A 144,179-nucleotide genomic window follows, 5' to 3' on the forward strand; every position below is an offset into this window, starting at 1 on the left:
TCATGAAATTTTGTGATCATATGAAGCCATTTGTTATCACATATTTGTTTGGCTCCTTCTTAAATCAGAATGATAACAGAAATCACCCAAATGGCCCGGATCAAAAGTTTATATACTCTGGAATGTTTGGCCTTGGTACAGACACACAAGGTGACACACACGGGTTCACATGGCAAATTAAGGTTTATTTCCCACATCTGTAGCTTTTTAAATTGCGATTAGTGTCTGTGTATAATCGAGTTTTATTAGCTCTCACATGGATGCACTGTACAGGCTAGATACTGATCCATGGGGAACAGAAAAGATCTGTCAAAAGACGTGCGTAACAAGGTAATGGAACTTTATAAAGATGGAAAAGGATATAAAAAGATAATCTAAGCCTTGAATTTGCCAGTCAGTATTGTTCAATCACTCATTAAGAAGTGGAAAAATTTGGGGATCTCTTGATTATAAACCAAGGTCCGGTAAAACAAGAAAGATTACAGCCACAACTGCCGGCAGAATTGTTCGGCATACAAAGAAAAACCCACAGGTAACCTCAGAAGAAACAGAGGCTGCTCTAGAAAAAGATGGTGTGGCTGTTTCAAGGAGCACAATTTGATGATATTTGAACAGAAATGAGCTGCATGGTTGAGTTGCCAGAAAGAAGCCTTTGCTGCACCAATGCCACATAAAAAGCCTAGTCACAATATGCCCGACAACACCCTGACACACCTGATCTGGTTTTTTTGTGCTCTTTTTGTAACATGCTCTGTTTAACTGCTTTAGGGCCGTCCTATAGCAGATATACTGCTACAGGGTGGCACCTGTGCGCAGCATCACTAATATATACGTCATTCTGCATTTCTGGGTAGGGGTGCGCATGAGCCACGCACGCCATACTCGCCATACTCGCGCCACCATTTGTGGCCACGGATGTCAATCACCGAGTCCCAGCCAGTAATTACCCGCCAGCGCTCAGTGATTACCGTATTGGTGTCACTGGGGATGTCAGTGACACCAAGTTAGTACCCCCCGTGTCAGAATGCCTGCCGCAGTCCCGCTAAAAGTCACTGATTGCTGCCATTACTAGTAGGGAAAAAAAATCCCCGTATCTATACCGCCATTTGTAAACGCTATAACGTTCACATAAACAAATTAATTTACTGGGATTTTATTTTTAGCAAATACATGTAGAAAAATACATTTTGGCCTAAATTTATGACGAAATTTGATTTTTTAAATTTTTTTGGACATGTTTAATAGCAAAAAGTCCAAAATATTGTTTATTTTCTCAAAATTATCGGTATTTTTTTGCTTATAGCGCAAAAAAAAAAATGCACAGGCGATCAAATACCACCGAAAGAAAGTTCAACTCTTGGGGAAAAAAGTACGTAAATTTAATCTGGGTGCGGCATTGCATGACCGCGCAATTGTTAGTTATAATAATTGTGACGGGAGCGACTTTTGGGGGTGGGGGGACCGCTTGGTCAGCTCATGTCCCCCTCATTATGTTTAACCCACCCTGTGCCTGTTAAGGGGTACAGGGTGTGAATGTCCCAGTATTGTGTATAGTGTGTGTTCCTTTGTCCCTGCCATGTGCTCCCCCCCCATGGTGCTGTGTCTTCCTGTCCAGCCAACTATTATGGGATGTACTGTTTGTGTATTGGTGTGGGGGTTGGTCAATATCCTTTGCCGCATGGCTGCATCCCATTGTTCTGTGTCTGGTTGGATGGGGAGGGGTGATGAGGTGTTTCCTGTCTATACTGTAGCCCTTCCCACTGATAGGGTGGGCTGATGATGTGTTTCCTGTCCCTGGTTGTCTTTCCCCGCCCTCTGTATAAAACATGTTTTTTGTGTACAATAAAGTTGTTGGCTTCCTGTTTTAGTAAGAGCTGGGTATTGTCTATTTTCCTGAGGGATTTCAAGGGTGTGGTCCGTGGATGGTGTTCGAACAGGGGAAGTTGTGCTATAACAGAAAAACTCAGTGCGGTCTGGGTTCCGGTTCCGTTACATTGGTGGCAAGCGGTGGGATTGTGCTTCCAACTGTAAACACATCCAAACCACCACCGGGATTCAAGAGCAGGAAAAGACGTCAGTCACCCCAGTGGAGATATGGACCTGGCATCCCAGGAGTTCCCAGGGCTGCTACAGACTGTTCTTGCAACATACCCCAGGACTGTGTCTACGGATCAGTACCTGGAGCTCAGGCAGTGGATTTGGGAGGTGCTTTGGAGAGGAGCCGTCCAGGCTGCTGGTATGGACAAAGGCAAGTGGTATCCAACCCCAGAGGAGAGGGCCAGGGACCATCGGAATTTATGGATGCCATTCCTGGGAGAGCAACCCCAGGAGCAGTCGGTGACTGAGTTGGACAGGCTGGTCCAGCAGGAAATACAACTGGACAATAGATATCGGGCTCTGCGGTGGTACGCAGAGCAGGAGTATTTAGGGGAGGCAACAGAATGCTTTCCTGAGGGACATGACTTTGGTGGGCCTGGATTGCTGTGGGAGAGCCTTACAAATCTTTTTGTGTTTGGCGATAGAGGAGAACCTACTCTGAAAGAGTTACGAGAAGGCAGAGAGGCTATGTTCGGTCTCACAGGGGTCTCAGAACTTAAACCAGATCTGGAATACCTGCTGAAGAAAGAACTGGATCTAGAGAGGGCATACAGGCAGCTGCTAGGATATGTTCGGCAGCATGCCCAAGAGTCATCAGTGGAAATTCCAGAGCCTGGGGATCTGATAGACCTCTCAGCTGAGGAGGAACCAGCAGTAGACCTGGCAACAGGGCCAAACAGTACTGAACTCTGCCCAGCACTGGTAATGTCTCCTGAGTTCCACGGACAGGAGATGGTGAGCCCCGATCCCCAAACACCAGTTCCAGAGGCTGGAGATTTGATTAACTTTCTTTCTGAGGAAGAACCAGCCGGGGAGCCGCCAGCTGAAGTGCTGACAACCGGACAGAGGGTCCAGGACCTCTGTCCCATGCCTGTGGTAGTTTCAGAGGCCCAAGGTGAGAAGGGAGAGGAGGTTGTTGTCCTCTCTCCCCCACAGTCAGCCAGAGTGGAGGAAACTGTTTTCCCTCCCAAGCCAGGATCTGTGCACCAGGGGGACAGTGACAGAGGAATGCCATCCCGGCAGCAGATCCACAGTCTGGGAGGGGAGGAAGCCGGCCTCCCTCCCCTACAGTTAGCCGGAGCAGATGTGGGGTCCCCAGCAGAAGTTCTGGCAACAGGGCAGAGCGCCGCTGGCCTCTGCCTAGCAACTACAGCCACCATCTGGATACCCCAGGGATGCTGGGCAGTCGGCCCAGATCCCCCACAGAAGGATGAAGGTGGCCCAGTCACCCTGTCTTCTCCCCAGCGGCTGAGAGGATTCCCGGGAGAAGAACTAGTCCGTACTTCTCCCCAGCGGCGGGTATGTTCTACGGGAGAGGCAGAGGTTGGCTGGGTGAGTAACGCTTGGTGTGGGACAATTTGCATGGGGTACTGTGCGGGTGCTGGCATTGAGGGACTGGAGGTGCAGAGTAACTTTAGAGTACATCCGTCTGGGATCTACTCCTGTGTTACTCTCCTGCCGAGAGGGGAGATATGTGACGGGAGCGACTTTTGGGGGTGGGGGGACCGCTTGGTCAGCTCATGTCCCCCTCATTATTTTTAACCCACCCTGTGCCTGTTAAGGGGTACAGGGTGTGAATGTCCCAGTATTGTGTATAGTGTGTGTTCCTTTGTCCCTGCCATGTGCTCCCCCCCATGGTGCTGTGTCTTCCTGTCCAGCCAACTATTATGGGATGTACTGTTTGTGTATTGGTGTGGGGGTTGGTCAATATCCTTTGCCGCATGGCTGCATCCCATTGTTCTGTGTCTGGTTGGATGGGGAGGGGTGATGAGGTGTTTCCTGCCTATACTGTAGCCCTTCCCACTGATAGGGTGGGCTGATGATGTGTTTCCTGTCCCTGGTTGTCTTTCCCCGCCCTCTGTATAAAACATGTTTTTTTGTGTACAATAAAGTTGTTGGCTTCCTGTTTTAGTAAGAGCTGGGTGCTGTCTTTTTCCTGAGGCATTTCAAGGGCGTGGTCCGTGGATGGTGTTCGGACAGGGGAAGTTGTGCTATAACGGAAAAACTCAGTGCGGTCTGGGTTCCGGTTCCGTTACAATAATGCAGCGCCGAAGCGCAAAAAATGGCCTGGTTATGAAGGAGGCTTACCACTAGTAAAACACTCCTAACACACAGTTAACCCTTTGATTGCCCCTCACATTAACCCCTTCCTGCCCAGTGTCACTAGTACAGTGTCAGTGCTTTTTTTTTTAGCACTGATCACTGTATAGGTGTCACTGGGGTGTCAGTGACACCAAGTTAGTTCCCCCCCAGTGTCAGGATGTTCGCCACAGTCCCTCTAAAAGTCACTGATCGCTGCCATTACTAGTAGAAAAAAAACCCCCCACTATCTATACCGCTATAATTTTCATGTAAACCAATTGATTTACACGTATTGGGATTTTTTTTTAGCAAAGCCATGTCGCAGAATGCATTTTGGCCGAAATTTATGATGAAATTAGATTTTTTCAATTTTTTTACTGGACATGTTTAATAGCAAAAAGTCCAAAATATTGTTTTTATCTCAAAATTGCTGGTCTGTTTTTGTTTATAGCGCAAAAAATAAAAAATGCACAGACGATCAAATACCACCAAAAGAAAGCTCAATTTGTGTGAAAAAAAGGACATAAATTTCATTTCGGTGCAGCTTTGCATGACCGCGCAATTATCAATTAAAGTAACGCAGCGCCGTAATGCAAAAAATGCCCTGGTCAGGAAGGGGTGTAAATCCTCAGGAGGGCAAGTGGTTAATTCACACCCCCACCACATTGCCTGCAAAATTATGTGATCAACTTCCCCTTCTGTGTGTGGACAGTAATGCTTTCTCGGCATAGTATTACTCCTCTACTTCAATAAAACATTTGAATCTAAAAGCTTAGAAGGAATGCTCCACACCAATAAATGAGCATTTCCCTCTGCCTTCAATGGTCATAAATATTTATATTTACTAAAACGACGGAACTTTGTAAAAAGTGAGTGACAAAGTTACTAACTGTAGTACACAAATGTGTGAGATTATGCTCTCATTCACACTGGGTGTTTTCCAGCTCCTCTGAACCCCTTTTCTCCTGGCAAGAGAACAGCGGGTTAAAAAATGTGCCTAAATCCGCATTTTGCAAATGTGTTTAGGTGCTAATTCATTTCACTGGCCAGAATATTAATTTATTCTGGCTATTGTAATGAAGGAATACTCAAGAGCTAAGTGTGCCTAGTGTGTCAAACACTCCTCCTGAATACACAAGTGATGGAGTATTTTTCAGCCTCCAAATGCACTTTTAATATGCCTGTAAATGTCTGTGTGCACATGAATAACATAGAGGGGTATTCAGAGGCTGACCCCCCCCCCCTCAAATGCCCTTTAAAGCAGCGGCAGTGTGCATGAGGCCTTACTTGTGTGCCTGGTGAAGACCTCTGTGCTGGATCATGGTGGAAATTTTTATACAATTCTGTCATAATAAAATTATGGGAACTGCAATTGCTGACTTGCTTTTGGAAGTACATGTTCTAGGACTGTGTAACATATCTTGGATTCAATACAGTGCGAGGCAGTGGCCAGGAACAGGTATGTGTTCCTAACCACAGAAACCACTAAACAGCTCATCCACTCCCTCATCATATCACGACTCTACTACTGCAACTCCCTCCTCACTGGCCTGCCTCGCCGCTGGCTATCCCCGCTTCAGTTGATAGTGAATATGGCTGCCAGACTCATTCACCTTTCCAACCGCTCCGTTTCCGCCACCCCCCTCTGCCAATCCCTCCACTGGCTTCCGATTGCGCAACGGATCAAATTCAAAATCCTAATGCTGACGTACAAAGCTGTCCACCATACTGCCCCGAACTACATCACTGACCTAATATCCAAGTACCGCCCAACACGCACACTCCGCTCCTCACAAGACCTCCTTCTCTCTAGTTCCCTGGTCTCCTCCTCCCATGCCCGCCTCCAGGACTTCTCCAGGGTGTCACCCATCCTCTGGAACTCCCTGCCCTAACCCATCAGATTATCACCTACTCTCCTCTCCTTTAGGCGCACCCTGAAAACCCTCCTCTTCAGGGAAGCCTACCCCACCCCCTGCTAACTTGCCGACCTCCTCCACTCTTCCTACCACTCCATCCCCCACAGCTTTCTCCTCCTGTGCCACCATCCCCTCCCTCCTAGATTGTAAGCTCGAAAGAGCAGGGCCCTCGATCCCCTCATGTTTTGCATTGTATTGGTATTGTTCTGTCCCCCTTTGTAATGTACAGCGCTGAGTGAACCATTGGCGCTTTATAAATACTGTATAATAATAATAATAAGTTATGGGATACACCTTGGATGCACATGCTTGTTCAAGGTCAATGACTAAAAATGGCCATACAAATATACATTTCTTTTGTTCAGCTGCCAGAATGCCCAAACTGTTTTTGCATCTGATTGGATGCAGGTTGTTCAGCTGACAATTTTCCACTGGGCTCCTCAACACAAGTCAATTGAAATTTTATCTATTGGACCCCAAATCTTTCCTCTGTCCTGCAATGCAGCCAATCAGACACAGATTGGTCTGATTGACTGCTATCCTGGTCATTAATGGCCAGGTAAATAAATAATCGAAACTGGAAGTGACGAAATCCTCACTGCTTCTGGTTTCTGGGGCCACAGAGAGGGAGAGACAATGTCAGTTCCTGTCTCTCTCTGTTTACTGATAGAGATGACACTGGTCTTGTCCTCTCGAGCTCTCCCATGACATCGTGGTGGCGGTGGAAAGCAGAGCAGCCTCTTCCGTCACCTGTCGAAGTGATCAAGTGGCTGCATAGTCGCTCAAATCATTTCTACAAAAAAGAGCATCGCCAGCTTAAAGTTTGATAACGGGATGATGCATGTAGCTGCAGGCATCATCCTGTTATAACACATTAAACCTCAGGACATAATATGACGTCCACCAAAGGGAAAATGGTTACATTTCTGTTTCTTTATAAATTAATCAAAAAGGTTGTGCTTATTCATCACCAATTATAAAAAAATATAAACCATCATCAAAGAAATATATACTCTTTTTAAAAAAAAAAAAAAATAAATCCCAAATCTTATCCTAGATATCAAGCATAGTGTAAAATGTCCAACACTAAATAAAACGTGAACGTGAATAAACACGTTTTATTTGGTGTTGGACATTTTACACTATATTTTATATCTAGGATAATATTTGGGATTTATATATATTTTTAAAAAAAGTATATATTTCTTTGATGATTTATATTTTTTTTGATAATTGGTGATGAATAAGCGCAACCTTTTTTGATTAATTTATGTACATACATTGTTGAGGGTTAGGTTAGCTGCTTTTTCATATATATAAGTTTGATATATATATAAATTATTTTATTTTAATAATTTTTAGTTTTTCACATTGATTAGTTGAATATATTTTTTTTGTCGCTGTCCATATTCTGAACATTTCTGTTTCTAGCGCTATCATTTACTAAGTGTATCACTGCCCCCTTCAGGGTTGCTTAGTAATTATTTTTGGATTCCCTGTCAATCTGAGCCTCCTGTTGCAAGCCGAACCTTTGTTGACCCCACTGTGCTCCCGTGACCAACTGTAAAATGGACTCACACACAAGTTAGTGTAAACCAGTTTTTCTCAACTCCAGTCCTCATGGACCCCCAACAGGTCATGTTTTCAGGATTTCCCTCAGATGAAACGGCTGTGGTAATTACTAAGGCAGTGAAACTGATCAAATCACCTGTGCAAAATAATGGAAATCCTGAAAACATGACCTGTTGGGGGTCCATGAGGACTGGAGTTGAGAAACACTGGTGTAAACCAATATGAAGTTTATATTGGAATCAAAGGTAACTTGGTCAAAAAGAACAAAACAACATTGATATATGCAGAAATTACTCTTGGTAATTGTGAACAAAAGTAGCGACATTCACCATAAAACAACAATACCTCCAATCTGAGGAGACTGCTGAATCCCCAGTGAGCAAAAAACAACTAAGAAGAACATGTAAGCTCACTGTGGGTCCTCAGAACTAGATGACAAGGATTAGATGTGAAGGAAAGTGAATTCTCAATTGAGATTGAGCCCTGCAATGTCTTCTGTGCGCTTGTTGGGGCCCAGTTCGCATGAAGTTAAGTTGAGGTGTGGGATATACTTCCTTGAAATGATAACACAAGAGTAGTGAGGGAACACAAGGAGATTTAACACTTGTCCTCTTCATGCTAGTGAATTAGTGCGAGTTCCCCTTTATGGCACTAAACATGGGCAAGCTTGAAGTAATGAACAGCAACAATTGGCATTACTGTCTATAGACAAAGACAGCTCCCTCTGTACATCAAAGGCAATGATTAACAGTAATGGGAATCCTGCGTTGTTGAAGAAGGAAAACTTCTTGTTTCAGTTGGCACTGGTGTATCCTGATCTTGGCCTGCAGTTGTATGTCCTGCGGTCAGCTTGTACAATACTCTGTAATGTAGATGTATCTCAATGATGGCTGCGAGAACTAGGCCACAAACTGAGGCAACTATATGTAATGTTCATAACTATGTGTAATCAGATAGCTGAGGTCGCAAACTGTCAGTATTCACTTGATTAGTGGGTGTATGGGTCTCTCTCACCCGATCAAAGTAGTCCAGCAGATCATAGCAGTCTGTCTTCCTCTGCAAATGGGGTCAGTCCACAGACTCTCTGGCTCAGACTTGGCGTCCCGTCCGGTCTCCTGCTGTCAGATTGGCCTGCTGGGCAGCGTGGTAGACCGGGTGATCAGTAGGCTCTTTCCGCTCTCTCTCCTCTCTCTCCAACCCTGGCTCCACAGACTAGTCCAGCACTTCAGCTGTCATCACACTTCCTTCTCCATCAGCCTCTCCCCACACTCTCCTGGCCAATTTCCCAGGCTTTGATATTTATACACCCCCACCCACACGCTACCCCTCTTGGGAAATGTAGCCCCTGATTGCCCTGCTCACCAACTGAGTCCTGCTGTGCTGCGTAAAAGTTCCAGAGGGCTGTTCTGTCCTTGTAAGTGACCCTGAATGGCAGACCACTGCCATCTAATATTCATTTTAATGTATTGCAAGTAATAGCATTTCAATGGGTTACACACTTACACACAGGGGCGGACTGACAACTCATGGGGCCCCTGGCAATAGGGGATCATGGGGCCCCTGTGTCATTGCCCAAACTCAAAAAAGCCTATGAAAAAGGTACCAGGGTCATCTCATGGGGCCCCCTACTGACCCCGGGCCCTCGGGCAGTGCCTGAGTTTCCAAATGATCAGTCTGCCCCTGGTTACACAAGCATGCAAAAGAAGATTTAGACTAAGTATTCCCTGGTTTCATGCGCCAGTTTCTCGGAACCAGCTGCTAACCAAGTCAACTAAATCCCCATAGCTGAGCATCTTCTAAAGGATATTGCCTCTCCACCTCATCCAATCAGAGAACTCTTTACATTTATTGAGAAAATGCAAAATGCTTCCTGAATGATGACTGTGCCATACAAACAGCCTCCTGTGTTCACAATGCAGTAGCCCAACCGCTCAATATAAGACCCAGAAGCTAGCATATATCCCTGTAGTAGCGTTGTCTACTACAGTGATATCAAGTCTCCCAGGGGATCGGCCACACGTGCCACATACATAGTTCCATTGGTACAGTAGCTGGACCAATGTAACTATGTAAAAGTTGCCATACCTAAACTTCAGTTTGAAGTAAGAAAATAAAAATAGTCATAACTAGTAAAAGAGGAAAGGAACACTTGACATTCCTTCTGCTCCTGCCACCGAAACACCACTCCGTTCATGAGAAATCCCCAGCTAAGCCAGAAGAGAAACTGACACTTCCTGGAGTGTCAATCTTCTTGGTCCCCTGCAATGTTCAGTGGTTTCTCCCTCTGATAACCATGTCACTAATAAGTCATGTAATGTCAACGGGAGGAACTACTAAACACTGTGAGGGGGACTCAGGAGATTAACACTCCCAAAAGTGTAAGTTTTCCTTCGACTTTCAGGCAGAGATTTCTCTGAGTGGTATCACAGCAGCAAAGGTGCATTTTTATTTACTTCCTAAACAGGTATAGCTATTTTGGATTTGCAGGGTGGCTTTAACACTATAGCTTGTACCTTTACCATCTATAGGGAAAATGTAGCCCTGCTGCAGTTTTATGTAAAAAAAAAAAAGACAAAACAAACTCTGCCAATGGTCTTTTCTCCACAGCATTGCATCCAATTTTGCTGGTAAATCTATATAGAGTCAGCTTAATCCAAATTGTACATATGCAAACAATTTTCACCATACTGTTAGAGGCTGCAGAGTCATTTATGCAGCTTTTGGCTGTGAAGAGAAGGGTGGGACAAGGAATGCACTTCACTTAGCTAATGAAAGAAGGATAATGTCCGCCTGCATTTTTTATGATCTTAAGAACTGTTTCTGTACGTGTGAGAATGTCTTTTTCATTCTGTATCGCCATGTGTCTGTTGTTTTGCCAAATATGCTTTAATTCAGCTCTGATCTTTCCTGTCACCAAACCAACGCCAAAGCTTTCCACTGCCCATCGTTTGTACAGACAGTCCCTCCTTTGTGCCCAGATCCTTCTGTCCCTCTTTCCTCTCTCCTGTGTGCTTTATAGGTGTGACGTAAAGATCTACATAAATAAACCTATTACCATGAGTGTTTATGTAGCTCTTAAAGTGATTGTAAACCCATATTATTTATATATTTGTTTTATTGAAAATGTCATACTTACCTATCAGTAAACGAAAAATTCAGCGCTTAATATAAATAAATGAATAAATCAGCCTATATATGTAATGTGATTATCATAAATAAATGCGCTGTGGGGCGCTTAATCCACTAGTGTGAATAACATCTGGATATTGACGTTTAAAGTGCAGAAGTGACACAAACAAATAGATTCTAAGTCCAAAACAAATCATCAGGTGAATTCTGTGACTCCAGTGGCTTGAAAAATGAATGTATATTGCGCTAACCAGAAAGTGCAATATAATGCTCATTTGAGTAAATCAGACCACTCCTGGTCATCAGGATCTGGAAAGGTAACTCGGGATCATCTGGCACACATCAGCATGGCAGGTGATCAGCATACCATCACTTTCCAGGCTCCAGGAATGCACATCCATCCAGCAGGGGGAAACCACTCATAGGGGCAAGCAGGGAGTCATAGGAATCCACTTTGGGGGGGCTCGCAATAAATGAGCCCGGACAAAAATAGTGCAGTATTTATTTAATTATTTGGTATGGCAAAATTATAATTTACAAAACTAATGCACTCACATCTGGCATGTAATACTGAAAACAAATGCCAGATGTGAGTGCATTCATTTTGTAAATGATAATTTTGCCATACCAAATAAATAAATACTGCACTATTATAGATTTCTTCGCTGGCTCGTTTATTGTGAGCCCCCCCCACGGTGGATTCCTACATTATGACTCCCTGCTTGCCCCTATGAGTGGTTTCCCCCTGCTGGATGGATGTGCATTCCTGGAGCCTGGAGAGTGATAGTGTGCTGATCACCTGCCATGCTGATGTGTGCCAGATGATCCCGAGTTACCTTTCCAGATCCTGATGACCAGGAGTGGTCTGATTTACTCAAATGCGCATTATATTGCACTTTCTGGTTAGTGCAATATACATTCATTTTTCAAGCCACTGGAGTCACAGAATTCACCTGATGATTTGTTTTGGACTTTGAATCTATTTGTTTGTGTCACTTCTGCACTTTAAACGTCAATGTCCAGACGTTATTCACACTAGTGGATGAAGCGCTCCACAGCGCATTTATTAATGATAATCACATTACATATATAGGCTGATTTATTCATTTATTTATATTAAGCGCTGCATTTTTCGTTTACTGATTTTGGGAAGGATTTTGAGGTTTTACCTCATCATATTTACTTAGCGCTCGTTTAAACTTTTATCATTATAATGTCATACTTACCTGCTCTGAGCAGTGGTTTTGCACAGAGCAGCCCCGATCCTCCTCTTTTAGGGTTCTCTGCCGGTGCTCCTGACCCCCCCCCCCCACCGAGTGTCCACCACAGCAAGCCGCTTGCTATGGTGGCACTCTTGAGCTTGCTCCTGAGCTGGCTCTGTGTGTCGACAGACACACAGAACACAGCTCAGCCCCACCCCACATTCTCTCCTCACTGGTTGTGATTGAGAACAGTGGAGTGGGAGCTGGAGAACTGCACTCAGATTTTTTTCCCCATAATGCAGAGAATACATTAAGCCTTTAGAAACACTTTGATACCAAACTCTAGACAGAAATATATATTTTAATGTTGTTGTGCACTACTTAATAATTACATGCATACAGCTAGCATAGATATCCATATCTGGTTTCATATCAGCATCTAGCACAGCAGACCAGGAGAGGAAAAGAACAGCACCAGGGGCCAATCAAATGCTGCCTGTAGGCAAGTGCAGTCTGTATTCCCCTCTGTAGGTGGTGCTCAATTAAAACAGAAATACAGAAGGGGAAGGAAGTTGTGGGGGACATAGTTCATCTATGGTTTCCTACAGTCACCTGGGAGCAGCTGTTCGATTGGATGCTGGGCCCCTTGTGACTTCTGTGACCATCTTGGGTGAAGGCAGAGCTTATTTAAACTCCTGATCCCCTGGTTTGGTGCGATTGTGTGAGTGGTCAGTGTAGGGACAGATTCCCTGCCTGTTAGGGACAGCACTTAGTGACAGGGAAAGGTTCTGGAGGAGTTGGAAAGTGCAGGAACTACACTATCTCCATCTAGGAACGCTCCCAGTTGGGTTGGATCATCCAGGCCGCATTCCTGCTCCTCATTGCAGAAGTTGTTGGCATAATTTCAAGCTATAGAACTGCTGCTGTGTATCCCGTAAGTGGCCCTGGACAGCTGTGCACACCCACTGGGCCAGGTTGCACCTTGTTAGAACATTTTACAATATACAGTTCACTCAGCCACTGTGTGATCTCTGCCGCCAGCACACCACACTGCTCACATGCTGAACAAACATGCACTTATAAGGAACATGCAGACAGAGGAACAGAGCAGAGTTGGTGTGCTATCATTGTGTTGCTGTTCCTTTACTGTCCAATCATCAGGCTGTGGTCAGGGAGGTGCCACCACTGTACCCTAAATTAGAACTCAAGGCAAAACCATTTTGGGATAGAATAAGGGTAACCCCTGTCAGTTTTTGTTTGCCGTCTGGGTCCCATTGGGGAGATTTCCCTTCATTTCCTGTCCCATAGCCAAAACAGAAAGTGAGGGAATCCCTGGTTGTCACCAGGGTCACCATAACTAGTGTCCCCAATTAAAGATTTACTCTCTATTGCTCTTCTTGGGTCAACCCAAAATTTGGAATTTTCTTTCAATTTCATTTTTGGTAATAAAAGTGAACAGGACAAATAGAAAGGGTTAAACTCCCTAACGGGGGGCACAGACAGCAATAAGGTTCTGAAAAATCTTCCAATCCCTCTCCACTCGATCGAAAAATAAAAAAATTTTTGCCTTTACTGTAATTATACTTTAACTCTACCAAAAAATGGTATCAACAACCTGGCTGAACTATCTGGCTGTCAGGGATCTAGGTATGACCAGAGATGTGTGGACTGACACAGGGAAACAGCAGGCTTCAGAAATGATTAAATAATAATAATATTTATTATGAGCTGCACAAAATAAACAAACACAGTGCAAAACAAAACAAACCTTAAACTAATAGGTACAGGTGCAGTCAGGGCTGGAGAGGTGGAGTGGTCAGGCAGGCCGGGTCAGGAACAATCAGGCAGAAAGGTACAACGGGAGCAGGCAGAAGAATGGTCAGGAATAGCCGGGGTCAGTGCAGGCAGAGTCAGAGTCAAGCAGGAGAGTCGAGCAGGCAGGAGACAGGATACAGGAAACAGGGCACATGGGAAACAAACACCAAGGCACTGACTGCAGGTCTGGCCATTCCTTAAATACACTTCCTGCAATCAGCCTCAGGTGATGGCTGATTGCAGGAGTGAGCTTCTGGTTGCTGAGAGCACCCGCTGGCCAGCCCTGGTACTGCAGCCCACAAGGCAGGTGAGTCCCACCACCATTGGCAAGTCCATTCCTGACACTGGCAAGAGTGGCTTAAGGGTATTACAAATCCTTTGTCGGGTAAGACTGTTCATTTGTGCATGTGAACTGTTTATTTTTCTGTTTGCCTGGGTTTTGTAGCTTAAAGCAGAACTCTGTTATGCAGAAATATAAATCATACTTCTCCTCTGCCTTCTATGCAGCTTTGTGCCCTTATTTTAACATTTATTTGAGGTTTTATACCAGTGGTCTCCAAACTGTGGCCTGAGAGCTGGATGTGGCCCTTTGCTTAATTTTATCTGGCCCTTAGGGCATTATTCCATCACTGTCAGCAACAGTGGGCCATATTTCCTACCACTGACACCAACAATGGGGCACTATTCTTCCCACTGACACCAATGATGGGGCACTATTTCTCTCATTAACACCAATGATGGGGCACTATTCCTACCGCTGATACCAATGATGGGGCACTATTCCTCCCACTCATACCAATAGTGTAACACTATTCCTCCCACTGCCACCAGTCATGGGGCATTTTTTACTGCCAATGACACCAGGACGTCTTCTACTCCTGCTGGCCACAGTCCGGCCCCTCTAAAGATTGAAGGCCCTTTGATTAGAAAGTTTGGAGACCCCTGTTTTATACCATGATCATCCATGCTTCTTTTTCATCTTGCTATGAATTGGCTTGTAGAAGAAGTTGGGTTGAGCCAACATATCACTGCTGTAACACCCACATTAACAGTGATTGACATAATTCAGGCATTATGTCTATCTGATATAATACACACAGCTTTGCCTAAATGTGAACAGTGTAATGCAGTAAATGTGATGCTGTTTATTATATGTGTCTGCAGTCCAGATCAGACTGCACAGCATGAGACACTTGTTTGTACTCCTCAATGCTCCTGTGTAAGTGGAAGATACAGCAAACCTTATTACCTTATAAATATAGTGCTGCCTCTAAAGCAGGTGCTTGGTAACTTGGGTTCTCTATTCTGCTCCTCAACTCCAAGAATGGCTTCAGCCCCTCTGACACACCTGGTTGAATGAATGTCACTTCAAGAACATGAGTATAGATAACTTTAACTTGGCTGTAAGTTAGTACCAGAAAATAGACACAATTAACTCAATATATTGATATCAGTTACGATAAATGATGGCATAAGTGTAAATGGGCACCCAGAGGATAGATTCAGACACAGTCTGCTAGACAATGCAATCTCTGCCAAAATAACATTGAATTGAGTTTTGTACCACTAGACTGGAATCACTTATAGTTCAGCAAGATCAGTTCTGTGAAATATCCCCCTGAGACGTACCTCTAAACTAAGCAGTGGGAAAAGGTCTCTGTGTTGCTACTATAAATGGGCAGTCTTTAGTTCTCAGTCTTCAGCCAGCTAACACTGGGGCCCAATTGTACCATTGGTGTGCTTGAGAATAGTCACAATAAGGCCTACAGGCAGTGATAGAGCTATAAGACAGCTGTGTAGTCAGTTCCTAAGGGCTCAGTATCTCTAGGGGCAACGGGTCATGGCTTCAAGGCCCTATCACCAGGCCCAGCAACACAGAAGCAGCGGTCCCTCTGGTCAGATGTCACTCTGGGTTGCCTGGGATGACTCCACTACTCAGCACAGCATGAACTGCACCCTGACCATGGCTCAGTCCCTCAGTACAGCAAAGGGCATTCCAGTGGCTCATTCTCTGTCTCTCTCTCTCTCTCTCCTTGCCCTTTGATGTGGGTGCAGAGCCCTGCAGCTGGTCTCTTCCCTCCCACAGAATTTGCCCAGAAAACTCTGCTCTTTTCTCCCTCTTTTAGTAGGGCTGTGTGGGTGCTGTAGTTGAGAGCCCATATCCTCCATTGGGTAGTGCTCCTAAGGGGACTACATGTCCCAGTGTCCTTTGCCTGCTTACCTCATCAGGTGTAGGGGAGAAGGAGCAGCTGCACACCTTTTCCTTTTCACAGGTCTCACTGCTGCTACAAAAAAGAGTGGGGAACTTCACACACAGCCTGCAGCTGCATCTCTCCACTGTCACGGCACAACTGTGCTGCCATGCGACCCAGCAGGGGGTGGGGGAGGTTAGAAACCGCTTATGTAGCTGGCGGGACAACACCTGACTACATTATGCAATAAGAAATGCAGCAAGTCAGATGTACTCACTGAGAAAAAAATTACTGTATTTCACAACTACTTACACTGTCAGCTGCAGAGGGATTCCTGAGTCCCAAGACTCAATATGCACTGGGACAATGTGGGAGCCTCTGTGCAGATATCCCTTCCTCGTCCGATCAGCATACCAACTACTGCTAAGGAATTTCTAAATCCTGGGACTGTCACTGAAAGGGGCTGGACTCTGTAGCTAACCCTTTCTAATCCAGATGAAACCGGCTCTATGGAAGTTGTGTGCACCACATAGGACACTGCAGCAGTGATTGACAATTCCTGTAGCCCACAGGGTGTATCTAAGACAGTCAGTGGGTCTTGTGGGAAGCTAGATGTCACCAGACAGGAACTGTGCCTTTCTAATCCAGATGAAACCGGCTCTATGGAAGTTGTGTGCACCACATAGGACACTGCAGCAGTGATTGACAATTCCTGTAGCCCACAGGGTGTATCTAAGACAGTCAGTGGGTCTTGTGGGAAGGTAGATGTCACCAGACAGGAACTGTGCCTTTCTAATCCAGATGAAACCGGCTCTATGGAAGTTGTGTGCACCACATAGGACACTGCAGCAGTGATTGACAATTCCAGTAGCCCACAGGGTGTATCTAAGACAGTCAGTGGGTCTTGTGGGAAGCTAGATGTCACCAGACAGGAACTGTGCCTTTCTAATCCAGATGGAACTGGCTGTATGGAAGTTGCATGCACCACACAGGACACCACAGCACCTCCTGTAGCCCAGAGCATGTGCCTAGTCAGTGGGTCCTGTGGTGTTACTAGACAGGAATTGTGCCTGCGGTAATGCCCTTAAAGCATAGTTCCAGTCAGTTTTGTGTTTATTAAAACTCAGCACCTACAAAAACTGGGGCTGCTGACTTTTAATAAACACACACTTACCTGTCCCAGAGTCCAGTGATGTCCAGTGATGTACTCACCTGCGCCGTCCCTTCTCTGCCTCTTCTCTCCCCGGTGCCGGCATCACAACTGTGGGCACCAGGCTGTGACAGCTTGTGGCTTCACAGCCGGGTGCCCACTGCGCATGCATGAGTCGTGCTGCATATTCTCATTGGTCCGGCAGTCTTCTGGGACCTGTGAAGGTCCCCAGGAGGTGGGAGGAAGAAGATGGCTGAACTTTCGGCTCACTTTGCCACGGAGAACTATCAAAACCAGGTACCCGCTCTCCCCCAAAAGGTGCCAAATATGGCAGTGGTGGTGGGGAGGAGGCAAATAAGCGGATCTTACACTTTTGAATAGAGCTCCTCTTTAAATGAAAATTTAGACAAACACAATGGAGAGATGAGGGGGAGAAAATAAAAGGGCAGATCAGTTTATCACCAAGTACCTGAAACAGAAGCAGACTAACAAATCAAAGCACAGTTATCCTTTTTTCTAGTCTTCTGGCAAAATTCCACCCTTCCCCTCCACAGATCCATAGTTACCTCAGTGCCCGTTCACACCAGGAGTTGCTTTGCAACACAGAAGCTGGTGTGTGGTGTGGCCAGGCTGGACCAGCACAGTGTTAATGCACTGACACCGGTGCAGCACACTCTTTACTTTCTTTTTTAAACAAAGTGTATTGAAATGTCACACAGTGACATTTTATAGAGTTTTATCGGCTGGTATGCAGTGATCTGTGCTGTGCAATGATGTGAACCAGCCACATCAGACACAAGGCATTTTGTCTTGTCTTGCGGTCGGACTGAACTGTAATTGCTGCCCAACGCAGACCCTCTGCATCGATTGTGAATGGACCCCTAATGTCACAGTAATACTTTCTTCATTCCTATGTCACCTGACAGCAAAAATCACAGCGTCTTCTCAAGGTAGATTATAATAAAAACACTCCATTTTAAGTCCTCATGCACACGACATTTTTACAGTGGCTGTGTTTGGCTTTTGATGTTTTTTTCTACAGCCAGTACACGCCCCAGCATGTTATCCTATGTGTCCATGTACACATAGACTGTAATCAACGTTTTTGGCTGGAAAAAAACCCCAAGACTAGTGGGTTTCTAGAGGAGTTTTTTAGCTGTAAAAACGTGACAAAATGCGGTAAAACGTGGCAAAAGATGGTAAAACACTGCACACCTGGGTTTTTGGACTTTTTTTGACCAAAAAAAAAAATAAAAATTAGGGGGGGTAAAAAAATGCTAAAAATGTGGGAAAACGCCACTAAACGCTAATGCAAAAATGCTAAAAAAAACTGAAGAAGTCATGTTTTAATGTGACTTTACACAGCTAATGTTACCAGCGTTATCAAAATGTCCCGTGTGCATGAGGACTTAAGAATAATTTCACTTTCAGGAACATGTTACATGGTTCTCCTGTTTTTACGGTGGAACATGTAACATGTTCCTGCTCCTGCAGCAAGTTGAGCCCTTCGCTTGACAGCAGTTTGGGGAGAAGTTCCCCGTACCAGCTGTCACTTTTTGAAAAGAATGCAGCAATGCCGGGGCTCTGCCCACACAGCTGCATCGTTCATTCACAGTTCTGTGAATGAGTCAGCTACAAGTACCTGCATCCTTTGTGGATGTTGACTTTTTGTTCTCAATGAACGACCACAACACTGTTGAGCGCTCTGGTAGTTCATTGATTCTTCTCCTACGATGTACGGCTAGACAGCTTACACTGACAGTCTACAGGAGTCCTGCATGGCACCAGTGATCTGCTTTCCAGGCTCAAAAAAAAAAACCCCAAAGTAAATGCACATTTTTTTACCTGCAAAAAAAGTGCATTTTTTTTTTCAAAGGTAAACTTAAACTCCTTTAAGTTTGCTGTTCAAACTAACCTGAGCTACTCTGCATTGAAGCCCGTGAGCCAGAATTACAGCCAGCCAACTAGCATTTCAGATTTCAGCAATGAATGTCCGTATATTTCTGTCATGCAGGGGCGGACTGACCATTTGGAAACTCGTGTACTGCCTGAGGGCCCGGGGTCAGTAGGGGGCCAATGAGATGCCCCTGGTACCTTTTTCATAGGCTTTTTTGAGTTTTGGCAAGGACACAGGGGCCCCATGATCCCCTATTGCCCGGGGGCCCCATGAGTTGTCAGTCCGCCCCTGCTGTCATGACAAGGTATATATTCACACTGGATGTTTTTACAGCTGCTCTTAGGGGCATCAAGGTTTTTTTTTTAACTGCCTCTAAACCCCCTTTCATGTTATCCTGTGTTCATGCACACAGAGGATTTTAGCAGTGTTTTGCGGCAGAAAAAAAAACCCCTACTGACAGGGCATCCTGGAGCAGCAGTGTTTTGGCTGAAAAAAACGCTTGACGTGCTTAAACACGCCTAAACACATGTTAATCCTAGGGGCATGTAGTGCTTGAATGTTAATTTATTTCAATGGGGCCAGAATAAATGATTTATTCTGGCCAATGAAATTAATTAACGCCCAAGCGTGGTACATACTTTTAAAAGCGTCAAGCTTTTTTTTGGTCGAAACGCTGCTTGCTTCAAAAATTATTATCAGTGTGCATGAGGACTAAAGAGGAACTTCACCCCCCCCACATTTTTTCCTCTGCTTACCTAATGCTGGATTGTCCTCAGTTCAGATTCTCACCCAGCCAGTGCTCCTGGTGCCTCTTGGGATATGCACATCACGTATCCCAGAAGGCACCAGGGGTTCTGACATCATTCACCTAGACAATCAAGGAGGATGGAGGCGGGACCAAAACTTAATTTATGGAAAAAAGCAAAAAAAAAAAAAAGAAGTGCAGATATTTGTGTAGCGTGGGTGAGGTGGGGGCAGGATGGAGAGCAGCATTTAACAGATTTTAGGAATGTTATTTCTCTGTAACGTTCTCCCTTGTGTTGACACCCAGGGGTGAACTGACCATTTGAAAACTCGGGCACTGCCCGCGGGCCCGGGGTCAGTAGGGGGCCCAATGAGATGCCCCTGGTACCTTTTTCATAGGCTTTTTTGAGTTTGGGCAAGGACACAGGGGCCCCATGATCCCCTATTGCCCGGGGGCCCCATGAGTTGTCAGTCCGCCCCTGTTGACACCCAAAAGCCCTGCGACTGCTGCTGAGCACTGTCATCTTGGATGTCATGTCAGCAACCATGGCAAACTCAAAGCTGTCATTTATGTGACTCTATAGCAGCCTTTCTCAACCAGGGAGCCCAGGCACCCTGGGGTGCCTTGAGTTTTCTTCAGGGGTGCCTTGCAAAATGTCTAAAAATTGCCCAAACTTGTATACAAGCCGGCGCGTGGAACAAGCCTGCCCTTTAGGGCTCGTTCACACTAGGCTGTTTTGCCAACGCTTGCCAAACGCCCCTATAGCGTTTGGCAAGCGTTGGTCCGGTGTTTGCGGAGCGTTTTTAACGCTCGGCAAACGCTCCGCAAACGCCGCATGCGCGGTTTAGCGGCGGTTGCTAGGCGTTTGCCGAGCGTTAATAACGCCCCACAAACGCCTATAATGCATTTGAGTGGTATTACCGCTCCGCAAACACCCCGCAACCGCGTCGCAACCGCACCGCAAACGCCGGCCGGGCGTTTGCGGAGCGGCACCATAGACGAGAATAGGAGGCTTCAAAGCCTCCTGACTCGACCAGGGGCGTCCGTTTTGCCGCGACGCAACGCGACGCGACGCAAACGCTCCTGTTAGAACAGCACCATGTGCTATAATGTGCAGAATTGACAGAGGCGTTTGGGAAGCGGTAAAAACGCTTCCCAAACGCCTCTCTGCCGCCTGCACACAAGGCTAGTGTGAACGTAGCCTTAGTTACACAAAGCCATAGGTTTTCATTGTACACCATAATGACCTTCTAGCCGCCGGCGTCCTGACAACCAATGACATCACCAGTTGATAAGGAGGATGTTGGTTGCCTGCACAGCATCCCAGTTTGACCCTCCCTGCCCCTCTCCATCAGTGCTGAGGTCACATTAGCTCAGTGATGGAGAAAGAGAAGAGAAACATTGGAATACTGGTCAGTACCAGTGTGCAAAAGTGTATTTGCTGTGGATGAATAAATCACCTCTAATGTTGGGTGTCCTACATGTGTGGATGTTGCTGCACTATATAAAACTATTAGAATAGTTTTTCACATTTTAGAATGGGGTGCCCTTTTTAAAGTCATGGACAGTCCTGAGGCACCCTTTAAAATTATGGAAGACTGTCCATAATTTTAAAGGGTGCCTTGGGACTGTCCATAATTTTAAAGGGTGCCTTGACGGAAAAAAGGTTGAGAAACATTGCTTTATAGCATTCCATTTCTTTGCTCCTCCTCTGATTGCTACATGAAAGATTATGTATGGAGGTGAGGGTTAGAGTAGCTGGGCCAGCACAGACAGGATTTAGAAACTATCAAGTGAAGGCTGTGACCTGCAAAGAGGGAGAGGCTCTACTGGGGAATGGTAACTTTCTGGATTTCCAATTACCTAGCAAATTGTCAAAAAGTCAATATAAAATTGTTTATGGAAAGTGCTGAAGGTAAAAAGATTTATCTGCGCTTTTACCTGGATTTGGTGACAGGGCCTCTTAAAAAGGATAATATGGAGATTTAGAGGAGGCCAAGAGCAAAAGAAGGTATTTTTAAAAGAAGAATATATACATTAACTTTCTTTTTAACCAGAGTTTGTCACTTTAAAGCGATTGTAAAGGCTGAAAGTTTGTTACCCTCATGCAATCTATGCAGGAAGGTAAAACAACCTCCGGTGTGCTGCCTCCCCCCACAGCCTCCCCCCCTTAATATTCACCTGAGCCCCCTCTCGATCCAGTGATGCGCACAGGAGCCTTGGCTATCCCGACTCTCTCTCTCCTCATTGGCTGAGACACACCGTTGGCTCCCACTGCTTACAATCACAGCCAGTGGGCCAATAAGGAGAGAGTGGGGGTGCAGCCAAGCCACACCTGTATTTGTCTTATGGATGCATAGAGCTGGGCTCGGGGGGCGAGCACACATCAGTGGCAGCAAGCGGCTTGCTATTGGGGAGCCAGGAGCGTCAGCGGAGGACCCAAGAAGTGGAAGATCAGTACAATCAGATGCAAGCATTTATCAGGCATTCAGCAGCTGCTGCAGCAGCATACAATCACCGACAGCTGACATTCCTCCATGCCACTGGTTCAATGAAACAGTGGATTTCTCTTGTTCAGCCTGCAGGGCCGACCGAAAGAAATCCAAAGCATGTAAGGACAACTTTAGCCTGCAGAAATTTATTCATTTCACATAATACTATATTCTGAGATTCTTGCCCAATCAGGACCGGTTCTCTTAAAAAACAAGTTCTCCTTTTGTGAATTGCTTTAGTTTTCTTTTTAAAACCTGACCTATAATCATGACTAATAGTAGTCACCTATATTTGGACATATGGTGGCACATCTGCTGTTACTTCTCCCTTTCAGATACTGTATGTCAAGGTTTTCCTGTTAAACAAACCATACTGAAGGTTTCTACAGCACTGAAGGGGGATTCCCATCAATGAATGCTTGATACAATCTTACTAATCTGTTAGATCTGTTTCAAATATGTCTCTTGCTTTTACTAGAAAAAAAAACATCTTCATAAACAAGTGTTGTGATAGCTTTGTGTTTGCTTTACATGCAGAGCTCTATTTCAGGTTTACAGAACACAAAACAAGAGACATAAAAGATTGTTCCCCTAACCACTTGCCCACCGGGCACTTATACCCCCTTCCTTACCAGGCCAATTTTCAGCTTTCATTGCTCTCGCACTTTGAATGACAATTGCGCGGTCATGCAACATTGTACCCATATGACATTTTTATCATTTTTTTCACACAAATAGAGCTTTCTTTTGGTGGTATTTACTCACCACTGGGTGTTTTATTTTTTGCGCTATAAAACAAAAAAAAGCAAAAAATTTGAAAAAATTTAGAAAATTTTTCTTTGTTGCTATTATAAAATTTTGCAAACAGGTAATTTTTCTCCTTCACTGATGAGGCTGCACTTATAGGCAGCACTGATGGGCACTGATAGGCAACACTGATGGGCACTGACTGGTGAAACTGATGGATGGCACTGCTGGGCTGCACTAATTGGCACAGGTGGGTGGCACTGCTGGGCACTGGTGGGTGGCACTGCTGGGCACCGATCATCAGGGCACTGATCATCAGTGCCTTGATGATTGGTGCCGATCCCGCCTCTGAAAACTGCCAGTTCTTGGCAGTACATTCCTCACGCTGTTACAGTGTAAGGAAAGTGCAGCTGATAACCGGCAATTGCATTTCCCAGTGATCAGTGTGTCATTGGACATCACTGATCACGTGGTAAAAGGCCGCTGTGATTGACCTTTTACCATATCACATGATCAGCTGTGTCCGTAGGACACAGCGATCATGGAGATCACCAGATGCGTGCCCCCCAGGGGCGTGCAGGTGAGCGCATTCTGGGAGGATGTCATATGATGCCCTCCCAGAACTGGCCGGCCGCAGTGAAGCCGTGATTTGACTGTCTGCAGTCGGCAAGTGTCACTAAACCCACATCATAAAAAACTATCAATAAATGTTGTATTACATGCAGTTCATACTCCCTCATTCACTATGGGATTCATTTCTGTATTCTACAAAAAACCTGGTTGATCCTGCTGTTCTCTATCTCCCCCTTCTGTCCATGTCCCCAATTCAGTTGGGGATTTTGCAGAGCAGTGTTGGCAGCTAGTGCACATGCTATACAGTGACTATACAGGACTATAGAGTCACACCTGTGGGCGTATACACAGTGTGAAATAACAGCTTCCTGCCCACTAACCAGCTAAACACAAAGGAGGTGTATTACATCTTGATTTATGGAGACTTCACCTCTCTGTTATTCTAAGACACAGGCTGTGAATGGCAGAAATCCGTCCACACCATGGTATTGCCAAAAATAATAAAGGTTTGATTTCTAATATATATTTGTATGACAATTTAAAACAGTTTATTGATATTAAAGGATAAGTTTACCTTTGGGAACATGTTACATGTTCCACCCGTTTTTAGGGAACGTTCCCATAGCCACAGCTGCCGCCCAGCCCCACTCCCTCTGACAGATAGTACGGGGAGACTTCTCCCCGAACAGTCAAATTTGAAAACAGTGCGGCCGTGCGGGGCTCTGCCCACACGGCCACATAATTCATAAACGGACTTCTGTGAATGAATGAACTGCAAATCCCAACAGCCCCAGTGGCTGTTGACCTGTAGTTTTCAATGAACTACTGCGGCGCTGTGGAGCGCCATGGTAGTTCATTTAAGCTTCCTGTCAGAATATCTGCTTGCTCATACATCCCGTACGACAAGCAGATATTCTGACAGGTCTGCAGGAGACCTGCATGGCATCAGTGATCTACTGATCACTAGTGCAATGCTTTCCAGGCTCCTGTAGACAAAAATAATAAATACACTTTATTTTTTACCTGCGAAAAAATGTGTATTTAATATTTTTGTCTAAAAGGTGAACTTATCCTTTAAGTGTTTATTTTTACTCTATTTAAAAATAAATTGAAAAGGCTTGAAAAAAGAAAACTAATGTAGCCACTACATCCAAATTCTGGCTGCATTAGCTTTCTGTGAACTACAGAACACCCCCCTATATTACAGCAATGAGAACCCCCCCTATATTACAGTAATGAGAAATGGGGAGGTGTTCTGTAGTTCTAACACACTTCCTGCAGTAGGGTGACAAGCCTGCTTCCCCATAGATACAGTACAGTGGGGGAGCTTGTCACCCTAGAGCAAGAAGTGTGTTACTGGCAGGATCACCAGGTGAAAATAAAGGGAAAAGACCTGAAAAAAGGAAACTAATGCAGCCACCACATCCAAGTTCTGGCAAGCTACAATATATTAAATGTTTCATTCCAGGGCTTAGATACACTTTAATCTGACATTAGTCAGGATGTTCTCAGTATGTGATTTTATTGGACATACAAATACTGGTTTCAGCAATCTGTAGCAAATCATGCAAGTCTGTACTGAATGGTGCAGATTGATATACACAAGTTGAATGAATGTGGCAACCTCTGATTCCATTGGGAAGGACATAATTTGCCTGAATCAACTCAATACACCTATTTGCACCAAATTATAAAAACATTCAGCCGTTACTAGCCAAAATGCCGGCAAAAGACCATTTTTATATAATTAGGTCCAATAAATAACAGGGTTATTTTGCTGGGGGAAAAAAAACAAAACCTACCAGAGGTAACTGAAATCCTTCCCCATCTGGTGAACAGTTTGTCACTAAGTTTCAAATCTGTTAGTGCATGCATAATTTATGATACGTATTATTTTGAAAGAAATCTTCATCAAGTATTTAGAGGCCACAGGATTTTAGTGCAATCAGAGTATTATTAACAGCTGTGACAGACCGCAGCAATACACAGAAGAGACAGCTTGTACTGTTCAAGTAATAGATACAGCACTAGATCATCTTTGCATTTAAAGGGGCTCTGACACCTGTGTGATTAGGCTGTGATGGAAGCAGGCGCTCTCTGATATGCTTTGTATTCACGTTTTGTGGTAGGGACTCAGAAATAGCATGCAGCAGCTGTTAACAATGGCTATTTCCACCACAGCCTAATTACAAAGGTATTTCACAAAGAGTGTCCCTTTTTAGCAGCAAAATAAATACAGGGAACTATGTAATCCTAATGGGTATCAGCAGGGCTGTTAGAAACCATGGGGCCCCATGCAGCCAACCTGACAGGGCCCCCTTGAAAAAAACAAAACAGTTTACTAGTTGGTTATGAATGAACACAGTGAGTGATCAGTACCGATCACTCATTGTGTTCATTCAGGAAAGGAATAGGGTGATTAATGTGACATATTTATCGAACCCTTCCCCTCACTATCCATCCTGAGGGATTCTATTGTGTGCTTGCAGCTGCCAGTGAGAAGCAGAGGAGGGAAGCCAGCATTGTGGGGACCCAGGCAGCTGGGTGAATCAGATGTGCACAGGGAGGGTGATTGGCATAGTGGACGGGGGCAATTACTGGAACAGATCCCCTATATGGTTCTCTCTGCAGCAGCTGAAAACGAACGGGAGGGAGAGGAGCAGAATCCAGCTTTCAGATGCTGCAGAGAGAGCCATACAGGGCATCAATTCCAGTAATTGCCCACCCACCGTGCTGATCACCCTTCCTGCCCATATTTGATTCACCCAGTTGCCTGGGCCCCCCTGCTGGCCTGGGCCCAATACAGGAGGACTGGTGGTACCCCCTCATCTACGGCCCTGGGTATCAGACTTTGTTGTAAAGATACCTGGTGAATTTGATTAGAATCTTTATTCAAGGGCACATTCACAGCAACAACACTGGGCTACATTGCCCAACGCACAGAAACAAGGCAATTTGCACACTACATTGGTGTGTGCTGAAAAAAAAAATAGGACATGTAGCAATTTTCTGCAGTGCAGCGCTTTGTGACGAGTAGAGATGAGCGAATTATTCAAAAATTCGATTCGGCTGATTCGCCGAATTTGCGGGAGAAATTCGATTCGATTCGCCGCGAATTTAACTTATTAAAAGGGTTTCTAGGCTTCAGAGAGCCTTTATATTAGTGCAGAACACTGTACCTTTAATTTAAATGCCCTTGGAGTCTGCTGGGGAAGAGAAATAATACTGTCAGTCAGTATGACATGCAGATGAGTGCCGTCGATCTTAGAATCACCGCACACTTCACTCATTTGGGCAGTCACGGGGCACGACAAAGAAGAAGAAGAAGAAGAAGAATGAAAAGAAGAATGAAAAGAAGAAGAAGAATGAAAAGAAGAAGAATGAAAAGAAGAATGAAAAGAAGAAGAATGAAAAGAAGAAGAATGAAAAGAAGAAGAAGAAGAATGAAAAGAAGAATGAGAAGAAGAATGAAAAGAAGAATGAAAAGAAGAATGAGAAGAATGAAAAGAAGAAGAAGAAGAATGAAAAGAAGAATGAGAAGAAGAATGAAAAGAAGAATGAAAAGAAGAATGAGAAGAATGAAAAGAAGAATGAAAAGAAGAAGAAGAAGAATGAAAAGAAGAATGAAAAGAAGAATGAAAAGAAGAAGAAGAAGAATGAAAAGAAGAAGAAGAAGAATGAAAAGAAGAAGAATGAAAAGAAGAAGAATGAAAAGAAGAAGAAGAAGAATGAAAAGAAAAAGAAGAAGAATGAAAAGAAGAAGAATGAGAAGAATGAAAAGAAGAAGAAGAATGAAAAGAAGAATGAGAAGAAGAATGAAAAGAAGAATGAAAAGAAGAAGAAGAAGAATGAAAAGAAGAAGAAGAAGAATGAAAAGAAGAATGAGAAGAATGAAAAGAAGAAGAGGAAGAATGAAAAGAAGAATGAGAAGAAGAATGAAAAGAAGAATGAAAAGAAGAATGAGAAGAAGAATGAGAAGAATGAAAAGAAGAAGAAGAAGAATGAAAAGAAGAAGAAGAATGAAAAGAAGAATGAAAAGAAGAAGAAGAATGAAAAGAAGAAGAAGAAGAATGAAAAGAAGAATGAAAAGAAGAAGAAAAGGAATGAAAAGAAGAAGAATGAAAAGAAGAATGAAAAGAAGAAGAAGAATGAAAAGAAGAAGAAGAAGAATGAAAAGAAGAAGAAGAAGAATGAAAAGAAGAAGAAGAATGAAAAGAAGAAGAAGAAGAAGAAGAATGAAAAGAAGAAGAAGAAGAATGAAAAGAAGAAGAAGAACAATGAAAAGAAGAAGAAGAACAATGAAAAGAAGAATGAAAAGAAGAAGAATGAAAAGAAGAAGAAGAATGAAAAGAAGAAGAAGAAGAATGAAAAGAAGAAGTAGAAGAAGAATGAAAAAAAGAAGAAGAAGAATGAAAAGAAGAATGAGAAGAAGAATGAAAAGAAGAATGAAAAGAAGAATGAGAAGAATGAAAAGAAGAATGAAAAGAAGAAGAAGAAGAATGAAAAGAAGAAGAAGAAGAATGAAAAGAAGAATGAAAAGAAGAAGAATGAAAAGAAGAAGAAGAAGAATGAAAAGAAGAATGAAAAGAAGAATGAAAAGAAGAAGAAGAATGAAAAGAAGAAGAAGAATGAAAAGAAGAATGAAAAGAAGAAGAAGAAAAATGAAAAGAAGAAGAAGAATGAAAAGAAGAATGAAAAGAAGAAGAAGAAGAATGAAAAGAAGAAGAAGAAGAATGAAAAGAAGAATGAAAAGAAGAAGAAGAAGAATGAAAAGAAGAAGAAGAATGAAAAGAAGAAGAAGAAGAATGAAAAGAAGAATGAAAAGAAGAAGAATGAAAAGAAGAAGAAGAATGAAAAGAAGAATGAAAAGAAGAAGAATTAAAAGAAGAAGAAGAATGAAAAGAAGAATGAGAAGAATGAAAAGAAGAATGAAAAGAAGAAGAAGAATGAAAAGAAGAAGAAGAAGAATGAAAAGAAGAAGAAGAAGAATGAAAAGAAGAATGAAAAGAAGAAGAAGAAGAATGAAAAGAAGAAGAAGAATGAAAAGAAGAATGAAAAGAAGAAGAAGAAGAATGAAAAGAAGAAGAAGAATGAAAAGAAGAAGAAGAAGAATGAAAAGAAGAAGAAGAATGAAAAGAAGAATGAGAAGAAGAATGAAAAGAAGAATTAAAAGAAGAATGAGAAGAATGAAAAGAAGAATGAAAAGAAGAAGAAGAAGAAGAATGAAAAGAAGAAGAAGAAGAACGAAAAGAAGAATGAAAAGAAGAAGAAGGAGAATGAAAAGAAGAAGAAGAAGAACGAAAAGAAGAATGAAAAGAAGAAGAAGAAGAATGAAAAGAAGAAGAAGAAGAATGAAAAGAAGAAGAAGAATGAAAATAAGAATGAAAAGAAGAAGAAGAAGGATGAAAAGAAGAAGAAGAAGAATGAAAAGAAGGATGAAAAGAAGAAGAAGAAGAAGAAGAATGAAAAGAAGAAGAACAATGAAAAGAAGAAGAATTCCAGTACAGCAAAAAGTGTATCTGCAGAGAGCTCCGCTATTTCTGACAGTTCTCTGACAGTTCCTTCACATTTACAGCGGTTGAAACACTGTATCTATTTATTTCCGAATAAAAACATCTGTATCCTAAATCCTGGGTGAAAACCTGACAGGCGCCGCCTAGGTCCCAGTGCCTGCCTAGTACTGTCAAGACGACGGGTGCGCCTGGGTCCTAGTGCCCTGCTACCTGCACGTCTTGACAGACGCCTACGTATGTGTAGGCCCATGCGTCACGATGGTCCCTGACACAATCAATTGACATGCTACACTCAAGGAAGTGGAATTTTACCGATAGCTGGAAGGTACAATCATAAGTTATCTATTGTATCTCTGTTCTCTTGGCAAAGTCCTGTGGCGACGAAACGCATCGACAAGTGGAGCTACATGATGCACAATGGTTCTGTGGTTTTGATGTGAACCCTGCTATAGCCAATGACGGTGGATTCTGCTTACTGGATCATGTAACTCTGTATTCAAAATCAGTGTGATTGGAAGCACTGCTTCATGTGAATGGCTTTCATTTGAGGGTTTTACACTGTGTTGAGTTTTATTTTATATTATGGTAAATGAATGATGTGAATGATGTTATGAAGTCAAAGTATTACTGTCCTGTGGATTCATCTCTGTATTTAGCGGTGGTTATAATAATGAAGGATTGCATAGATCATGGGTTAAGATTGGTGTGTATATGATGATTTGTGTATTTGTGACCTTCTTAAAACATAGAGGTCAGTGTTCCAGTGAGTTCCCTGTGGTCACAGAGGTGGTGGAATTACTAATGGTCGATGGATTTGATCTTTTTTACATAATCAGCACGAGGTGTGATAGGCATAGAAGGGCTCTGCAAGTCAAAAGGTTTTGGAATACAGGACTTTATTATTGTCTCACATTACATTTGTTTGGACACATTTATTATATGTGTGATATTATGTTTCTATATTTGTTTTAGATTCATTTTAAGTGTGCTGTATTAATTTATGTTTGGTGTTTCTGTCCACCAGGCAACCTCAAAGTTCAGATCCATCGAAATACAAAATTTATGAACGAATCAGCTCAGTGCCAATTGATGCAAAACGACTGATAATCTTCCACCCTAATCAGATCAACTCAAATTGAATCTGATCTAAACGAAGTCTAAATCAATCAAAAGAGAAGTTATTGATATTCAATCAGTTTCTGGTTTGATCGTTTTAATAACACATCAATTGAGTAATAAAATCAAAGCTTGTATGGCCACCATAAGGGAATATGTGTGTTACAATTTAGTTACATAGTTGGTAAGCCTGAATAAACACAACAGTTCATCCAGTTTAATCTGTGTGTGTGTTTAGATGTCAAAAACTTGTATATCCCTGTATATTGTGTTCACTAAGATGCCCATCTAAATTTTTTTTTAAACTATCAATACTTCCCACTGACACCACTGATTGTGGAAGTGAGGTCCACATCCTTACCCTGCCCTGACAGTGAAAAACCCTCCACGCAGTTTGAGGCTATAAAAAAAGGAAAAAAAGCGCCTCTCAGTGCAATATGTGGTACATTTATTGAAGAACACAATAAGAAACACTCACATGATGGAAGAGAAACAAAAGCCTTTGGCATGTGTAGTGAAAATGGAGGACAGGACAGCGTCCTTGATATAATAGCCGTAGTCAGTGCTGGGGGAAACTCTGGATGTTCACAAGACGCCAAGATGGTGCCCAGAGTTCACCCTGGAGCGCAACATCGGAGTCAGCGTGATGACGTAGAGAAGTCCAGCATACAATGCGATGCGTTTCGGAGCACGCGCAAAGCCGACAAGAGGCAGAAACGCGCTCCCTTCTCAAGCATAAACTGGAACGAAGGACGTGAATGTGTGTGTGTGTGTGTGTGTGTGTGTGTGTGTGTGTGTGTATATATATATATATATATATATATATCAGCAGTCCTGATGACAATTGGCAATATGAGATAACCAACAAGCATTGTGGGTTAAAGGTACAAGGCTGAGAAAATTCCAATAAGATACAATGAGGAAAAATTAATGGAGGAAAAATAAAGAGGAAAAATAAAAATAGTAAGGAACAATAAAAATGAAAATGAGAATGGAAAATGGGAAATAAAGTAGGAAAAATAATAAGTAAAAAATAAAAGATGAATAAAAATAAATTAAAAATAAAAAGTAAAATTAAAATAAAAATAAAATAATAATAATAATAATAATAAAAAAGAATATTCTTAATTATTATAACTATTTTTTTTAATTATTATAATAATAATAATTATTATTATTATATTTGTTCAGTGCCCACTGTCATTAAGAATTGGGGAATTTGTATGCGCTGATTTTTTGTTTATTTATTACTCTTTGTGCAGTTTGAGGCTAAACTGCTTTTCTTCCAGTTTCATTGAGTGGCCCCATGTCTTTTTATACTCCCTGGCACAGAATAGTTTATTCCTTATGGTAGAATCACTATTGAGATACTTGTATATCGCTATCATATCGCCTCTCAAGCGTCTTTTCTCCAGGGAGTAAAAGTTTAATGTGTGAAGTCTTTCCTCGTAACTGAGGTCCCCCAGGCCCCTTATTAACTTCGTTGCCCTTCTCTGTACTCCTTTCTGAGGATTGTGACCAGAACTGGACAACATACTCTGGATGTGGTCGAACCAGAGTTTTGTAAAGCGGAAGCATTATAGTTTTCTCTCCTGAGTAAATACCATTTTTTATGCATGCTAATATTCTCTTAGCATGCCATTGCCAAGTCTGTCATCTACTATGACCCCCAGATCCTTTTCCATCCTGGATTCCCCCAGAGGTTCTTCCTCTAGCATGTAACTTGCATTTATTTTGTTTGTCCCCAAGTGCATTACTTTACATTTTTCAACATTAAACTTCATTTGCCATGTATTTTCCCACTCCTTTAATATTCTTAAATCTTTTTGTAAGGTTTCTATATCCTGCTGTGACGTTATTGTCCTACTTAGCTTTGTATCATCTGCAAATACTGAAATTCAGCTATTCATACCAATCTCTATATCATTTATGAAAAAATTTAAAATAAATGGACCCAGGAAGGAGCCCTTACCACTCCAGACCAGTCTGAATAAATGCTATTAATCACCACCCTTTGGATGCGCCCCTGTAACCAGTTTTCTCTCCAATTACATACTCTCTGGTCCATGCCTTCAGACCTCAGTTTGTAAATTAAACATTTATGGGGAACTGTACCGAATGCTTTAGCAAATTACAGGTACACCACATCCACTGCTCTTCCTTCATCTAGATGGCCACTCACTTCCACATAAAATGTTAACAGGTTGGTTTGGTAAAAGCGATGCTGATTACTACTAATGATGCTTTTTTCCTCAACAAAATCTTGGATACTGGGCACAATTCACTAAAGCTTTTCGCATGAGTTAAGTCAGTCACGACCACACATCGCATGCGATACCGAAAATGTCAATTCACTATTGCTAGTATGCGGTATTTACTGAAAATAGCAAAAATACTGCATAAAAAGACCTTAAAGTCAATTCACAAAAGAAAATAAATAATTAAATGCATGTGATAATTAAGTAGTGGTCCAGGCATGCGGTATGTACTGGTATCTGTAATTAACTCTCATGGGTTGTTAAGGAATGGGTGGTCCCTAACAACCTATGAGTCATCAGCTGTCAGCGGGGTTCCCCTTACAGTTGAATGTAAGAAAAAATTGCCGGCAATTAAAAAATAATTAAAAAACGATGTTGGGTCCCCCTCTCCATCCATACTAATTCCTTCGGGTCTGGTCTGGATTTTGAGGGGAACCCCCACGGCAACATTTTTTTTTAAAGTTGCGTGGAGTCCCCCCAAAATCCATACCAGACCCTTATCCAAGCATGCAGCCTGGCTGGTCAGGAAAGGGGGGGATGAGCAAGCCCCCCCCCTCCTGAACCATACCAGGCCACATGCCCTCAACATGAGGGAGGGGCACTTTGGGGTGGGGGTCTCCCCCCCAAAGCGCCTTGTCCCCATGGTAATGGGGACAAGAGCCTCTTCCCCACAACCCTGGCAGGTGGTTGTGGGGGCTTATCAGAATCTGGAAGCCCCCTTTAGGAAGGGGGCCCCCAGATCCCGCCCCCCCAATGTGAATGCGTATGGGGTACATGGTACCACTACCCATTCACACAAAAAAAACTGTAGTGTGAAAAAAGACAGGAGACAGTCTTTTACAAGTCCTTTATTAAAATAAGGAAAATAAAAAACTGTCCGTGGAAGTAGATCCAAGGTCAACCATGATGCCTGCCGCCAACGCTACCCGAAAATAGAAAAAAAGAAAAAAAAAGGCTCCGTTCCTGACGCTGGCTCCCGGCCGTCTGACTGCTCCGCTGGCTTGAAAGTTCTTGCGCACAACCGGCAATTCTTCTGCGGGATCTCTTTCGCACATGCGCGTTCCCGATCGCGATTCTTCTTGCCGGAAATCCCTTACAGGGGGAGCGCTCGCTGGTCCCCCCCTTTCCTGACCTGCTGGGCTGCATGCTTGGCTAAGGGTCAGGTATGGATTTTGGGGGGAACCCCAAGCCATTTTTTTTTTAATTTTGGCATGGGGGTTCCCCTCAAAATCCATACCAGACCCGAAATGCTTGGTATGGATGGAGGGAGGATCCCATGCTGTTTTTTTTAATTGCCGCCAATTCTTTCTTTTACATTCAGCTGTCAGTGGGAAACCCCACTGACAGCTGAAACATTACCACATAGTTTTCACTACTAAAATACCACATGACCTGATAAAATAACTCATGCAGTAGTTTAGTAGCATTTTTTAGTGAATTCAAACTTTTTTCTTAAAAAATGCTATGCGGTATCCTACCGCATACTTGGATGCGGTAAGATACCACTTAGTGAATTGTGCCCATTGTCTCTTATTATCTCCTCCAATAGTTTACATACTATTGATGTTAGACTGACTGACCTGTAGTTTCCAGGACTGTATCTCTGTTCCTGTTAGTATCCTGTCCATAAAAAATTAGGAATAATGGCCTGATAGGGTTCTTTGAGAACTATCAGATTGTAAGCATTCTGATCCAGGTGATTTATTTGCATTATGCTTTTCAAGTCTTTTTCAGACACTGGCTTCTGTAAGCCATGAGGGTGCATTATCTGATGCGTTACTAATGATGTAATCTTGACTACTATACCCCTCCTTTCCTTAGTAAAACCTAAGGAGAAGAATGCATTTAGTGCAGTTGTCTTTCCCTTGTCATTTGTAACCAATTTCCCTTTGTCATCCTTTATGGGGACAATATGTTCTGGCCTTGCTTTTTTAATATTAATATATTTAAAGTATTTGGGGGGATTTTTTTACTCTCCTCCGCTATGTGTCTCTCCTGGTCTATTTTAGTCTTTCTGATTGTGTTCTTACATTTTTTATTGCATTCCTTGTAGTGTTGCAATGCTGTTAATGACCCCTCCGCCTTCTATTTTTTAAAGGCCATTTTTTTCTCTTTAATACTTTTTATGTTAAAGTTTAGCCACCCTGGTTTAACCTTATCTCTTTTATTTTTGTTCCCTATTGGGATACATTGGTAAATACCTTAATTTAACCGTTTCCCATACGCCCTATAGCAGAAATACTGCTACAGGGCGGCAGGGGTGCGCAAAATCATGTATATATACGTGATTTTGCATTTCTGGGTAGGGGGCATGTGCTAGCCGCGTGCTCTACCTGTGCTGCCATTTGTGGCCTCGGCTGTCAATCACCGGGTCGATGGGGGGGATGGTGAAATGTTTGTAAACAAAACAGTTATCTCCCTTGTCAGCTCCTGCACACTGCTTTGCATAGCTGTACATAGCACAGCCATGCAAAGCAGTGTGCTTACAGTGAAGCACAAACACAGCCACACAGTAAAAAACGGCACACAGCACACAGTTAACCCTTTGATCGCCCCATATGTTAACCCCTTCCTGCCCAGTGCCATTAGTACAGTGCTTTTTATTAGCACTTATCACTGTATTGGTGTCACTGGGGATGTCAGTGACACCAAGTCAGTTTCCCCCAGTGTCAGAATGCCTGCCGCAGTCACTGATCGCCGCCATTACTAGTAAAAAAATATCCCAGTATATATACCACCATTTGTTAACGCTATAACTTTCACGTAAACCAATTAATTTACACATATTGGGATTTTTGTTTATCAAAGACATGTAGCAGAATACACTTTGGTCTAAATTTATGACAAAATTTGATTTTTAAAATTTTTTAACTGGACATACAGTATTTAATAGTAAAAAGTCAAAAATGTAGTTTTTTTTCTAGAAATTGTCGGTCTTTTTATTTATAGTGCAAAAAATAAAAACCGCACAGGCAATCAAATACCACAGAAAGAAAGCTCTATTGGTGGGAAAAAAGGACATATATTTCATCTGGGTACAGCACTGCATGCCCGCGCAATTGTCAGTTAAAATAACGCAGCGCCGTAACGCAACAAAAATGGCCTGGTCACGAAGGGGGGTAAATCCTCTGGAGGGCAAGTTGTTAATGTATTATTGAAATACTCCCATTTCGGGCTGAAGTCCCCCATAATGATGACATTGCCCTGCCTTTCTGTCATTTCCACTTGTGACAGGAGATCCAACTCCTCCTCATCCTTCCAGGTAGGGGACCCGTAGCATACCTCCACTATTAATTTCCCACTTATGTCTTCCCTTTGCAGCTCCACCCATAGGGACTTCACTTATCCCCTTGTCCCATTTGCAATATCGTCCCTCAAGTTCACAAGCAAATAATAAAAATAAATTACATCTTGTGGTGAACCCTCTGTATTCACTCTGGTGAAGTCTTCTCTTGATTGTTGACTTTGACACACATACACCTACCTCCTGGAGAGTGTTCTTGATCTGGCCAACTGCTGTGAAGGGTGTTTTCGTCACCAGGGAAAGAATTCTTCGGTCATCCACCACAGTTGTTTTCCGTGGTCTTCCGGGTCTTTTGGTGTTGCTGAGCTCACCGGTGCGTTCCTTCTTTTTAAGAATGTTCCAAACAGTTGTTTTGGCCATGCCTAATGTTTTTGCTATCTTTCTGATGGGTTTGTTTTGTTTTTTCAGCCTAATGATGGCTTGCTTCACTGATAGTGACAGCTCTTTGGATCTCATCTTGAGAGTTGACAGCAACAGATTCCAAATGCAAATAGCACACTTGAAATTAACTCTGGACCTTTTTTCTGCTCATTGTAATTGGGATAATGAGGGAATAACACACACCTGGCCATGGAACAGATGAGAAGCCAATTGTCCCATTACTTTTGGTCCCTTAACAAGTGGGAGGCACATATGCAAACTGTTGTAATTCCTACACCGTTTACCTGATTTGGATGTAAATACCCTCAAATTAAAGCTGACAGTCTGCAGTCAAAGCACATCTTGTTCGTTTCATTTCATATCCATTGTGGTGGTGTATATAGCCAAAAATGTTAGAATTGTGTCGATGTCCCAATATTTATGGACCTGACTGTAACTCCCTACTGATTGGAAGGGTCAGTGTTGCAGTGGACCATGGGGAGGGTATATTGGGGGTTTTTAACCCACCATCTGTACAACTGGAGCAGATAGGATAAGTCTTCATTGGGATTTGGGGTGAGAATGGGCAAGTGGTCTGGTCCTTGAATAGCCCTGTTAACAAGCTGATGAAGGAGAGGATATACAGTAGATGGAGTTCACCAACACCAATAGGATGAAGGGTGAGATACTGAAAACCCTGCACAGTCCAGAACTGTAAAATACCAAGTAGGGACAAGCCTAGAAAACAGAAGTGCCTTTTACATATAATGTTTTGGGACACAGTCCCTTTGCCAGAGTAGAGGTTCAAGAGGCACTGGCAAAGCATTTATACACATACTCCTTGGGAACTTCAGCTTGTGATATGCTATCTACCAAGCTTTTATTCTCTAGGTACAGCAAACTGTTTTTTTACTAATCAAACAAGGTGATGTTCTTTCCCTGTGTCCTCTCTTGTTTTCTCACTGCATGTGATTTGGCCATGAGCTTTCAAGGATGGGCAGACTGCTGGCTGTCCCTATCAGTGAACGCAATCTTGGAATTGTTCATCTGGTTTCCAAGTCTGATTTTCATTTTAACCTGTCAAACTCCTGGTGAAAATATGATTACCAGAAGTTGCCTCATGAAGAGTTTAGATGAAGCTATATGCAAATTTCAGCATTTCGTATACAAGTTCAGCTGGGCTTTACCACCTTCTTTTTTTGCAAAAAAAAATACACAAAAGTTAATTTTGGTGCATACAAACAAAATACCCAGTTTGTGATAACATATACTGTAAAAGATGAGGTTGTGTCAAGTAAATATATGACAAACACCACAAGCCTTAAAATTGCATGCCTGTGAAACAGCGCCACACTGCAATACCCAAAATTGTCCAAAGGCGATGGTTTGAATAATGGCCCTAGAATTATTGTGTCCATGTCACCATATGCAACCTTTACTTTTTTGGGACACTATGCTTAGGGAAATGTTTTGGGACAGGAAGTGAAGGGAAATAGTGGGACAAAGATGTAAAAAAAAAACTGACAGGGGTTATATCCTTCCCTTACCCTATCCAATATATATATATATATATGTCAGGGGCAGACTGACAACTCATGGGGCCCCCTGGCAATAGGCGATCATGGGGCCCATGTGTGCTTGTCCACACTCAAACCAAACCCAAAAAAGCCTATGAAAGGTACCAGAGGCATCTTATGGGGCCCCTACTGACCCCGGGTCCTCGGGCAGTGCCCGAGTTTTTGAATGGTCAGTCCACTCCTGGTCCATGTAGTTCTCCACTATGTCCGCCCCCAGGAACACCGGCTGCACTGCCATGTCTACAGATCGCTGAGTTCTGCCACTGATCAGATCACACTGAGCCACAGACCCTGCCCGCCACCTTCACTACTGTGCACAGCCACGCCCTCTCTCATCATTGGACCAGACCTCTATTTCCAGCCCCTCCTTCAGACCTTTCAGAAGTTTGGTAATCCCTCCCCCTTCTAAATCTTTTGAGAGGATCAGCGCTTGTAACATTTGTTAGTAGATACCGCATAGTTCTTTTACTTGATTTGAGTTACATGTTGGCTTTGTCTATGAATATTTTTCTAATAAAAATTTGGGACAAGATAAAAAAAAAGGATCAGCTTGCCCCAGTAGATGAGGGTTACCAGCTTCTTATGTCAGATCCAGGGGCGGACTGATAACTCATGGGGCCCCCGGGCAATAGGGGATCATGGGGCCCCTGTGTCCTTGCCCACACTCAAAGCACACCCAAAAAAGCCTATAAAAGGTACCAGGGGCATTTCATGGGGCCCCCTACTGACCCCGGGAGCTTGGGCAGTGCCCGAGTGATCAAATGGTCAGTCCGCCCCTGATATATATATATATATATATATATATATATATATATATATATATAAAAGCTTTGCCCTTAGTTGTACCTTTAAGTGGTATTAAACACAAAAGCAAACGCTTATTATATTGCAACTTACCAATTCTTATATGTGATGGCTGCATTAGTTATCTTTTTAGGCTTTCTTTCCTTTATGTTCACCTGGTGATCTGTCTGTTGTATTTCAACAGAATAAGCTGTCCTGCAGATGTAGTAGTTAGTGTTGAGACAAACCATTTACAACTGACAGCAGTGCTTACAATGGTCAGCTTTTATTTATTTATGTTAAACCTTTATTCCAAAAGGAGAAAAACTACTTGCTGTAACTGCTTATCAAGCTGGAATTCAGCTTCAATGTGTTAGTGCATTTAAATCTGCTAGTGCAGTGGTGGGCAACCTTTTTTTTCAACTGAGCCAAATCTCGCCAAAACCATGATTGAAATTTATTTTGAGAGCCACATTTTTAAAACTGAAAATACATCTCCCATATAGTAATTCATCCCCCATAGTAATTCATCCCCCATATAGTAATTCATCCCCCATAGTGTAATTCATCCCCCATAGTGTAATTCATCCCCCATAGTAATTCATCCCCCATATAGTAATTCATCCCCCATATAGTAATTCATCCCCCATAGTAATTCATCCCCCATATAGTAATTCATCCCCCATAGCAATTCATCCCCCGTATAGTATTTCATCCCTCGTATAGTATTTCATCCCCCGTATAGTATTTCATCCCCCATATAGTATTTCATCCCCCATATAGTATTTCATCCCTCATATAGTATTTCATCCCTCATATAGTATTTCATCCCCCATATAGTAATTCATCCCTCATATAGTATTTCATCCCTCATATAGTATTTCATCCCCCCATATAGTATTTCATCCCTCATATAGTATTTCATCCCCCCATATAGTATTTCATCCCTCATATAGTATTTCATCCCCCCATATAGTATTTCATCCCTCATATAGTAATTCATCCCTCATATAGTATTTCATCCCCCCATATAGTATTTCATCCCTCATATAGTAATTCATCCCTCATATAGTATTTCATCCCCCCATATAGTATTTCATCCCCCCATATAGTATTTCATCCCTCATATAGTAATTCATCCCTCATATAGTATTTCATCCCCCCATATAGTATTTCATCCCCCCATATAGTATTTCATCCCCCCATATAGTATTTCATCCCTCATATAGTAATTCATCCCTCATATAGTATTTCATCCCTCATATAGTATTTCATCCCTCATATAGTATTTCATCCCCCATATAGTATTTCATCCCCCCATATAGTATTTCATCCCCCCATATAGTATTTCATCCCTCATATAGTAATTCATCCCTCATATAGTATTTCATCCCTCATATAGTATTTCATCCCCCCATATAGTATTTCATCCCTCATAAAGTAATTCATCCCTCATATAGTAATTCATCCCCCATATAGTATTTCATCCCTCATATAGTATTTCATCCCCCCATATAGTATTTCATCCCTCATATAGTAATTCATCCCTCATATAGTATTTCATCCCCCCATATAGTATTTCATCCCCCCATATAGTATTTCATCCCTCATATAGTAATTCATCCCTCATATAGTAATTCATCCCTCATATAGTAATTCATCCCTCATATAGTATTTCATCCCTCATATAGTATTTCATCCCCCCATATAGTATTTCATCCCTCATAAAGTAATTCATCCCTCATATAGTATTTCATCCCCCACAGTACTATTCCCCCCCCCCCCTTCTAGTAAGCCAAGTCCCCCGTGTCAATTCACTTACCTTTTGCGTTCCTCTCGCTGTCTTCCCGCGCCGTTCGGGTCTTCAGGGCGGACTGTGAGAGGAGCCTAGCTCCCCTCCCCTCACGTTCGGCACGCTGCCCCGCCTACACACATCCTGACAGCCACATCCGCAGGCCGGATTAAAAGGTCCGCGCGGACTTTTGGGGCTGCCAACCGAGAGGAGGCAGGGGAGCGGCCGACCGAGAGGAGGGAGGGGAGCAGGCGCCCGGCACACAGAAGAGCCGCATTAGACTGGGTAAAGAGCCGCATGTGGCTCGCGAGCCGCGGCTTGCCGACCACTGTGCTAGTGCATCTAATGCTCCCCCTCCGCAGATTGACAATGCTCGTGTCCAAAGCTGCCCCCTGTGCTCTTTCATCCAGAGTGGAGGCATTCTAAGGGCTCATGTACACTGTAGCTGCTAAACTCATGTTTAGGAGCTGTTCAGCGTTTTTTTTCAGCAGCCCCTGAACTCTCCCTAATGTTTTCCTAGGTGTCCATGTACACATCGTCGTTTACAGTCGTTTACAGGCAGTTGAGTTTACAGTTTTTTTTTGAATGCAGAAAACTTGCGTTCAGCATTAGAATGATGCATAGTTAAATATCATCAGAACTGCAATGTTTAATCACACAGCAAAAGGCTGCAAATTGCCTCTGAGAGCAACACATTGTCCAGTCAGGATCTCTCTTTATCGTGGGAGAATTCCAAATAAAAATGGCCAAGTGACCAATTCTCATTAACCTCCCTAGCGGTATTCCCGAGTGTAGCTCGGGTAAAGTTTCAGTACCAAAAGCGGTAACCCCGAGCTACACTCGGGCTTACCATGCGGCGCTGCATAGGGATTCCCCGCAGAGCTTACCTTGTCCTTCGCTCCCGCGATGTGTCCCCTGCAGTGTCCCTGGCCATCTCCTCCGGCCGATGCTGGCATCCAGCTTCTGTGTTCCGGTCCCTGTGACGTTGGGACGTATGGGCGCCCCTGGCGGCAGAAAATGTGAAAATTTTTAAAAATTTCATTTTTTTCCAAACAAATTTTACATAGTAAAACATTTCTGTTTCAACCCATTTCACATACATTTTGTCCCGAGTGCTTTGTCCTGTGACCTGCCTGCATTTTTACTGTTCTTTCTGCCTGGAAACTGAGAAAAGTCCATGGCGTCCAAAAAGCGTCCCTTTAGGTCAAAAGCGGTTTTAGACCGGCTAGAGAACAGCGATAGTAAATCAGCACCACTTGCAGAATTGAGTGATAATGATTCGTGGGGGAAATTCGTCATCAGAAACTGAAAACGATTTTGCGACTTTGCTCAGTGATGTGCGAACTTGGCGCTATATTTCAAATTTCAGTGTTTTTGGTTTGATTATATTATTGAATTAAATGTATTATTATATTATTATTTTTTATGATTATTTATTAAATTATAATTTATGATTTTGTGTTTCAAATTTTATCATACTGTGTTGTTGTTTAATAGACTCTTGTTCGGACAGATTTCAGTGAGTTATTCCTAAAAATTACAGGTCTACAATAAAAAAACTACATATTTCCATGCAAAATAATGGTACCGCTTTCAGCACCAAAAATCTGAAATAATCATACTGCCAGGGAGGTTAATAATCAATTAAACATCTTATGAGAACACCCATAGATCTAGGTTTATATTGTGCTGGAACCATAAAATGCAATAATGGTATGTGGATGTAGCCAAGTGCCGGCTGTGTCACTATGCAGTTCAGGGACACTTATAAATTGGATTATGATGAAGCCTTTTTCCCCTCGGTGCCCAGTACTGGGACAGTTACATCACTTCCTGTTAGCAGAGTAGATCCAATTCTACTGACAGCAGAGGATCTTGGGACCTGTAGTCCTACAGCCAATGCATAATGTATTCCTGAGTGCTGACTAAACTACACATACCAGAGAGCTGGTGAACCAGGAGGATTCTGGGAGAGTAGATATATTCCAGTGCAAGGGGCAGGGTGTGGGATTCAGAGGTGGAGGCAGGGAGGCTGCTGCTCTCCTCTAGAGATAACCTATGGGCTTGCAGCTGAGGGACTTTGGGCAGTGGATCTGCATTATATATGTAAAGTGCAGCGCTTAATAAAGTGACAAATTATTAGTGAAAAAGACAGTGAAAAATGTGTCATAATATAGTCCATCCAAAGATTCAAATAAAGGTCCACAGAGGCTGTGATGAAACAAAGGAAATCCAAGGACAGTTGTTGTGTCACCAACCACTCATATGAAAGGCTTACCAGAAAGGCATGACCCCCTGTTAAGAGTGGTCAATCACGCTTTGTTATAAACTCCCAGAAAGCCAGACAATCGGATCCTCCTTCAGATCACCAAGAGAGCAAGTAAAGATCTTCCAAACAATGGACATTAATTAGGGCAGCTGCACCACTCAGAATAAGGCTCAGACTCGTAGTAGGGAACATGTAAAAAAAGAGCGCTCCACATAGTGTAAAACCATTTAAACAACTTTTATTTAAATTATGGTTGCACTCACATAGAAGCAAACATCATTAGGCATTGATAGACAAAAAATCCAAATTTTCCAGTTTCCAAAATGGCCACCGGCCAGTCGCGCATGCGCAGTAGCGTGTGTATGTAGCTCCGCCCTACGTGTTTTGTCACAGGTAATGTCATCAGGGGCACTAGTGGATCTGCATTGTTGTGGCACCAATCGTCACACTGGGATCGCATTGGTTTTTCTCTGCACAGGGACTGCCACTGTCCAGCTCCATACAAACAGTTCACCGTGCTGATAGGCTGTCAGGTGGACACTCTACACATCTCTGCAAACAAGAGCCTGATCAAGAACTCTTTGTTCCTAGGAGGCTGGGATATCAACAGGATCGGTGAGTGGGCAGATGCCCAACCTCTTTCTGTCATTACTCTAGAGACACTGCATGCAGACATCTTTACACCTCAGTCACCCGGAGACCTTTGCATTGAGCAGTACCACGGCTTATCTGTTTAACTTAATTTAATTACCAGTATTCAGTAATGTTTATGGGCCCCACCACTGCTAGCAGAAGACAGCGGATACCACCATATTACGAACTTTTAGCATCACACGACTCAAGCTGCAATCTCTAGTTAAAGAGACTTCTTCTTTTTTAAGGCCATTTTTACTCAAACAAGGGTACCTTCATATACTTATGCAGGAGTAATATTTATATAGGATTCTCTGCATATCCTTTGTAATGCCAGTGGTCCAGAAGGAGCTGATAAGACAACAAGTCTTCTCTTCCCCCTCTTACTGCTGGTGTTGCATTTAAATGCTTGAAGCTTACTTCTCATAACTGCTTAATCTGTTAAACATTGCTGATTGACTGTTCCTATTGTACTAGTGTTTCTGCTTTCATGCTTTAACTGGGGTTGTGCACACTGATCCCATTATTCCTTTGGTCTACTCTTTTGAGTAAGCAGTATTATAGAGGTGTTACTAAAGAATTGTCTCTCGTACATTATTATTCTGTATTATTGAAATATGTCCAGAGTGTCAGTGGTGTGGGGAGACTTTCTAGGTCACTGGGGACAAGCTTCATCGAGCAGCCCCTAGGGGTAGAGCTACATGGATATAATGTATTTTAATGGCTTGACTTTGAAACCCAACTCCATTTTAATTGAAAAATAAAAGGGATTGTCCCATATACATTTGGAAAAAAAAAATCAGCTCTGGATGCAATACTATATACTGCATATGATGGCCTCGCTTTCAGTACACTGCATGTAACCTCATTTGCTGTATGTGAACTTTACCAGTAGATAAAATATAGCATGCCATTGCGCTGAAACAGCTATGTAGCTCAGTATCACGTTTTTTTTGTAACTCCAGAATGGCTGGATGATGCACCAATACGTGGTGATTCCTTGACTCCTTAGGCTTTCAGGAAGTAGGTTAATGATGTTGGGTGTCATTCAACCCAGGAGAGCAGTACCATATGCAATAGATAAAATAAAGTGGTTGCAGAAGAAAAAAGTATCCTATTATACATAAAACTAAGTGGTTGCAGCAGAAAGAGGTATATTATTATATATCCCTAAAGTCTGGACACAGAACATATTACTAACTATATGTTTTTTTTTCTCAATATGCATTTTGCCTATGTGTCCAGTGACACCCTGTACATGTGTAGGTAAAGATCAAAGATGAGTGGTGGTGGAGTGCAGATTGTCAGATTTCCTCCCACAGAGGAGATATATGATGAGTCCACCACCAATATGAACAGTATATAACAATAAACCAGTCTGGATAACAAGAGAGACAGAAAAACAACAAAGGGGGATGAAGACCGTTGCTTCTCCCCTGCCAGGCATGACAAAGCCTCAGGTGGCTGGACGAAGGGAGGATGTAGGGAAGTAGTAGCAATGAGAGATTGAGGCTAATGCACATGGATGAGCTAGAAAGGTGTCCACATAGATTCCTATGGAGAACAAGTTTTTATGTAGATGTTTAAGGTGTTATTAAACCATGCTGTAAGGCATTCCATGTTGTGAACGCTGTCAAAACATTCACAGAGTTCAAATTTGGATGGTCTAGCTAAGCGTCTCTATTTTAGTGCTATCAAGCATCTAGCATATAGTTACATAGTTAGTCTGGCTGAAAAAAGACAAAAGTCCATCCAGTTCAACCATTAAAAAAAAAGAAAGTTATAATCCTATACCCACAGTTGATCCAGCGGAAGGCAAAAAAAACCCAGCAAAGCATGATCCAATTTGCTCCTGCAGGGAAAAAAATTCCATCCTGATCAACGGAGAAGAAATCAGATATTCCCTGGATCAACTTTACCTATAAATGTTAGTATCCAGTTATATTCTGTGTATCTAAAAAATAATCCAGGCCTTTTTTAAAGCAATCCACTGAGCTGGCCAGAACCAGCTCTTGAGGGAGTCTATTCCACATTTTCACAGCTCTCACTGTGAAGAAACCTTTTCATGTTTGGAGATTAAATTTCTTTTCCTCCAGATGTAAAGAGCGCCCCCTTGTCCTCTGTGTTGACCTCAGGGTGAATAACTGCACAAAGTTTACTATATGAACCACTGATGTATTTATACATGGTGATCATATCCCCCTTAATCTCCTCTTCTCAAGAGAGAATACATTCAGTTCCTCTAATCTTTTCTCATAGCTGAGCTCCTCCATGCCTCTTATCAGTTTGGTTGCCCTTCTCTGTACTTTCTCCAGTTCCCCAATGTTCTTTTTGTGAATTGGTGCCCAAAACTGAACTGCATATTCCAGATGAGGTTTTACTAATGATTTGTACCGGGGTAATATGATATCTCTCTCTCCGGAGTCTATACCTCTTTTAATACAAGAGAGGATTTTGCTCACTTTAGAAATCGCAGCTTGGCATTGCATGCCATTATTAAGCTTGTGATCTACCAGAACCCCCAGATCCTTCTCCACCATTGATTCCCCCAGTTGTACTCCCCCTAGTATGTATGATGCATGCATATTCTAAGCCTCCAAGTGCAATGAAATATGAACTATCAGGGGCTCCCCTTTTAATCTTTCTCTTGGCCAGTGTACTGAGACAACAACTTTGCTTGCTAACCTCGAGCATTGCTGCTTCAGTGCATGTACAGTATACCCCAATGTCTCCAAGGGGTAGCTAGGTAGCAGCTTGTCGCTATTGTGGTGTTGGCTATTGGCTCTAGCAGACCAGGCACAGTGGAAGATAGATCGTGTTTTCAATGCATCCAGTGTTTTAAGATGTCTACAGTAGGTGTCAGGAAGATTGGAGATTTTGAGAAGCACTATTTAGATTGATGAAGCTCCTGGCTTCATAATATGGACCAACCCATGGGCATTAGCAGCAATTTGAGGAGTTATTCAAATTTGTTTTTAAATGCAAGAAGTATTGGCATCTTAACTTGGCTTAGTATACCCTGTACAGCAAAGCTCAGGTTGAGAGATAAGGAAGCTGCACAAGTAACCAATCAGTTGTGCTGCAGAGCTCATGTGCTAACAAGGAACATTTTGATAGGAGAGAATAGAGTAAGGCTGGCCATATAATTATTTTTTTTTGTTCAACCAAAAAAAAAAAAGTGAATGGGGAATCCTTCCCACTGTGGTGTTGTATTCTGACAGAGGGGAGCCTTCCTTGCCATCCGAATACAATGATTAGTGTTGCTGGCTTTACCCGGTGCTACTGATTGTTCAGGAAAAACTCAGCAGGCTGGCTGTACACAAGCTGATAGATAGACTTGTGTACAACCAGCCTGCTCATACATGGATCAAAATTCAGCCGGTCCCTGCCAAACTGGCCAACTTTAGATCCATGTAAAGCCAGCTTTAACCTCCCTGGAGGTATTCCCGAGTGTAGCTCGGGTAAAGTTTCAGCACCACAAGCAGTAACCCCGAGCTACACTCGGGAATACACTGCAGCGCTGCTCCGGGATCTCTTCTTCACTTACCTTGTCCTGCGCTCCTGCGATGTCCCCCCTGCAGTGTCCCCGCCCGATGCCGGCATTTGTCTTCCAGGTTCCATTCCCTGCGACGTCAGGACATACGGGGACGGAACCGGGAAATTTGAAAAATGTAGAGGTGACATTCACTAAAATCACTAAAATTACATAGTAAAACATTACTGTATCAACCCATTTCACATACATTTTGTCCCGAGTGCTTTGTCCTGTGCCCTGCCTGCATTTTTACTGTTCTTTCTGCCTTGAAACTGAGAAACGTCAATGGCGTCCAAAAAGCGTCCCTTTATGTCAAAATCGGTTTTAGACCAGCTAGAGAACAGCAATAGTAAATCAGAACCACTTGCAGAATTGAGTGATAATGATTCGTGGGGGAAATTCGTCATCAGACACTGAAAATGATTTTGCGACTTTGCTCAGTGATGTGCAAACTTGGCGCTATATTTCAAATTTCAGTGTTTTTGGTTTGATTATATTATTGAATTAAATTTATTAATATTATATTATTATTACTTTATTATTATTTATTAAATTATAATTTATGATTTCGTGGTTCAAATTTTATCATACCCGGGATGTTTACTAGACTCTTGTTCGGACAGATTTCAGTGAGTTATTCCTAAAAATTACAGGCCTACAATAAAAAAACGACATATTTCCATGCAAAAGAATGTACCGCTTTGAGCGCAGAAATATGGACATAATTAGACCACTAGGGAGGCTACAGAGAAATGCTGCTTCTCCATTCACTGTCCATTCACAGGCTGGGGGAAGGATGTATTTCATCTGTGTATTTAGCTGTGACCCTCCTCAAATGGGGTTCCTGTCAACTGAAATACCTCCATGTGTTGGTTACTATGTTTCCAAACTTTGTCATGTTTTTGATGTTTTTTTGCTTTTTCAGACACAATATTTTATATACAACATGTCTTTTCAACACTAATACCAATGAAAGACCCTGCAAAATGCTAATGATGTGATAAATCTTTGTGCACGCTTTCAGAGGATTGCAATACAGCTGATTAGAAACACAGATATTGATAACATTATTTTTTCTGCGTACTTACAGTATAAGTTATGTATTTATAAGTCTCTTCTAAGAAAGCAGCATCTCACGTGTTATCACAGCATCTCCTATGACCAGTCATGTTTTAGCTTTTCATACATAAAAACAAAAAATAGCATTTGAAAGCGATAAGGAAAAGCCACAAGATGACACGTTGGCTGATCTTGACAGAAGATGTAGGAAACAATTCTGAGAACAGAGAGAAGACCAGGGCATACACAATGGAGAACTAAGAACAAGTCATGCAACTTCAGACAGTGCAGACTGGGAACTGTACACAATTAAGCCTTTCCAAAAGAAGAAATGACTGCCAGGTAAACGCAGTTTTTACATAGTTGGCCTTTTAGTATCAACCTTCAACAGAGACACAGCAGTCACTTTAGTCCTGCAAAAAGGCCTCAAGAATCACGTAGGGCTTGTTATCACTTGTGTTGTCCTCTGAAGAGTAATCCATGGTGGCAGGGGCGGACTGACCATTTGGAAACTCGGGCACTGCCTGAGTGCCCGGGGTCTGTAGGGGGCCCCATGAGATGCCCCTGGAACTTTTTTCATAGGCTTTTTTGAGTTTGGGCAATGACACAGGGGCCCCATGATCCCCTATTGCCTGGGGGCCCCATGAGTTGTCAGTCCACCCCTGCATGGTGGATCCCTTTTCAGATGGCGCTTGAAAGGCGGTGAGAAGGTCACCTATTCACCGCCTTGTTTATTTATGTTATTCATTTATTTCAGGTACTTATATAGCGCCGTCAATTTACGCAGCGCTTTACATATATATTGTGCATTCACATCAGTCCCTAACCCTCAAGGGGTGTACAATCTAAAGTCCCTAACTCACATTCATACATACACATACTAGGGCGAATTTAGACAGGAGCCAATTACCCTACCAGCATGTCTTTGGAGTGTGGGAGGAAACCCACGCAGGCACAGGGAGAACATGCAAAATCTAGGCAGGTGGCGCCATGGCTGGGATTCGAACCAATGAAGTGCTAACCATTTAGGCACTGTGCTGCCCTGTTTAACCCCTAAAAGTCTACACCACTGCATCACAACCATGTGCAGGGTGGTCGCAGCACAGACCATTCGCTCAAATGCGACAGGGCATAATTATTGCTGCTATGCAAAGTATCATGCCCACAGCATGGTTATACCCTTGTACAGCTTCATTTGTAGCTTGGGGGGGGGGCATTAAAAACTCAGCTCAACCATCTGTTTTTACTTCCCCCCAATTGCAAATGTAAACTAGACCCTACTCAGGTTTTGTTAAACAACCATTCAGCCTTGTAAAGTAATTTGATTCAGTAGATTACAGAAGGAATGAGAATTACTAAGCATCTGCTGGGCTTTGGTAGTATTTATAGCTGGTGGAGGTGGGACGGGAACTGAGTGAGCTCAAGCTGGACTCACCTGGTTGTCATTAATCTAAAAGTTTCTGAACTCCCACTCTTTCCTGTTTCACAACACATAGAATGGCCACAATTACTATCTGCTTATAAATAAGTTGCAGCAGGTTTTAAAATACCTAATCGTTGATGGGAACTTGGAAAATCCCTTAGTCTTTTTCATAAGCCCTAATGCCTGAAATGTGATACTGTCAGAGTTTCTCTGTATGAAACACACATTAAAGTATAAGTAAACCTTACCTTGTAAAACAACCCATTCAGATTAAAATAGAAATGAAACATTTGTGTATAGATATAAAAAAACATGATCAATACCCTTTTCCCCAGTGATCACATACCCTCTGTTCTCAGCTGCATAAGGAGAAACAGCAACAGAACTTCCCAGTGAATGCCTGTGCAAGTGGGGGGTTGGGAGTGGGAGTGTCAGGACAAGTCTGATCATTGGAAGGCAGCAGGCTGAGTTCGGGCATAGCTAGAGAACTGACCGCACTGTGCTTTTGTGCCTAGTGTGGTCAGTTTTTAATAGGAGAGGGACTGGCAAGATCATCAGGGATTTAACACAAAAGAAGCATTACAAGAACAATTTGTTTTCTCCACTGCAGGTGGCATTCAAACTGATGATTCTCTATGGTTTCCTGGGTCAATGGTATTTATTCACAACAGCCTTGTACCATGTGACAAGCTGTGACCAATCACAGCTCTCACAGTATTTCTCAATGACTGCAGGAATGCAGCCAGAGAGAAGGAGAAATGATTGCTTTTACAGCCTTTATGGGTATAAAAGCAATCAGTGTAAAAAAATAAAAAAACATCCTCATCACCCCCCCACAAGTAGTACAGAGTCACTATGGTGACACTGTACTGCTAGGGTGAAAGTATGTAAAAAACCCATAAATAATATAAAAAAAATAAAATTTAAATTTAAAAAATACATTTGAAAAATTATAATTTTTGGTTATAAACTAATTTGTGTTTTTTTTTCACTAAAAAGATAGATGAATACAGTTTGGCCAAGATTTATGAAGAAAGATTATTTATTTGCAAAATTTTATAAGAAAAACACTTTTTTTTCAAAATTTTTGGACATTTTCATTTATATAGCACACAAATAAAAATCCCAGTAGTGAATAAATACTACCAAAATAAATTTTTATCTGTCTCAAAAAATGCAAAAAAATTCATATGGGTACAGTATTGCATGACTGCGCAATTGTCATTCAATGTGTGATACCACTTAAAGCCGAAAATTGGCCTGTACTGGAAGGGGGTAAAAGTGTCTGGACTTGAAGTGGTTAATTCACGTTACATATCTGGCATTCTTTAGTAGTACATGTATTCCTTTTTAATTACAGAAGACAGATTGTGTGCTTCCATATGAGTGGTAATTCATAACGTCCGATGATCATTAGACTTGTTTATTTACAGATGAAGATTCAGTCATAAGAATCTATAATGTTTTTAACCATTTACTCTATTATGCATAAGAACAGTGCATGTTTTGCTAAAAGGCTGTGTAGAGTGGGTCTGTCTGACCACATCTAGGATAACAATGGCTGCTGAAAGAGCACTTTAAACTGGCTTAAAGGTCTATTAAAGGTACTTTATTATTACATCAACGTAAAGGGAAAGTAATAATTCATTGTTTGATATCTTCCAACACAGCAGAATTACTGTAATTCATATTGACACAGTATGAGCGAGAGGCTGACATGTGACTTCCATTTACGCTGATGCAATGTCTTGACACACAAGTCAGAGAAGAATCAATAAATGCCTTAAACAGCAGATAAAGGAGAAGGCAGTAGCCGAGTCCTTCCAATGGACTCCTAAATTCATCATGCATTATCTATGTAGATGTAACTAAGTTAAATGGTAATCCTGCCATTATGTTACCAAGCAGTAGGCAACATTAGGTTGTTGTGAGGCGGCTGCTCTAGATCATTCAAGTTTAATAATTTAGGTGAATCAACTTTGCCATCTTCTTCCAATATGCTGTAAGCAAGAGCTTTTAAATAATTGAATCATGGATCAAGGTACTACCTGAATGGAGTTTGCATGTTCTCCCTGTGCCTGTGTAGGTTTCCTCCGGGTACTGCATTTTCCTTCCACATTCCAAAGACATACTGGTAGGTTAATAGGCTCCTGTCTAAATTGGCCCTAGTATGTGTATGTATGAATGTGAGTTAGGCTCCATGTACACTGAAGCTGATAAACTCACATTTAGGAGCTTTTCTGCGTTTTTTTTTTTTCAGCAGCCCCTGAACTCTCCCTAATGTTTTCCTATGTGTCCATGTACACATAGTCACTTACAGTTGTTTACAGGCAGTTGAGTTTACAGTCGTTTTTTTGAACGCACCAAACTTGCGTTCAGGAGTAGATTTTATCAGCGTTTCAAACGCCAAACGCTTGTAAACGTGGCTAACCGCGTTTATAAGCGTTTGCGTTTTGAAAATGTTTTTAACTCTTCCATTTCCAGATGCTGTCCAGAGCCTTTTTTCATCATGAAGAATGCATGCAAAGTGTTTTCCCGGTACTCAAATGGACCTGGTACACCATACTTTGAGGTTTTGCATGAAAGAAAAATATGTTAGACACTGATGCAATAATTTCTGCACAAAAATGAGCTGGAACACATCCAAACACCACAAAAAAACTAAAATAAATACAGCTAATCTCAACACATACTGCTCTCTCTGCTTCTGCTCTCTCTATTTCTCTCAAAATGTCTGAAATAGTTAATCTTTTACTTTTTTTCAGTGCATTCTGAGCATTTTGGAAGGTCTCCTGAGGTTATCTTTAAAAAACGCTTCTAAACACAAACGCTCATAAACGCACATAAACACGGTATGCAAACGCGGATTAACAGATTTGTTTTGACCTACGTTTTCCAGCAGTCAGTTTCCATTGTTCAGAAGTGTCCCGTGTACATGGAGCCTTAGAGACCTTAGATTGCAAGCTCTTTGAGGGCAGGGACTGTGCATTTATGACCCAGCATAGGTTTCCATTTTCTGCTCATCAATTGTGGGTGAAGTAACTCATTCTTCATATTTGGTTAAAACCCAATAAAATGTACTGTTATTTGACTGTGCACTTCGCATACATTTGGTTCGTGGAAAGGTCCGGAATGTCATTGGTAAAAGCGAAACAACATTTTCTTTCTTTAAAATAGGTCTGTGGTGAAGGGTTTGATGTTTTGCGAGGGAGGGTTAATATTTTTTTAGCTTTTGGAATTTGTGTAATATATTTTGGGAACAAAATTATTTGTGATATTTAAGATTTCATACCTTCCTACCTTCTATTATACCATTGATCTGGCTTAAACCACTTGGGGAGTGATCAGCCGCTGCTACCCCTGATCCTGTTTTCAGGGCTGCTTGTTTAGTTTAGTTTATATCCCCCACACCTTAGTCACTTCCTGAGGATTTACCCCCCTTCCTGACCAAGCCATTTTTTGCGTTACGGTGCTGCGTTATTTTATCTGACAATTGCGCAATCATGAAATGCCGCACCCAAATTACATTTACGTCCTTTTTTCCCACGAGTTGAGCTTTCTTCTGGTGGTATTTGATCACCTGTGCGGTTTTTATTTTTTGCGCTATAAAGAACAAAAAGACTGACAATTTTGAGAAAAAAACAATATTTTTGCTATTAAACATGTCCAGTAAAATAAAAAAAAAATTAAATTTCATCATAAACTTAGGCCAAAATGTATTCTGCTACATGTCTTTGCTAAAAAAAATTCCAATACGTGTAAATGAATTGGTTTATGTGAAAGTTAGAAAGTTTTTAATTATTTTTACTAGTAATGTCAGCGACTTATAGCGGGACTGCGGTGGACATTCTGATACTTGGGTGAACAGACTTGGTGTCACTGACATCCCCAGTGACACCAATACAGTGCTAAAAAAAACCACTGACACTGTACTAATGGCACTGGGCAGGAAGAGGTTAACATGAGGGGCGATCAAAGGATTAACTGTGTGCTGGGTGTGTTTTACTATGGGGCAGTGTCTACGTGCTTCACTATAAGCACACTGCTTTGGATGGCTGTGCTGTGCACAGCCACCCAAAGCAGTGTGCAGGATCTGACAGGGAGGAGAACTGTTAGTAAACAAAACAGTTCTCCTCCCCGTTGGAGATCTGGGTAATCACCGGGTGCCAGCAAATAATCACTGGCAGGGACCCGGTGATTGATAGCTGTGGCTGCGAATGGCGGCAGTATGTGATTTTACATAGCAGCATTTCTGCTGTAGGGTGGTCAGGAAGCAGTTAATTGGGTGAGTTGGCGGTCAGTATATGATGATACTTTTCCCCCTTAATTCAGTTTTTTTTTATGTTTTTGCTTAGATAACTGGTTGTGATTGGAGCTATATAGGTATCTGTAATTAAAAAATGTATCATTAAAGGAAGTTTTTACTAAAATAAATAAGAAGGCAAACCAAGCAGTAGAAGAATTTTAAAACAAGCTTCCATTTATTTATGTAGATATAAGCTTTGTGAAGACATTAGTTTTTAAAGTTCACAAACAGGCAGTGTATTTTCTATGAGGACACAATCTTGGCAGGCTGTCAGACCTCTGATGTAAACACAGAGCAGGTGTTTCTAAACCGCTAGAAAGAGACTGAACCCCAACTCCATTGTCTTTGTTGTGATCTCTGAGAATCTTAGAGAATGAATAGCCTCAGATCAAAAGCTGTTAGATTTAAAGCTATATTACTAACTGTTTACGCACAGTCCCTAGACCGTTTTCTCCCTAAATCTGTGCTGTTTTGAAATGGTGCTAGGATCCAAGTGGTTAAAGTGGTAGTAACGTCTCTTGAAAAAAAAAAACGATTTCCATCTGCAAGGTAATATCATAATGCATCGCATACTAGTACATTGTGAAATGCCTTAAAACGAAGCCCTCCAGTGGTGCAATGTCACCGCTGACAGGGCTTCCATCGTCACCCCGCTCTTCCTTTTGGGTGTGCGGGCTCAGGCCTGCGATGATGTCACTGCCGCACATGAACGTGGAAGCCCCAGGCTCGGCACACAGCTCTGAAGGAGCTGTTCCATCAGAGCGCATGTACCAGTGATGTCTCCGGCTGCTGCTCTCTGGAATATCTCCTACACAGTGCACGTTTGGGTGATATTCTATTACCTACAGGGAAGCTTTATTAAAGGCTTACCTGTAGGTAACAGTCAAGGAACGCACTTTATTACCACTTTAGGATATGTATATGTTATAATGCCCATAGTCTGGGCACAGGTGAACCTTTGCCTGTTTAACCGCTTCCCACCTGGCCACTGAACATACAGTACACAGACAGGTGGGAGCTTTGTCATTCTGAGTGGACGTTCCTGAGCACGCTCTCGGTGTGCCTGTATCCCCTAAACACAGCACAACCCTGCTCGGCAGAAGGGCTCTCTGATTGGCTTTTCTGATCACATGAAGGCTGTGTCCAATCACAGCCATCATGTAATGTCAACACAGCCGCCATTCAGTTGATTGGCCCTGCCTCTCCTCACACAGAGCCCGCTAGTGAGGAGAAGCACAGCTGATCTGTGTAAAACTGGGAGTTACCACACACAGTGATCACCCCATAGTGTCTCCCACACAGCTGTCAGTGCACCAGTGATCAACATCTGTCACAGTACCAGTGATCAACATCTGTCACACAGTACCTGTGATCAGCATCTGTCACACAGTACCAGTGATCAGCATCTGTCACACAGTACCTGTGATCAGCATCTGTCACACAGTACCTGTGATCAACATCTGTCACAGTACCAGTGATCAACATCTGTCACACAGTACCAGTGATCAACATCTGTCACAGTACCAGTGATCAGCATCTGTCACACAGTACCTGTGATCAGCATCTGTCACACAGTACCAGTGATCAGCATCTGTCACACAGTACCTGTGATCAGCATCTGTCACACAGTACCAGTGATCAGCATCTGTCACACAGTACCTGTGATCAACATCTGTCACAGTACCAGTGATCAGCATCTGGCACACAGTATCTGTGATCAACATCTGTCACAGTACCAGTGATCAGCATCTGTCACACAGTACCATTGATCAACATCTGTCACAGTACCAGTGATTCTGCATTCCTGTACATGAAACAAGCATCTGTCACACAGTACCATTGATCAACATCTGTCACAGTACCAGTGATCAGCATCTGTCACACAGTACCTGTGATCAGCATCTGTCACACAGTACCTGTGATCAGCATCTGTCACACAGTACCAGTGATCAGCATCTGCCACAGTACCAGTGATCAGCATCTGTCACACAGTACCTGTGATCAGCATCTGTCACACAGTACCTGTGATCAGCATTTGTCACACAGTACCTGTGATCAGCATCTGTCACACAGTACCTGTGATCAGCATCTGTCACAGTACCAGTGATCAGCATCTGTCACACAAAACCAGTGATCTACATCTGTCACACAGTACCAGTGGTCATCCACATCTGTACCAGTGATCCACATCTGTCATGGAGTACCAGTGTAAATTCCACATCTGCGCTAGTGATCCACATCTGTCATGGCGTACCATTGTATAATGCACATACTGTATGTACCAGTGATCCACATGTGTCACGGCGTACCAGTGTAAATTCCACATCTCTAATAGTGATCTACATCTATCAAAGTGTACCAGTGTAAAATTCACACCTGCACCAGTGATCCACATCTGTCACGGCGTACCAGTGTAAACTCCACATCTGTAACAGTGATGCACATCTGTCACGGCTTGCCAGTGTACAATTCCACATATGTACCAGTGATCCACATCTGTCACGGTGTACCAGTGTAAATTCCACATCTGTACCAGTGATCCACATTGTCACGGCGTACCAGTGGTCATCCATATCTGTACCGGTGATTCACATCTGTCACGGTGTACCAGTGTAAAATTAACATCTGTACCAGTGATCCAAATATGTAACGGTGTACCAGTGTAAAATTCACAACTGTACCAGTGATCCACATCTGTCATGGTGTACCAGTGTAAAATTCACATCTGTACCAGTGATCAACATCTGTCACGGTGTACCAGTGGTCATCCACTTCTGTACTAGGAATCAACATCTGTCACGGCCTACCAGTGTCAAATCAGCTTCTGTCACACAGTACCAGTTGTCATCCACATCTGTACTAGTGATCCACATCTGTACTAGTGATCCACATCTGTCACGGCGTAGCAGTGTAAATTCCACATCTTTACCAGTTATTTACATCTGTCACGCCATACCAGTGTATAATCCACATACTGTATGTACCAGTGATCCACATCTGTCACAGCATACCAGTATAAATTCCACATCTGTACCAGTGATCCAAATCTGTCACGGTGTACCAGTGTAAAATTCACAACTGTACCAGTGATCCACATCTGTTATGGTATACCAGTGTAAAATTCACATCTGTACCAGTGTTCCACATCAGTCACAGTGTACCAGTGGTCATCCACTTCTGTATCAGTGATCCACATCTGTTATGGCATACCAGTGTAAATTCCACATCTTTACTAGTTATCCACATCTGTCACGGCGTACCAGTGTATAATCCACATACTGTATGTACCAGTGATCCACAACTGTCACAGCGTACCAGTGTAAATTCCAAATCTGTAACAGTGATCCACATTGTCCCGGTGTACCAGTGTAAATTTCACACCTGTACCAGTGATCCACATCTGTCACTGTGTACCAGTGATCCACATCTCCACCAGTGATGCACATCTGTCACAGTGTACCAGTGTAAATTCCACATCTGTACCAGTGATCCATATCTGTCGCAGTGTACCAGTGGTCATCCATATCTCTACCAGTGATTCACATCTGTCACGGTGTTCCAGTGTAAAATTAACATCTGTACCAGTGATCCAAATCTGTCACGGTTTACCAGAGTATAATTCACAACTGTACCAGTGATCCACATCTGTCATGGTGTACCAGTGTAAAATTCACATCTGTACCAGTGATCCACATCTGTCATGGTGTACCAGTGTAAAATTCACATCTGTACCAGTGATTCACATCTGTACCAGTGATCCACATCTGTCATGGTGTACCAGTGGTCATCCACTTCTGTACCAGTGATCAACATCTGTCACGGCCTACCAGTGTCAAATCCACATCTGTCACAGTGTACCAGTGCTCAATATCTGTCACACAGTACTACTGTAAAATCCATATCAGTACCAGTGAAAAACATCTGTCACAGTGTACCAGAGTAAAATACACACCTGTACCAGTGATCAATATCTGTTACAGTGTACCGGTGTCAAATCCACATCTGTACCAGTGATCAATATTTGTCACAGAGTATTAGTGTCAAATCCACATCTGTACCAGTGATAAACATCTGTACCAGTGAACATCAAAATGTCTAAAAAATTATATACCAGCGAGGAGGCTTTCCAGATACTGAGTATGACGAACGAGAGTAGCAGGGAACTCTCTCTGTCAGACTCAGATTCTGAGTATGAGCCAGTTGAAAGCAGTAGGTCAGCAACGGATTCTGAGGAGGAGAGAGTTCAAACAAAGAGGTTCAGGAGATCTGAGGAGGAGCAGGCATACACCAGTAGTGCAGTGGTGAGTACTAGAGATGAGCGAATCGAACTAGGCGAACCGGAATTCGAGTCGAATTTCAGGAAATATTCGATTCGTGTCGAAACCGAAATTTTGCCTACTTCGGGTGCGCGAATCGAACATTTCCCGATCAGCCGGCAAAAGTGTCCCTGCAGTGAGCTCCGCTATTTCTGACAGTTCTCTGACAGAAGGAACACATGTTTAGCGGTTGAAACATTGTATCTATTAGTTTACATTTAGGATACAGATGTTTCAACCACTGTACATGTGAAGAAGTTGTGAGAGAACTGTCAGAAATAGAGGAACTCTGCACATACACTTTTTGCCGGCTTGGAATTATTCTTCTTTTCATCCTACTTCTTCTTCTTCTTCATCCTCAGAAGAAGAGGATGAGGATGAGGATGAAGAAGAAGAAGAAGAAGAAGAAGAAGAAGAAGTAGGATGAAAAGAAGAATAATTCCAAGCCGGCAAAAAGTGTATGTGCAGAGTTCCTCTATTTCTGACAGTTCTCTCACAGCTTCTTCACATGTACAGCGGTTGAAACATCTGTATCCTAAATGGAAACTAATAGATACAATTTGTATCTATTAGTTTCCATTTAGGATACAGATATTTCAACCGCTGTACATGTGAAGAAGCTGTGAGAGAACTGTCAGAAATAGAGGAACTCTGCACATACACTTTTTGCCGGCTTGGAATTATTCTTCTTTTCATTCTTCTTCTTCTTCCTCATCCTCATCCTCATCCTCATCCTCTTCTTCTGAGGATGAGGATGAAGAAGAAGAAGAAGAAGAAGTAGGATGAAAAGAAGAATAATTCCAAGCCGGCAAAAAGTGTATGTGCAGAGTTCCTCTATTCTGCAGATACACTTAGAGGAGCTCTGCAGATACACTTAGAGGAGCTCTGCACATACACTTTTTGCCGGCTTGGAATTAATCTTATTTTCATCCTACTTCTTCTTCTTCTTCTTCTTCTTCTTCATCCTCATCCTCAGAAGAAGAAGAGGATGAGGATGAGGATGAAGAAGAAGAAGAAGAAGTAGGATGAAAATAAGAATAATTCCAAACCGGAAAAAAATGTATGTGCAGAGCTCCTCTAAGTGTATCTGCAGAGCTCCTCTAAGTGTATCTGCAGAATAGAGGAACTCTGCACATACACTTTTTGCCGGAAACCGCTGTATGGAGTGAATGTCCCAGAACTGTCAGAAATAGACTATTTATGACAGTTCTGGGACATTCACTGCATACAGCTGTTTTAACCGCTGTATGGAGGGAATGTCATGGAACTGTCAGAAATAGACTATTAATGACAGTTCTGGGACTGTCCTTCAATGCAGCGGTTGAAACATTGTATGTATTTGTTTCCATAAATGGATCCATTTATGGAAACAAATACATACAATGTTTCAACCGCTGCATGGAAGGACAGTCCCAGAACTGTCATTAATAGTCTATTTCTGACAGTTCCATGACATTCCCTCCATACAGCGGTTAAAACAGCTGTATGGAGTGAATGTCCCAGATCTATCAGAAATAGACTATTTATGACAGTTCTGGGACATTCACTGCATACAGCTGTTTTAACCGCTGTATGGAGGGAATGTCATGGAACTGTCAGAAATAGACTATTAATGACAGTTCTGGGACTGTCCTTCCATGCAGCGGTTGAAACATTGTATGTATTTGTTTCCATAAATGGATCCATTTATGGAAACAAATACATACAATGTTTCAACCGCTGCATGGAAGGACAGTCCCAGAACTGTCATTAATAGTCTATTTCTGACAGTTCCATGACATTCCCTCCATACAGCGGTTAAAACAGCTGTATGGAGTGAATGTCCCAGATCTATCAGAAATAGACTATTTATGACAGTTCTGGGACATTCACTGCATACAGCTGTTTTAACCGCTGTATGGAGGGAATGTCATGGAACTGTCAGAAATAGACTATTAATGACAGTTCTGGGACTGTCCTTCCATGCAGCGGTTGAAACATTGTATGTATTTGTTTCCATAAATGGATCCATTTATGGAAACAAATACATACAATGTTTCAACCGCTGTATGGAAGGACAGTCCCACAACTGTCATTAATAGTCTATTTCTGACAGTTCCATGACATTCCCTCCATACAGCGGTTAAAACAGCTGTATGGAGTGAATGTCCCAGATCTATCAGAAATAGACTATTTATGACAGTTCTGGGACATTCACTGCATACAGCTGTTTTAACCGCTGTATGGAGGGAATGTCATGGAACTGTCAGAAATAGACTATTAATGACAGTTCTGGGACTGTCCTTCAATGCAGCGGTTGAAACATTGTATGTATTTGTTTCCATAAATGGATCCATTTATGGAAACAAATACATACAATGTTTCAACCGCTGCATGGAAGGACAGTCCCAGAACTGTCATTAATAGTCTATTTCTGACAGTTCCATGACATTCCCTCCATACAGCGGTTAAAACAGCTGTATGGAGTGAATGTCCCAGATCTATCAGAAATAGACTATTTATGACAGTTCTGGGACATTCACTGCATACAGCTGTTTTAACCGCTGTATGGAGGGAATGTCATGGAACTGTCAGAAATAGACTATTAATGACAGTTCTGGGACTGTCCTTCCATGCAGCGGTTGAAACATTGTATGTATTTGTTTCCATAAATGGATCCATTTATGGAAACAAATACATACAATGTTTCAACCGCTGCATGGAAGGACAGTCCCAGAACTGTCATTAATAGTCTATTTCTGACAGTTCCATGACATTCCCTCCATACAGCGGTTAAAACAGCTGTATGCAGTGAATGTCCCAGATCTATCAGAAATAGACTATTTATGACAGTTCTGGGACATTCACTGCATACAGCTGTTTTAACCGCTGTATGGAGGGAATGTCATGGAACTGTCAGAAATAGACTATTAATGACAGTTCTGGGACTGTCCTTCAATGCAGCGGTTGAAACATTGTATGTATTTGTTTCCATAAATGGATCCATTTATGGAAACAAATACATACAATGTTTCAACCGCTGCATGGAAGGACAGTCCCAGAACTGTCATTAATAGTCTATTTCTGACAGTTCCATGACATTCCCTCCATACAGCGGTTAAAACAGCTGTATGGAGTGAATGTCCCAGATCTATCAGAAATAGACTATTTATGACAGTTCTGGGACATTCACTGCATACAGCTGTTTTAACCGCTGTATGGAGGGAATGTCATGGAACTGTCAGAAATAGACTGTTAATGACAGTTCTGGGACTGTCCTTCCATGCAGCGGTTGAAACATTGTATGTATTTGTTTCCATAAATGGATCCATTTATGGAAACAAATACATACAATGTTTCAACCGCTGCATGGAAGGACAGTCCCAGAACTGTCATTAATAGTCTATTTCTGACAGTTCCATGACATTCCCTCCATACAGCGGTTAAAACAGCTGTATGGAGTGAATGTCCCAGATCTATCAGAAATAGACTATTTATGACAGTTCTGGGACATTCACTGCATACAGCTGTTTTAACCGCTGTATGGAGGGAATGTCATGGAACTGTCAGAAATAGACTATTAATGACAGTTCTGGGACTGTCCTTCCATGCAGCGGTTGAAACATTGTATGTATTTGTTTCCATAAATGGATCCATTTATGGAAACAAATACATACAATGTTTCAACCGCTGCATGGAAGGACAGTCCCAGAACTGTCATTAATAGTCTATTTCTGACAGTTCTATGACATTCCCTCCATACAGCGGTTGAAACCGCTGTATGGAGTGAATGTCCCAGAACTGTCAGAAATAGACAGAAACTGTCACAGAACTGTCCTTCTTCTCATCCTTCTCCTTCTTCTCATCCTTCTTCTCATCCTTCTTCTCATCCTTCTCCTTCTTCTCATCCTTCTCCTTCTTCTCATCCTTCTCCTTCTGCTCATCCTTCTTCTCATCCTTCTCCTTCTTCTCATCCTTCTCCTTCTCCTTCTTCTCATCCTTCTCCTTCTCCTTCTTCTCATCCTTCTCCTTCTCATCCTTCTCCTTCTCCTTCTCATCCTTCTCCTTCTTCTCATCCTTCTCCTTCTTCTCATCCTTCTCCTTCTCCTTCTTCTCATCCTTCTCCTTCTCCTTCTCATCCTTCTCCTTCTTCTCATCCTTCTCCTTCTCCTCATCCTTTTTCTTCTCATCCTTCTCCTTCTCCTTCTTCTCATCCTTCTCCTTCTTCTCATCCTTCTCCTTCTTCTCATCCTTCTCCTTCTTCTCATCCTTCTCCTTCTTCTCCTTCTTCTCATCATTCTCCTTCTTCTCATCCTTCTCCTTCTTCTCATCCTTCTCATCCTTCTTCTCATCCTTCTTCTTCTCATCCTTCTCCTTCTTCTCATCCTTCTCCTTCTCCTTCTTCTCATCCTTCTCCTTCTTCTCATCCTTCTCCTTCTTCTCATCCTTCTCCTTCTCATCCTTCTCCTTCTCCTTCTTCTCTTCCTTCTCCTTCTTCTCATCCTTCTCCTTCTTCTCATCCTTCTTCTTCTCATCCTTCTCCTCCTTCTTCTCATCCTTCTTCTCATCCTTCTTCTTCTCATCCTTCTCCTTCTTCTCATCCTTCTCCTTCTCCTTCTTCTCATCCTTCTCCTTCTTCTCATCCTTCTCCTTCTTCTCATCCTTCTCCTTCTTCTCATCCTTCTCCTTCTCCTTCTTCTCTTCCTTCTCCTTCTTATCATCCTTCTCCTTCTTCTCATCATTCTCCTTCTTCTCATCCTTCTCCTTCTTCTCATCCTTCTTCTTCTCATCCTTTTCCTTCTTCTCATCCTTCTTCTTCTCATCCTTCTTCTTCTCATCCTTCTCCTTCTCATCCTTCTCTTTCTTCTCATCCTTCTCCTTCTCCTTCTTCTCATCCTTCTCCTTCTTCTCATCCTTCTCCTTCTCCTTCTTCTCATCCTTCTCCTTATTCTCAGCCTTCTTCTTCTCATCCTTCTCCTTCTCATCCTTCTCCTTCTCATCCTTCTCCTTCTTCTCATCCTTCTCCTTCTTCTCATCCTTCTCCTTCTCCTTCTTCTCATCCTTCTCCTTCTCCTTCTTCTCATCCTTCTCCTTCTCCTTCTTCTCATCCTTCTCCTTCTTCTCATCCTTCTCCTTCTTCTCATCCTTCTCCTTCTTCTCATCCTTCTCCTTCTCCTTCTTCTCATCCTTCTCCTTCTCCTCATCCTTTTTCTTCTCATCCTTCTCCTTCTCCTTCTTCTCATCCTTCTCCTTCTTCTCATCCTTCTCCTTCTTCTCATCCTTCTCCTTCTTCTCATCCTTCTCCTTCTTCTCATCCTTCTCCTTCTCCTTCTTCTCTTCCTTCTCCTTCTTATCATCCTTCTCCTTCTTCTCATCATTCTCCTTCTTCTCATCCTTCTTCTTCTTCTCATCCTTCTTCTTCTCATCCTTTTCCTTCTTCTCATCCTTCTTCTTCTCATCCTTCTTCTTCTCATCCTTCTCCTTCTCATCCTTCTCTTTCTTCTCATCCTTCTCCTTCTCCTTCTTCTCATCCTTCTCCTTCTTCTCATCCTTCTCCTTCTTCTCATCCTTCTCCTTATTCTCAGCCTTCTTCTTCTCATCCTTCTCCTTCTCATCCTTCTCCTTCTCATCCTTCTCCTTCTTCTCATCCTTCTCCTTCTTCTCATCCTTCTCCTTCTTCTCATCCTTCTCCTTCTCCTTCTTCTCATCCTTCTCCTTCTCCTTCTTCTCATCCTTCTCCTTCTTCTCATCCTTCTCCTTCTTCTCATCCTTCTCCTTCTCCTTCTTCTCATCCTTCTCCTTCTCCTCATCCTTTTTCTTCTCATCCTTCTCCTTCTCCTTCTTCTCATCCTTCTCCTTCTTCTCATCCTTCTCCTTCTTCTCATCCTTCTCCTTCTTCTCATCCTTCTCCTTCTTCTCCTTCTTCTCATCATTCTCCTTCTTCTCATCCTTCTCCTTCTTCTCATCCTTCTCATCCTTCTTCTCATCCTTCTTCTTCTCATCCTTCTCCTTCTTCTCATCCTTCTCCTTCTCCTTCTTCTCATCCTTCTCCTTCTTCTCATCCTTCTCCTTCTCATCCTTCTCCTTCTCCTTCTTCTCTTCCTTCTCCTTCTTCTCATCCTTCTCCTTCTTCTCATCCTTCTTCTTCTCATCCTTCTCCTCCTTCTTCTCATCCTTCTTCTCATCCTTCTTCTTCTCATCCTTCTCCTTCTTCTCATCCTTCTCCTTCTCCTTCTTCTCATCCTTCTCCTTCTTCTCATCCTTCTCCTTCTTCTCATCCTTCTCCTTCTTCTCATCCTTCTCCTTCTTCTCATCCTTCTCCTTCTCCTTCTTCTCTTCCTTGTCCTTCTTATCATCCTTCTCCTTCTTCTCATCATTCTCCTTCTTCTCATCCTTCTCCTTCTTCTCATCCTTCTTCTTCTCATCCTTTTCCTTCTTCTCATCCTTCTTCTTCTCATCCTTCTTCTTCTCATCCTTCTCCTTCTCATCCTTCTCTTTCTTCTCATCCTTCTCCTTCTCCTTCTTCTCATCCTTCTCCTTCTTCTCATCCTTCTCCTTCTCCTTCTTCTCATCCTTCTCCTTATTCTCAGCCTTCTTCTTATCATCCTTCTCCTTCTTCTCATCATTCTCCTTCTTCTCATCCTTCTCCTTCTTCTCATCCTTCTCCTTCTTCTCATCCTTCTCCTTCTCCTTCTTCTCATCCTTCTCCTTCTCCTTCTTCTCATCCTTCTCCTTCTCCTTCTTCTCATCCTTCTCCTTCTTCTCATCCTTCTCCTTCTTCTCACCCTTCTCCTTCTCCTTCTTCTCATCCTTCTCCTTCTCCTTCTTCTCATCCTTCTCCTTCTCCTTCTCCTTCCTCATCTCCAAGGGCATTTAAATTAAAGGTACAGTGTTCTGCACTAATTTAAAGGCTCTCTGAAGCCTAGAAACCCTTTAAATAAGTCATCTTCGTAGCGGAGAAATTCGCATCGAATCGAATTTCACACTGGAATTCGCCGAATCAGCCGAATCGAATTTTTCATTTCTTCGCTCATCTCTAGTGAGTACAAGCAACGCAGCACTCCCAGAAGATAGGCAGGCATCCACCAGAAGCACTACAAATCCTGGTGCTGTGACGAGTACAAGCAGGACCACATTCCCAGATGATAGGCCAGGCACTGGTAGCAGGGTTTCCCATCCACAATGTGGTAGAGCCCATACTAGCCTTCAAGATGTACTTTTATATCCCACGTGGCTGCCTGCTAATTCGGCAGAACCTGCAATTCCTCCTTTTACAGCACAGCCAGGCCCTCAGATACAAGCAGAAAACGATACCCCAATTTGTTTTTTTTCATTTATTTTTTAATAATGATCTGCTAAATTACATTGTGGAGCAGTGTAACTTGTATGGCAGTGTCATACTTTGTCATATGCCCGACCCCATTTGTCTGGAAACCCCTCACTGTTGAGGAATTTACCATTTTTCTTGGGCTTAGTCTGAACATGGGACTGACAAAAATAAAGTGAAGTCCATGCCTACTGGTCTACCCAACCTATACATTATATGCCGGTTTATTCGTCTTGTATGCCCAGAACAGGCCTCACATTCCTTCTGTACTGAAATGTATTGTAATTGTACTGTCTCCCTTATATTGTAAAGTGCTGCGCAAACTGTTGGCGCTATATAAATCCTGTATAATAATAATGAGATGATAATGAGGTTTTTGCATTTCAATAATAATATCCAGTGCGCTCCTCAAAATCATCCTGATTATGATAAGCTATTCAAAATTCAGCCACTAATCTATTTTTTTGCTGTAATTTCAAGGAAATGTTTACCCCTGACAAAAATATTTGTGTGAATAAATCCCTAGTCCACTTTACTGGAAGGCTTGGCATCAAACAGTACATCCCCAGTAAGCGGGCCAAATATGGAGTAAAATTCTACAAGGCATGTGACAGGGCCATGGGATGTACCTACAAGATTTATGAGGGAAAGGACAGTCAGCTATACCCCCCTGGATGCCCTACCTATATGGGGACAAGTGGCAAAATTGTTTGGCAGCTTATAGAACCGCTGTTCGAGAAGGGCTGCCATTTGTATGTAGATAATTTCTACACAAGTCTCCCATTATTCCGCCATCTCAATTTGAAGAAAACTGTGGCCTGTGGGATAGCAGGAGACAACCGCAAGGGATTCCCACAATGATTGGTCACTACAAAATTAAAACGGGGTGAAACAGCCAGTTTGTGGAATGAAGAGATCCTAACACTAAAGTGGAAAGATAAAAGAGATGTCTAAATCCTTTCCTATATCCTTTCCTCAATTCATGATGACACTTTGGTTGGAACTTCAAACAAGACTAGGTCCCATCCAGGAACCAAAATGCATACACAACTATAACCAGTTCATGGGGGGAGGGGGTGGATATGAATGACCAGATGTTACAGCCATACTTAGCCACCAGGAGATCGATATATGGTATAAAAGGTTGCCATCTACTTGTTTCAGTTAGCCCTGTACAATTTGTATGTCATCTTTTATAAGTGCACACAAAGGTCCCTAACCTACCAAGAGGATATTGTTACAGCCCTTCTCTATCCGCATGGCCATGCCCGTGAACAAATTCGCTCTGATTTAGTGACCAGGCTCCAAGAGAGGCATTTCCCCGATATCCTCCCTCTTACTCAAACAGGCCGCAAACCCCCCCAAAAATGTTGTGTATGTTCCAGCAACCAAATTCGCCGTGACATCCAATACTACTGTTACCAATGTCCTGTCCAGCCAGGACTCTATATTGGAGAGTGCTTCTGGATTTGTCACACATCACTACACTATTAGTCAAGATATTTTTCCAGTGTCCACTATCTGCTATTTCCCTTTATGACCTGGACTGTTTATCAACAATGCCGGCCTGAACTGACCTTGGACTGTTTATTGAGGTGCCTCTGCCTGCCGCTTGAACTATTAACCACGTTTCTGTGTTTATTGAGGTGCCTCTGCCTGCCGCTTGAACTATTAACCACGTTTCTGCCTTCCACGTGAATTGACCTCAGCCTGTTAATCGACCATGCTTTTTGCCTGCCTCCTGAACTGATCTTATGCCCTGCCACTGTATTAGTTGGATTCAAGACAACGCAGGGGTCTCATTTATGTGAGGAACTCCAGAATAGATTTTCTGAGTGGAGAAAACAAAGTTTTTGATTTTCTCCAGGTTTTGTAATTCCCGGAAAAGGGTCTGTTAGTCTGGAGGCTTCGAAGAGATTGGGTGGGTCGAACCCACCCCTTTGCTTAGGTCTTCCCTGACCTAGGCCCTAAGCCTGATATTTCTGCTTCGTGCTGACTTACTGACATCATGCCTCTGACCACACCTCTGCATTCTACCTCTACTATGAACCATGTTCCTGCCTACTACCAGGACTGATATTTTGGCTGTGCTGACCATGTCTCTGCCTGGACAACTCATTTGGCTGTTGCTGACCACATGTCTTCCTACTTCTTGGACCAATGTTTTGGCTGTGCTGGCAATATCTCTGCCTGCTGCCTGTAGTGACTATGGACAGTATTCCTTCCTGCTGTCTGGGCAATTCATTTCGCAGTCGCTGACCACGTCCCTAATTGCTCCCTGGACCAATGCTCTCCTTTGTGGACAACTGCACTACTAAAATCAAAGGTAATATTTTTGTTTACCCTTTGCTCAGCAGAATGTATTTTTGGGGTGTAATTTTTGGTATGTACATGCTATGTGTTAGAAGCTTGAAGGTGCTACTTGGATGTTGGGCCTCTGGATGTGGCCAGGATGTAGAAAAGTCTTACATATGTGGTATCCCCATACTCAGGAGGAGAAGCAGAACATATTTTAGGGTGTAATTTTTGGTATGTACATACTATGTGTTAGAAATATCTTATAAATGGACAACTTTGTGTAAAAAAATACATTTTCATTTTCTTTCCACATTTTCTGAAAACCTGTGGAAAAAATGACATGTTCAAAAGACTTATTATGCCTCAAAGAATATACATTGGGGTGTTTGCCTTCCAAAATGGGGTCATTTTGTGGGTAATTCCATTGTCCTGGTGCTCCAGAGCCTTAAAAAATGTGATAGGTAGTCAGGAAATGAGATGTGTAATTCATGTCTCCAGAATGCCTGTAGGTACTACTTGGATGTGGGACCTCTGTATGTGGTCAGGCTTTGGAAAAGTCTTACACATGTGGTATACCCATACTCAGGAGGAGCAGCAGAATGTATTTTGGGGTGAAGCTGCAAGTATGCATATGCCGTGTGAGAGGAATAACCTGTTAATATAACAAATGTCTGAAAGAAAAAAAAATATTTACTTTCTTAATTTTCCAAACAATTGTGGAAAAGAAATTACAGGTTCAAAAAACTCACCATGCATCTTACTAAATACCTTGGAATATCTACTTTCCAAAAAGGGGTGTTTATACTGTCCTGGCTTGTTAGTGTCTCAAGAAATGAGATAGGCCATCAGTATATCAGGTTTGATCAGCTGTGATCAATTTTCAATGATTGGTACCATATCTTGTAGACTCTATAACTTTCACACAGACCAAATAATACACATTGGGATTATTTTTACCAAAGCAATGTAGCAGTATACATTTTTTCCCAAATTTATGAAGAAAAATCACTTATTTGCAAAATTTTAGAACAGAAACAAAGAAAAATGCGGGTTTTTAAAATCAATTTCGGTCTTTTTTAATTTATAGCACAAAAAATAAAAAGCACAGTGGTTATTAAATGCCACCAAAAGAAAGCTCTATTTGTGTGGAAAAAAAAGGACAATTTCATTTGGGTACAGTGTTGCATGACTGAGTAATCATAATTCGAAGTGTGAGAGCGCTGAAAGCTGAAAATTGGTCTGGGCAGGAAGGGGGTAAAGGTGCCCTGTATTAAGGTGGTTAAATTATTTCCAGATCTCAGGGAACCCCTCCTAAACTAATTCAATTAAGCCAGAAAGAAAAAGACATTTGCATTGGGGATCAGTCAGAAGAATGCCCTTCTTACACTAGCAGTTCAATTTCCACCCTTACAGACAGATAAACAATTCTCTGGTGTCATGCTCTGCCTCTACCAAGTGGCATTGAACCTGGCCCCATGCAGGCACCATAAAATGGGAGCACGATCAGCCACAACTTAAGGAACATATAGCAATATCTGAAAGAACCCTGCTTGAGAATGGCTGTACTAGAATGACAGTGGCACATGCATGGTACTCTTCATAGAAGCGTAAAATAATGGGCCCTTCATGTATAGAGCTATGCTGGATAGTGAGTGATAATGGTTGTATACAGTGAACAATATCACTATGTAGAGAGGTGAAATATATCCTCTTCAGGCTCAATTCACAAAGCTTTTAGCACAAGGATATAGATCTTTTTTAAGCCATGTGACTATAATTTTCAATTCTCTATAGGTTGAGCTAAAAACAGCTGTAATTTTTTGAAAATAAGAATTCATATTATGGTGTGTTAGATTTGTAAATCCAGTCTTTTGTTAGAAACTATGGTGAATTAAAATTATTGCTTGTGATTATTGGGATGTTTATGGCCACTCCAACTCATTTTATACATTACAACTGTACAGCTGCACCTCTGGTAAGGTTGTGTACCTTATCCAGTACAGAAAATGTACCAAAGGATCTTATGTTGGCGAAACAGGACAGAAGTTGCAAACAAGGATGAATTTGCACAGACATACCACCAAGGAACATAAAGAAGATTACTTTTGCACACCTGTGGGACACCATTTCGCACAACCAGACCACACTATGGAAGACCTCAATATTTTAGTTCTTAAAAGAAATTTCAAATCAGGAAAGGAAAACTTTTGAACTAAGAATGATAATTCTATTTGACACAAGAGATAATGGCCTTAATTTGGACATGGGATTCCTCACTCATTATCCAACAGTTTTATGACTCCCTCTGTGAGTGTTCTTCCCCCCCCCCCCCAGTCTTTGCTATTGCTGTGTCTTATCTCTAGTCTAATCCTAGTCTTTTAACCATTGCTGTGTTTGTGTGTGTTTCTTTCAGGTTTTTTTTCCTCCCCCTTTCAACATCTCTCCTAACATTCTGCTAGAACTTTGTGTAGTAGTACTGTCTGGACCTTGAAGAAAGGGACATACCCCAAAAGCTTGTCCTCAAAATTGTATGTTAGTGCAAATAAAAAAAGTATCACGTCAGTACTCAATTGTAATTGTCAATGGTAAAACTCATCAGTAGGCAGCAAGACACCAGTTTTATCACAATGGTTCTTTTACAAAGTATTAGTTTTATAAATAAGGAGATTTGAAAAGATATAGTTATCCAGAAGGCTAAAGTTTCAAGATCATGCTTTGTCAAGGCACACGTAGAAGGAGCAAAGTAGATAAAAAAGGAATTATATACCAATGAGAACAAGCCAACACTATCTATTATGACATCTTAATAATGTCATTCCCACCTAAAAGTAATAACCATATCTACAAATAAAAACAAAGAAACGGTAGAAATGTTTTTAAAGTGTATCATGCCATCCATCTGGTCATTACAGCACCCACTGAAACATTTTTAAATTACTGGGATTTTCTAGGAGAACTAGAATTTTGAAAATCTGTCCTTCAGGTGTCGATCTCACCAGGTACACCTGGGAGACGTTAGGAAATGTGCAGAAAATGTACCTGCTTGACATCTCTTACTTCTCCATGTAGCAATATGGAGGTACTCCACATCCAAGGGAAAAGAATTGTATATTTCATGTTCAATACCACCTTCTGGTGATACCTTATACTGCAGCCTAATCATCATGTACACGGATTTTCTATTATCACATTGATTATTTTTCCGATTAAAGAATACCTGTTTTGAAAGAAATAAGTAGTTTGACACTGCTGACCTTTCCTTCTGAAAAAGCTAGTTGACCTACTCATAAGAATCTCACTGTTCCAATACTTTCTGAGTTACTGACCAGGAACAAGCAGAAAAGGAGTTCTAACTTCACTGTGACTCTCTGAACTACATGATTAATCCCAGTCAGTTTCTTTGAAAGCCAGAGACACCCAGGCAACTGCCAATTTAAGAAGTAGGCAAATAATAGTAGAATAAACTTTGGTGGTAGATGGCAGCTTCTTCTTCTGCTGCACCAACAATCCCAAACATTTGAAGTCTTGGACCTCCTTGATTTGATTCCATCAAAGTGAACACTGGGCTGAATTTCAGAAGCCTAATCCCACATGTTGCACACTGTGGTTCCTTTCTCTGATGCCTACCTCAGTGTTGGGTCCTGCAGAGATGTAAGGGGTTTGGAGAAAGGAACCAGAAGAAACACAGGGGGACACTCCCAGAAGTGCAAGAGAGTAGTAGTCTCCACATCTACAGACCTGACAGGGTCTCTTTGCCCATATTTGGATAGACCAGGTCTGATTTTGACAAAATGTACTCATTAACAAACCAAAAGACTGGATCAAGCCCATGACATGCTTGCAGGAGGATGCCATGGGGTTGATTTACTAAAACTGGAGAATGCAAATTCTGGTGCAGCTCTGCACAGAAACGAATCAGCGTCCATGTTTTTATCAAAACTTTGAAGAAGCTGAAGTTAGAAACTTTAGGCTATCATGCACCACTGCACCAGATTTTGCACTCTCCAGTTTTAGTAAATGAACCCCAATTACTCATTTGCAAGCAAAGAAAAATGTAACCTTTCACCATTACAACAGCATGACCCCCAATAGCATAATCTTTCCATATTGTTGCAACACTAAACCCACTATGTGATAACATTGCTACGTTAACACAGCTTTAAGAAGGGCTGTTAAATTTCAGGATATGAGAACATTTGGAAACATTAAATTCATTTTTATGTTTGCCAGTTGGACGCAGTTGCCTGGAAAGGTTTATTTACTGCAATGCAAGTGTTACTTCTCACAAAATGGAATTTGTATTGCTCTGATAATAATGCATATGACCGCGAATAAACACATATTATATCTGTTGGTTGTGCTTATGAATTATTCCTTTATGTTTGAAAATATTATAAATCAGGCTAATTGCTTTGACATCCCAGCTGGAAACAGAAGTGTGAAATTTCAAGGCGATATTATGTCTTCATTTATCAGATCACGTTCAAAAATCAAAACACTGGGACAATTTTTTTTATTCATTGCACCTGCATATGCAAATACGGTTCAACAAATACTTATGTTATGTGAAACCACAGAATTGGCCCCAGTCAGCGTTTACACTGCCAGAATATTACTAATGTTTTCATTTATTGAAAAGAAAAAATGTTTCAATTTTTTACAGTGTGTGATATTTATACAGAAAAACTATTGTATCGCTTTTGGAAAGAAGGAATACAAGATTAGAGTTATGATATGAATGGTTCCCAATCTCTTGAGGCTCATCAGTTTCACAAATCTGAGAGAAAGGATCTCAGAACTTAGCCAGAGTTGCCACCTATATGTGAATCTAAGATTGAGGCTTGTAGATAACAACAAAAGGCATCCTCAAACTGGTTCCATGTCCTTTTGAATGTTTTAGTAGTATAAAGATAGATGAGAACATTCCTGCAGGATTTAGGTTTTTATTCTATGACACTGTGAAAGATTGCTGCTTTTTCAATTCCTGTTCTTCTGCATAGAAGTGAAAAGACAGTTATAGCCCTCCATATCATGGATTATAGTTGCTCAAAGACTGGCCCCAGCCTTCATGCTAAAAACACAAAACTTTTATTGGGTCTGCTAGTTACAGTAACACATCTCTGGAAGCCATGTTACCTTTATTATTATTATTATACAGTATTTATAAAGTGCCAATAGTTCGCTCAGTGCTGTACATTACAATGGGGGACAGAACAATAACAATAAAATACAATGCAAAACATGAGGGGATCGAGGGCCCTGCAGGGAACTAGAGAGAAGGAGGTCTTGTGAGGAGCGGAGTGTGCATGCTGGGTGGTACTTGGATATTAGGTCAGTGATGTAGTTCGGGGCAGTATGGTGGACAGCTTTGTACGTCAGTGTTGGGATTTTGAATTTGATCCGTTGCGCAATCGGAAGCCAGTGGAGGGATTGGCAGAGGGGGGTGGCGTAAACAGAGCGGTTGAGGTGAATGAGTCTGGCAGCCGTATTCAGGATCAACTGAAGCGGGGATAGCCAACGGCGAGGCAGGCCAGTAAGGAGGGAGTTGCAGTAATCGAGTCGTGATATGATGAGGGAGTGAATGAGCTGTTTAGTGGTTTCTGGGGTTAGGAACATGCGTATTTTGACGATGTTGCGGAGGTGGAGCCTGCATGAGTTTGTTAAAGATTGGACTTGGGGCTGGAAGGATAGGTTGGAGTCCAGAATGACACCAATTACTCTGGCCTGCGGGGCGGGTTTGATGGTGGCGTTGTTGGACATGATGGAGAAGTCAATGGGGGGTGGTGTGCGGGCTGGGGGGAAGACAAGAAACTCAGTTTTGGAGAGGTTCAGTTTAAGGAAGTGGAGCGACATCCAGTCTGATATGTCGCTCAGTAGGTGTGTGATTCGGGCGGAGACTGAGGGGGTGAGGTGGGGGGTTGAGAGATAGATTTGTGTGTCGTCAGCATATAGGTGGTAGTTGAAGCCGTGAGAGTGTATGAGTTGGACAAGGGAGGAGGTGTAGATGGAGAAGAGAAGGGGCCCGAGGATGGAGCCTTGAGGGACCTTTATAATATGTTATACTGCCAAGATCAAAGAGATCAGGCGAGGGTTCAAAATACTAGATAACAATGGTACATGGTTCTATGGTGCATTCTTAAAACTCAATAAAGATAAATTTTACATTACAGTATGGTAGTTTTAACACTTTTTTTGTGGCTGAAAATAAAGTTCTACTGCATAAACAAGTGGAGTACCATGTTCATTCCAACCATGAAAATACATTAAAAGGATTTGTATTTCTCTTTAGTCAGCCTTGTAACACAATTATTGCTGACACAAAACCACACAGCCAGATCACTGGCCTCACTTTTTTTCATTGTAATTAACCACTTGCCTACCAGGCACTTATACCCCCTTCCTTACCAGGCCAATTTTCAGCTTTCAGCGCTGCCGCACTTTGATTGACAATTGCGCGGTCATGCAACATTGTACCCATATGAAATTTTGATCATTTTTTTCTCACAAATAGAGCTTTCTTTTGGTGGGCGCTTTACTTTTTGCGCTATAAATTAAAAAAAGTGCAAAAAATTTGAAAAAAAAAAAAAGTTTATTTGTTTCTTTTATAAAATTTTTCAAACAGGTATTTTTTCTCCTTCACTGATTTGCGTTGATGAGGCGGCACTGATGGGCACTGATAGGCGGCACTGATGGGCACTGATAGGCAGCACTAAAGGGCACTGATAGGCAGTACTAATGAGGTGGCACGGATAGGCGGCACTGATAGACAGCACTAATTAGGGGTCACGGATAGGCGGCACTGATATGCAGCACTGATAGGCGGCACTGATAGGTGACACTGATGATGGGTACTGATAGACGGCACTGACTGGCATCACTTCTGGGCACTGACTGGCGGCACTGACTGGCACAACCCCTGGGCACTGACTGGTGGCACTGACTGGCAGCACTGCTGGGCTGCACTGGTGGGTGGCACTGGTGGGCAGCACTGGTGGGTGGGCACAGGTGGGTGGCACTGGTGGGCACAGGTGGGTGGCACTGGTGGGCACAGGTGGGTGGGCACAGGTGGGTGGCACTGCTGGGCACATGTAGGTGGCACTTCTGGGCACAGGTAGGTGGCACTGCAGAGTGGCACAGGTGGGTGCACTGCTGGGCACAGGTGGGGGCACTGCTGGGCACAGGTGGGGGCACTGCTGGGAACGGGTGGGCGGGGCTAGTGGGCGCACTGCTGGGCGGAACTTGCGGGTGTCACTGCTGGGCACCGATCATCAGGGCACTGATCATCAGTGCCCTGATGATCGGTGCCGATCCCCGCTCTGACAACTGCCGGTTCTCGGCAGTACTTTCCTCACGATCTGACAGCGTGAGGAAAGTGCAGCAGAGAACCGGCACTTGCATTTCCCTGTGATCAGCGTGTCATTGGACACCGCTGATCACGTGGTAAAAGGCCGGTGGGATCGGCCTTTCACCACATCACGTGATCAGCTGTGTCCGTAGGACACAGCGATCACGGAGATCGCCGGGTGCGCGCCCCCTGGGGCGCGCAGGAGAGCGCGTTCTGGGAGGACGTCATATGACGTCCACTCAGAACTGGCCGGCCGCGGTGAAGCCGTCATTCGGCTATGCGCGGTCGGCAAGAAGTTAAAAGTAGATCTGAAGCATGGGCAGTTTTATTATTGGATTGTATTTATTATTGGAATAAATTTATGTAAAAACGGTTTTAATAAGTGTGTCATGTGCATATTTGACCATTGGAGGGGTATTCAAGTCCCATTGTTTTGTTTTTTCCCACTATTATATACAGTATCTTCCCCCCGCCTGCTGATAGGACACTGAAGAATCATCATCATCATGATTATGTAGCTACTGTTATACTCTCTCCTCCTGTCAGAAAGATTGTAGTATTAAATAACAACATGGTGCCATGCAAAAGAGCACTGGTTCAAATCATTGACCATGCCTCCCCAGTTTTGGCATGCAGGGAGTTATGTTAAGCTACTATGGAAACAAATGTAGGCACTAATACAAACCATGTATATGTAGCCACCCTACCTTAAGCAGGAGTGTCTATCAATGTAGTATTTACTAGGCTGTCATCAACCTGAGCTGGATTGATAATACAGCTTTCTTTTCCTTTTCCTTTTCTCCTGGGCTTTGGTTATTGTTTGCTTCTGCCTGCTACTCGGGAGTGTCCCTAACAATAGTGTGGGTGGCTGCATTAATCAGAGTTGTGAATATTTATCTTGCCCCATTTAGTCACTGGAATATTTATGGCTAGTAGTGCAATTCAGGAGTGACCTTGGGAAGTCAGTCTTCCTGTAGGCCTCCTTCCTAGGGGAGGGATGTAGGTGGCTGTTGAATCCTCTAAGGCATGCTGCTTGGGAGATGGATGTAGTTGGGTGTTGAATCCTCTCAGGCCTCCTGCCTAAGTGAGTGATATAGGTCGCTGTTGAATCCTCCCTGGCCTGCTGCCTGGTGGAGGGATGTAGGTGGCTATTGAATCATTTCAGGCCTCCTGCCTAGAGGAAGGATGTAGGTGGCTGTTGGCTACTCTTGGACCTGGTGCCTGTGGACGGTAATTATGTGCTTGGATAGAAGCCCATGTTTAAGGTCTAGTATGCTGATCAAGGGGATCAAAAAACCATGGAGGAACTTCAACCTAATTAAGGAACCTGTGAAATTAGGCAGAAGCTTGGTCCTCAACTTAAATATGGTAGCATCTTCCCAAAGAGTCATTAGCTAAACCAACTAGCATCTTGGGGTCAGGAGCTGATTTCACAGAATGAGGGTTGGTTTGGGTGTCCTCTATTTCTGAAGATTGTAAGTAATTTAGTCCCTTATCGGGAGTCAGCCAAGTCCATTTGTGTCCAGTGCCTGAACTCTGTCTCACAGGAGTGTTGAGTGAGAGTCAATAAACTCCATTTCTTGCCTTGAAAAGTGACTAGTGCCCATCTGTTCACATTGCTCCACTGTTGCTGAGAACCAAACCCTGTGGCCAAATGCTAGCCCACCCTGCTTCTGAGGTACCTCACATGCTTCAGATATCGGGGGGGTGCTAACTATGTGTCAGGGATCACGGCCCATGGAGCCGCGATCGCGGCTCCGTCCCTCGCGCATGCGCGGTGGCGGCAGATCGCGCCGGGACACAGGCACCAGGGCCCGGCGAGCCGCGGCTGACAGGACGCCGCGCATGCGCAGTAGGAGCCGCGGGCGCGCCTCAGGCGTCCAATGACAGCCGGGGGCGCGTCCTAGCCGGCCAATGACAGTGCAGGGCGCACTATTTAAAGATGCCCTGCACTGTCACAAGTTGCCGCAAGGTCTTCCTGTGATCCTGAAGTTCCTGTACCTGCCTGAGACCCTGATTGACCCTGACTACGCTGCCTGCCCCTGTGATTGACCCGGATTGACCCTGACTATTCTGCCTGCTCCTGCGTTTGACCCGGATTGCCCTGACCATTCTACGGATTGATACCCCCTGCTGACCCTGCGTGTGACCCGACTACTCTTGGCCTACTGATTCTGTACCCCGCTTACCCTCACGGGCTCACGATCAGTTGTTACCCTGCTAGGGCCGTTAGCCACTTCACATCTGGCTCTCCCGGTACCTGTCCCCAAAGGTCTCCTCGGCCACTGGGGGGCCTGCTCGGAGGTCGTGACCTGGCCCGGGACTGTTTTAAGTCCATCCCCACCATCAGGGGCCCTGGTGAAAGCACAGCCCGGGCTTAGACCCCACGCTCTGAGTAGGTCCGCCAGCTGGCAGCCTGAGGCACCACCGGCGGATCATAACAGTACCTTGCGGCCATGACAGAGCCAGGAAGTGTACCGGCGTCCCTAGAGGATATTTGTCAGCACCTGGCAACCTTGACCCAAGCTTTCCAGAACTTCCACAGTCGCTGCGCCCGACTGGAGGACCGCATGGATTCATTAGCTCCCCTGACTCCCCCTGCTCAGAGTCCTCCACCTGCAGAACCTCCCGCTAACCCGGGATCCGGAGCGGTTGCCACACCCCTAGCTCCCGAACCCCGCGTTCCCCTGCCAGAGCGATTCCGTGGTGACCGGAACCGCTTCCGAGCCTTCCGAAGTGCGTGTACCCTGTACTTTGACTTACAGCCCCGCACGTTCACCACCGAGTCCATCAAGGTGGGGTTTATAGTCTCTCTCCTGCAGGATGAGCCCCAGGATTGGGCTCATCGTCTGATGGAGGGGCACGACCCACATCTTGACTCCGTGACCGAGTTCTTTCGGGCCATGGCCGTCTTGTATGACGACCCTCAGCGGGCTGCATCCGCAGAGACTACCCTATACTCACTACGGCAGGGCCGCCGGGCAGCCGAGGAATATGCGGCCGACTTTAGACGTTGCATGGGAGACACCAGATGGAACGATGCGGCCTTATGTCACCAGTTCCGCATCGGGCTGTCTGAGTCTCTCAAAGACGAACTCGCACGAGTAGGTCTACCTGACACCCTGGAAAAACTGATCGAATTGGCCATACAAATTGACCGTAGACTAAGGGAACGTCGGCTGGAAAGGAGCAGCCAGGGTCAAAGGGTGGCATGGATTCCGTCCAGAGATACAGCTCCAACCCCAGGGAACCATCCGCGAAGCACGGAAACAGGGGACAACCCGGAACCCATGCAACTGGGATTGGCCCGTTCCCACTTATCGGTCGAGGAACGTCAGAGGAGACTATCACGGAACCTATGTCTGTACTGCGGGGAAGCTGGTCATCAGGTGCGCTCGTGTCCTGCTAAAATGAGTAAGTCCACGCCCGTTTCTCTTACTTTACCTGCAGGAAGGGATGATCAGTCGAGTTACCTGGCCATTCCTGTGTCTTTGCAGCTCCCCGGAGGAACATTGTCGGTGACCGCAATCGTTGACTCAGGAGCCTGTAGTTGCTTCATCGACCTGACCTTTGCCCACCGGCAAAAGATCCCACTCCAGACCAAAGAAAGGGGGTTCAACATCTTCTTGGCAGATGGGTCCCGTATAAAATCAGGGGTGGTGGACCAGGAGACACCACCCATTTTCACCACAATGGCAGACCATCACCAGGAGTTCCTCCGCCTGGATGCCATCGCGTCCCCCCTTTTTCCAGTCATTCTGGGGCTCCCTTGGCTGAGGGCCCATAACCCCCAGATTGACTGGGAAAAGGGGACAATTCAATTTCGCTCCCCTTATTGTTTGAGTCACTGCCACGTCACAGGACCCATGGTGCCCCGGTTCCTCCTGTGCTTGGATGGCGACACCAATCTATCCCAGGTTATTCCTCCGGCCTACCACGACTTCTTAGACGTCTTTAGTAAGCGAGGAGCAGATGTTCTCCCTCCGCACCGTTCCTACGACTGCCCCATAGACCTCCTACCCGGATCTGAAATCTCATTCGGCCGTATCTTCCCCTTGTCCGAAACAGAATCGGGTGTGCTGAGGGATTATATTGACGAAAACCTACGGAAGGGATTTATTCGTCCATCCACATCCCCAGCCGGGGCCGGATTATTCTTCGTAGAGAAGAAAGACAAATCGTTACGGCCTTGCATTGACTACCGTGACCTGAACAAAATAACAGTAAAAAATCGTTATCCTTTGCCCCTAGTCCCCGAGCTCCTCCAGAGATTGAGATCCGCAACGATATTTACTAAATTAGACCTGCGGGGGGCCTATAACCTAGTCCGTATCAGGGAAGGGGATGAGTGGAAGACGGCATTCCGTACGAGATTCGGCCACTATGAATATTTGGTGATGCCGTTCGGGCTCTGTAATGCTCCGGCGACCTTTCAGCACTTTATCAACGATGTTTTTCGTGATTTTCTCGACATTTTCGTGGTGGTCTACTTGGATGACATCCTAATTTTTTCCCCCTCACGGGAGGTTCATCGGGGTCACGTAATACGGGTACTAGAACGGTTGCGTCTACACGGGCTATACGCGAAGGCAGAAAAATGCTGTTTTGAACAGCACGAGATAACGTTCTTGGGACTGGTTCTCTCTTCCGCGGGGGTCGCGATGGATCCCCAGAAGGTCACGGCGATCTTGGATTGGCCAATACCCGCCGACAAAAAAGGGGTACAGCGCTTCATTGGGTTCTCTAACTTTTACAGGAAGTTTATTAGGAACTTCTCCGGTCTGGTCTCCCCAATCACACAACTGACGAAACTAGGGGTCCGCTTTAAGTGGACTCCCGAAGCGCAGACGGCATTTGAAAGACTCAAAGAATTGTTCACCTCTGCTCCCATTCTCTGCCATCCAGATTCTTCCCTCCCATATGTTTTGGAAGTGGACGCCTCCGAAAATGCGGTAGGTGCGGTGTTATCCCAAAGGAATGGTACCAAGGAACTACTGCACCCCGTGGCGTTCTTCTCCAGGAAGTTGACACCAGCGGAACGTAACTATGACATTGGAGATCGGGAGCTTCTGGCCATAAAAACTGCTCTTGAAGAATGGAGGTATTTATTGGAGGGAGCCACGCACCCAATTCTAATATTCACAGATCACAAAAACCTTGAATATTTAAGAACGGCGAAACGACTGAGACCTCGCCAAGCAAGATGGGCCCTTTTCTTTTCTCGATTCTCATTCCATATAACGTACCGACCCGGGTCTAAGAACACTAAACCAGACGCTCTGTCCCGCATGTTCGAGGACCCCGACGACGCTGTGCTGCCGGACACCATCTTGCCTTCTGGGAGTTTCCTCGCTCTACAAACGGAACTTCGCTCCCGGCTTCTCGATGCTTCCGTAGGATTACCAGTTCCGTCTGGGTCACCCCTCCAGAGCCAGGGGGGGCTGTTTTGGAAGGAAAACCGGATCATGGTCCCAGAAGAAGTGCGAACCTTGGTCCTGGGGCACTGCCACGACCATCCAATGGCGGGCCACTTCGGGGTAACGAAAACTCTGGATCTATTACGGCGCTCGTTCTGGTGGCCAGACATGATCAAGGATTGTGAGCATTACGTCCGAACTTGTCCCACCTGTCAAAGGAACAAGCCCTCCAGAACTAGGGCATGGGGACTGTTACGTCCATTGCCCATACCCAAGCGGTCCTGGCAGATGATAGCCATGGATTTCGTGGTCGAACTTCCACCATCCCAGGGCTACACTGCAATAATGGTGGTCGTCGACCGCTTTTCAAAGATGGCACATTTCGTGCCCTTGGAGAAGACCCCATCAGCACCAGAAACGGCACGGATCTTCATCAAGGAAGTGGTGAGGCTTCATGGGGTTCCCGAAGATATAGTGTCCGATCGGGGGGTCCAATTCACCTCCAGATTCTGGAAAGCCTTATGTAAATCGCTGGGAATCAAGCTATCGCTTTCATCCGCCTACCATCCACAGACCAACGGCCAAACTGAGAGGACCAACCAGACGATGGAACAATACTTGCGGTGCTACACGTCTTACCTCCAGGATGACTGGCTGTCGTTGCTGCCTTCCGCGGAATTCTCGTACAATAACTCGAGTCATTCAGCTACGGGTCAATCCCCGTTCTATGCCAATTACGGGTATCATCCCACATTCCTCCCTGACCTTATGCCTGAGAATCCGGTACCGGCATCTCAAGACATCTTGGAATTCCTTTCAGTCAATAACAAGACAATTCAGGAAGCCATCGCTAAAGCCCAAGAGGACAGTAAACGAGCATTCGACGGTAAGAGAAGAGGAGAATTACTGCTTCGACCAGGAGATCGGGTTTGGCTAGCAACGACCAATTTGAAGATGCTGTGCCCTTCAAGGAAGCTGGGACCCAAGTACATTGGCCCGTTTCCTGTAAAACGAGTCATCAACAGGGTGGCCTACGAGCTCGAGCTTCCGCAGACACTCAGGATACATCCTGTGTTCCATGTGTCCCTCCTGAAGCCTTCTAGACCGGATCCCTTCCCGGACCGTGAATCTAGACCTCCCGAGGCAGTCACCATAGGTGACCAGGAGGAATATGAAGTGGAGACTGTCCTCAGTTGCCGAAGGAGGGGAGGCCAGACGCAGTTCCTGATAAAATGGAAGGGGTATGGTCCTGAGGAGAACTCATGGGAACCCGCCCGGAACGTTCACGCGCCCAGGCTCATCCGGGAGTTTTTTCGTGCTCACCCGCGGTGGAGAGATCAGTGGGGCTCCCGGAGGGTGCCCATTGGGGGGGGGCAATGTCAGGGATCACGGCCCATGGAGCCGCGATCGCGGCTCCGTCCCTCGCGCATGCGCGGTGGCGGCAGATCGCGCCGGGACACAGGCACCAGGGCCCGGCGAGCCGCGGCTGACAGGACGCCGCGCATGCGCAGTAGGAGCCGCGGGCGCGCCTCAGGCGTCCAATGACAGCCGGGGGCGCGTCCTAGCCGGCCAATGACAGTGCAGGGCGCACTATTTAAAGATGCCCTGCACTGTCACAAGTTGCCGCAAGGTCTTCCTGTGATCCTGAAGTTCCTGTACCTGCCTGAGACCCTGATTGACCCTGACTACGCTGCCTGCCCCTGTGATTGACCCGGATTGACCCTGACTATTCTGCCTGCTCCTGCGTTTGACCCGGATTGCCCTGACCATTCTACGGATTGATACCCCCTGCTGACCCTGCGTGTGACCCGACTACTCTTGGCCTACTGATTCTGTACCCCGCTTACCCTCACGGGCTCACGATCAGTTGTTACCCTGCTAGGGCCGTTAGCCACTTCACATCTGGCTCTCCCGGTACCTGTCCCCAAAGGTCTCCTCGGCCACTGGGGGGCCTGCTCGGAGGTCGTGACCTGGCCCGGGACTGTTTTAAGTCCATCCCCACCATCAGGGGCCCTGGTGAAAGCACAGCCCGGGCTTAGACCCCACGCTCTGAGTAGGTCCGCCAGCTGGCAGCCTGAGGCACCACCGGCGGATCATAACACTATGATACCTCAAAATCTGCATAGGCGCACAACAAAAAGCCTTTACAGGTTACCAGTGTACAGTTATACAGGAGGTCTGGTGCTAGAATTAGTGCTCTAACTCTGATGTTTGTGGCGATATTTCACATGTGTGCTGCAGCGCAAAGGGGTTAATCAACTGCCACTAGTCACTAAAGCATCAGTGACCATTGTAGCAGATATAAGAAGCGCCACAGAAAATGCAAAATAAATCAAATAATAAGCAGCAACGTCACATCCACTAGGCCAGGCCCAACGCGTTTTGTCACTTGACATCTTCAAGGGGCGGAGTGACGAAAGACGCCAAGTGACGAAACGCGTTGGGCCTGGCCTAGTGGATGTGACGTTGGAGCGTTCCTCCCAGCTGTTGGCTGTGTTGATCGCAGTGCAGGAGGTTCGTCCCTTGGTTTTTCCCCTGTGGATGTGGCATTTTAGAGTCTGTCATTGCTGGTGTCGGCTAGACACCTTCTTTGTGAGTGCAGTACTTTATTAATAAAATTTTACTGGTTTTAAATGTATTGCACCATCATATCTCTTCTTATTCCTCGAGCTTTGCCCATGTTATTGGAAGATCATTTGCTGCTTAGCTGTTCCATATGTGCTGCCTAGCTGTTCCATATGTGCTGATTGGATCACTATTGGTTGCTGTTCCTCTACTGGGATATCCTGCAGATCATCGCTCCCAGAACAAAATGCTATCATGCTGGTTTATAATATAATCAGCATATAGCTCTGGTGAGTGTATTCATTTCATCTGGTGTCGGATTTGCACATGGGTGTTTGTTTTCAAGATTGACATTAAGTTGATATTGGACTATCACTGTTATGGTGGCTGGACTTATGTTTATATTTATGAATTTATTTATTTTTATTATTTATCCTTGCATGTTTTGTGAATAATTAGCGCACTTTTTATTTGTACATCAGTGACCATTGGCAGTACGATAACCCCGTTCATGTAATAGCATTGTCAATTTAAATACCCCCCACCCCAAGAGTTACTATTTCAGCCAGTTAGATTATTGCTCCCTTGCACACCCTTGCAATGCCGGCAGCATTCTCTATTCATCTTCCATCTAGCTTCCTGGCCTGTGAATGATGTCTAGTTTCTAGTTTTTTTGTCAGGAGTAGTGTACTTGGCAGTATTACTGTAGGGGCAGTAATCTCTGTAATGGTCAAGGTTAAAATGACTTTAGCAACATACTGCCTGCGCTGTGAGCAACTTCACCTGTGCCCCCTCCCATCCATCCAGTGAATTGTTGCGTCCAGAGCTTCAGGGCTTCTAACCTTCCCCCTCACCCCCCCTTGTCCCAGCCCTGATTAAGGTAAAATGTTTAGGTAGCAGTATTGCCCCCTCACTACCCTTTATACTTACCTCATTTGATCAGGCGCTGTGCCCATCTGTAGTAGTTCTGCCTACTCTCCCTGCTCTCACAGGCTATGCTAAGACAGGGAGAGCCAATGGCTGTCAGTCAAATCTTGTGATTATTATTATTATTATTATACAGTATTTATAAAGCGCCAATAGTTCGCTCAGCGCTGTACATTACAAAGGGAGACAGAACATGTGACAGAACAATACCAATACAATGCAAAACATGAGGGGATCGAGGGCCCTGCTCTTTCGAGCTTACAATCTAGGAGGGAGGGGGTGGTGGCACAGGAGGAGATAGCTGTGGGGGATGGAGTGGTAGGAAGAGTGGAGGAGGTCGGCAAGTTAGCAGGGGGTGGGGTAGGCTTCCCTGAAGAGATGGGTTTTCAGGGTGCGCCTAAAGGAGAGGAGAGTAGGTGATAATCTGATGGGTTGGGGCAGGGAGTTCCAGAGGATGGGTGACACCCTGGAGAAGTCCTGGAGGCGGGCATGGGAGGAGGAGACCAGGGAACTAGAGAGAAGGAGGTCTTGTGAGGAGCGGAGTGTGCGTGTTGGGCGGTACTTGGATATTAGGTCAGAGATGTAGTACGGGGCAGTATGGTGGACAGCTTTGTACGTCAGCGTTAGGATTTTGAATTTGATCCGTTGCGCAATCAGAAGCCAGTGGAGAGATTGGCAGAGGGGGGTGGCGGAGACAGAGCGGTTGGAAAGGTGAATGAGTCTGGCAGCCGTGTTCAGGATGGACTGAAGAGGGGATAGCCAGCGGCGAGGCAGGCCAGTGAGGAGGGAGTTGCAGTAGTCGAGTCGTGATATGATGAGGGAGTGGATGAGCTGTTTAGTGGTTTCTGGGGTTAGGAACGTGCGGATTTTGGCATTGTTGCGGAGGTGGAGTCTGCACGAGTTTGTTAAAGATTGGACTTGGGGCTGGAAGGATAGGTTGGAGTCCAGAATGACACCCAGTACTCTGGCCTGCGGGGCGGGTTTGATGGTAGCGTTGTTGGATGTGATGGAGAAATCAATGGGGGGTGGTGTCCGGGCTGGGGGGAAGACAAGAAACTCGGTTTTGGAGAGGTTCAATTTAAGGAAGTGGAGCGACATCCAGTCAGATATGTCGCTCAGTAGGTGTGTGATTCGGGCTGAGACCAAGGGGGTGAGGTGGGGGGTTGAGAGATAGATTTGTGTGTCGTCGGCATAGAGGTGGTAGTTGAAGCCGTGAGAGTGTATGAGTTGGCCAAGGGAGGAGGTGTAGATGGAGAAGAGAAGGGGCCCGAGGACAGAGCCTTGAGGGACCCCAACAGAGAGGGGGAGTGAGGGGGAGGTGGTAGCATTATAGGTAACGCTGAAGGAGCGTTGTGACAGGTAGGATGAGAGCCAGGAGAGAGCAGAATCTCTGAGGCCGAGGGAGTGTAGTTTTTTGAGGAGGAGGGGGTGGTCGACTGTGTCGAAGGCCGCAGAGAGGTCAAGGAGTAGGAGCACTGAATAGTGGCCATTAGCTTTGGTGGTTAGCAGGTCGTTGGAGAGTTTGAGTAAGGCAGTTTCAGTGGAGTGTAGGGGACGGAAGCCGGACTGTAGGGGATCGAGGAGGTTGTTGTCGTTGAGGTGAGAGCATAGGCGGGTGTAGACTAGGCGCTCGAGGAGTTTAGATGTAATTGGGAGCAGGGAGATGGGTCTGAGGTTGTTCGGGTCATTGGGGTCCAGGGAGGGCTTTTTAAGTATGGGGGTGATGTGTGCATGTTTCAGAGGGGAGGGGAAAGTGCCTGAGGAGAGGGAGAGATTGAAGATGTGGGTGAGGGAGCGTAGGATGGAGGAGGAGGAAGGTCGTAGGAGTTGTGACGGGATAGGGTCGAGGGGGCAGGTGGTGAGGCGGGCATCAGAGAGGATCTTGGAGACTTCCTCGATGGTAGTAAGGTCAAAGGTGCGGAGTGTTGGGGGAGCTTCAGTATGAGGAATGTAGGGTGGGGTGGAAGAGGAGGTCAGAGCAGTGGTGGGGCCGTGGGAGAGGGGTGATGAGGGGGTAGCTGAGTGAGGGTGAAGGGGGTTGGAGAGAGTTTGAGCAGCGACGAAATCCCTGCGGGTTAAGTCGAGGGGGAGTGGGGATAAGGGGGTAGCTGTGTGAGAGGGGACAGGTTGAGAGGGCGTGTGAGTTGCGGCAATGTCCTTGCGAATTGTGTCAATTTTGTTTTTGAAGTGATTGGCAATCTCAAGGGCAGTGAGTGAGGTGCTGGGTGGAGGTGGGGGTGGAGAGAGTAGAGAGTTGAAGGCAGAGAAGAGTCGGCGAGGATTGGAGGAGAGGGCCTTGATGAGGGTCAAGAAGTAGGCCTGTTTGGCAGCATGGAGGGAGGAGGTGTAGGTGCGGAAGGCAGATTTGTAGCGGGTGAAGGCTTGTTTGGATTTGGTTTTGCGCCATAGTCGCTCCAGGGCACGACTTTGTCGTTTGAGGGTTTTGGTGTGATCAGTCTGCCAGGGCTGGAGCGGTCGGGGTCTGATGTTGCGTGTGGTTAAAGGCGCTAGTGAGTCAAGGGCTGTTGAGAGCGCGTTGTTGTAGGCGGTCAAAGCCAAGTCGGGGCAGGACAGGGGGAGGATGCGGTCGTGGAGTTGATCAGCTGCAGAGTGGAGGGAGGCAGGATTAAGGTTGCGGAGGTTACGGCTGGTAGTAGTGTGACATTTGGAGGGGTAGGCGTTGGAGGACGAGGAGATAGAGAAGGTTATCAGGTTGTGGTCAGAGAGAGGGAAGGGGGTGTTAGTGAGGTTGTGGGGAGCGCATCGGTTGGAGAAGACAAGATCAAGGATATTTCCGTCGGAGTGGGTGGTGGATTGTATGCACTGTGCAAGTGCAAAGGAGGAGGTTAGGTGGAGGAGACGGGCTGTGTCCGGGTTGTCGAGGTTGACAGGGATGTTGAAATCCCCAAGAATTATGGTGGGTAGCATAGAGGAGAGGAAGAAGGGTAGCCAGGAGGAGAAGTCATCTAGGAAGCGGGGTATGGATCCAGGAGGCCGGTATATCACAGCAATCTTCAGGGGGGTTGGGGAGAATAGTCGGAGGCAGTGGGCCTCGAAGGAGGAGAAGGATAGGGAGGGGGGGTTTGGGAGGACTCGGAAGGTGCTCTGCGGTGACAGGAGCAGACCAACCCCACCACCTTTACGACCGTTAGGCCTGGGTGAGTGGGTCCAGGTGAGACCTCCGTAGGAGAGTGCAGCAGGGGAGGTAGAATCAGTGGGCTGGATCCAGGTTTCCGTAATCGCTAAGAGGTTGAGGGAGCGGGAAACAAAGAGGTCGTGGATGGCGGTAAGCTTGTTGCACACCGAACGGGCGTTCAGGAGTGCACATGAAAACGGGGGGGAGATTTTAGGGAGCAGGGGGACAGATACTAAGTTGCGGGGGTTGCAGTAGGACGTGGAGGCGGGAGGGTGTTGAGCGGGTGAGGGAGGTGGAGGGCCAGGATTCGGGGAGATGTCCCCCGCGGCTAGGAGGAGGAGAAGGGTGAGAAAGGTGGCATGGGAGCAGGATGTGCAGGAGCGTGAGAAACTCCTAGTGGAGGTGTTGGGGTCAGTGGGAGAGAGGAGTAATAGGAGGAGGTGGTGGGTGCCATAGAGGGGTGAGGGAAGCAGTGAGGACACGATATACAAATGTTTGGGAGGGGCAGAGGGATATAGTGAATGGATTTTGGGAACGGAGGAGAGGAAAATGAGAAGGAGGAGTGGAAGAGACATTTTGGGGAGGTGAAGAGAGCAGTAGTAGGGAGATGATAGCAGTGAGGGGGAGATGTACAGGGTGTGGGGTGGAGCAGAGGGGTAGGGAAATGAGATTTGGGAACAGAGGGTAGTAATATGATGAGAAGAGGGGTGTATTATATAAAGGTACACAGAGTGGGTCTCAGGCATGTATGAGGTTTCCCAGGGTGTTTGCTTGCAGTCTTCCAGCGTGCAGGAGAGCTTCTTGCTGTTGTTGTGTCTTCCTGCTGCTTGAGTTCTCCTGCTTTAGTTCAACTGCTGCGTTTAACTGCTTCTTCTATGCACTCGTTCGAAGCCGCACTCAATCTGAAGCAGCACCCCATCAGAGACTGTGCCCCCCATCAGAGATCTCCCCCATGAGCTGATCTAAATTTATAGGGAGATGCTCAAATGAGCATTCAACTCCACCCCAATTAGAAGCTGATAAAGATCACATGAGGAGTGGGGGATGATTCTCTCAGGAAACAGACACCAGTCGTAAAAGGGTGCAACTGAAGGTGAGAGCTGATCAACATATACAAAAATATAAATACACCATTTGTTCTGAATATAGCAGGAGTCAATGCGTTTTGGAGTTAAGAGTGGAGGTAGGAGAAAGGAGCATTTACCTGTGATGAGAAGGGAGTGGAAGGGGAGCTGAGCCGCATTATCTGCGTATATGGACCCAGGCAGTGCTGCTCAGAATTTAGCCCACAGTTGTGCCCCCATAGGAAGCGGCTTGCTATGGGGGCACTCGCAGAAGAGGAAGAGCCGAAAGTGCTGGCAGGGGACCTGAGAAGAGGAGGATCAGGGGCCACTCTGAAATTCATGATAAGTATAACATGTTTGTTACAGTAGTAAAAAAACTTTACAATGACTTTAAAGTATCAAAGAAGAGGATCAGCATAACAGCCAGACAAATTCTGTTTTTATAACAAAGTCAGCTTTGACAGCCCACATATTTCTTTTAAGAAATATTTACAGGTGCATGGTTTTTTACATTGCTGAAAATACCTTTCTTGTAACATATACTAATGAATTTGATCTGCATTTTTTGCATCTGTACAGTAAATGGATTAAATACTTAATACTGTTATTTTTACAGATTAAAAGTAATCTTCCAATTGCCTTCTATGTGGGCCAGCAGTATATACCATAAATTTAGATCACACTGACTGAACGGCACTGTAGGGGGCATTGTAATGATTGAAAAACAAACAGAGGCACAGGGCCAGGGCAGACATTCCCACTGACTGCCATCCAGAGCTTTTCCAAATGATGTGTGCCACCGACTTTTGTGCATTTTAATTAAATTTTTTATGGCTTGTGCTGGTAAAGCTCACCTGAGATGCAGAGTGCTCTGCTGTTTAACAGCGTGGAATTGATGTCAGTGTGGAAATGTTTAATGCAAAATTTATTTTTCTTTTCCCCTGTCAGGCAATCTTGCTATTGATCTCAGTAAAAGCTGTAGGTGCAAAATCCTGCATAAGTCTAGCTGCCACTTGACAGCATCCCTGTTATTTACAATGCCTGGAAAACAAGAGTAGCTTAAAATGAAAGCCCTGTTATTTCCTATATTTATGCACTGAGTGGCCACTTCATTACGTACACTTGCTCCTTCACCTAACTAGCCAAACAGGGACTTGTATTGTTTTAACTCAATATGTGAAGAATGCAGATATGGTCAAGAGGTTTGTTTTTTTCTTAACAAGCCTTATAACAGGGAAGATGTTTGGTGGAGGTAATGCAGTAGAAAGTGATAATCCCCTGGGATTCACAGACACTACAATCTGTATAGTTTATAGTCTGGTGCCCAATCTATAGTCTGGGGTCACATGTGGCCCTTTGCCACTTACTGTGTGATTCTTGGGACCCCTACTGAGAGTATGCTGTTTAACCTTGTCTAGGTGAATGATCAGGCCAGTGAAGGTAAAATGTTCTTTAAACTGGGTTCTAGTAGTCAAATGAATCATTTTATTATTTCTCACTACTTTTTTTGTGCTTCCCATGCTTTCCCACGTTTTATTTTTTTTCCCTCTCCGATGTTTTATAATGATCTTGCTGAAAGAAGTATCAAACATGGGAACTGTAGTGAGCACAGCATTGATTTGTAAAGGGTTGTAATATCAGTGACCTTTAGCAGTCTCATGTAATGTGCCTCAAGTCTATGACTTCCCATTCTCCCACAACTCTTATAGCATGTTTGCCGCCTTTGACCATGTGGGATACCCGTAGTCTTTGATAGTCTCCTTTTGCATGTCTGAGAGATTTCTGTAGCATAACATTCACTGTATAACCCTTTAGTGATGTCAGGAGCCACACTTACAGCCCCCTGCACCAAAGGGTTGGCCACCATCGGTTTGAAGAGAATGGCCAAACCATCTGTAGTATATTGTGTGTAATAAATAGATATAAGATGACAGATTTGTCTTATGAACTGTTTCTGTGTGGACCTCATAATTTAGAAGACAACACCATCCAGTGAGAAATGCTTTGTTCTTGAATGGCTGGACCTATTTAGGCTGATAGGAAGTCTACAGCTGCTCATATAACTATTATTTACAACAAATGTCAAAGGAGGGGCATCTCTGAAGGAGTAAGACATGGGCCCTTGAAGAGAATGGACTTCAGTAACAGAACATGATGCTGGGCCAGTCCTGTTAGCTAAGAACAGAAATGTGAGGTTACAGGCAAACAAGATCTCCAAAACTAAGCAACTGAATACTGAAAAAAAATTGCCTGGTCTTCTAAATCTCTATTTGTTCTGCAACATGCAGGCGATCAGGCAGAATGGGGTGAGCCCAACACAAATATTTTAGAATATGGTGTAACAGGAAATTGCAGTATGACCATTTGGCCAAAAATCTGCATGATCCTATCAAGTTATCGTAAATTGGCTAGGTTCACACCTATTCAGTTTGTGTTTGGTCCGCTTCTGCAGTGCTTTTTTGGTGCATTTTACATTTTTGCACATGTGCTTTTATGCTATTTTGACATATTTCGCATTTTTATGTTTTGGGGTTTTTTGTCATTTTTTGCTTGACAGATTGAAATGCAAAATGCATCAAAAATGCACTACATGCATTTCTGCAGCATCTCCATTGAAGTCTATTGAACCAAAACGTAACGTTTTGCATTTAAAAAAGTCCCTGACCCTTTCCAAAAAACGCACCGGGTGAAAACGCGGAAATGTGAACCTGTCCCATAGGAAATCATGTTAAATGGACCGTAATGCATTTCTGCAAAATGCAAAATGCACTGCAAAACGCTTAGGTGTGAACCAAGACTAGGAGTATTTCCAGCACCAAGCTGAATTCATACCACAAAAAAGTCAGGCTGTTGTGAAAAAAGGAAATCCTACCCAGTACTAGATAAATTATAATGTGTATTATATTACAGCAACACTTTACAGAGGTCATAGGATCATTCACATTTGGTTAGACACATGAACTACCTCAATATTTCTGGAAGTTCACAAGAGCAACATACAAACATAAGAAGAATATACAGAGTACATGGCTTCTGAATATCAGTTATTATCAAGGGAACAGTGCCCATAGGATAATATCAGTTGAATTGCAGTGATGTTGTTGCTGGAGCCTGAATCACTAGTGTGACCATCAACACTGAACATTCAGAGATCCAGACAGATGGCTATGGTGCGTAGGGTGACAAACTGTAAATTTAAGTATATTTTAGAATGTGTTACTGAAATTCAGCAGCATGATGTGTGAGTAGTTGGGTGCTGCCTCCAAAGGTTCTGCCATTCTGTGCTGGGTTCTATATTCCTGGTTCCCAATATGTGACCCGTCCTCTCTTTCTGTGGCCCACCATGTGTTTAGCACAACAGGATGCCGGGTGCTGGGACATCCCCCACTTAACAATACTGGCTTCATTTCAGTACTGTCACTGATCACTAACTTCAGGGTTGCTATTTTGATCACTGACAACAAAGGTCACTAAGGGATATTATTATGATTATCAGCACCAACGCTTGGGATTATTATTGCAGTCACTAGGACCAGTGCTGGGGATTATTACTGCAGTCACTAGGACCAGTGCTGGGGATTATTATTGCAGTCACTAGGACCAGTGCTGGGGATTATTATTGCTGTCACTTACATCAGTGCTGGTAGTTATTTTTACAGCCATCATCACCAATGTTAGGGGTTTTATTGAGGTTGCTGGCACCAATGCTGGGGGTTATTACTGAGGTCACTAGCACCAAATACTATTGGTTATTGTGGTTACTACAATAGTGCTTGGGATTATTATTACAGTCACTGGCACCAATGATGGGGGTTATTATTAGGGACACAGACACCAAAGCCGGGGGTAATTGTTGTGGTCATTGGCCTCAAATTCTGGTGGTTATTATTGTGGTCACTGACATCAGTACTGGGATTTATTATTGCAGCCACTGATACCAATGCTTGAAGGTTATTTTTGCAGTCACTGATACCAACTCTAGGGGTTATTATTACTATTATTAAGTCCAATGTAGGGGGTTATTATTACATCCACTGACACCAATGCTGGAGTTTATCACTGAGGCCTCTGATACCAATGCTGGAAGTTTCTGTTACTTTAACTGACAACGATAGGACTTATTTTGCTACTTCTATTTTTTTACTATTTACTCTCGGTGTGTGTCAGAAATACAGCAGTACCAAAACTGTAGTGTGTTGAGTTGTGCTACAGCACATTAAATTTGAATGGGCGTCCACACATAAAACCTCTATAATTTTCAGGTTGACCACCACTGGACTATATCTTCTAAGCATCAGCTAAGTATAAAGCTAAATATTTGTATGATGGGCATGATAGCAATTTAAACTCCTGTAATATTTCCCATGTAATTTCTCCAGTCCTGTTTGAGGGAATAGTGATATTACACATCTAAGAATATAACTTTGTGGGGAAAAATATGCAGGCTACCAATTGGTTGACTTATCATTCTTATGTCCTAGGTACATTTTAATTCACTCTGATTGCACTTGCTGCATACTTTCAAGTCAGTGATTAAGTGCCATCACAGACAAAAGATAAATGTCCCTAATCTGGATGATATTTAGCCATATTGAGTGACTTTCTCATATCTATGAGACAACCTTGGTTTGAACATGCTTGTCCCACAAAGTGCTTCTCCTTTCTTTGCGATGCCCACAACCCCTTCTGTCACATACCTGACTGTGGAACCAGAGATGATGAGGATGTTCTCTTGCACAATTCCCATCCAAGCATCCCTGGTAGTGGAGACAGGGACTGCTGGGGCAGTAGGAGGGTACAGATGCCACAAAGCTGGAGCAATGAACTTGAGCTTCATGGTGGCACTATGGTCAAATGCTCAGGAATCAAAATAATTGTCATAAGTCCAGGCTGGGGTCGAAAACACAGATGAGCAGCAGACATAACAGGGAAACTAGAAAAGAAGTGTCAGGTGTAGCTGAGTCAGTAGCAAGATCAGCAGGTTTTCAGGAACTCAGAACACAGGGATCAGAGCTAAAGACAATCCAGCAATGAGGCTAGGCAGACCTTAGATTTAAATAGGCCCCCGGATGCCAGGATCTATGCCCATGTTTCTGACACCTTCATTTTCCCTGTCTGAGGTTATTAATACTCTCCTCAGAGTTAAGCTACCGTGGCCCTTTCTGTCCATTTACCTAAGCAATAAAGTTTGACCAAGCCCAACATGCATGATAACAATACTGCTACACCAAGAATGTACAGTATGAGGGAGGTCTGTACAGCCATCCACCCTATTATGTGTATAGGACACCTCACAAAGCATGGGAGTCAGAGAAAACAAGGCAACTAATATTTTCAGAAAGAGATCCATATTGGAAACTTGTATATTTCTTTCTGTCTTTCTTTAGGGCAGAGGTTCTAAACTTGGGGTCCATGGATAGATTTCAGGGTTTCTGTGAGGATCAGATAAAAAAAATAACATTTACATTCACTATACAGCCCTCCCCTTTGTCCCAGTCAATGGTTTCCCATTGAAAGAAATGGCTTTCATCAAATTCTTAAGTGACTCAGAAAAGGTTAAGAACCACTGCTTTATGGCAAACAGCAATGTGCAGATCATAGCCACCCACCAGGATTCATAGCACACTGATATATCAATAAACTAAAATCTGTTTTTTATGTGCTGCTGAAATTCGAGCAAAACTAAACTCTCTCAATCAACACTACTTGTTACTTGTTTTACATTTTTTTTTAAATATCTTCAGTTGCTTCCTGGTTTCTGGCCTAGGCCAAAATTATTTCCTACATTCCAGACATCTTCATGGGCATTTTTTTTATTTCATCTAGAGGAGGAGAGGAGGGGATTTCTCAGCTAAGTACACCCTCCTGTCTGCATGCCTGAGCTAAGGGCAGATGGATTTCAGGAAGTAAATGCTACGTGAATAATCACCTTACTCAAGATAGTCACGACTAGAAATGCTGGAGGTGGGGTTCAAAGTGATTTCTCAGAAAAATAATGCATGGAGAAGTGGATGGATGAGTGAGTTTGCTTTCAATATTAAAAATGAATTAAATAATGTTTCTAGTTTGTGGCGCTCAGATACAGTTGGGTTCCTATTTAACATATCATTATCACTCTTTGTAATGTTTTCCTTCAAGAAAATTAAACTGAGAACGGAAAGTATTTTCACTGTTATATGAAAAATGTAATGTACTCGAATATGTGTCCTGATTGGTAACAACTTGCAAACATAATTGAAAGACTAATGTATCATGCCACAGCGTGTTTTCCATCAATATGATGCAGCGTGCATACACTTATTCTCAATAAGGTGCATTAACTGGGATTTCGGAATTCTTGTCACAGATGGTCACTTACACTAAAGGACTTTTCCCTGAATTTATAGCTCAGCTTGCTCAGTTATATGTTAATTATCTTGTAGATTCCTCTGTTAACAGCAACATGCATGAAGTCTTTTGACAAAATGTTATTCACATTCAATAAACACTTTACAGCCTTATTTATTAATGTGAATGATCTCAGTTAGTACATAGGTCCCACGGGCATGACAAGAAATGCTCGTATGCATATATTTTTCTTTTCCATGACTCCTTTTTGACACTTCAACTAGGAGATTCAGTAGGCTTACTAAATCATACATTCATAAAGAATCTATGAATCTATGGGTGGACCTATCTATGGGTAGCTATGGAACCACAGGGTTCCCACATCTGCTGATGGTTGTAGGCATCCACTCGTTGCCCCTTTTTGGGGGAAATAAGGATCAGATAATTCAAAAAGACCTGTCCTATCAATACTGCTTAGCCAGCATCAGTTGTGTTTATATGAACTTCCCCCACCATTCTCCAATAGTAAAGTACTGTGCAAATGTTTTAGGAAGGTGTGAAGAAATGTTGCAAAGTAAGAATGATTTAAAAAATATATATTTTAAGGGTTTATTTGACAAATTTACAAAATGCAAAGTGAGTGAACAAATCTAAATCAAATCAATATTTGGTGTGACCAGACTTTGGTTTCAAACCAGCATCAATTCTTACACCTTCACGCTTTGTACATTTGCACAAAGTTATGGATTTTGTAGGATTAGAGTCAGGTGTATGATTAACCAATTATACCAAGCAGGTGCTAACGATCATCAATTTCATATGTAGCTGAAACAGAAACAGCTGTGTAGGAGGCTTAAAACTGGGTGAGGAACAGCCAAACTTTGCTACTAAGGTGAGGTTGTAGAAGACCGTTTCAAGTCACAGTTCATACACCATGGCAGGAATGAGCACAGTAACAAGACACAAGATAGGTATACTGCATTAGCAAGGTCTCTCCCAGGCAAAGATTTCAAAGCAGACTGGGGTTTCAAGATGTGCTGTTCAAGCCTTTTTGAAGAACCACAAAGAAACATGCAACGTTGAGGACCGTAGACACATGGTCTTGAAATCTAACAAATCACTTATCTAAGCTATAAAAATCACAAAAAAATAGCCGTAGCAGCACAGACTACCACACCAGAGATTGCAGACAGGATACAAGAGACGGTCAGAGACTGAGGACATACTGCAGGAAAAGATCAGTGACTGCGGATATGATACAGGAGACGGTCAGAGACTGCGGACATACTACAGGAAATGGTCAGAGACTGCGGACATCATGCAGGAGATGGTCACAGACTGCGGACATCATGCAGGAGATGGTCACAGACTGCGGACATACTACAAGAGACAATCAGAGACTCTGGATTTGATACAGGATTTGGTCAGAGACTGTGGACCTACTACAGGAGATGGCCAGCCGAGCACAGCCGAAGCCCTGCCATCCCGCCTGAGCAGAGCCGAAGCCCCTTCCTCCCACCAGAGCACAGCTGAAACCCACCCTCCCGCCCAAACACAGCTGAAGCCCTTTCCTCCTGCAAGAGCACAGCCAAAGCCTGCCCTCTCGCCCGAGCACAACTGAAGCCCCACCCTATCGCCCGAGCACAAACGAAGCCCACCCAAGCACAGCTGAAGCCCACCCTCCCGTCCTAGCACAGCTGAAGCCTGCTCTCCCACCCGACCACAGCTGAGGCCCCCCCCGCCCAGCCACAGCCGAAACCCACCCCCCCTGCCCAACCACAGCCGAGGCCCGCCCCCCCGCCTGACCACAGCTGAAATCTGCCCCCCCTGTCCAAGCACAGCCAAAGACCACCCACCCGAGCATAGCTGAGCCCAGCCCAACCGTGACCCCCTCCCGCTCGAGCCCAGCCCAGCTGAGACCTCCTAAGCTGCCACTATTCCCTTCTGCCTGGGAGCGGCACCACCCCACTGAAAAATTCCAATTAACCACTAGCCAACCGTGCTATATCTGAATGACAGCTACAGCGCAGTTGTCCAGTTCCGGGAGGGCGTCATATGACGTCCTCCCAGAACGCGCCCTCCCGCGTGCCCCCAGCGATGCGCACCCAACGCTTTCCCTGATCGCTGTGTCCTACAGACACAGTTGATCACATGTTGAGGTAAAAGGCCAATCACAGCGGCCTTTTACCACGTGATCAGCTGTGTCCAATGAGACAGCAGATCACAATGTAAATTGTGTCCTCCTACTCCTCGACCTCTTCGCGGCCTTCGACACAGTTGACCACCCCCTCCTCCTTAATAAACTATACTCCCTTGGCATCAGAGACTCCGCTATGTCCTGGCTCTCCTCCTATCTATCCTAACGCTCCTTCAGCGTCACCTATAACACTGCCACTTCCCCCTCTCTCCCCCTCTCTGTTGGGATCCCCCAATGCTCTGTCTTCGGGCCCCTTCTCTTCTCCATCTACACCTCCTCCCTTGGCCAACTGATACACTCCCACGGCTTCAACTACCACCTCTACGCCGATGACACGCAAATCTACCTCTCTACCCCTCGCCTCACCCCTTCAGTCTCCGCCCGAATCACCTGCCTACTGAACGACATATCAGACTGGATGTCACTCCACTTCCTCAAATTAAATCTTTCCAAAACCGAGCTCCTAATTTTCCCCCTAGCCCGCACCCCCCACCCTCTCCATCATGACCAACAACGCCACCATCAGCCCCTCCCCGCAAGCCAAAGTCCTAGGTGTCTCTAGACTTAAATCTGTCCTTCCAACCCCATGTCCAATCGCTGGCTAACTCATGCAGGCTCCACCTCTGCAACATCTCCAAAATACGTACGTTCCTAACCCCAGACACTACTAAACAACTCGTTCACTCCCTTATTATCTCACAACTCGACTACTGCAACTCCCTCCTCACCAGCCTACCTCATCACAGACTATCCCCGCTTCTGTCTATCCTGAACTCAGCAGCCAGACTCATCCACCTTACCAACCGCTCCACATCTGCCACCCCCCTCTGTCACTCCCTCCATTGGCTTCCAATTGCCCAACGCATTAAATTCAAACTACTAACATTGACGTACAAAGCCATTCATAACACTGCCCCAAGCTACCTCACCGACCTGATACCCAAATACCACCCAACCCGTACTCTTCGCTCCTCACAAGACCTCCTACTTTCTAGCTACCTGGTCTCCTCCTCCCACACCCAACTGCAGGACTTCTCCAGGACTTCCCCCATCCTCTGGAACTCACTATCCCAATCCATCAGACTGTCACCTACCCTCCTCACCTTTAGGTGCACCCTGAAAACCCATCTCTTCAGGGAAGCCTACCCCACCCTCACCTAACAGCTGATCTCCTCCACTCCTCCTACCACTCCATCCCCCACAGCCACTTCCTCCTGTACCGCTATCCCCTCCTTCCTAGATTGTAAGCTCGAAAAAGCAGGGCCCTCGAACCTCTCGTATATTGTTTTGTTACTGTATTGTCCCATGTACTGTCCCCCACTATATTGTACAGCGTTGAGCAAACTTTTTGGCGCCATATAAACACTGTATAATAATATTAATAATAAGAAAGTTGCCGGTTATCGGCTGCACTTTCCTCACACTGATCAATGCACATCCATGAAGGAGAAAAATTACCTGTTTGCAAAATTTTATAATAGAAACAGAGAAAAACTTTTTTTTTTTTAATTTTTTGTTCTTTTTTTGTTTATAGTGCAAAAAATAAAACACCCAGTGGCAATTAAATACCACCAAAAGAAAGATCTATTTGTGTGAAAAAAATGATAAAAATGTCATATGGGTACAATGTTGCATGACCACGTAATTGTCATTCAAAGTACGATAGCACTGAAAGCTGGCCTGGACACGAAGGGGGTAAAAGTGCCCGGTAGGCAAGTGGTTAAGGCAAACGCCGTGTTTGCGTCGCAGCAGATACCCCCCTGCTGAGAAGTCATGTTTCTGGAAAGCTGAATTCCAACACCAGGTTTCCATACCACCAAGAGATTGTTAGTCATGGGTGAGTGCAAATCTCTATTCTCTGCTAAAGATATGTCTTTACATGATCCCTTCACCTGCCTTAAAAAACACATGCAGCATCTAAATAAAACAAGTCCAATTCCCAGAATTACATTTTATATTTTATAAAAAAAAAGTTTACTTTCAGTGTTGTATGATAAATTCCCAGTCATCAGACTGAAATTCCCATATATAGCAAATCACTGTATATAGCTATTCACAGCTAAGGAACTTAAAGTGGTATTAAACTCAACTTGTAAACTTTGTCCTACAGGTAAGTTTATAATACAGCAAGTCTTACCTGGAAAGCATCAAAAACCTGCACTGTTTAGTAGATATTCATATTGGTTTCAGCTGATGATGTCACTGGCGTATGCACAGTTACATTTGCATTCATGGAACACTGCATGTGCCATGCTTGGCCAACTGTCAAAAATACCGTGAGTGCAGAAAAATACCTATTAATCTGACAGAAATCCAGTGTGCTCTTAAAGCTAAGTTCCACTCATCCTGTCAAAAAATAAAAGTCAGCAGCGACAAAAACTGTAGCTGCTGACTTTTAAAAAACAGCCACTTACCTGTCCCTCAGTCCCGCGGTGTGTCCCCCGCAGCCCGTTTCACCGGCCGTCCTGTATTCCAGGAGGCCGGCATCTTCAGTGTGGGCACCCGGCTGTGATAGCTTGCGGCTTCACAGCCGGGTACCCACTGCACATGCGCGAGTAGTGCTGCTCTTCATGAATGGTCCTGTAGTCTTCTGGGACCTGTCATATGTTCCAAAAGACTACAGGGAGGGAGGGAGGGCATCTTCTGTTTCCGATCGCCTAGGCAATCGGACCGGAAGTGGGAGCGGGTACCTGTCAAATTCGGGTACCCACTCCCCCCCACCCCCAAAGGTGCCAATCCTTAATGGGAAGCGGGGAAACAGTCCTTAAAGCGGAATTTCCCCTTTTTGGTGGAGCTCCGCTTTAACTCTGATTGTGCTGACAACACTGCCTCCATTGCACTGAAATCCCATGCTGTGTTGTCACACCTGCCTTATTCCCCTTTCTGGACTACAGAACACCTCTTGTTTACACACAGGTCTCTCCCCTGTTAGCTTTCCCCGATGATCACTGAGTGCCGGCGGGGAATCTCCAACCGGGACCCGATGATTGACATCTGTAGCTGCCAATAGTGGAGCGGGAAGGGCGGCGACCGTGCGCCCCAACCCGGAGATGCAAATCACATATATTTTGCGCAGCCCTGCCGTCCTGTAGCAGTACTTCTAATATAGGGCGGTTAATATTTTCTTCTTATTAACTTACTACAGAGGGAGGGGATGGTTGTAAATAGGAAACAAATTGACATTTCCAGCAGATGTAACAGGGCCGCAATCGGGGGGGACCGCCCATACATATGTAGGGGGCTTGGACGTTCTGATGGACCCAGGCATCCTGAGCAGGGGCAGACTTTGCTGGGGGCAATAAGATTCAGCAGCTGCACAGGACATTGTCTCCTAGCAACCCATTGGGCTCACGTGACTGGCCACCTCCCTCACTCTCTTCCTATGACAGGGCTGGCTGCAGACTGGAGCTCCATTCTAGTCAGGAAACGTGACCACCACTCAAAGTTTTTTTTGTGTGTTTTTTAAATCAACTTTAATGTAACAAACAACCAATTGACACAAGAATTCTGAAAACAAAACATTTGTGCTTTCTTGCGTGCTTTCTTGTTCTTAACCCCTTAGTGATGCAACTTCAGAAAATTTTTAAGTAGCTTTAGGCCAAAAAAAAGTGACATTTTTGTTATGTCTGTGTTGAACCATATTTTCTTTACTGTATTTGAAAGAACACCTTATTTATTATAAATACAGTTTAAAAAACCCAGAACAATGCAGAAAAAAGTTTTTTTTCACAGTTTAATTAGTAATATAGTGTATATAATTACTGCAGCTAAAGAAAAGTAATTGAACATAAATTTCTTTATTTGTCCTGATTTACAGGGTAAGTCATATACAGTGATTGGGGGTTACTTTTACGAGATGACAGAATTATTCTGTCATCCTTCGGGAAGGGGTTAATGTTCAGTCAGAGTGGTTTATGCTTGATTTTCATTTATAAGGGTAAAGAAGCTGATTCATTCCACTAACATATATCCTGTTTCAGAATGATTATGTCTATTTATTGTTTGTTACATTACATAGTTACATAGTCTGGCTGAAAAAAGACAAATGTCCATCCAGTTCAACCATTAAAAAAATAGTTATAATCCTATACCCAGATCCAGAGGAAGGCAAAAAAACCCCAGCAAAGTATGATGTCCCTGAGAGGCAATCAGATATTCCTTGGATCAACTTTACCTATAAATGTTAGTATCCAGTTATATTCTGTGTATCTAGGAAAGAATCCAGGACTTTTTTAATGTAATTTACTGAGCTGGCCAGAACCAACTCTTGAGGGAGTCTATTCCACATTTTCACAGCTCTCACTTTGAAATAACCTTTCCGTGTTTTTCAGATTAAATTTCTTTTCCTCCAGACGTAAAGAGTGCCCCCTTGTCCTCTGTGATGACCTCAGGGTGAATAACTCCACACCGAGTTCACTATATGAACCACTGATGTATTTATACATGTTGATCATATCCCCCCTTAATCTCCTCTTCGCAAGACAGAATAAATTCAGTTCCTCTAATCTTTCCTCATAGCTGAGCTCCTCCATGCCTCTTATCAGTTTGGTTTCCATTCTCTGTACTTTCTCCAGTTCCCCAATGTTCTTTTTGTGAATTGGTGCTCAAAATTGAACTGCATATTCCAGATGAGGTGTTACTAATGATTTGTACCGGGGTAATATGATATCTCTCTCTCTGGAGTCTATACCTCTTTTAATACAAGAGATGATTTTGCTCACTTTAGAAACTGCAGCTTGGCATTGCATGCCATTATTAAGCTTGTGATCTACCAGAACCCCCAGATCCTTCTCCACCATTGATTCCCCCAGTTGTACCCCCCTAGTATGTATGAATGCATGCATATTCTTAGCCCCCAAGTGTACAACCTTACATTTATCAACATTAAACCTCATTTGTCACATAGTTGCCCAATTAAACAGTACATTGAGGTGCTTTATTCACCTTTATTCTGTCTAAATATTTTTGGATCATATCAGTTGTGAGCCAATGTGGATCATCTGGGGCTGTGTCAGTACCATGCCCATTATGAACAAGAGCTCCCCCAGGCTCCTTTGTATACACAGAGCTGAAGAAGGTATTTCTACAGGCCTACATGCTCAGAACTGACCTTTTTACTATTAATATTTGAAGAAATTTTGGGGGGTTGGCCCTGCTATCTTTTGCAATCTATCATTCGTTTTCAATTTTTGCAGCCTTTATTTCCTTTTTGCATATTCTGTTATATTCTTTGTAATCTTTAAACGATGATAGCATTCCTTCATTTTTATATTTAATAAAAGCTCTTTTCTCATTATCTATAGATTTATTTTAACTTTGGCCGTAAGCTACATAGGTTTGATTTTTAGGTCTTTAAACTTGTTGCCCATGGGAATATAATTTGCAGTGTGTTCACATACAGTCTTTTTGAAGAACTCCCATTTCACACTATCACCTACTCTACTTGCCTTTAGGTGATCACTGAAAACTTATCTCTTCAGGGAAGCCTATCCTGCCCTCTGCTAATTCTGGTATCCTCTATTCTTCCAACCACTCCATCCCCCACAGTTACTACCTACTGTACCATTCACCCTCCCTCCTAGATTGTAAGCTCCAAGGAGCAGGGCCCTCAAATCCCTCTTGCACTGAACTGTATTGTTATTGTATTGTCTCCCACTATAATGTAAAGCGCTGAGCAAACCGTTGGCGCTATATAAATCCTGTGTAATAATAATAATTTCTGTGTTGTGTTCATCGATGCCAATATTCCCTCCCAGTCTAAGTCTTGGAGAGCAGCTCTCAGCCTTAGAAAATTTGCTCTTAAAATTGAGCGTTTTTATTCTTCCCGTATGTGCTTGTTGTTTACAGCTAACAATAAATTAAATCATGTTATGGTCACTGCTACCCAGATGTTCTTTTATATGGACATTCGTAATAAGCTCTGCATAGTTTGAGATTACGAGGTCCATCAGAGCATCATTCCTAGTTGGGGCCTCTATGAGTTGTACCATAAAATTGTCCTGTAGTAGGTTTAAAAATGTTTGCCGTTTAACTGTTCCTGCAGTACCATTACTCCAGTCAATTTCCAGGTTGATAAACTCCCCCATTGTTATCACTGACCCAGCCCTCGCAGCCCTTTCAATCTGTGCAAGGAGCTCAGTTTCCACCTCCTCATTAACACTGGGAGGCCTATAACAAACTCCAGTGATTACCTTTGTAATACGCAGCCCCATGTGTAGTTCCACCCATAATGCTTCAGCTTCATCACACTCTCCATCAACTAGGTCCTCTTTCACACTCGCTCTGAGATCACTTCTCACATAGAGACAGACACCACCACCTTTCCTATTTAACCTGTCTCTCCAAAAGAGAACATAGCCAGGAATATTAATGGCCCAGTCATGTGAATGAAGCCAAGATTCAGCAATACCAATTAAATCATAGTTCTGTTCATGCACCAAAGGTTCCAACTCACCTATTTTGCTTGGCAGATTTCTGGCATTGGTGAACAAACACTTTTAACACATTAAAGTTCATTTAAAAAAACAACCTATGGGTGGAGGTCACGTGTTTCCTGGAGAAGGAGAAAGAGTTACCTGCTGTCAGCCTGAAGGTACCTAGATTAGGGAGCGTACAGAGTTTGGGGAAAATTTTTATAAACTTTAGAAGTCGGTCGAAGCTCCCTGTATACTTAGAGGAGGAACGACACCCGGGAATACACCAAGGAAGACTGACAGCTGAGAGAGTTTATAGAATGGGGTGGAGGGGATGTAAGTGTAAAGGGGGGATAGACTGGGGGGGGTTAAAGTAAAGGGGAGATAGATTGGGGGATATGTAAGGGGAGATAGATTGGGGAATATATAAAGGGTAAAGGGGGATAGACTGGGGGGATGTAATGGAAAAGGGGGAGAAAGACTGGAGGGTGTATGGGTAAAGGGGGATAGGTGGAGGGGGTAAGAGTAAAGGGGGGATGTAAGGGTAAATAGGGGTTGTTTGGGGGGTTGTAAGGGTAAAAAGGGGGTGGGGGTTGATGAGGGGTATAAGAGTAGCATGGTATGGAGGAGATGGGACTGGAGAAGGAGGAGGACATGGGATAGAGGAGATGGGACTGGAGGAGGAGGAAATGGGATGGAGGAGATGGGACTGGAGGAGGAGGACATATAATAGAGGAGATGGGACTGGAGGAGGATATGGGATGAAGGAGATGGAACTGGAGGAGGAAGGGGGCATTGGATGGAGTAAGAGGAGGACATGGGGTGGGCAGGGGCAGACTGACAACTCATGGGGCCCCGGGCAATAGGGGATCATGGGGCCCCGGTGTCCTCGCGCACACTTAAATGACACCCAAAAAAGCCTATGAAAGGTACCAGGGGCATCTCCTGGGGCCCCCTACTGACCCCGGGTCCTCGGGCAGTGCCGAGTGCTCGAATGGTCAGTCCGCCCCTAGGGGTGGGGGAGATGAGACTAGAAAAGAAGGATGTTGGATGGGGGAGGTGGGACTGATGGAGAAGAGGGAGGACATGGGATGGAGAAGATGGGACTGGAGGAAGTGGAGGACTTGGGATGGAGGAGATAGGACTAGAGGAGCAGGTGAAAATGGGTTGGAGAAGGAGGAGAACATGGGATGGAGGACATAGGGCTGGAGGAGTCTACAATAATGGCTTGAATAAGCATAATGGCATTTTATTCATTACAGGGTCTCCACTGGTGAAACAGCTGAAATTATGAGACCATCTACCACTCCTGGCTGGAGTCTCACTCATCTTGGTGCACTGAGATAAATGTCAATGAAGAATCCCCCAAGAAAAGTGAGATCATCCCATTTCACAACAACTCATTCCTTCATGAAGACGCTGTTGTTCTTGAAACTAAGTTTTACCACCCTGATTCCTTCTCTGTTATTTAAAGTTAGACGTCCAGTTCAACTTTGAGTTGTCCCTTTCTGAATTAGAGCCCAGAGCTTCCCAACAGAGACCAAGCGCCACGTTCTATAACAGGCTGGCAAGGGGCAGACGTTTCTACTTTTGGCAATAGGTGCTAAAGAAAAATATAACTATAAACACCTTTTGTGTTAATGCGCCTGGAATGGATTTATTTGAAAGAAATGGAAAAATTATTTGAGCTTTGAACTGTATGTCCATCTCTGCAACAGCTATAGAGACAGAAATAAAAATAATTTTCTACAGTAAAGTAGGGAGAGGGGATTTCTGTCTGTGTCCTTGTTGCAGATTTTTCCATCACTTCCTGTCGGATGAAACCATTGTCAGCAGGACAGGAAGTAAGGAGAAATCTCTTTATTTTAGCCCTGGATAGCAATAAGGCTAGACGGGGTCAAATCTTCACCCACTATATCTGAATATCTTAAATCAGAGAAAAGAGCTGAACACCTACCTTTCTGAAACTCCCTCTTCAAGAAAGTGATGGAATCTGAAGCCATCCAATGTCATTGGGATGATCTCCCTAGGGCTGGGGGACCGATGGTCACACCATTGGTGGAGTCTCAATGTGGACTTCACATGTTGGTGGAGCTTCAGTGTGGACTTCACATGTTGGTGGTGTCTCAGTGTGGACGTCACATGTTGGTAGAGTCTCAATGTGGACTTCACATGTTGGTGGAGTCTCAATGTGGACTTCACATGTTGGTGGAGTCTAAGTGTGGACTTCACATGTTGTTGGAGTCTCAGTGTGGACTTCACATGTTGTTGGAGTCTCAGTGTGGACTTCACATGATGGTGTAGTCTCAGTGTGGACTTCACATGATGGTGGAGTCTCAATGTGGACTTCACATGTTGGTGGAGTCTCAGTGTGGACTTCACATGTTGGTGGAGTCTCAGTGTGGACTTCACATGTTGGTGGAGTCTCAGTGTGGACTTCACATGATGGTGGAGTCTCAGTGTGGACTTCACATGATGGTGGAGTCTCAGTGTGGACTTTACATGTTGGTGATGTCTCAGTGTGGACCTCACATGTTGGTGTAGTCTCAGTGTGGACTTCACATATTGGTGGAGCCTTAGTGTGGACTTCACATGTTGGTGGAGCCTCAGTGTGGACTTCACATGTTGGTGGAGTCTCAGTGTGGATTTCCCCTGGTGGATTCTCAATGTGGACTTCACATTTCCGTATTTTTTCCTCACTTTTAAAACGTTTTTTTTACAGGACGTGATTCAAAAAATGCACAGTGGGGTTTTGACGCGTTTTCCATTGATTTCAATAGGAATGTGTGTTTTTGGTGCGTTTTTTTTTTTTTACCTCACCAAACCTGTACAAAAATGCAGCAAGCAGCATTTTAAAAAAACGCACCTGACCTGCAACTGTGTGAAGGGTTCCATAGGAATACATGGTTACACATTTTTCTTCTGTTTTTTTTAATGCAAAAGCAGAAGAAAAATGGACCAGTGTAAAAGCAGAGTTAAATATGAAGCTTTCCTTTCTTCCTTTCATTCCTGTCCAGCTTTTATTTTTATTGTTATCTTTAAATTTACCATTATTAACTGAAATAATTGACGTCTTAATTTTTTTCTGATCCTTCCAGTATTTCTTTAGCAGTCACAAAACCCCACCTCCTGGCATCAGTCTGAGCTCTTTTTGAACTCTGTGTGAGGTCTAAACCTAAAGCAAATGAACAATAATTAACCAAGATTGCCTGTACTATGACACTATCAGAGCTGCAATCAGGAGAGGTTGATGGTGTAATGTTGTATAAATAATCTTTCTCTGTACTTTCTCTCATTGGCTGGCAGTTGGATGTGGATATTTCCAGTTTTCATGATTTTAACTTTCAGCTGGTATGTAGGGGGATGATGAGGAATTCATTTTGAAAGGTCTACAACAGATTACACATAAAGATCAGCAATTTCCGCAGACAAGAGGAACTGCTACTGTCAGAGAGGTGGAGGTGTGAGCACTCAGTCCAATGGTGGTTGTTTTAGTCGTTTTAATGGTGGTTTTAACCCTTTCATTGCTGGGCCATATTTTTTTCCTTGTTTGCACAAAGTTAAATTGTACAATTCTATACGTTTTTCCTGCCATGATCATCATTGGAGATTTCACTGCCATTTACCGCCAATGCAGGGGGTTAAATTTCACTGCCAGCAACCACCTATGTGTGTGGGGATTAATGTTTACTCACAACATTGTTGGGGTCATTATCGCACTCATCCACACCAATGATGAGGGTCATTGTACTGCAACTTCATCAGTGTGCATTGGGAGGCAAAGCCACAATGAGAGGAACCCTGAGAAGGATTGTTTTATTTCCTGGACCATCTATGCTGATTAACCCCTGAAGGAAAAAAGCACCTCCTGGACTTATATACTTCTAGGTCTTGTGTCATAAGATGAGAGCAGAACTGGTGATTGCTGGGAGTGGAGTCAAATAACAGTGGAACACACTGGTAACTATTCAGTTTTGGGTGGAGTCACACACACAGGATTGAAGATAATAGCTATCAATCATGATTGAATGGACCAGTATATTATATGTGTTTTGTTTGTTTGTTTTTTTAAGTGTGGAGGCTATTTGTGATTTTTAAGTTTTGGGTAAAGTAGAAAACAGGATAGAAGATAATCATGGCTTGAATGTGGAGTATAGACACTATCATTGGACATTTATACACTGTATACACTGTACATTGAATATTGTTGTATATATACTATATTGCCAAAAGTATTGGGACGCCTGCCTCTACCTGCACATGAACTTTAATGGCATCCCAGCCTTAGTCCGTAGGGTTCATTATTGAGTTGGCCCCACCCTTTGCAGCTATAACAGCTTCAACTCTTCTGGGAAAGCTGTCCACAAGGTTTAGTAGGGTGTCTATGGGAATGTTTGACCATTCTTCCAGAAGCGCATTTGTGAGGTCAGGTACTGATGTCAGACGAGAAGGCCTGGCTCGCAGTCTCCGCTCTAATTCATTACAAAGGTGTTCTATCGGGTTGAGGTCTGGATTCCGTGCTGGCCAGTCAAGTTCCTCCGCCCCAAACTCACTTATCCATGTCTTTATGGACCTTGCTTTGTGCACTGATGCGTAATCATGTTGGAACAGGAAGGGGCCATCCCCAAACTGTTCCCACAAAGTTGGGAACATGAAATTGGCCAAAATGTTTTGGTATGCTGACACCTTAAGAGTTTCCTTCACTGGAATTAAGGGGTCAAGTCCAACCTCTGAAAAACAACCCCACACCATGATCCTCCCTCCACTAAACTTTACACTTGGCACAATGCAGTCATGCAAGTACCGTTCTCATGGGAACTGCCAAACCCAGACATGTCCATCGGATTGCCAGACAGAGAAGCACAATTCTTCACTCCAGAAAACACTTCTCCACTGCTCTAGAGTCCAGTGGTGGCATGCTTTACACCACGACATCTGACACTTTGCATTGCACTTGGTGATCTAAGGCTTGGATGCAGCTGCTCGGTCATAGAAACCCATTCCATGAAGCTCTCTACGTACTGTTGTTGTGCTAATCTGAACACCACACAAAGTTTGGAGCTCTTTAGCTACTGACTCTGCAGACAGTTGGTGACTTCTGTGCACTGTGTGCTTCAGCATGTGCTGACCCCGCTCTGTCATTTTACGTGGCCTACCACTTGGTGGCTGAGTTGCTGTTGTCCCCAGTTGCTTCCACTTTGTTATAATACCACTAACAGTTGACCTTGGAATATTTAGTAGCAAGGAAATATCACGGATGGACTTATTGCACAGGTGGCAACCTATCACGGTACCACGCTTGAATTCACTGAGCTCCTGAGAGCGACCCATTCTTTCACAAATGTTTGTAGAAGCAGTCTGCATGCCTAGGTGCTTGATTTTATACACCTGTGGCCGTGGAAGTGATTGGAACACCTGAATCCAATGATTTGGAGGGGTGTCCCAATACTTTTGGCAATATAGTGCAGGTTACTTATAGGGAATGTATTAGCATTACAGCACCGCACTTTAATTTAAAATTTTTGGTGTTTACTATTATTATTATTATTATAATACAGTGTTTATATAACGCCAAAGGGTTTGCTCAGCGCTGTACATTAGCGAGGGGGACAGAACATAAGACAATACAGTACAATACAATACACGAGGGGTTCGAGGGCCCTGCTCTTTGGAGCTTACAATCTAGGAGGGAGGGGATAGTGGTACAGGAGGAAGTGGCTGTGGGGGATGGAGTGGTAGGAGGAGTGGAGGAGATTGGTTGTTAGGTGAGGGTGGGGTAGGCTTCCCTGAAGAGATGGGTTTTCAGGGTGCGCCTGAAGGTGAGGAGGGTAGGTGACAGTCTGATGGATTGGGGTAGGGAGTTTCAGAGGATGGGGGAAGTCCTGGAGAAGTCCTGCAGTCGGGCGTGGGAGGAAGAGACCAGGGAGCTAGAGAGTAGGAGGTCTTGTGAGGAGCAAAGGGCACGGGTAGGGTGGTATTCGGGTATCAGGTTAATGAGGTAGTTTGGGGCAGCGTTGTGAATGGATTTGTATGTCAGAGTTAGTAATTTGAATTTAATGTGTTGGGCAATCGGGAGCCAGTGAAGGGATTGGAAGAGGGGGGTGAAAGATGTGGAGCGGATGGTGAGGTGGATGAGTCTAGCCGCTGAGTTCAGGATAGACTGGAGTGGGGATAGCATTTGTTTGGGTAGGCCAGTGAGAAGGGAGTTGCAGTAGTCCAGGCATGAGATGATGAGGGAGTGTATGAGTTGTTTAGTAGTGTCTGGGGTGAGGAACGTACGTATCTTGGAGATGTTGCGGAGGTGGAGCCTGCATGACTTTGATAGTGATTGGACATGAGGTTGGAAGGAAAGGTTTGAGTCTAGGGTGACACCCAGGACTTTGGCGTGTGGGGTGGGATTGATGGTGGCGTCGCTAGTTGTGATAGAGAGGATGGGGGGGCGCGGGCTGGGGGGAAAACCAGGAGCTCGGTTTTGGACAGGTTTAACTTGAGGAAATGGAGCGACTTCCAGTCTGATATGTTGTTCAGGAGGTTGGCGATGCGGGCGGAGAGAGAGGGGGTGAGTTGAGGGGTGGAGAGGTAAATTTGTGTGTCGTCGGCATAGAAGTGATAGTTGAAGCCGTGGGAGTGTATCAGTTTGCCAAAGGAGGAGGTGTAGATGGAGAAGAGGAGGGGTCTGAAGACAGAGCCTTGGGGGACTCCAACAGAGAGGGGGAGAGAGGGGGAGGTGGCAGCGTTATAGGAAACGTTGAAGGAGCGCTGGGATAGGTAGGAGGAGAGCCAGGAGAGAGCAGCGTCCCTGATGCCAAAGGAGTGCAGTTTAGTAAGGAGGAGGGGGTGGTCGACGGTGTCGAAGGCCGCGGAGAGGTCGAGGAGCAGGAGGACTGAGTAGTGGCCATTAGCTTTGGCGGTTAGCAGGTCGTTAGTGATTTTAAGTAGGGCGGTTTCGGTGGAGTGTAGGGGATGGGAGCCAGACTCTAGTGGATCAAGGAGGTTGTTATCAGTGAGGTGGGTGCTTAGGCGATTGTAGGCTAAGCGCTCAAGGAGCTTGGAAGTGAATGGCAGCAGGGAGCTGGGTCTAAGGTTCTTTAGGTCAGTGGGGTCAAGGGAGGATTTTTTGAGTATGGGGGTGATGTGTGCGTGCTTTAGGGGGGGAGGGGTATGCGCCAGTAGAGAGGGAGAGATTGAAGATGTGGGTGAGGGAGCAAATGATGGAGGAGAGGGGTGACTGGAGGAGTTGTGAGGGGATAGGGTCCAGGGGGCAAGTGGTGAGGCGGGCTTCAGTGAAGACCTTAGTGAACTCCTCAGTGGTAGCAGGGCTGAAGGAGTGGGGTGTTGGGGAGGTTATAGTGTGCGGGGCGTTAGGTAGGTTGGGGGGCAGTGCGCTTGCGAGGTCAGAGGAGGGGAGAGTTGAGGGGTTGATGGAGGGAGGGAGGCTAGGTGGAGAGGTAGATTGCGAATTGACAATGTCCTTACGGATTGCGTCAATCTTGTTTTGGAAACGGTTGGCAATCTCGTGGGCGGTGAGTGAGGTACTGAGTGGAGGTGGGGGGGGAGAGAGCAGAGATTTAAAGTGGAGAAGAGCTGACGAGGACAGGTGGAGAGGGTGTTGATGAGGGTTACGAAATATGCTTGCTTGGCGGTGTGGAGGGAGGTGGTGTAGGTGAGGAAGGTGGATTTGTAGAGGGAGAACGCTCGAGGGGATCTGGTTTTGCGCCATAATCGCTCCAGCGCACGACTGCGTCATTTGAGACATTTTGTATGTTCGTTCTGCCAGGGTTGAAGCGGTCGGGGTCTGATGTTATGCATGGTTAGGGGTGCCAGGGAGTCTAGGGCAGCTGACAGTGAGTCGTTGTACGCAGTAGTGGCCAGGTCAGGGCATGTCAATGGAAGGATACCGTCGTACAGACAGTCAGCTGCCGAGTGGAGATGGGCCGGGTTCAGGTTGCAGGCTAAGTGCAGGCTGTACACTAAGTGCAGGCTGTACACATTGTGAGAAAGGATTTGTAACAGAGCAGGAGTCATAGCTGAAACTCCTCCTCCAAAACAAGCCTTGATTGCTAGGACAACCAATGACAAAAATGTGCTTCCCCCCAGCTTTTAGAAAAAAAACAGAATTTCCTTCAAACTTGCTCCACCCCCAAATTCCACCTTGCAGTGTAAGATGAGGGGCACATTGGTCTAAGTGTGCCAGTAGAAGGATTAGCGCCCCAACAGTTTACATTCCATGGATGTTAGTGCCCAAAAACAGCAGGCACCTCTCTGGACAGGCTGCCAGCAGCTGAAGGATACTTGAGCTCCGTGTGTGTGTGTTATGGCAACAAGTGTAAGCAAACATGAATATCTAAGGGGAGCCCAGACATGGAGGTCTCAGCTGAGGGAGATCCACACATCACCCAGAATGGGACAGTAAGAGACAGATATTCAACCCTCACTGAGCAGCACTAACCTCTGTACACCCCACTACCCCCCCGATCCACCACACTACCCCCCCAATCCACCTCATTGCCAACTCCTGCTTCCCAATCCTCCCCACTACCCCTCAATCCACCCCACTGATGCCCTCTGCACCCGACTACTTCCCAATCCACGCCGTTACCCCCCAATCCACCCTACTGACACCCTCTGCACCCAAACTATTTCCCAATCTACCCCACTACCCTCCATTCCTCCCTACTGAGACCCTCTGCACTCAACTACTTTCCAATCCACCATACTATCCACCAATCCACCCCACTGACCCCCTCTGCACCCTACTACTTCCCAATCCACCCCACTACCCCCCAATCCACCCCACAGACCCCCTCTATACCCAAATTACTTTCCAATCCACCTCACTACCCCCCAATACACCCCACTGCCCCCTCTGCACCCTACTACCTCCCATCCACCCCACTACTCCCCAATCCACCCCACTGACCCCTATCTACTTCACTGCCCCCTCTCCTCTCAACTACTCCCTTATCCATCCCACTGTTCCCCTGTCCACCCAACTACTCACCTGTGCACCCTACTGCCCCCCCCAGTCCACCCCACTTTCCTCCTGTGCATTCCACTACCCCTCAGTCCAACCGACTACCCCTGTGTACCCCACTGCCCCCCATTCACTGCACTACCCTCTATCCACCGCACTGCCGCCCTGTGCACCCCACTGTTCCCTGTCCACTTCAATGCCCCACTATGCAACCAACTATCCCCCAGCCTACCCTATTACCCCCCTGTCCACCACACTCTCCCCTGTGCACCCCACTGCCCCACAGTACCCTTTGTCCACCCTACTGCCCCTCTGTGCACCCCACTGTGCCCCTCTGCACCCCACTATCCCCCTGTCCACCTCACTACTTCCCTGTGCACCCCACTACCCCTTGTCCACTTCACTGCCCCCTGTCTACATCACTGCCCCTCTCTGCACCCAACTATCCTCTAATCCATCCCACTACCCCACAATATACCCAACAACCCTTCTGCCCACCCCACTACCCCTGTCTACACTTCTACTCCCCTGTGCACCCAAATACCCCCCCAGTCCACCCCACTACCCCCCTGTCCACCTCACTACTCCCTGTGCACCCCACTGCCCCAGTCCACCCCACTGTTCCCTGTCTACCCTATTGTCCCTCTCTGCACCGCACTACCCCTTATCCACCCCACTACACTCTTGTGCACAACACTACCCCCCTCTGCACCCAGCTACCCCCTAAATCACTCCACTACCTCCCAATACATCCCAATGCCCCTCCTCTGCACCAGATCACCCCCTAATCCACCCGACTATCTCCCAAAACACCCAACTACTCCACACCCCACTACCCCTCTATCTACCCTACTACTCCTTTGTGCAACCCACTACCCCCCCCTGTTTACCCAGCTACCCCCCTCTGCACCCCACTACCCATAATCTTCCCATTGCCCCCCTATCCATTCCATTGTCCCCTCTACCCTCATGTCCATCCCACTATCCCACTACAGTACCTCTGTCTCTCCCTTGCTCCTCACTGAGCACCAATGTTCCCTCTTTTTCCTAAGCACTAATGATTCACAGTTTTGCCCCAGTGAACTCCATTTTTTCACTGATAACAACAGTGGGCATTTTTGCTTCCACTGACCACAGATAGTGTCCCTATGCTGCCCATTTCATTCAGTGGATTTCAGTTCTTCAAATCATGGAGGCTGTCAGTTCTTTCAGTTACAGAGGCTCAGTATCACATGGCCATTACCTAGGGTGGTCTGCATGCACGTACAGCCTGTCTAGGAACATCCACTCCTTCAGACTGACACCCAGTCATCAAATCACTTTGATATTTGCAGAACTCCTTCTAAGAGCCAGCCTACTGCTTGCATCAGTGCTGAGGGTTCTAATGAGGGGTATTGAGGCAGGGTGTTGTGATGTTTTCAGGAAGCTGAACAGCACCGTGCCAGCCCCTTCCAACAGTCATGATCTGCCTGCATTGGATTGAGAAGCACAAAGACCAGATGATGATGTCACTGGGCCTAAAATGGTAGGTACTGAATGTGGAAAGGCCAACTATAATTTTTTGCCCTAATGTATACCCTGCATTAAAGTGAAAAACACTCCACTAACTGTTCCGCCCATTCATAAAAACTGCGGGGGCACCCGTATGAAAAGAATGAACAGAGCCTGTGGGGGACTAGAGAAGAGGAAGTAAGGGGCCGTTCTGTGCAATATCATTGCACAGAGCAGGTAAGTATAAAATCTATTTTTATTTTAGACAAGCATAAAAAACGTTTATATCTCTTTAAGATGAGTTTCCAAGTGGTGACAATGGTGGGCCATGTCTGCGTAATGTGCATTGGCATAGTTGCTTATACAGGTGAAACTCGAAAAAAAATTAGAATATCATGCAAAAGTTCATTTATTTCAGTAATGCAACTTAAAAGGTGAAACTAATATATGAGATAGACTCATTACATGCAAAGCAAGATCGTTCAAGCCATGATTTGTCATAATTGTGATGATTATGGCTTACAGCCAGGGGCGGACTGACAACTCATGGGGCCCCCGGGCAAAAGGGGATCATGGGGCCCCTGTGTCCTTGCCCATACTCAAACCACACCCAAAAAAGCCTATGAAAGGTACGAGGGGCATCTCATGGGGCCCCCTACTGACCCCGGGCCCTCGGGCAGTGCCCGAATTCCCAAATGGTCAGTCTGCCCCTGCTTACAGCTCATGAAAACCCCAAATTCACAATCTCAGAAAATTTTAATATTACATGCAATCAATAAAACAAGGATTGTACATAGAACAATTTCTGACCTCTGAAAAGTATAAGCATGCATATGTACTCAGTACTTGGTTTGGGCCCCTTTTGCAGCAATTACTGCCTCAATGCGGCGTGGCATGGAAGCTTTCAGCCTGTAGCACTGCTGAGGTGTTATGGAAGACCAGGATGCTTCAATAGCGGCCTTCAGCTCTTCTGCATTGTTCGGTCTCATGTCTCTCATCTTTCTCTTTTTCAATGTCCCATAGATTCTCTATGGGGTTCAGGTCAGGCGAGTTTGCTGGCCAATCAAGCACAGTAATCCCACGGTCATTGAACCAGGTTTTGGTGCTTTTGGCAGTGTGGGCAGGTGCCAAGTCCTGCTGGAAAATGAAGTCAGCATCCCCATAAAGCTCGTCTGCGGAAGGAAGCATGAAGTGCTCCAAAATCTCCTGGTAGACGGCTGCGTTGACCCTGCACTTAATGAAGCACAGTGGACCAACACCAGCAGATGACATGGCTCCCCAAATCAACACAAACTGTGGAAACTTCACACTGGACTTCAAGCATCTTGCAGTGTGTGCCTTTGCATTCTTCCTCCATACTCTGGGTCCTTGGTTTCCAAATGAGATGCAAAAGTTGTTCTCATCAGAAAAGAGGACTTTGGACCACTGAGCAACAGACCAGGTCTGTTTTTCTTTAGCCCAGGTAAGATGTTTCTGACTTTGTTTGTTGTTCAGGAGCGGCTTGACAAGAGGAATACAACATTTGAAGCCCATGTCCAGAATCCATCTGTGTGTGGTGGCTCTTGATGCACTGACTCCAGCATCAGTCCACTCCTTGTGAAAGTCCCCAACACTTTTGAATGGCCTTTTCCTGACAATCCTCTCCAGGCTGCGGTCATTCCTGCTGCTTTTGCACCTTTTTCTTCCACACTTTTCCCTTCCACATAACTTTCTATTAATGTGCTTTGATACAGCACTTTGGGAACATCCAACTTCTTTTGCAATTACCTTTTGAGGCTTTCCCTCCTTATGGAGGGTGTCAATGATGGTTTTCTGCACAACTGTCAGGTCAGCAGTCTTTCCCATGATTGTGATTCCTACTGAACCAGACTGAGAGACCATTTAAAGGTTCAGGAACCCTTTGCAGGTGTTATGGCTTAATTAGCTGATTAGAGTGGGACACTTTGAGCCTAGATTATTGCACCTTTTCAAAATATTCTAATTTTCTGAGATTGTGGATTTGGGGTTTTCATGAGCTGTAAGCCATAATCATCACAATTATGACAAATCATGGCTTGAACTATCTTGCTTTGCATGTAATGAGTCTATCTCATATATTAGTTTCACCGTTTAAGTTGCATTACTGAAATAAATGAACTTTTGCACAATATTCTATTTTTTTGAGTTTCACCTGTAGTCTCCATGAGAAGAAGAGCATGACAAGATGACAACACAAGGCGAGCAATTGGGAGACAGGGACAGAGCATTGTCACCTTATAACAGGAAGTGCTGGAACAAGGACTTTATTGTCAGGATCACTGGCAATTAGAGATGAGCGAATCGAACTCGGCGAAGTGGAATTCGTTGCGAATATTAGAAAAATTTCGATTCGCGCCGAATCCGAAAATTAGCAGACTTCGGATGCGCGAATCGAAATTTTTCCAAAAATGGCGGCGACATGTACGGCGACGGAGCAGCTATCTCTGGGAAGGCGCGCAGACAAGGCGCGCTGACCCATAATGCATTCATTCATGACATGTGATCGCATTAGCCAATCAGCAGCCAGCCAGCCAGCACTGTGTAATGGTGGAGCTATAAATTGCGGCCATCTTACAATTCTCCATTTGCCTCTGGTCATTCAAGAGAGACAGATCTCTCTGTATTAGGGACACAGAATCGTTACTTAGGTACACAGAACCGTTACTTAGGGACACAGAATCGTTACTGAGGGACACAGAACCGTTACTTAGGGACACAGAACCGTTACTTAGGGACACAGAACCGTTACTTAGGGACACACAATCGTTACTTAGGGACACAGAACCGTTACTTAGGGACACAGAACCGTTACTTAGGGACACAGAATTGTTACTCAGGGACAGACACAGAATTGTTACTGAGGGACACAGAATTGTTACTGAGGGACACAGAATTGTTAATGAGGGACACAGAATTGTTACTGAGGGACACAGAATTGTTACTCAGGGACAGACACAGAATTGTTACTGAGGGACACAGAATTGTTACTGAGGGACACAGAATCGTTACTCAGGGACACAGAATTGTTACTCAGGGACACAGAATCGTTACTGAGGGACACAGAATCGTTACTGAGGGACACAGAATTCTTACTCAGGGACACAGAATTGTTACTCAGGGACACAGAATTGTTACTGAGGGACACAGAATTGTTACTCAGGGACAGACACAGAATTGTTACTGAGGGACACAGAATTGTTACTGAGGGACACAGAATTGTTACTCAGGGACAGACACAGAATTGTTACTGAGGGACACAGAATTGTTACTGAGGGACACAGAATTGTTACTCAGGGACACAGAATTGTTACTCAGGGACAGACATAGAATTGTTACTGAGGGACACAGAATTGTTACTGAGGGACACAGAATTGTTACTGAGGGACAGACACAGAATTGTTACTGAGGGACACAGAATTGTTACTCAGGGACACAGAATTGTTACTCAGGCACAGACACAGAATTGTTACTGAGGGACACAGATTTGTTACTGAGGGACACAGAATTGTTACTCAGGGACAGACACAGAATTGTTACTGAGGGACACAGAATTGTTACTGAGGGACACAGAATTGTTACTGAGGGACACAGAATTGTTACTCAGGGACAGACACAGAATTGTTACTGAGGGACACAGAATTGTTACTGAGGGACACAGAATTGTTACTCAGGGACACAGAATTGTTACTCAGGGACAGACACAGAATTGTTACTGAGGGACACAGAATTGTTACTGAGGGACACAGAATTGTTACTGAGGGACACAGAATTGTTACTCAGGGACAGACACAGAATTGTTACTGAGGGACACAGAATTGTTACTGAGGGACACAGAATTGTTACTGAGGGACACAGAATTGTTACTCAGGGACACAGAATTGTTACTCGGGGACACAGAATTGTTACTCGGGGAAACAGAATTGTTACTCAGGGACAGACACAGATTTGTTACTGAGGGACACAGAATTGTTACTGAGGGACACAGAAATGTTACTGAGGGACACAGAATTGTTACTCAGGGACACAGAATTGTTACTCAGGGAAAGACACAGAATTGTTACTCAGGGAAAGACACAGAATTGTTACTCAGGGACAGACACAGAATTGTTACTGAGGGACACAGAATTGTTACTCAGGGACACAGAATTGTTACTCAGAGACAGACACAGAATTGTTAATGAGGGACACAGAATTGTTACTGAGGGACAGACACAGAATTGTTACTGAGGGACACAGAATTGTTACTGAGGGACACAGAATTGTTACTGAGGGACACACAATTGTTACTGAGGGACACAGAATTGTTACTCGGGGACACAGAATTGTTACTCGGGGACACAGAATTGTTACTCAGGGACAGACACAGAATTGTTACTGAGGGACACAGAATTGTTACTGAGGGACACAGAATTGTTACTCAGGGACACAGAATTGTTACTCAGGGACAGACACAGAATTGTTACTGAGGAACACAGAATTGTTACTGAGGGACACAGAATTGTTACTGAGGGACACAGAATTGTTACTCAGGGACACAGAATTGTTACTGAGGGACACAGAATTGTTACTGAGGGACACAGAATTGTTACTCAGGGACACAGAATTGTTACTCAGGGACAGACACAGAATTGTTACTGAGGGACACAGAATTGTTACTCAGGGACAGACACAGAATTGTTACTGAGGGACACAGAATTGTTACTGAGGGACACAGAATTGTTACTGAGGGACACACAATTGTTACTCAGGGACACAGAATTGTTACTCAGGGACACAGAATTGTTACTGAGGGACACAGAATTGTTACTCAGGGACACAGAATTGTTACTCAAGGACAGACACAGAATTGTTACTGAGGGACACAGAATTGTTACTCAGGGACACAGAATCGTTGAATTAAAGAGTATGTCAGACAACATGCAGAGGAGTGGCAGAGGAGGCAATGTTTTAGGAGCGAGCAGATGTGGCAGCAGAGGAAGGGGTCGAGGCAGCACTAGTCGCAGCCAGAGGCCAGTGCTCCCGGTGTCATCCAGCGGTCGTGTCTCCACCGACAACCCTGCCGTCATCGATTGGTTGGCTTGGTCGTCTTCCTCTTCCCAGGTCACCTCTGACACCTACAGCCAACGGTCGGTGGGTACGTCAGAAACAACCGTTAGTTGGCATGGCCCGGGAGCAAGCCCACTGAAATCACGTGTCCTCTACCTGCCCCTGTCCTTTGGTGTTCCCTCACCAAGCGAAGTATCGCATGCTGTGGGCTCAGCCCCACTGTACAGTGAGGAAGAGCTAACAGAGGGCGGTCAGGAACGGGGGGAGACATCCGCCTCTTCAGCAGCCAGGCGAAGAAGTACTGGCGAGGAGAGTGGCTCGGTAGCCGGTCTAGAGACAGGTCTGTCTCCTGACCCACACGCAGCCGAGGGGGCTAGTAGTGAGGCGGAGACCCTAATTGATGATGATGAGGCTGATCGCACTTGGCAGCCTCGTCGTCATCAGGCTATTGCTTCCGCATCATCAGGAGAAGAGGGTGCCAGCTTGGCAGTGAGCAAAACAGTCGGTGGGTTGCCCAGGAGGCAGCAGGGTCGCAGCAGTGTCAGTGGAGGCAAACGGCCACGGAGTAGAGCACCAGCTCCACTGCAGCCTACCACCACGGCCAGTAGTGGTGCCGGTGTGCACGGAGGAAGTAGCAGTCAGCCAGTGAGGAGTAGCGGGGGCAAAGTTTCCTACTCGGCGGTGTGGCAATTTTTTGTCAAGCCGCCCGAGGAAGTAAACGTAGCCGTATGTCGACTATGTGGCCAGAAAGTCAAGCGTGGCCAGGGGGCCCATGTTGGGACTACAGCGTTGCGGCAGCATATGCAGCGTCGCCATTTGGTGGCCTGGGAAAACCGTGATAAAGATACGGCGGTTCTGCCTGCCTCCTCATGCTGCTGCCAGGTCCAGAGTGTCTCATGGGTCCCTGTACGGCCTCCCATTGCTGCTGTCTCCATCGCCACACTCTGCCATGTGCCACTTTCAGGTCTCCTCACACTGCTGGTGTGTTCCATTTTGTCATAGGGTGCTGGCAGATTACGGGCCTCCCATTGCTGCTGCCAGGCCTGTAATCTGCCATGGGCCCCTGTACCGCCTCCTCATGCTGCTGCCAGGTCCAGAGTCTCTCATGGGTCCCTGTACGGCCTACCATTGCTGCTGTCTCCATCGCCACACTCTGCCATGTGCCACTTTCAGGTCTCCTCACACTGCTGGTGTGTTCCATTTTGTCATAGGGTGCTGGCAGATTACGGGCCTTCCATTGCTGCTGCCAGGCCTGTAATCTGCCATGGGCCCCTGTACCACCTCCTCATGCTGCTGCCAGGACCAGAGTGTCTAATGGGTCCCTGTACGGCCTACCATTGCTGCTGTCTCCATCGCCACACTCTGCCATGTGCCACTTTCAGGTCTCCTCACGCTGCTGGTGTGTTCCATTTTGTCATAGGGTGCTGGCAGATTACGGGCCTCCCATTGCTGCTGCCAGGCCTGTAATCTGCCATGGGCCCCCGTACCGCCTCCTCATGCTGCTGCCAGGTCCAGAGTCTCTCATGGGTCCCTGTACGGCCTCCCATTGCTGCTGTCTCCATCGCCACACTCTGCCATGTGCCACTTTCAGGTCTCCTCACACTGCTGGTGTGTTCCATTTTGTCATAGGGTGCTGGCAGATTACGGGCCTCCCATTGCTGCTGCCAGGCCTGTAATCTGCCATGGGCCCCTGTACCGCCTCCTCATGCTGCTGCCAGGTACAGAGTGTCTAATGGGTCCCTGTACGGCCTACCATTGCTGCTATCTCCATCGCCACACTGTGCCATGTGCCACTTTCAGGTCTCCTCACACTGCTGGTGTGTTCCATTTTGTCATAGGGTGCTGGCAAATTACGGGCCTCCCATTGCTGCTGCCAGGCCTGTAATCTGCCATGGGCCCCTGTACCGCCTCCTCATGCTGCTGCCAGGTCCAGAGTCTCTCATGGGTCCCTGTACGGCCTCCCATTGCTGCTGTTTCCATCGCCACACTCTGCCATGTGCCACTTTCAGGTCTCCTCACACTGCTGGTGTGTTCCATTTTGTCATAGGGTGCTGGCAGATTACGGGCCTCCCATTGCTGCTGCCAGGCCTGTAATCTGCCATGGGCCCCTGTACCGCCTCCTCATGCTGCTGCCAGGTCCAGAGTCTCTCATGGGTCCCTGTACGGCCTCCCATTGCTGCTGTCTCCATCGCCACACTCTGCCATGTGCCACTTTCAGGTCTCCTCACACTGCTGGTGTGTTCCATTTTGTCATAGGGTGCTGGCAGATTACGGGCCTCCCATTGCTGCTGCCAGGCCTGTAATCTGCCATGGGCCCCTGTACCGCCACCTCATGCTGCTGCCAGGTCCACAGTGTCTCATGGGTCCCTGTACGGCCTCCCATTGCTGCTGTCTCCATCGCCACACTCTGCCATGTGCCACTTTCAGGTCTCCTCACACTGCTGGTGTGTTCCATTTTGTCATAGGATGCTGGCAGATTACGGGCCTCCCATTGCTGCTGCCAGGCCTGTAATCTGCCATGGGCCCCTGTACCGCCTCCTCATGCTGCTGCCAGGTACAGAGTGTCTAATGGGTCCCTGTACGGCCTCCCATTGCTGCTGTCTCCATCGCCACACTCTGCCATGTGCCACTTTCAGGTCTCCTCACACTGCTGGTGTGTTCCATTTTGTCATAGGGTGCTGGCAGATTACGGGCCTTCCATTGCTGCTGCCAGGCCCGTAATCTGCCATGGGCCCCCGTACCGCCTCCTCATGCTGCTGCCAGGTCCAGAATCTCTCATGGGTCCCTGTACGGCCTCCCATTGCTGCTGTCTCCATCGCCACACTCTGCCATGTGCCACTTTCAGGTCTCCTCACACTGCTGGTGTGTTCCATTTTGTCATAGGGTGCTGGCAGATTACGGGCCTCCCATTGCTGCTGCCAGGCCCATAATCTTCCATGGGCCCCCGTACCGCCTCCTCATGCTGCTGCCAGGTCCAGAGTCTCTCATGGGTCCCTGTACGGCCTCCCATTGCTGCTGTCTCCATCGCCACACTCTGCCATGTGCCACTTTCAGGTCTCCTCACATTGCTGGTGTGTTCCATTTTGTCATAGGGTGCTGGCAGATTACGGGCCTCCCATTGCTGCTGCCAGGCCTGTAATCTGCCATGGGCCCCTGTACCGCCTCCTCATGCTGCTGCCAGGTCCACAGTGTCTCATGGGTCCCTGTACGGCCTCCCATTGCTGCTGTCTCCATCGCCACACTCTGCCATGTGCCACTTTCAGGTCTCCTCACACTGCTGGTGTGTTCCATTTTGTCATAGGATGCTGGCAGATTACGGGCCTCTTATTGCTGCTGCCAGGCCTGTAATCTGCCATGGGCCCCTGTACCGCCTCCTCATGCTGCTGCCAGGTACAGAGTGTCTAATGGGTCCCTGTACGGCCTCCCATTGCTGCTGTCTCCATCGCCACACTCTGCCATGTGCCACTTTCAGGTCTCCTCACACTGCTGGTGTGTTCCATTTTGTCATAGGGTGCTGGCAGATTACGGGCCTCCCATTGCTGCTGCCAGGCCCGTAATCTGCCATGGGCCCCCGTACCGCCTCCTCATGCTGCTGCCAGGTCCAGAGTCTCTCATGGGTCCCTGTACGGCCTCCCATTGCTGCTGTCTCCATCGCCACACTCTGCCATGTGCCATTTTCAGGTCTCCTCACACTGCTGATGTGTTTCATTTTGTCATAGGATGCTGGCAGATTACGGGCCTCCCATTGCTGCTGCCAGGCCTGTAATCTGCCATGGGCCCCTGTACCGCCTCCTCATGCTGCTGCCAGGTACAGAGTGTCTAATGGGTCCCTGTACGGCCTCCCATTGCTGCTGTCTCCATCGCCACACTCTGCCATGTGCCACTTTCAGGTCTCCTCACACTGCTGGTGTGTTCCATTTTGTCATAGGGTGCTGGCAGATTACGGGCCTCCCATTGCTGCTGCCAGGCCCGTAATCTGCCATGGGCCCCCGTACCGCCTCCTCATGCTGCTGCCAGGTCCAGAGTCTCTCATGGGTCCCTGTACGGCCTCCCATTGCTGCTGTCTCCATCGCCACACTCTGCCATGTGCCACTTTCAGGTCTCCTCACACTGCTGGTGTGTTCCATTTTGTCATAGGGTGCTGGCAGATTACGGGCCTCCCATTGCTGCTACCAGGCCCGTAATCTGCCATGGGCCCCCGTACCGCCTCCTCATGCTGCTGCCAGGTCCAGAGTCTCTCATGGGTCCCTGTACGGCCTCCCATTGCTGCTGTCTCCATCGCCACACTCTGCCATGTGCCACTTTCAGGTCTCCTCACACTGCTGGTGTGTTCCATTTTGTCATAGGGTGCTGGCAGATTACGGGCCTCCCATTGCTGCTGCCAGGCCTGTAATCTGCCATGGGCCCCTGTACCGCCTCCTCATGCTGCTGCCAGGTCCAGAATCTCTCATGGGTCCCTGTACAGCCTCCCATTGCTGCTGTCTCCATCGCCACACTCTGCCATGTGCCACTTTCAGGTCTCCTCACACTGCTGGTGGGTTCCATTTTGTCATAGGGTGCTGTATGGCCTCCCATTGCTGCTGCCAGGCCCGTAATCTGCCATGGGCCCCCGTACCGAGTCCTCATGCTGCTGCCAGGCCCGTAATCTGTCATGGGCCCCTGTACCGCCTCCTCATGCTGCTGCCAGGTCCAGAGTGTGTCATGAGTCCCTGTACGGCCTCCCATTGCTGCTGTCTCCATCGCCACACTCTGCCATGTGCCACTTTCAGGTCTCCTCACACTGCTGGTGGGTTCCATTTTTGTCATAGGGTGCTGTATGGCCTCCCATTGCTGCTGCCTCCACCGCCACACTGTGGCTCCACACTCTGGTTTTGGCCCCGTGACTGCCCAAATGAGTGAAGTGTGCGGTGATTCTAAGATCGACGGCACTCATCTGCATGTCATACTGACTGACAGTATTATTTCTCTTCCCCAGCAGACTCCAAGGGCATTTAAATTAAAGGTACAGTGTTCTGCACTAATATAAAGGCTCTCTGAAGCCTAGAAACCCTTTTTATAAGTTAAATTCGCAGCGAATATATTCGCATCGAATCAAATTTATTCCTCGAATTCGCCGAATTAGCCGAATCGAATTTTTGAATACTTCGCTCATCTCTACTGGCAATATATAAATGAAAGCTGCAGATTTAAAAATATCATAAATTATTTTTGAAATGATGTTAACATGTTAACGATTATATGAGATTTTAGTAATTGAGTTTACATCTACTTTCAGGAAATAAATGGTGCCATTGTGAACGTGCCTTGTTTGCTGTTTATAGACGTGACCTCCTCTGATCACCAGTTATAGATGAAACTAATAATGTGAAGGATCCTGTGCTAGGGCCTATTACACAGATAGGTAAGAAACCTTATTTATAGATATAATTATCTACCGTGATCTATGTGGGAGATTTTCTAAAACTGGAGCAGCTGTACATGGTAGCCAATCAAATTCTAACTTCAGCTTGTTCATTAAGCTTTGACAATAAAAACTGGAAACTAATTGGTTACTATTCAGAGCTGCACAAGATTTTTCACTCTCCAGTTTTAGTAAATCTTCCCCATAGGGGAAGTCCCAGTGTCTGCTTTCATATTACTCTGCTGCTTAAAGGATAAGTTCACTTTAAAAAAATAAAGAAATACATGTATATTTTTTTGCAGGTAAAACAAATGTGCATTTATTTTTATTTTTTTTGAGCCTGTAAAGCCTTGAACCAGCAATCAGTAGATCGCTGGTGATATGCAGGTCTCCAGCAGACCGTTCACCTTGTGTGCTCGTACCTCACACTAGCAGACAGGTAACCACTGAGAACTACAAGCCGATATCTGCAAAGGATGTCAGCACTTGTAGTTCTTTCATTCACAGAACTCTGTGACCACCAACCTAATAAAGAGTAGGCCCTCCTTTTGCTGTCAAAACAGACCTGACCCACAAAGCATGGATGCCCCTAGACATCTGAAGGAATGTTCTGGTATCTGGCACAAAGCTGCCAGTAGCAGATCCTTTAAGTCTTGTAAGTTGAAAGGTGGGACCTCCATTGATTGGACTCGTTTTTCCAGCACATCCCACAGATGCATGATTGGCTTGTTATCTGGAGAATTTGGAGGCCAAGTCAACACCTCAAACTCGTTATTGTGTACCTCAAACCATTCTTGAACCATATCGTATGTACTCTCCAGCGCCTCAGGATATGCACAGCCAAAAGGGAAGCCAAGGGAACCAGGACAGCGACAACCAAAGGAAATGCTTCAGGGGTGCAGCCCTGGTCAGACGGGGAGATCAGCCACTGGATAGAGAAAAAACAGGTGGCGCACACACCTAGTGCATTATCCAAGGTTTATTGAAAGGAGTGAAAAATAAAAACATACTCACAGACGAAGTATGTATCTCAAAAAAGAATTTGCATAATGACGATGGCCACAGCGGCAAGCAAGGTGTTCCAACTGTCAGTGCGGTCAAATGGCTGTTGCGTTTCGGGGACGAATCCCATTCCTCAGAGCTACTGACCAGCCTCTGATGCAGATGTGTAATGAATGGATGATGCGAGCCTTGCTGGTGATGCAGGGAAAGGGATTCGTCCCCGAAACGCGTCAGCCATTTGACCGCACTGACAGCTGGAACACCTTGCTTGCCGCTGTGGCCATCGTCATTATGCAAATTATTTTTTGAGATACATACTTCGTCTGTGAGTATGTTTTTATTTTTCACTCCTTTCAGTAAATCTTGGATAATGCAGCAGGTGTGTGCGCCACCTGTTTTTTCTCTCTCTCATTCTTGAACCATTTTTGCAGTGTGGCAGGGCACATCATCCTGTTGAAAGACCCAGATGGAGCTGTTGGTTAGGATGAGTCCTCTGTTCTTTGCCTCAACGTCTTTAAGAACTTCAGCCCCTCTGACATACTAGGTTGAGTATACAAAGGATGCAATATCACAGAAAATCACTGAAAGTAACACTTAGTAGTACCCAGTAGTCATAACCAAAAAGGTTGAGTATCTGGCTGCTCGTCCCTATATGAATGCATATATCCAAAGAACCCCCAGTGGGACTTTAATGCAGCAATAGGATCATACATATATTGAAAGAGACATTTTGTTATAAGAGACTTTTATCAACTTTATTACATACACATTTCCATTGTATTATTAAGTACATGGTTTTTAAAAATAATATTCTTTTTAAAAACCATGTATTTAATATTGCAATAGAAATGTGTATGTAATAAATTTGATAAAAATCTCTTTTAACCATTTCCATACCGGGCACTTTTACCCCCTTCCCTCCCAGGCCAGTTTTCATGTTTCAGCGCTCTCACACTTTGAATGACAATTGCGCGGTCATACAACATTGTACCCAAACTAAAATATTATCATTTTCTTCACACAACTAGAGCTTTCTTTTGGTGGTATTTAATCACCGCTGGGGTTTTTATTTTTTGCTAAATTAATAAAAAAAGACCAAAAATTTTGAAAAAAAACACCTTTTTTTTCGTTTCTGTTATAAAAGTTTGCAAATAAATAATTGTTCTTCATAAATTTAGGCCAAGATGTATTCTGCTACATGTCTTTGGTGAAAATAACCCAAATTAGTATTTATTATTTATTCTGTAGGAAAGTTATAGAGTTTACAAACTATGGTATAGATCTGAATATTGATCAATCCTGAAGTACTGACAGCCAATCTAATTTCTTGAGGTCCAAGAATGTCAGAAAAGTACAGATATCCCCCAAATGACCCCTTTTTGCAAAGTAGACAGTCCGACGTACTTCATAACAGGCATGGCAAGTTTTTTGTGATCAGGGCCACTGACTGGTGACAGTATGAAAAAAATACATATATAATTTTTTTTTAATTTTTTTTTATTATTGTTAATTTTTTATTACATTTTTTTCTTTTTTTAAAGATTTTTTTTTATATTTCACTATGACCAAAGTAGTATAATGTTACCATAGTAACATTGTACTACTTTGGGGAAGTGATCAGTATTTGTTTTTTTTTTTTACACAATTTGCTTATAGCAAAGAATTACTTTGCTTTAAGCAAGCATTTACCTGAATGACATCGATTCATTCAGGGGTTTTTTTTCGTGCTTAACTGTGATTTGCCCACGGCTAATCACATGACACAGCTGGGCTGTGATTGGCCCAGCTTGTGCATGTGATCGCTGTGACCATTCACAGCTAGACACACTAGTATACAATGGATGACATGAATGAAGCCATCCATTGTATACAACTGTCATGTGACCTGCTGTGATTGGGCACAGCAGGTCACATGGTACCGGCAACGGGGCCGGTACTCGGATCTGTCCGGTGACAGATCTCGGCTCTGCAGGCGCGCAAACTGCGCATGCCTGGGAGGGCGCCATATGGCGTCCACCCGGAACACTGAAGGATTTTGCCAGCCACCAAACGGCTATTGGCCGGGTGGCTAATGGTTAACAAAATGTCTCTTTCAATATGATCCTAATGCTGCATTAAAGTCCCACTGGGGGTTCTTTGGGTATATGCAGTAGTACCCAGTAGTAGCACTACATCACACAAGCAATGAATCAGTTAGTAAAGGCAAACTTAATATATTATCACCTGCTATGGCTGGTAACAAAGTAAGCATACACATTTATTAACAATGGTAATGACACAATTTAGAATACAGGGTGATTCGTAATAAGGACTAGGCATAAGATCACACTTTGCTTTCAGATCAGTATAAACAGTAGCAAAGTCACCTAAAGTGCAGCAGTGGGCAGTAATAATGCTTGATTTACCAAACACAGGAACTATACTGCCAAAGTGCATTAATGGTGACTATGCGAGGCCTAGACTGACTGGAGAAGGGAACGAGGGGGCTTGCAGGACAGGTTTATGGGAGGGGTAGTCCTTTATGTTGTTCTAATGCCTGCTATCGATGGGACCTTTAAGAAGCATTGGTGCATTTAAGGATAGCTTCTCCTTTTTAAACTGAAGATGGTTCTTAATGACATTGGCTGTATGTTTGGGGTAGTTGTCCTGATGCAGAATACATGTGGGCCCAATCACATGCCTCCCTGATGGTATGGCAAGATGGATAAGGATCTGCCTTCATTTCTCAGCATTGAGGACACCATTGATCCTGACTAAATCTCCACCTCCATTTGCAGAAATGCAGCCCCAGACTTGCAAGGAACCTCCACTATTCTTCACTGTTGCCTGCAGGCACTCAGTATTGTACCACTCTCCAGCCCTGCGGTAAACAAACTGCCTCCTGCTACAGACAAATATTTCAAATTTTGACTCATCAGTCCAGAGCATTCGTTGCCCTTTTTCTGCACCCCAGTTCCTATGTTTTTATACATAGTTGGGTCACTTAGCCTTGTTTCCACGTTGGAGGTGTGGCTTTTTGGCTACAATTCTTCCACGTAGACCACTTTTGGCCAGACTTCTCCGATCAGTAGATGGGTGTACCTGGGTCCCACTGGTTTCCACTTCTTTGCTGAAGGCACTGCTGGATATCTTCTGATGTCGAAAAGAAGAAACCATGATGTGTCCTTCATCTGCTGCATTGTTTCCTTGGCCAACCACCTTGTATATGGTCCTCAACATTGCCCGTAAAGTAAGGATGATATGTTTGTTATTTAAAAAAAAAATATGGGTTTACAATCACTTTAGGTCATTTGTAAATGATTGATTATTAACACGATTTTATTCACACTAAAGGGGAATGGGCACTGCAGCGCTGGCAGGGATATCACTAAGTGTTTACACATCATGAGTTGAGTGTATTGGTTATACATAATCCTTCTTCGATTTTTTTTTGATTAGAGGAAGTTGCTCTCAGCTGCTATGAAAGTATTTTCAACTAGCATTGCTGATACTGCTATAAAAACACTTACTGCACAAAACGTGATATGATTTTCTGGTGATCTAACAACTGGTTAAAGTTGATATTCAGGCAAACAGCTAAATACATAGCTGTAATACGTATATGTGAAAGTTCTAACCTGCTAAAGGATTTGTAATTCTGTTTAGCCAGTATTGCTTTCCAGACACTCTGCCATACAGAACAGTCAGGTCACCAAGTGCACTTTTCTTCATTTTAAGAAAAACGAATTGGTCTGTGACCTACCGCCAGCCTTTAAGAATGAAGGATCATCACCATGCTGAGGAGGTCATCATTCCACTGTCTGCTCCTGTAAGCAAAGTACCAATGTTAGATTGACAACACTGCAATAGAGCTTTGTTTGACTCATGATGTTGACATTTCAGCTCCCAGACTTGGTGTACAATTTTATATAAAGACAAATACATGCACTAATATTAGTTGTATTTACAAATACAGTACATGTAATTTTTTTTAATAAATAGATAACTGGAATTAATGATGATCCTTTGTGTTTGCCTAGAGTTCTACTTTAATAAATAAAAGCCAAGCTTTGTTAACATGCAGCAATGAATGTGCCATGCCTTGTTTGTATTTGCACAGTAAAAAAGCACAATACCTTAATATTAATATAGTCACATATGAAAAATAATCTGACTTCCAATTGCCTTCTGTGTGGGCCAGCAGTGTATACCATAAATCCAGTTCACACTGACTAAATGACACTGTAGGGGACGTCGTAATGATTGAAAAACAAACTGAGGCACAGGGCCAGGGCAGACATTCTCACTGACTGCCATCCAGAGCTTTTCCAAATGCTGTGTGCCACCGACTATTGTGCATTTTAATTACATTTTTTATGGCTTGCGCTGGTAAAGCTCACCTGAGATGTAGAGTGCTCTGCTGTTTAACAGCGTGGAATTGATGTCAGTGTGGAAATCTTTAATGCCAAATTTATTTTTCTTTTTTTACCCACCAGGCAATCTCAGCATCGATCTCAGTAAAAGCTTTAGGTGCAAAATCCTGTATAAGTCTACCTGCCACTTGATAGGATCCTTGTAATTTGCTATGTCTGGAAAAAACAAAGACTAGATAAAAATGAAAGCAGTTGGAACAATAAGGGTTTAAGACTCTTTGAGAGACCCTTCTTCCCTCACCGTAACATGGTAACAGAGTCTCTCTTCTCTGGTTGGCAGTGCTTTGTCCTCATCAGAAGAAAGAGCGCCTGTTGCTAAGGTGTGAGGGTCATTTGGTAGCAAAAACTGAAGAAGAAAGATCTTGTTTAGAGACTGTGTTGATGGGCTTTGGGCATGTGACGATGAGATCATTTTGACATCAGTTTAAATTGGCCATACACAGTTAGAGTTTTATTGCAAACAAATTACAAACTCTTCTGCTCTCAAGTGTGAAATCTCTAATAAGGGTGGATGGTAAATGTTCCTCGTCACTGGAAAAATTCAAGACATCTCCAACCTTTGCAGCCCTCCTCAGACCGGGGTGATTGAAAACTGTACGACAAAAGAAACAAGAGAGGATAGACCAGCCTAGTGTGTTATCCAAAGAACCATTTATTTAAAGTAAAAATAGGTAATCATACTCTTGTAGCGCCAACCCTGAAGGAGCCGCTTGGTAACTTTGGGTTCTCTGTTCTGTGCCTTGAATCCAAGAAACAGCCTCCACCCCTCTGACACACCTGGTTGACTAAAAATCACTGCAAGCACGGATAAATACACAAGTGTAAAATACCTTTAAGCTGGCTGTGGGTTACTACCAGTAAATAGACACACTCCCGTTAGTGGTAAATGCTCTTAATCTATTGATAAATTGCTAGAATTAAATGGCAAATTGAATATAAATGAGCACACAGTTGATAGCTTATAAAACAGTCTGCTAGACAGAGTAATAACTATGGCAAAAATTAGATTTTATACCTCTAACTAGAATCAGGAGGGTAAGTTAGTAAATCAGCAATAAACAATATTAGCAAACAATAAATGCAGTAAATATGTTAACACCACGCTAGGTTAGAGTGCACTCTACGGGATGGCTGGGAAGCAGCATCTCTTAAGATGTACCTCCTTTAACCACCTCCCGCCCGCTATATAGTAATATGATGGGTGCAAGGTGGTTCTTTCATCCTGGGAGGATGTCATATGACATCCTCCCATTCTAACCACGCATGCGCGGCTCCCGGAGCGCGCAGCGCGGCGATTGGTGGTGCGCTGTGTCCCTCGGACACAGCGGATCACCGATCCACGGAAAGAGCCGAAGATGTCGGCTCGGTCATGTGATCAGCTGTGTCCAATCACAGCTGATCACATGTAAACAGGGAAATGCCGGTTATCGGCATATCTCTCCCCACAAGCTGTCACGCTGACAGCTGGTGAGGAGAGGAGAGCTGGTAATCGGCATTCCTCGGAGGGGACATCTACACTGATCATCAGAGCACTGATGATCAGTGTGCCCTGATGATCTGTGTAGCCCCAGCAGCGCCACCTGTCAGTGTCCATCAGTCCCAGCTCTCAGTGCTCATCCATGCCACCTGCCAGTGCCCATCAGTGCCATATTTCAGTGCCACATCAATGCCACATATCAGTGCCCATCTGAGCTGCCTTTCAGAGTCACCCATCAGTGCCAGTCAGTGCCACCTATCAGTGATGCCAATCAGTGCCACCTATCAGTGTGCATCAGTGCCGCCTATCAGTGCCCATCAGCGCTGCCTATCAGTGCCGCCTATCAGTGCCATATATCAGTGCTGCCTTTCAGTGCCCATCAGTGATGCCTGTCAATGCCCATCAGTGCCACCTACCAGTGCCTCCTCATCAGTGCCACCTATCGGTGTCCATCAGTGCAGCCTATCAGTGCCCATCACTGCAGCCTCATTAGCGCACATCAGTGAAGGAGAAAAATCACTTATTTTTAAAGTTTATAACAAAAACTAAGAAGATTTTTTTTTTTTTATAAAATTTTCAGTGGTTTTTGGTTTGTATAAGAAAAAAAAACCCAGAGGTTATTAAATACCACCACAATAAAGCTCTATCAGTCACAAAAAAATTATAAAAATTTCATATGGGTACAGTATTGCATGACTGCACAATTGTCATTCAAAGTGCAACAGGGCTGAAAGCTGAAAATTGGCCTGGGCAGGAAGGGGGTATAAGTGCCCTGTAGGCTAGTGGTTAAAAAAAAACACGAGGCCTCAGGGCAGTAACTGTTAGGAGCAGTCTTTAGCCCTGACTCTTCAGCCAGCTTAAAGACCTGCAGGCAGTATTAGATCTATGGAGTAACTGGAAGGTAGTTCCTAATGGCTCAGTCACTAACAGTGGTAACATGTAACAGCCACAAGGCCCTCTCACCAAACCCAGTGACACAGCAGCAGTGGTCTCTCCAATCGGGTATCTACTCACTCTGGGTTGCCCGTGACAACTCTGGTAGGTAGCTTTGTCCCTCAGTATTCAGGACATGCCCTGCACCCTCTAACAAAACAATCACACAAAACCAGAGCAAGGACAGTTGGAGTATGATGAGTGTTGGTAGCAATACCAGACCAGAAGTGTGTCACAGATAGGCAAGAAGTGCATCACCCACCAATGGACAGGAAGTCTTCAGGCGGCCATTTTTCTAGAGTCTTCAATGACAGTAAGCGTAGGGTCTCCAAGATCAAATCTTGGAGACCCAACGATGCACCTCTGGTGTCTCTGCTGCCTTCTTTGTGGCCACTTCCTTCCATCACATCCATTCTTACTTTGGATTGAGGACCTTGCTACATCTGCTGGCTCAGTTATTCACAGGAGTGTCTTCCATTTACAGTCCCACCGTGTTAGAGACGCTGCCTTTTCACTGCACACCGCGGACACCATTTACATTCGTATTAACATTGCCATTACAGTGTGGAGTTCTTATTTAAGGATTGTGGACTTCTTTTTATTTTTAATCCACTTATTCTGATTCATAAAGTGCATTTTTGGACATTTCTTGTAACTGGACACCCTTTCACTTTAACAGAATCTATTACCATCCCTACGGCGAATTCATGGCTCAGGCATGCAGATGAGCACTTTTTGTGGCATTGGGTTACGTGGCAGTGGCTTAAGTTGATTATTGGCTAATAGAGTCAAACAGTTCAATTTACAAGGACATTGCCACCAACACTCATCATACCCCCACTGTCCTTGCACTGGTTTTATGTGGCGTTTGTTTGGTTTCTCCTATCCTCATGTGGGAATTACTGACAACAGAATTATTGAGACTAAGCTGAACATTGACTTCACAGGTTTAGCGCCTTGGTTCATTAGCAGTGGCTCTGTACCCTCTGGCTGTCTCTCACATGGCTGTTGGCTCAACTGATTAGGCTCTTACTCTCTTAGGTGGAGTTTTCTTGACATGTCCTGTCACACTCCTGTCACATCACTCACCTATCACACTCCTGTCACATCACTCTCCTGTCACACTCCTGTCACATCACTCTCCTGTCACATCACACTCCTGTCACACTCCTGTCACATCACTCTCCTGTCACACTCCTGTCACATCACTCTCCTGTCACATCACACTCCTGTCACACTCCTGTCACATCACTCTCCTGTCACACTCCTGTCACATCACTCTCCTGTCACATCACTCTCCTGTCACACTCCTGTCACATCACTCTCCTGTCAAACTCCTGTCACATCACTCTCCTGTCACACTCCTGTCACATCACTCTCCTATCACACTCCTGTCACATTCTCCTGTCACACTCCTGTCACATCACTCTCCTGTCACACTCTGAGGCGAATCCTTTTTCCAGAAACATCTGGCTCTCTTCTCCTTACTGCTGATTGGTCCATTGCTGTTGCTAGGAGGAAAGGGAAGAGAGTCCAAACACACAGTCCTCTCTTGTGGTTAAATTCTGTGTTGCTGACAAGAGATGGGGGGGCAGCGGGGAGTTACACAGACAACCTGCAGCTTACCTCTCCCTTGTCACAGTAAAGCCGGCTGTTTACAAAGTAAACTGGTGGAGAGGACAGGCAGATGAACCGGGGGGGGGGGGGGGGGGGGATATTTCGGCTGCCTGGCTACTACAATCACAAATGTGAATATATAAAAAGCTCATCTGAAATGCAAGGAGAGGCAGCAACCAAGAGCGCTGTATATGCCCCACGTTGACTCCAACAAGCTTAATGCAGACCTCTCAGCTAAAATGATATAAAATATCTTAGCTCTGAGGAAGAGGAGATACCCTCGAAACGCATCAACATCTGCATTAAGTTTGTTCGATGCCATTTGATCTGAGCTGGGGCATATACAGCGCATCAGTTTGATGTCTCTCCTTGCATTTGAGATGAACCTTGCATGCATTCACATTTGTGAGTATGATTACCTATCCTTACTTTAAATAAATGGTGCTTTTGATAACGCGCTACACGGTGTGCCCTCTTTTGTTTCTTTTGTCGTACAGTTATATTTTTGTTCAAACATTTGTAGTAAAATTGTTCATCAGAACATTCTCGCGGGCTCTCACTGAGTTAAAGTGGAGTTCCAGCCGTTTTTGTGTTTATTAAAGTCAGCAGCTACAAAAACTGTAGCTGCTGACTTTTAATAAACACGCTTACCTGTCCTGGAGTCCAGCGATGTTCTCACCCGTGCCGCCCCTTCTCCTCTTCTCTCCTCCCCGGTCCTGCCATCTCTACTGTGGGCACCAGGCTGTGACAGCTTGCGGCTTCACAGCCTGGTGCCCGCTGCACATGGGCAAGTCGCGCTGTGCCTCCTAATTGAAGTCTTCTGGGATCTGTGAAAGTTACCAGGGGACTGCGGGAGGGAGGAGGGGGCCGAACATCCGGCTCACTTTGCTGCAGCGAACTGAGCTGGAAATGGGAGCGGGTCAAAAACAGGTATCCGATCCCCCCCCCAAAAAGGTGCCAAATATGGCAGTGGAGGGTGGTGGGAGGCAAACAAGCGGAGCTTCCGCTTTTGAGTGGAACTCCGTTTTAATTAATTTCATTCAAAAGCCCCTAGATTTTTTGTCCAGACCTGCTTCTTGAATGGAAACCTAAACATATTAAACAGATTTCCTAACAATCAGGGCCAGGACAAGGGGTGGGCAGGAGGGCCAACTGCCCTGGGTGCAGGCTGGGAGGGGGCGCTGAGTTGTGAAGCTGCAGATAAATTGGTCCACATAATCTAGCTGTCCCAGCATGTTATGCCCCATGTTGCCTGCTTACTATCTGTAGGAGCAGCCACGCTCTCTATCGGGGTCTCTCCTTGGACTCCTGTCAGTCCAGCCAGCTGGATCAGGGCTGTCATAGTGCCGGAGGCAGTACAGGTGAGCAGCGTAAGAAGAGAACTGCTGCTCCGATCATTGCATCCACGTAGCACACACCAGAGCTCTCCTTGGGGCAGAGAGAAGATACCAGAACATGGATGGAGGACTACATCTTTTCCTCCTGTGAGTCCCGACCTTCTCTGCCTGCCTTACTGTACCATGCTGTGCTGTAAACCTTTGCAGCATCTTGTAGAGGAGGTTTACTAAAAGTGAAAGTCAAATTCTTCAATAGGTTAGGAGTTACTCTGACTTTTCAGAGTAAATGTATTCCACATACACATTACATCTTAATAAATATCATTCTTTTTTAATAAGATGTAATGTCCACATACATTATTATTATTATTATTATTATTATTATACAGTGTTTATATAGTGCCAAAAAGTTTAGTGTTGTACATTATAGTGGGGGACAGTACATGAGACAATACAGTAACAAAACAATACACAAGGGGTTCGAGGGCCCTGCTCTTTCGAGCTTACAATCTAGGAAGCATCGACTGTGTGTAGCACCTGAAAAGTCTCACTAATTCCTAGCCTATTAAAAATATGAGCATAAACCGTGGTGCCAGAAACCAGCCCAACTCCAAGCTCCTGCCAGCTCCACTTCTCTCCTCCTCCCAAAGCCTGCACACCATCACATACCATACAGGAACAATAATTTGGTAGTAAACTTGTTTTTGTGATTTTTACCTACAGGTAAGCTTATAATAAAGCTTATTTGTAGGTAAAATGAATATCTCCTAAACGCGCACTGTTTAGAAGATATTCCAGCAAGTAGCAGGTGATGTCATGGGCGCATGTGGCGTTCCTATAGAGCCCTGTGCTGTGCCTGGGGCTCCCGTGCGCATGCGCAGGAGTGACGTCATTGTGGCTCAGCCAGGCAGATGGCTGGAGCCCATGAACCCGGAAGGAAGAAGGTGAAGATGGAACAGCGTGCCGCTGGAGGACTTTGTTTTAAGGGTGTGATGCATACTAGCACAATATGATATTACCTTGCAGGTGCAAAACTATTTTTTTTTTTTAAGCTTTACTGCCATTTTAACCCTGTATGGTATGATGAGGAGGCTGGAGTGTGACTATGGCCACTTACTGGAGGAGCCCACTGCAGTAAGGAATATGGAAAAGCCGGATACACACACAGCTCAAAATGTATCTGGTTCAGCAGGCATCAGCCAAATTTCTGTGTGTAACCCAGGGGTGGACTGACCATCTGGAAACTCAGGCACTGCCCGAGGGCCCTGGGTCAGTAGGGGGCCCCATGAGATGCCCTTGGTGCCTTTTTCATAGGCTTTTTTGAGTTTTGGCAAGGACACAGGGGCCCCATGATCCCCTATTGCCCAGGGGCCCCATGAGTTGTCAGTCCGCCCCTGGGTAACCTTCCCTGTTAGACAGAAGCCAATCATTAAGATAGCTTCTGCTGAATAGGACTTCTGGAAAACCTTGTGCGAACATTAGCAAGTCAGCTGCAGCGCCGATCAGTGTATTCTGACTGAGAAGAGTCCCCATGGTCAGAATTCACTGTCCCAGTAGGGGGATCCCTGCATCCACCTTACTTATGTGGATGCAGGAATCTGTGAATGTAGAAACTGCAGTAGACAGACTTGTAATTTGAATGATTTGCAAGTACAGGCATACCTCGGTTTACGAACTCCTCGGTTAAGGTAATTTTCAGTTTACGAATAAAAATCCATTGAAAATAATACCTCAGTTTACAAATTTTTTTCGAAATACGAATGGATTAATTGGTTTTCAATGCATTCATGACTTTTTTTTAAAATCATGTCCTTGTACAGTACTAAGCCTTTAAACTGCACTTTATACAGAGTTTTGAACAGATAAGACTTTTTTCTACTTTTTTTGACCTCCGGAACGGATGAATTGGTTTTCAATGCGTTTACTAATTTTTTTTATAATAATGTCCCTTTATGCCTTTAAAGTGCACTTTATAAAGAGTTTTGAACAGATAAAACTTTTTTTTTCTTTGCATTTACGAATTAATTTTTAATCATGTCCCTGTACAGTATTTATGCCTTTAAAGTGCACTTTATAAAGAGTTTTGAACAGATAAAATACTTTTTTTTCAACTTTTTTTCTGACCTCCGGAATGGATTAATTGTTTTCAGTGCATCCCTATGGGAAACCACGTTTCGGTTTATGAATTTTTTGCAATACGAAAAGTCCCGCAGAACGAATTATATTCGTAAACCGATGTACGCCTGTACACTGATCAGCACACCCATAGTTCATTCACAGTGTCTACAGCTCTGAAAATGACAGCCTATACAGAAGTACAACCATAAAGCTGTAGGTAGTGTCTGCAGGAGCCAGTTTGCAGGCTCCTGTTTTAAATAATAATAAATGCATGTTTTTACTGGCAAAACTATGTGCATTTATTGTTTTTTAAATAAAGGTGAGCCTAAACTTTAGGTATTTATACCTTAATCATTTTCTCCTAGACCAGTGGTCGGCAAGCCGTGGCTCGCGAGCCACATGCGGCTCTTTACAAACTTAAATGCGGCTCTTCTGTGTGCCGGGCGCCCGCTCCCCTCCCTCCTCTCGGGCAGCCGCCCCAAAAGTCAGGACTCTGCAGCTGTCAGGATGTAGGCGGGGCAGCCAGGATGTAGGCGGGGCAGCATGACGAACTCCTCTCACAGTCCGCCCTGAAGACCAGAACGGCGCGGGAACACGGCGAGAGGAACGTGCGGAGCAAAGGTAAGTGAATTGACACAATATGGGGAATGAATTACTATAGGGGGGATGAATTACTATATGGGGGATGAATTACTATATGGGGGATGAATTACTATGGGGAATGAATTACTATAGGGGGGATGAATTACTATAGGGGGGATGAATTACTATATGGGGGATGAATTACTATATGGGGGATGAATTACTATGGGGGATGAATTACTATATGGGGGATGAATTACTATATGGGGGATGAATTACTATGGGGGATGAATTACTATATGGGGGATGAATTACTATGGGGGATGAATTACTATATGGGGGATGAATTACTATGGGGGATGAATTACTATATGGGGGATGAATTACTATATGGGGGATGAATTACTATAGGGGGGATGAATTACTATATGGGGCATGAATTACTATATGGGGGATGAATTACTATGGGGGATGAATTACTATAGGGGGGATGAATTACTATGGGGGATGAATTACTATATGGGGGATGAATTACTATGGGGGATGAATTACTATATGGGGAATGAATTACTATAGGGGGAATGAATTACTATAGGGGGGATGAATTACTATATGGGGGATGAATTACTATGGGGGATGAATTACTATATGGGGGATGAATTACTATGGGGGATGAATTACTATGGGGGATGAATTACTATATGGGGGATGAATTACTATGGGGGATGAATTACTATATGGGGGATGAATTACTATGGGGGATGAATTACTATATGGGGGATGAATTACTATATGGGGGATGAATTACTATATGGGGGATGAATTACTATGGGGGATGAATTACACTATGGGGGATGAATTACTATGGGGGATGAATTACTATATGGGGGATTAATTACTATGGGGGATGAATTACTATATGGGGGATGAATTACTATGGGGGATGAATTACTATATGGGGGATGAATTACTATGGGGGATGAATTACTATGGGGCATAAATTACTATATGGGGGATGAATTACTATATGGGGGATTAATTACTATGGGGGATGAATTACTATATGGGGGATGAATTACTATGGGGGATGAATTACTATGGGGGATGAATTACTATATGGGGGGTGAATTACTATGGGGGATGAATTACTATGGGGGATGAATTACTATATGGGGGATGAATTACTATGGGGGATGAATTACTATATGGGGGATGAATTACTATGGGGGATGAATTACTATATGGGGTATGTATTTTCAGTTTTAAAAATGTGGCTCTCAAAATAAATTTCAATCGTGGTTTTGGCGAGATTTGGCTCAGTTGAAAAAAAAGGTTGCCCACCACTGTCCTAGACCAATGAGTGGGGTGCCCCACTGCAAGGGCAGATTTTTATTTTATTTTCCTGAAGTTAGGATATAAACCTTTATTATGAAACATAGTCAGAGAAAACACTTGAGTCAGGCAGGTACATAAATGGGCAGTTTTAAGTATACAGTATATGTGAGTGTTTTTATGTATGCATGTATGTATATATGTTGGTGTGAAATGCTTTATAGGAGGTAACACTGTGCACGTAGGTATAATGATCAGGTGGTGTTTGGTCATGTAGAACATGGGAGTGGCGGGGGGCGCAGTTTGGCATGTTCGTCCTGGGCACTGGATGACCTTGGCCCAGCACTACTTACAATAAGTACAATTTTTCCTGAACAAAAACCACATTCACACTTAGAATTTTGTTTCTTCAAGAAAGATTTTCCAATCTGCTCCTTCAAATTTCCTTGTCACTACAGCTGAAAGCAAATGTCAATTTGACCTCACTAACCATTTACAAATCAAATGAACTCCCTGAGAATGAACATTTTGAAATTGATCTCCACTGGTTTATGGCCAGCTTAAAGTGATTACAAAGGCTTTTTTTCTTTAAAATAAAAACATGTTATGTAACACTCATCTCTGCAAGGGCCGCTGTCCAATAGTTGAACTGCAGCCAAATACATTGTTCCAGTTACTCTTCAGGCACATTAACCAGTCTAGGGGGTATGCTTTTTAGGTGCTTTAATGAAATCTTGAACTTGGATAGGTAGAGGGTACTTGGATAGGTAGGATGCTCCAGTAACTACTTACAATGAACTTGAGGACACTACTCTTCCTCTGAGCATGTGTCCTTGCTTGCAGCAAATACTAGACTGCTTTTCAGAAACACTATAATTGCGCATTCCTTTTGGATTGAACTGAAATAGGCTGACTCCACTGCAAGAGCTATATATATAGGAGCAGCACAGTCTCAGAGATTTCTCACACAGGTTTGCACTCACTAACATCCTTGGATAATAGTCAGTCTTCTTGCAATATCTTTCGGACTTCTTTTTCCAGTGATACCAGACTAGATTCCCAAGGAGAAAATCCAGAAGCACATGCTTGCTGCCCATGTGGGCAGCATGGCCTGTAGGCTGAACTTCTCCTCTCCAGGAAAATTCTTCTCCAGCTCTCAAACTATTTATACCCATTCCCGGCAGCCACCTGTGCAGGACTTCACAAAGATTGGACAGGATAAATATTCATGCTGCCTATTTACATTACTCCACACTTATGTTCCAGAACAAACTAGAGAGTTCTGAAAAGACAGGGAGAAAGAACTCAAAGCAGAAGCCTGTGTGACACACCAAACAGATCTAACCAATCATTTGCAGCTGCATTGATTACAGTGAGCTAGAACTAAATTTGCCTAACCCAGAAATTTCAGCCACACTGATTACAGTGAGACGAGCTATATTTACCTAAGACAAAAATACAGCTCCAGTGAATACAGGGAGCCAGAGCAAAATCTACATAGTCCTAGCAGGAATCTAGGAGGGTGCTACATTTTCTGTTTTGTGCAATGGTATTGTACAGAGAGGTTCCTTATCTCCTTTTTCTGGAATCTCCCTCCAGAGCTCTTCACTCCTTCCGTCCCTCAGCCACCTGGCTAAGCGTTCACCAATGTGGGTGATCTCCCGAGCCAGGCTGTGTGTATCCATAGACACACAGTGTGGTTCAGCCAAACCTTCAGTTCCCTCTTCACAGGATTTGACTCACAGCAGCACAAGCACTTGCTGCTCTCAGTGTCTCCTGTGAGGCCATGAAGTGAAGGGAGAAGAGCTGCGCTCGGAACAGCTCTGGATTGGTAAGAGGAGCCAGGTGAGTGTGTAAAGATGGGGGGAGAAACAGGTAGTGGAGCGTTTTTATGTCCAGGGGAGGGAGGGTCAGTATTGGGGTGGGGGGTTGACATGGCACCAGGCTACACCTTTTATATGGGTATAACATGTAACATGCCCTAAAAGGTAGAGGTAACCTTTAAGACTCTTCTGGTATTTAGAATTCATTGAGCTGCAGTTGACCTCCTTCTGACTTGCATCTGACCTGTTTCAGGTAGGTTTTGCATTGCCATACAGTTCATGGTGATACTCCCCTTTCCACTGGATGCGCTGATATTAATTTCCTGACCACCTTTTACGTACACCTGTTCTTTGTAGGAACCTGCACTAATAATTACATAGGCTATCAAGTTGTATGACTGTCTGCCTTCAATACATCAACCTGGAAGAAGAAGGCAGACCGTGAGTTCTGATACTTCTTGTATCTATTGTGCTTTAAAAATATGTTGGTATAAAATAGCAGTGATATAGCCACAGCAAAGCTATGCTGCTGCTTTATAATGGGGCCCTAAATGTGTGCTTTATCTCATGACCTTTAATCCCTATGGGCCACCAGAACGTATACTGATGCAGTAAAATTCCTGAAGACTGCATTTCCTGCAATGAACTGCATTGCAGTACAGAGATCCCAGTCAGCCTGATTGATCTGTAAAGCAATTCTGTGTTTGCTGTGGTTTTATCTGAGTTATACCTCTGAGAACCATTTAGATGAGAAAGCAGCCTTAGTGCTGGGTAGAAGACAACAGGTTCTCTTGAAGTACCCAATCACATAAATATAAAAATATACGGTGTGATGGGGACAGTAAAGCTCTGTATCCTCCTGTATTATGTATGGCCTGCAGTGAAATGCTTATACCTGGAGAGCAGTGATATTATCTCCTGTTTGGGAGAGAGGTGAAATTACAGGTCTAAAAATACATTTTATAGACAGCTAGTGTCAGGAAACTTGGAAGAATTCTTAGATAAAACAGTCATGGGAAAAAAAACACAACTAGACAAAAAAGGTGACATCACTGAGCTGATTTATTATTGGAAACCTGTACAAAGCGAAATATGCAGGTTCTCTGGATTGGCCCCTTGCTGAACAAACTAGCTGCATGGTTAGAGCGGTGCTCCACCCAAAAGGGGAATCCTGTCCCCCCTCCTCTGCCTGACTTGGCATGTAATTTTGGAGAGGGGGGTAGCAAGAACCTAGTTTTGACAGGTACTCGCTCCCTCCCCGCAGTCTTCTGGGACACGTGACTGGTCCCAGAAGACTGCGGGACCATTCACAAACGCAGTGCGACTCGTACATGTGCAGTAGATACTGACTCTGAAGCCGAAAACAGCCACAGCTAACTGCCCACAATTAGGATCCTGGCACCAGGGAACCTGGAGGCTAGTGAAGAACTAGCCCGGGTGAGAACAGCGCTGATCCTGGGACAGGTAAATGTTTATTAAAAGTCAGCAGCTATAGGATTTGTAGCTGCTGACTTTTTTTTTTTTTTTTACAGGCTGAACCTCCACTTTAACTTATTGAGTCTTCATCTGCAGTGCTGTATGACTTCACTCATGATGACGTAAACGTACTCAGGCCGGGGACAATGTGAACCCAGACCGATGCACTAGATAACCTTGCCTACTGTAAGTAAACCCTTACTGCTAACATCTGCACACTTTAGAATATAGGAGATATAGATGTGACCAACTCTAGATTGCATCATTGTTGGAGGAGAATGTTTAGATGGTGTCAATGGAACTGGAGGCTCATATTGGTTTGCCATTGTGATTTAGTCTTTTCCTACCACCCTCATCAAATAAACAGCAATGACCAAATCAAAAGAACCTCCAGAAACAAAATCATTGTGGGGAAAACACAGACGGAATTGATGTTCGGTAGAGAGTACTGAATATTTCACATGCCATACAAACGCTTTGTGTTTCCTTGTTTTATTGTCGCTCATGCTCACCTTCGCTGCATATTAGTATTCTGCACGTCAGCTCCCACACCGACTATCAAGTCTACAGCCACTTGATATATTTTACTGATTCAATAAAACAAGTTGTAAATATGTATGAAAGACCGCACTATGACACATGCATTGACAAGTACAGCATTATGACAGAATGAGAGGTAATCTACGTTATAAACAAAGGCAATCTGATAGCTCAAAGAAAACAAGAAACAAGTCTGCAGACTTGGGAATTGTTGACAAACCAACTGTTGGTAATATGGGCAGACAAAACCAAACTCACCTGGGAGCCATTACTGCTCAAACATTTGTTAAAGGTAAACTCCAGGGGCTGCCCCCACACTGCAAGGGTTAAATGCTTGTGTAGGCTACCTGATCATCCACTCCTGCAGGCTCCCTCCAGGGTATGTTCTGGTAGTCACAGGTCCTCTGACATCATCAAGTCCAATGGAGAGCCCATAGCACTGTATTAGACATGAGGATGCCAAGGTACAGTCCACAGCTGGAACATACAGGGGAAGAGAAGAGTTCCAGGTGTTAGGGGAGTGGAGAATTAGGTAAGTAAAAGTGCTTTTGCGGCTTCTAAGACCTAAACAAGCATTTAACCATTTAACCTCCAGAGGATTTACCCCCCCCCCCCTTCCTTACCAGGCCATTTTTTGCGATATGGCGCTGCGTTACTTTAACTGACAACTGTGCTGTCATGCAACACTGTACATAAATTAAATGTATGTCCTTTCTTTCCCAATGGAGATGTCTTTTAGTGGTATTTGATCACCTGTGCGGTTTTTATTTATTGCACTATAAACAAAATAAGACCGACAATTTTGAAAAAAAAATCAATTGTTTTTACTTTTTGCTATAAAATATATCCAATAAAAATTTTTAAAAAAAATCTAAATTCATCATAAATTAAGTCAAAATATATTCTGCTACATGTCTTTGCTAAACAAACAATCCCAATATGTGTAAATTAATTGGTTTACGTGAAAGTTATAGTGTCTACAAATGGTGGTATATACAGTGGATATAAAAAGTCTACATGACCCTGTTAAAACGTCAGGTTTCTGTGATGTAACAAAATGAGACAAAGATAAATAATTTCAGAACTTTTTCCACCTTTAATGTGACCTATAAACTGTACAACTCAATTGAACAACAAACTGAAATCTTTTAGGTGGAGGGAAGTAAAAATAAAAAAACTAAAATAATATAGTTGCATAAGTGTGCACACCCTTAAACTAATACTTTGTTGAAGCGCCTTTTCATTTTATTACAGCGCTCAGTTTTTTTGGGTATGAGTCTATCAGCATGGCACATCTTGACTTGCCAATATTTGCCCACTCTTCCTTGCAAAAACACTTCAAATCTGTCAGATTGCGAGGGCATCTCCTGTGCACAGCCCTCTTCACATCACCCCACAGATTTTCGAACGGATTCAGGTCTGGGCTCTGGTTGGGCCATTCCAAAACTTTAATCTTCTCCTGGTGAAGCCATTCCTTTGTTGATTTGGATGTATGCTTTGGGTCGTTGTCATGCTGAAAGATGAAGTTCCTCTTCATGTTCAGCTTTCTAGCAGAAGCCTGAAGGTTTTGTGCCAATATTGACTGGTATTTGGAACTGTGCATACTTCCCTCTACCTAGACTAAGGCCCCAGTTCCAGCTGAAGAAAAACAGCCTCAAATCATGATGCTGCCACCACCATGCTTCACTGTGGGTATGGTGTTCTTTTGGTGATGTGCAGTGTTGTTTTTCCGCCAAACATATCTTTTGGAAT

The sequence above is a fragment of the Staurois parvus genome, unplaced genomic scaffold (assembly GCF_062004578.1).
Source record: "Staurois parvus isolate SC_StPar_1 unplaced genomic scaffold, SC_StPar_1.0 ptg000061l, whole genome shotgun sequence".
Taxonomy (NCBI): domain Eukaryota; kingdom Metazoa; phylum Chordata; class Amphibia; order Anura; family Ranidae; genus Staurois; species Staurois parvus.